Raw genomic sequence first — 144,179 nt, forward strand, 5'->3', positions numbered from 1 at the left:
CCTCCCTGCAGCTGTTAGACTGTACAACAAGTACTGCTCTAAGTAGACCCCACACACACACACACACACACACACACACTCCACTCTCCATGTGCAATATACTGTTAACTCTCATTGGTGTAATATACTGTATATATTTTTTCATAATGTAAATTTTTTTTTGAAGTGCAATATATTGTCATTTTTCATACTGTCAAATTTTTTATACTGTAGTTTTCTCATCAGTGCAATATCCTTATCCTTATTTAATATCCTTATTTAATAGCTCAGCCTTGTTTCCTTACACTATAAATACCATGTGCATACTGTGTATATTCTGCAGACCGGTTGTAATGTACATTCTATTTTTAAACCTATTTTTATAGTCAGTGTTAATATCTTTATATATTGTACTTTATATATTCTATTTCTTTTTGGTAATGCATGTTTATTATTTATTATCCTTATCCTTACTGTCTCGCTGCTGTAACACTGTAAATTTCCCCACTGCGGGACGAATAAAGGACTTCTTATCTTATCTTATATTTTAAAAAGTGATGGACGTTTACTGTTTAACCCTTAAACAAAATATTATTTAACATTTAATTAAACAGAAAAAAATATCAGTTTGAGTAATGAATATTGTCAAATTATGACTATTATAGTATATCCCAACGACAGTTAAAATAAACAAATACATATAGTCAGTGATGCAGTACGCTATACATTTAATAAGTGTAACATTTTACTTAGTAAGTAAAATTATTACGAGTAAATTATCACTGTGGCGTTGCTAAAAATAAATTGTAATTGTGGACATCGCAACAAATAAATGAAGAGGTAGTGTTAGGGTTGAAGTGTTTCAAAAATGACACTGCAAGACAGAAATGTGTGCATTTAAATTTAAATGACTTTCCTGAGCTACAGTGAATTCGCCTTTTCACAAATCCTAATTAATTTGTAATAGAAATGTTAAATCTACAGTATAATAATAATAAAGTAGAAGTAGTACAATATTTGAGATTTGAGCTATTTGATAGAGCATTGAAGAGGTTTGATATCAATCCATACGCCATGGAGTGCAGTACGGGACAATTCAGTGCTACAACCAAGTAAAAGTCAAAACTGGCCTCAGTTCAACTTCTTCTTGGATGACGATCACTTTCATTACTCGATACTTTTTCTACACAAACATGAACGGCAAAGGTTTAACCGCCAGGTGAGTCAGTGACTATTTCCCCTGCACCTCATTATCCGCTGAGTCTAATCCTGCAAGTGACACTAAAGACAAACACTCACTCTCTCACTCTCTCGCTGCAATTCACCCCAACATGGGTCACCATGGTCCCCAAGAGCCTGAACGTGAAACAAGAACATCACAGAGATCCTCATCAGCCATCTGTCTGTCACCAAGCACAAAGCAGTCTGTGGGGTCAGTGTTAGTGCACATGAGAACGCTTCTTAGCGGGATATAACTGTGAGCTGAGCAAAGCCTCTGCTGTACCCCCCCCCCCCCCCCCCCCCCACTTTCAGGCTATTATCACATGCATCTGTCCACATATTTATGGTTTAAAGGCTATATTATTCATTATTACTTGAAAAATAAAAGGGTAGTATAGAACCATTCCTGGAGTTAAAATATTTTATTAAACACAAACACATTTATTTTAAATAATTTCATATTATCATATCATACATCATAATTAGGCTACTATACACAGAAAAGGGAATAATATGGTGTATTAAATATAATATAACACAAACATAAAGAATAATGTTTGCTCAGTGGGGGGGCGTGACCTTTAAGTGCTTTCTGAAAGTCAATTATAAATCACACTTGACCACTTCACCACTTCCTCACAATACCCCCGTAATCTAATTTTGCCAATTTGAGGATAACCTCGCGGGAGATATAAAACAACACCCAGGAGCAGACAAAGCTGCCTGTGTGTGGTCGATTTAAACACCACTGGCGACTGCGAGGTCACCTTGCGTTTTGTTTTTGACGCTCTCCATCGACTGACGCTCCACAAAAGGTACCTGAAGATGGCTTGGGACGGAGGATACGAGCCCAACGGCACCGAGGGCAAGAACTTCTACATCCCCATGTCCAACAGGAGCGGGATTGTTCGGAGTCTTTTTAAATATCCTCAGTATTACATGGTCGACCCCATGATGTACAAATTACTAGCTTTCTACATGTTCTTCCTGATCTGCACCGGAACCCCCATCAACGGACTGACGTTGCTCGTCACGGCCCAGAACAAGAAACTCCGCCAGCCTCTCAACTACATCCTGGTCAACCTGGCCGTGGCTGGACTCATCATGTGCTGCTTCGGATTCACCATCACCATCACCTCTGCCGTAAACGGCTACTTTGTTCTCGGAGCCACTGCCTGCGCTGTCGAGGGATTCATGGCCACACTTGGAGGTGAGAAAATCAACGTATACCAGACATGATGACATGCTTCCCCACCTCACTTGCCAAGTATAAATGCATATTTTCCTCTCAACCTTTCTTTCTCCAGGTGAAGTCGCCCTCTGGTCTCTGGTCGTCCTGGCCGTGGAGCGATACATCGTCGTCTGCAAACCCATGGGCAGCTTCAGGTTCACTGGAGCTCACGCAGCAGCTGGAGTCGTCTTCACCTGGATCATGGCTTTCTCATGCGCCGCTCCTCCACTCTTTGGCTGGTCCAGGTGATGTTTTTAAACGCTATTATGATACATGAGGCTGTTATTATTAAATAGTTATTAAATGTCAATGCATATATCTGACACAGATACCTCCCCGAGGGCATGCAGTGCTCCTGCGGACCCGACTACTACACTCTGGCTCCAGGCTACAACAACGAGTCCTACGTCATCTACATGTTTGTCGTCCACTTCTTCGTCCCCGTCTTCCTCATTTTCTTCACCTACGGAAGCCTTGTGTTGACCGTCAAAGCCGTACGTGACGCTATCATTCAGATATTATCCTAATCAATCTGAAATGAAATGTGATTGAAATGTGACTCAAAGATGAGGTGTGAATTAACCTCTTTCTTATTCTAACTGAACTCCTCAGGCAGCCGCTCAGCAGCAGGAGTCAGCGTCCACGCAGAAGGCCGAGAAGGAAGTGACGCGCATGTGCGTCCTCATGGTCATCGGCTTCCTGGTCGCTTGGATGCCATACGCCACGTTTGCCGGCTGGATCTTCTTGAACAAGGGCGCGTCCTTCTCCGCGATGACAGCGGCCATCCCTGCCTTCTTTGCCAAGAGCTCGGCTCTGTACAACCCCGTCATCTATGTGCTGTTCAACAAACAGGTCGGTTACAATAAACAAGGCTCCTATCTTCGATTTTACAACGTTTAAAACGCAACACTCAATCATTGTTTTGTTTTTTGTTGTTGCTCCTTTTCAGTTCCGTAACTGCATGCTGGGAGCTATCGGAATGGGCGGCATGGTGGAGGATGAGACCTCAGTTTCTGCCAGCAAAACAGAGGTGTCCTCTGTGTCTTAATCGTGGCGACGTCAACACATTTATGGACATTTTTTACCTCACTGTCTGCATCCAGATTTGCAAAAAAAACATCCCATTAAAAAGAAATGAATCTCGAACTTTTGCCAAATGGATTTTTTTGGATTTGGTGAGCAGACTGTGGACAGAAGACTCCAAGGAACGCCACCTCATCTACATCAACATGTATAAAAGTCAATTTCCTGTAAAAGATGATCTTGTACAGCTTTGTGTGAGTGTGAGGTTGAGTGCACTTATTTTCGCCGTACAACATGAGCTCAAAACACCTCGAACTGTAAACCTGCTGCGATGTGACAACACTCATGAAAGTGTGATCACACGTGAGGTATTTTCAGTAATGTTTCACTGGACTTACCAGAGAATTATTTTTATGTATTTTATGGAAAAAGAGACAGAAACTATATAGTGTTGAGTAGATAATAAATGCATGCATCAAAAGACCTGCACTGGTGTGTTCATTTAAATCTGAATTATGCTTCTTTGTTTCCACACAATATTCACACAAATCCATGCAGCTCACATTTACCACAGAGGTTTTTCATAATCTTGCAAAATCTACAAATTTGGCCCTCGGTCCCTGGATGTAATGAGGAAAAATCTAATTTAAAGGTGAAGTAAGTAGTAGTGTTTTGTTCTCTCGCGTTTGTCCTTACAGGCTCCGGTAGAAACATGGCGTCTCTCTGCTAACAGTGGCTATGCAACCGCGGCCCGCGACCATGTTATTTTACATGACTTTTTGAAACACTACGAAAATTAAACAAAGAATATTATACAGCGACTAGACAATGCAGGAGCACATAATATGTATAAAGAAGTGGATTTTGGGTTATATAAACCCATAAATACTACACAGTGTTCCTTTAAAAGATATTTAAAGGGGATATATTATGCAAAATCAACTTTTTAATCATTTTAATACTTATATTTGGGACTCTGGAGGCCCTATGAGTGGGCAAAGCGTGAAAAAAGATGACTTACTCATGTGTTTGTGTCACTGTCACAATGACACATCCTGGAATTGTTGTCTCGCGGAGCTCTGCTTTGACCCGAAAAAACGCGAGAGTGCAGACGAGGGCAATAGTATCCGGAAGAGCGGAACTTCCGCTGCGGAAGTCCGCGAAATGTTCTATTCTTGTCTGCACAGTACAGCACAGTGTTCTACACAAACTTCCAGTCAAAGAGGATCCACGTGTCCAGTGAATACAGTTTATATATGACGGCAATGTGCCGGCTAGAGCCGGCAAATGATGGCTTTTTCCAAATGCTAACAACTGTTAGCTTCCGTAGCGTCAGTGACGATGACGTAATTTCCTGTGTCTCATTTGCATTTAAAGAGACAGGCACTCAAAAGTGACTGCGCTTCATCCTTAAGGTATTTTGACCAAAGCGTGTCACAGACATGTTTATTAGGACACCAGGGAACTAGGTTAACTTGTAGAAATATGGTATAATATGACTACTTTAAATCAGGAACAAAACATTAGATATTTTATCACTGCCTCGAGAAGAAAGGTGGACAGGGGAAATTCTAAAGTCTGAATTTTTAACTTGAAAGCTGTGAAAGTCACAGCAAGTCAATTCCACAGCTTTGTCTTCACTTCAAATCCCTCATTATAATCCTGTGTGAATCCTCTAAAGGCAGAATGTTCATCAAATCACTCCAATACTTCCAGTTAATACACAATGTTTGTCATTTTTTTGTCACATGAAACCAGTTTTAAAACAGTCCGAGAAATCCAACATTGGATACAAATTCAATTGTTTAACTCTTACAACACAGAGCATTTCAGGTGCCTTTTTTTCCATTATATTAAACGTACAGTATATACAGAGGCTATAAGAATGCGCAATATAGTTTTTTTTTTTACCTCACCAACTATATAAACAGACCCGAGAAATAAAGTACTCAAAATATTTAAAATCAGACTGAATTTTGGAAATACGTCACAGTTCAAAGTTCACTTGGCTCCTTTTTATGAACAAAAATATAAGAAAAACATGTCTATTTTGTGACTTATTGCTACTTTGTATCACGACTGAAAATCTGATATGAAATTAATCATAACTTTGACTCAAGAACACATAAGACGACAAAATAACAACACATTTTCTAAAGCCTGAATATGTGACCTATAAACACAGACACCCCAGGATGTCCATATAAAGAGTTGTATATTATTGCCACTGCAAAGTAAGATGGGTGCACCTGCGGCACAGATTTGTGCTGCGTGAGCACTAAGGGTTAACGTACAAATACTGTTATAAAGGCGTGGGTCCACTAAAGCGTGGACAGAAGGTAAATCTGGACCAAAAGTGTCATATCTACCACAACAGAGACAAGAGAATTGGCATCGGTCGAGGCATTTTCTCTCCCCCCTTGGATTCACCACTACAATGAAGGCTGGGTACGAGCAAGTAAACAAGCAACACCATGAACACAAAGAGAAGCGTGTTTACTCCTCAGCGGGGGGGGGGGGGGTTTGTGGGTGGAAGGGCAAAAAATAAACAAGCCAAAGTGGGGTCTGCAGAATCATTTTGGGAACCACTGGACGTTTAACCCAGTTGGATATGTGAGGACCGTGACTCTTATGCTACCTTTGGCGTGAGGTTATGTTGCCCCCTTGAGGCCAAAGTCATTACACATCACCCTGGCATCATCATCATCCTTATTATATTTGCAGTATAGGCGACATCATGGTGTCTGAAAAGTGTTGTCATGAAAAAAAGAAAAAATACAGCTGAAAAATGAAGAAAAATACTAAAATAATACTAACTAAGTCAGTTTCTCTAAACATGTGTGACGTGAAAAAGACTTTTCACACGTCCACAGCAGCAGGAACCTTGCATTCGGTCGACAGAGCAGGTGCATGACGCCCCCTGCAGTTGTGTACAAAGAAGTGAAAATGCATTACAACGTATTCGTGCAAAAGCATAACCAACACTGAACGTAACGTACCGACCTATAACATGTTACAGCTCAGAGGGGGGAATAATTAGGTATAAATACACCCTTCTGCTATACCCGATAGGCCGTCCGTCTCACGATGTAACCCTTTATTTCCTGTTGATAACCTGACCCTAATTGTCATGCTCCGAGCGCACACACTGTAATTTTCTGCAAAGCTCTCGCTCTGGACACCTGCACACGCTTAGTCTCTCTGTCAGGGGGCCGGCGAAGATGAGAGTTGCCTCTCTTTGTTCTAATTGCTTGGCTCGGTTTGGAGGAGCTGCACACTGAGGTCTTAATAACAAACTTGGTGTGTGTGTGTGTGTGTGTGTGTGTGTGTGTGTGTGTGTGTGTGTGTGTGTGTGTGTGTGTGTGCGCTGAATAGATTTCCAGTTCACTGTCGAGGCAGCCGCTGTGATCTGCAGCAAATTAAAAGATACTGAGCTCTTCAGGATTAAGATGAAGACATTTTTGTTTTGTTTTTTTTTGCTTATGACACAATAACCTCAATCACTAACCACCATTAAAAATACGTTCCTCGTGGAGAGAAAGTTACATGGATGATGAAAAATGAGTCGCCAGTGATCTGAATCTGAATCTTACTTTAGAAATTAATAAATTAACTCAATGTCCTTAAGCCTTAATGCTCACATGTCAGGAATCTGTGCCACAGGTGCAAATATGGTCAATTTGCCGTGGGAATAACACACAACTCCTTATATGGACATCCTGGGTGTGTGTGTGTTTATAGGTCACATATTCAGGCTTTAAAAAATGTGTTTTTTTATGTGTGGTTGAGTCATTTTTAGCAGTGATATAAAGTAGCAATAATTGTGCAGTTTTCCTTTTGTTTTTGTTCATAAAATCGAGCCAAGTGAACTTTGAACTGGGACGTTTTTCACAAATTTCACAAATTCAATCCCGATTTTAAACATTTTGAGTACATTTTGCTCAGGTGTGTTTATATAGTTGGTGAAACATTTTATTTTTTTCATCAGATTGCTGAAAAATGGATATAAGACTGCACATTGCATTGCACATTCTTATAGCCTCTGTATAAACTGTACGTTTAAACATAGTAATGGAAAAAAGCAGCTGAAATGCTCTGTGTTCTCAGGGTTAATGAAGGAATGTTTTAAAGTGGCCACACTGGTTCATTCAAGCACTGAATTATCTTTTTATTTATTATGAATGACTGTGATTTTTGTCTCAGTCCATGATTAATTTTTTTTTCTTTTTTTAAATGTAAAATGTGGGTTTTATAAGGTCCTGAAACAGCCAGTCATTTTCACTGAGGGCCACATCAGCATAATGGTTACCCTCAAAGGGCCTGATGTAACTGTCATACAGAATAAATGTAACCAAATATAATGTAAAATAAAGGTAACTACTACGTAGCACATTGCTAAATAACTCTCTGTATTTATTACTTATTCAATTTCACTCGTCGCATGCGTATGCAATGATACACTGCGATCTAGTGGCGGTGACGTCACTTTGCGGATAATACACACAATCGCCATGCATTGTGGGAAATGTTTATGTCAACGCATGCCTTAAAGCAGCATAGACCTATTTTAGCACAGATTTTTAAGACCAATTCATCACTCGCGGGCCACATAAAATGACGTGGCGGGTCACATCTGGGCCCCGGGCCTCGAGTTTGACACATGTGATCTAAATGGTTTCAAACTGGAAACTACTGCGACACAGAAGCTGCTGCTGCCTTTAGTTTGGTAAGTTTGTGTCACGGAAGGTTTTCAAACTCTGAAGTCAGAAAATATCACAAATGGAGTCAGCAGTGGATACACAACTCCTGTGTGCCATGATGTAGAATCACAGATGATTTCATCTCTGGACTTTGGTGTAGGTCAATGAGCTGTTTACAGAACAACACACTTTTTTTTTCCAGTCAGGAAAAATATGTTTTTCCTTGTGTCCCTGCTCGCAGCATGTTGAGTGCCAAGTCGGTTCCTGGCAGTCGTGACATGCTGGAGGCGTCAGTGCTGTGCCGTGTGTCAGTGCCTCCTTCAACCACACTTAAAAAAAACCCCGACCTAAATTATCCCTTAAATAACAATAATAATAATAATGCTTCTGACCTTTTCTTATGCAGCTACGCCACTCGACGTCTGATTAATCTTGTCGTGTACAAAACCGTTCAGGTTGATTACAGCACTAAGAGGTTTAGGTATTAGTGTTGCTTTAATTGTCTTTAGAGAGGATGAAACCGACACCACAAACGGATTATCTAATCCTGTTTGGCCTTTGCAGGTACAGAGATAATCCTGAATACACAGTGTGAAGCATGCTTTAATGTCTACATTGGTATTTAAGCCAACGGTCGCTGTTCATTAGTGATTTCCACAGATATCTTTGACGTCAGTGAATACATTAAATTCAACACCTGAAATTAATTTATACATAGAATCCCTTGGTTAAAAATACAGGGTTTTTTTTACACTGCACTGTATGAATATTGAATTATGGTATATTGAATTAAGTTATACATATATGAAATTATAGCTTTAAAATGCCAAGGACTGTGACAATGGTGCCGTAATAATATATAATACATATTTTACATTTTTAATTAAAGTATGACACAGAAGTAATCATCACGTAAAAATTAACCACACATAATGACAAATAAATAAGTAAATTATCACATTTATAAAGTTTGAACAATATCCATTTTCATTTTAAAACAGTTGTTATACCAGGAAAGCACCGATAAAGACAAACGAATAACACATACATTCAAACAGTAAAGATGTATAGATATATCTGTAGTTATACTGCACATATTAAGCACTGACTAAAAATAATATGTAATATTTTTCCTCTTCTCTCTGTGGCAAAAGGAAACATTTAAAAGCTGTCACGTACAGGTAAGAATGTGCAATATACAAGCAAAAAAACAAGCTTTATTCAGATGTCTTCATTGTGTATCGCACAAGTACATGACATTATCCAGAGGGAAGAACATATTATTATTTATTTTATGTCTCTATTATCCGTATATATATATGTATATATATATTCAGCTATTGGCCAGATTTAATCTACAATACATACTCTACAGTATATTAACTATTATTTTCACAACACTGTCAATCACTATTGACCCTTTTCCACTATGGTCCCAGCTCAACCTCGGCTCGACTCGACTCTCGACACGGTTTATGTTGTTTTTCCTCTACAAAAAAAGTACCTGCTAAACGTGGGCGGAGTAATCGCAGCACGGCTGCACGAAACTTCGTTGTACGGGTGACTAGTGACTTGTAAAGCAGTTGTTTGTTTTCAGTGTAACTGAATCAGTTAATTAAAAGTAGTGCCGGTCGCTAAATACACCAGACTTTTTTTAGGATTAAAGGCGCCATATGTAAGAATGTGGCCAAAAACGGATACTACGCTCAAATTCAAAATACCGAAGTCTTTTAGGTTCCGTTTTTTGACGTAACTGTTCAACCCGTGGTTGCTCGGCAGCTGAGACTCTACTGACTGCAATGATTGGTAGACGGCGGTAGGTGGCGCCACATGCCAAAAACATGATTTCAAAACATAAACATGATTTGCAGTCTGCAAAATGTTTATTTGGATGCAAATATTTTGTCTGTACTGTTGTTGTTGGTGAGTTCAGTTTGTTATATGAACATTATTCCTGAGTCTCTGTGACATATTAGGAGGATTTTATGATTTATTACATAATGCACCTTTTTAAAGGTTTATTATTCAGCATTATTCGCTTTGATTCTTGTGTCTCTTCCTGTGACGGCACTTTGACCAATCAGTGGCCGGCAGTCTGGCAAAGTCGGGCATAGTATCATCTCAGCTCGCATGGAACCGAGCCAGAGCAGGTACCTAAAAAAAAATACCAGCTACTATTAGTAGTGGAAACGCAACTTAACCACGTCGAGGTGAGGTAAATCGGTGGAAACGCGCCAAAGTAAAATCACATCTCGTTGACAAATATCATTGGCCCTGGAGACGCCGCTCTATTCTCCCTGTCGTGAGTTACAGGTTTGCCCAGGTATGTCTGTGGTAAGCTGAAGCTTACTTGTGGTTGGTTGACGCTAGCTTGCCTGGGGAGGTGCTGACTGAAATCCCCCTTTGACTGATTGACACCGTCTTGTCTGGAGTAGTGTGGACCAAAGCTCTCCTCCGGCTGCTCAAAGCTGCTCTCGCTGTAGAGCCGCTGCCTCATCTCGCTGGAGCGTTTCCCGGACGCCATCCTGGTCGGGTACCTCTGACCTGTCTTGTACCAGCACGTCTCTTTGAAGACAAACCAAATGTTCCCGAACCAGAGGACGACGTTGACGAAACCAAAAACCTGGAGACGGAACAAGCACAAGGAGTCAGTCGTCGCCGCTTCTTCTTCTTCTTCTTCTTCTTCCTTTTTCTTTTTCACTGACGTGTCTGAATACACACCGCGGACGCATTCAGACGTGACCACAGAGGCTCCTCGGTCGCCGTGCATGTGTTCTCCTGAGCTCTGCAGGCTGAGATGAGCAGAAGCAGCTGCGTTGGGTTCGTGGCTGCCTTGATATCAGAGAGAGCTTTGGCCCAACAGCAGCTGCTGATGAGCCACGTGAAGGAGAAGAAGACGGTCACGAGACAATCCTGCTCAGGGAGAGAAAAAGTCAAATCACAGTCAATTATGATTCTGTAAACATCACAGCAGGAGGAGGAGGAGGAGGAGGAGGTATGAACCAACTGACCACAAGTGGACCTCTGTTGTTCTTCAGGTACTTGTTCTGGTAGAACACATAGACCACGGTTGCTAGCAGAGAGTACAGGAAGGAGAAGACGCCCACGGTCACGAAGAACTGAGCAGCCAGAGAAGAGTCTCCATCCAGGAAGAGAACTTCCTCTCTTTTCGTCTCGCACAAGGTCGCTTTGAAATGCACCTGCTGTAATCTACGAAAAACACAGGACGAGGAGCTCTTCAGGAAGGTTCGCTTTGACTGACGTGAGAGCAGATGTGTCACCACTTCAGCCACCGGTAAAGACAATCGCCGATATGAAAGGAACCTCCTTATATGATGGACTGATGATGTGGTTTTTAAATATTTATTGACTGATTGGTTTTGGCAGCAGTCACCAGAGGATGATGGAGAATGATACGCTACAGCGATCAACAACACTGGGCTCAAAGTCTAAACTTTATTGCCTAAAAGACACAAGGACAAACTCTTTTTTTGGGGGGATTATGTGTGCTTTAGTATTGAGCGTCTCCCTTGATAACTAAAACACACCAGTGTCAAAGCAGCTGAACTGATAATTAGACACTTGGCATCACTATGGGGGTCGATCACACTGCTGCCCAAAATACCACACGCTTTCACAACCCTCTATTATGATCTACACATGTTACAAGTGTGACATTTTCTTTAGATGTTTAAGGGAAATCATTTCAGATTTTTTTTCCCCCTCAAGCTTTTATACAATTCATACAAAATCTGCCAATACAATTCCTGGATATAATTAATGGTAAATGTTATATTCTGTATTCCCACTTTGCACACTTTAAGAAAACTATGACTCAATATGAGACTTTCTTCTCCACTTTGAGGGATAAAGCTTATCTTATGGAGTGGTGCAATGCCGTCATGTCACGACTGCCTGAGATTCACCTTACACGACTTCAATGAAACAAGTTTAATAATGCAGTGAAACTGAAATTTAGTTTCCTTTTCTAAAACTAGTGACCATTAAAGGGAATAAATCATCTATTATGAGCCTGACAACATGATAAAGAAGATAAAGATTTATTTAAAAATATTAAATCATCTAATGAGATCAAAAGTAGCACAACAAAAAAGTATTAATTTTAATGTTTTTTTCCCCATTATTTGACAGATATATTGATATTAACCCTTAGTGCTCACTCGGCATGGATATGTGCCGCAGGTGCACCCATGGTAAATTACTTTGAGAATAATACAACTCCTTATATGGACATCCTGGGGCTGTGTTTTTATAGGTCACATATTCAGGCTTTAAAAAAAATGCATATTAGTCCAGATTTACCTTCTGTCCACGCCTTTATAACTGTATTTGTAAATGAACCCTTAGCGCTTACGCGGCACAAACAAATGTTACTTTGCAGTGGGAATAACACACAACTCCTTATATGGACATCCTGGTGTGTCTGTGTTTATAGGTCACATATTCAGGCTTTAGAAAATGTGTTGTTATTTTGTCGTCTTATGTGTTGTTGAGTCAAAGTTATGATTCATTTTATATCACATTCTTATTAGTGATATAAAGTAGTAATAATTGTGCAGAAGTCACAAAATAGACATATTTTTTTTTTCTTTTTGTTCATAAAAATGAGCCAAGTGAACTTTGAAATGTGACGTATTTCCAAATCTAGATGTTTTGAGTAATTTTTTCTCAGGTGTGTTTGTATAGTTGGTGAAAATGAATTTTTTTTCATCACATTGCCTAGGGTGTGCTGCAAAAAAATGATATAAGACACTCTATATTGCACATTCTTATGTTTTAACATAGTAAAAAAAGATGTGAATAGAAAATAGAAACTTTACCGGAAAGGATAATTAAAATCAATGTTGATGCTGAGGTTACTCTGCCTCCTGTCTGCACAGTCAACTTTAACCTGGAGATGACCATGGTATCCTCCGCATGTCGCAAAAGCACAGATGGCAAAAATCTATGAAAACAAACAAACAAACAAACAAACAAATAAAAGGTCACTTCATCAGCTGACGCCTCATCGATTTTTTGCCTAATCCCACATCAGCACTTCTGAGAACGGCCTCGTACATAATGGATAAACACCGCAGCGAAATTACAGGACGCATTAATGTGATTTCTAATTGGTTTGGAAAACAAAAGCTGAATAATTTAAAGGTCGGAAGACAACTAACCGAGCTGCTCGCTGTGCACGAGAGGGTGGTCACAGCGGTGCAGTCAGAGTCACTGCACCATTCTGGAGTCACCAAATTTGTTTATTTTGGGGATCGATGGTTCAAATAAAGCCAAAAATATCAATTTAAAGACATTTATTCTGTGCCAGTGAATTTACACTAACTTAAACTGCACCAATGACTCAACCAGATATTTAAATGTTATCCTAAAATTTCATGCACAACATCAAAACTTGATGGAAGAAAAAAAAACTTACCGGAGCAAATATAACCATACACATTTAAAAAGCAAGAGTTTGGGTCCAAATCCACACAGTTTTGTTGTTGTTGTTGTTGTTGTTGTTGTTTTTGTTGTTGTTGTGTTTGCTTTATAGTCACCAGCAGGTCAAGATGCCACTGATGAATGTAAGAAAACCACCAGGCTGACTTTGTCAGCAGAGAGGAGGGCTGACAGGACGTGACCTCCTCCCTAAGGAGGAGCCTGAGATCCTCTATGAATCTAATATATAGTTAAAAATAAAGGCAATAAACTGATAATATTAGGAATCCAACAAAACATTTTACCCTATTTATATTTGCATCAGTGGACAGCAGCTGTGCAAACATTTTGATACCGATATTCCTCTTAAATTATATGACCAGTTAAAACATTTAAGGGGCTTTATAATTCCACCATTTTGTCAATCTGTGTTTTCATACATTAAGAAAAAGAAATAAATGGCAAAATCCCAAGATCTTCATGCAGATTGACAGGAAAACATGAGGTGATCCAAAACATCCTAACAGGATGAACAGGCGTGTATTTATTCAGTATTAACATTTAGTTATTCATAGATATAAAACGACAAATACTGTCGCCTAAATGATGTTCATGTGGAGAGGAAAGAGAAGCATGCTGCTGACCTCTCTTGGTAACAAATACTTATTACATTAGATTTATTCTGAACGAATTCAGTGTTGGGTTAATTTGAGTAATTATCTCAAGGACGGTTCATATTAATTATATCTCATTCATATAAAAAAAAAAGCACCATTGCCAAATTTGAGATAGTCAATAAATAGTAATGCAAGGTCAAGAGTGTCAGACAGTTTGGGATTAAAACACCAAACAATAAAAAGTAAGTGTAACATGATCTACATCTATATCTCTTCTTTTCTAAAATGTTATTTTTAAGGGGAAAAATAGTATAAATATTTTGTGCAGGAGAATAAAGGATAAATAAATCACAAAGGATTAGTCTGAACCAAGAAACACAGGACCATGTGAAAACATTATGCAAACGCATCCTTTTCCCCCCTGCAATGATGCTTTCATATCTCTAGGTGGCAGCAAAGTTTTACTTTATGTCAAATGCCCAAGGGTCCGTTTCACAAAGCAAAGTTTAGTGAAAACTCTGAGTCTGTTAACCCTGAAATGAGGGAAACTCTGAGTTTTCCGTTTCACAAAGGGAGGTAAGTCAAAGCAGAGAAAGAGGAGTAACTCTAGCCTGTTTCACACAGAGAGGTAACTTAAGCTCTCGGTCAGTTACCATGGTAACATGCTCTTTGAACCTAACCTTGAGTTTCTCTCTGTCTCCGCCCTCTTTCAGACACACACGGTATTTGATTTCCTCATTCATTCAGTCAGCAGAGTTTTATCGTAGTATAGTTCTGCGTCTGTTCTGCGTTTACATTACAAGTTATATTAGGTGGAGACTATTTTCACTACCATGTCCGTGGATGAAGGTGCAGCATTACTGCGCAGAGAATTAAATATTCGTCTGGAGATGATTATCAGACCTCATATATGTTCTTACATTTACACACACTTTTCTTTTTGAGCGGAACTGTTTCCTTGGGGTCCCGTCCCCAAATTGGGTCGCGAGATGCTTTCTGGGGGTCGCCAAATCATTTTGGAAAAATATATATTAAAAAAAAAAGGACTTTTTTTTAAAATATATTGTTCCAAAATGATTTGGCGACCCCCAGAAATCATAGAAGAAAGAAAAAAAAAATGTTTAAAAAAAAAAATTAAAAAATATATATTTTTAAATTTTTTAATTTTTTAATTTTTAAATTTTTAAATTTTTAAATTTTTAAATTTTTAATTTTTTAAATTTTTTAAATTTTTAAATTTTTAAATTTTTAAATTTTTAAATTTTTAAATTTTTAATTTTTTTTATTTTTTTCCAAAATGATTTGGCGACCCCACAGAGATGGCTTATGTGGGTCCAATAGGAGATGCTTTCTGGGGGTCCAAATCATAGAAAAATATATAAAAAAAAAAAAAAAAAAAAAATTATTATATATTTTTTTTTAATCAAAATTAAACCGACACTTCATATTTACTTTATGTAAAACATGATCAAAATGAGGTTAATCTCATGAGATTATACCGAGGTTTTACCTGTTTGAACAATGTTTTTATGTTTCATATTAAACTGCTGCCAACTGCGCTTCTCCCCCGCGGGATTACACCTAAATTAAATAAATTAATAATCTACAACTCAAGCAGTTTCCCGCTGTAATATTATTGTGATTGTGCAAAGGACGACATTTAAACTTCCTCATCATCATCAGTGTTCTCTCTGACGTCGTCTCCCTCTCTTTTGCTGCTGTTACACTTCCTTCTAAAAACTTGCTCAAATTCACGCATTAATATTTTCCAACTCCAGTGGGTGAATAACATCACCCTCCGCTTCCTCGTTGTCATGGTGACTCGTTGAAACGGGGCTCCATTCATGCTGTCTTTTTATACTTGTGGTGCACGCGCTTAACGCGAGGTGAAACTACTCCGAGTTGAACAAACTAACTCAAATCAGCTGTTTTGAAACCGAAAACTCAGAGTTTCCTTTCTCAGAGTAGATCAACTCAGAGTTCAGGGTTAGACTCATTAAAGAAGTCCACATTCTGAGATTAAAGAAAAAGTCAAAATTCTGAGATTAAGTCAGAAATCTGATATTGTAGTCAAAATTCTGAGGAAAAAAGTCAGAATTGTGCAGAAGTCACAAAATAGACATGTTTTTCTTTTTTTCATAAAAAGGAAAGTGAACTTTGAATTGTGACGTATTTCACAAATTTCACAAATTCAATCCCATTGTAAACATTTTGAGTACTCAAATTTTTGCTCAGGTGTGTTCATTGTTGCTTCACTTTTTCCTTCTGTTTGGTACTTTGTTGCATTTGTCTTATTTGTTTATTTTATTTTATGTATCTTTTAACTCTTGTACATCTCCACTTTTACCTCCCAATGATCCCAATGCACAATAATTTCCCTCGGGATAAATAAAGCATCTTGAATCTTGAATCTTGAATCTTGAATATGGGTTAGTGAAAATGAAAGAAATGTTAAATCAAATTGCCTTTGTAAGACACTTTATATTGCACATTCTTATAGCCTCTGTATAAACTGTACGTTCAAACATAATAATGGGAAAAAAAACCCTCTGTGTTCTACTTATTATTTCAACACAATAAATAAATCATGTTCTATGAGTTTTCATGTTTCCTCCAGCAGAGGGCAGTGCTCAGCCGCGGTGACTGAGGAGGAAACACATGATGCTGCAGTCAGTGATGAGCTCTTCTTACTTTCCCCAATGCTTTTGATCTCTGCCTCCCTCTGCAAATGTGACTTAATGATTACGTCCGCCTGTGTTTACAATAAGCTAAACACACAGCAGCTTACTGACTGCTGTGCCCACTGATTGGATAAACCCTTTTACTCTGGTTGAAGAGGAGGAGGAAGAGGAGGAGGAGGAGGAGGAGGAGGGCGCTGGCCTAACTGCTGTAGGGTTTTACATCATGTTTAAAGTGGTGAGGCTCCAGCTTCTCGCTGCATTATTAATGACTCCTTTTTCTAGCGTCGTCTCCTCCTCCTCCTCCTCCTCCTCCTCCTCCACCCTGAAAAGTGTACGAGGGAGAGGTGAGCATCAATCTGGTGGTTTTTTTTTCACGAGGCCTCGCCACCTGTCACTGAGAAGAATTTGAAATAAAATAATAAAAAGCGGTCGCCAGTCGTTGATTTAGGTTTTTAATTTTCTTGCAGACGAACGATTCTGCTGTGAAACATGCAGAGAGCAGAGGCCACGTTTAAAAGACGAATCGTTTTTCGGTGTAAAAGGAAACGCCCAAGCCGATCTCCCATTGTGATAATACATGTTTAAATCCAATCAAACTTTAAAAACAACAAAAACAGCTGAAACAAAGTGTTGCACATTGTTACGTTAATAAAACGAATAAAACAGACAAACGTGTGACCTAATGGACCTAAGAACAAACCATAAAATAGTGTTGAAAATATAAAATCAACACAAATAAACAGTTCATACACTCTTAGAAATAAAAGTGCTAAGTTGAACCATATAAGGTTCTTTGGCTTGTCCTCATAGGAGAACCCTTTTTGGCTAAGGTTCCACCAAGAACCCTTTTAAAACCCTTTATTCAGGAAAGGAGTTTTAAAGGGTTCTCTGGATCAAAATGGTTCTTACTGGAACTATTAGTGTTACCAAGAACCTTTTCAGAAGCAAATGATTCCAGGTAGAACCTCAGCCCTTGTAGAAGAACCCCTTTGGAACCCTAATTTCTAAGAGTGTACAATAAAACTATAAAAAAAATAAAAACCAACATCTCATACTGGGTCGAAAGCCAAAGAGTGAAAAATGGGTTTTAACAGTGGATCATAAATCATAAATCTTGGATCATAACCTTTATATTCAGACAACTTTTTTGTGACCTATGTTGTGCAGGATACACATACACAAAGCCAGAAACAGAGGTCGTTATAAAATAACTTCCACCTATCTACACATTAGATATAAAACACTGTAATCTATTGTACATGAACGGCTTTGTGCAGATATTTCTACACACGTCAGTTATCCACGCACCTATCCTCTGCTGCTTTGCAAACCCTGACTTTAAAGGTGAAGTAAGTAGTTTATAGTGCCATCTAGAGGAGAGGCTGAAATTTACAACAAAGAACTGCTCCTCTGCTCACCCCCTCCCTTCCCTGAGCGCTACGGTATCCGCAGCCGTGTCAGCAGATGAGGTTCGTGAGGTGAGGGAGAGGGCGGAGCTACCGCGGCCGTAGCAGACGAAGCGGAGAGAGAGGAGGCGGGACTTCAGCTACAAGTAAAGAGACGCTTGATTTGTTCTCTCGCGTTTGTCCTTACAGGCTCCGGTAGAAACATGGCGTCTCTCTGCTAACAGTGGCTATGCAACCGCGGCCCGTGACCATGTTATTTTACATGACTTTTTGAAACACTACGAAAATGAAACAAAAACTATTATACAGCGACTAGACAATGCAGGAGCACATAATATGTATAAAAAAGTGGATTTTGGGTTATATAAACCCATAAATACTACACATACTGTCCCTTTAAATGTCGCTCACCTACAGGACACAAACTAATTCACGGCGGCCGCATTAAGCGTCGTCGTTCACTCCAAAGCTTTGCCTCCAAACGACTGTGGTGTCACGGCGGCAAATGCTGACGCTGACCCTATTCCATCAATCCCATATTAAAAAAAGCTCCAAGCATTTGAATATTTCAAAGAGAAGCTCTGCGTCTCTCTCTCTCTGTGTGTGTGTGTGTGTGTGTGTCACTTTCCCTCTGACAAACACTTTAAACTGTTTTTCCATTAAATTTAGAGCTCACGGCGTCACGATTAAAAACACAATGAAGATGTCTCAAATAAAAGGATAGAGATCTTAAAAGAGAACAAACTAGAGAGTGAAGCCATTTCCTGCCTCTCACTTATAATGCTCCCTCTCTCTCTCTCTTTCTCTTCAAAAACGCACACACTATAAAATAAACATGTGCGTGCTGTGTGCACGTATGCAGAGATATAGGGTAACAGTATACACTGAGAGGCAGGGGTTTGTATCAGAGAAAGAGAAGCAGTGGTGAATATAATCATTATTATATACTGTGATGTTTCACTGTGTCACATTGTGCCGTTTGCGGATTACACAGCGTTAACTTTATTTAACTGCCATGTGCTTCAATGTCGACTGGAGGAGTCAAAAACAGAGCATTAAGAAGACACTCTGAGTGTCATAACATGTGACGACCATCAATAATAAATACAGGGTTAGGGTTAAGGAGAGTTCACCAGATTCATCATGTCTTTGAAGATCACTGTAATTTCTCTAATCTGGATTTATGACTCATAACAACAAATCCTTCACTTTAATGATGTTTTTTTTCCCCATTATTTGACAAATATATTGATATTAACCCTTGGTGCTAACACACAACTCCTTATATGGACATCCTGGGGGTGTGTGTGTTTATAGGTCACATATTCAGGCTTTAAAAAAATATATTTTTATGTGTTGTTGAGTTTAAGTTCGGATTCATTTTATATATTGTGTTTTTAGCAGTGATATAAAGTAGCACTAATTGTGCAGAAGTCACAAAAATAGACGCGTTTTTCTTTTATTTCTGCTCATAAATACGAACCAAATAAACGTATTTAGCTTTTAACACTTTAAGGTACTACTCAACCATTTGGTCGACCACACTTTAAGTCACTATATCTCATTGAAAAAGCTTAACTCACTAACACTTAAAGGTGCCATATGTAAGAATGTGGCCAAAAACAGTTACTACATTCAAATTCAAAATACGAACGTCTTTTAGGTTTTGTTTTCTGACGTAACTGGCAACCCGTGGTTGCTCGGCAGCTGAGACTCTACTGACTGCAGTGATTGGTATAGACGGCGGTAGGTGGCGCCACATGCCAAAACATGATTTCAAAACATAAACATGATTTGCAGTCTGCAAAATATTTTTTTTAATGCAAATATTTTGTCTGTACTGTTGTTGTTGGTGAGTTCAGTTTGTTATATGAACATTATTCCTGAGTCTCTGTGACATATTAGGAGGATTTTATCATTTATTACATAATGCACCTTTAATGAATTATGCAAACCAGGTTTATTATGAACAGACGTCTCAACCGTTTGGTAGAGGCCTGTATCTGAAATACTGTAGTTTCTAATTTAAAAATAAATAAATATTGATTGTCGTTATTGTTATCCTAAGTAAATAAAATAAAATAAAATAATAAAATAATCAAAAATGCATATAAAAAATGTTTCCTTTGCGCGTACCTTAAAGGGTTAAACGTTTTAGCTCAGGTGTAGTTGGTGAAAATGTATATATATTTTTTTTTTCATCAGATTGCTTAGGTGGTGCTGAAAAAAAGGATAAGACACTCTATATTGCACATTCTTATAGCCTCTGTATATACTGTACATTTAATGGGGAAAAGCAGCTGAGTGCGAATGTGAGAGTGAACATTATGGGAGTCACATGTTGAGTGAGGCTTCAAAAAGTCTCATCCCTGACCTTGGATGAACCATAGGATGAAATTAATCTCCGAAGCTTTCAGTTTATACCACACGATCATTATCGTTCAAATGTAGCAGCGGCGTAATAATATAACATCACTTGACTTTCATCATTGAAAACAGACGAGGTACTTTCAGGTGATGAATGAGCGCCATCTGTTATAAGCTGGATCGTCTAATAACCATGAATTCGGTGAGGAACGAAGCTACGTGGATGTTATATAAGTAGAAACCTTAAACCTTATGATTATTATCCTAGCAGTGGCAAATTTGTACAAAGAAAACAAAATAAAATCCAGCAGTTGTTATCTTCTACATGCTTGTCTTTGTGTTTCAAAGAACATGAACCTTTAATGTGTATACACTTTAGCAGGAGTCGAGGATCACAGCAGTCAATTATTAATGTTTAAAAGGTTCTGTTGCTGAGGTTAGTCTGAGACTTTTCTGGATCTCGGGAGTATGAAGTCACAGTTGAACCAAAAGGGGGGGGAGGACATTTGACGACGCACCACCTATCAGGAAGTGTCAGCGGCCTGTTGAGAACGAGGCCAGATAAGGACAGAGAAATAACCTCATGATGGAAATCCTGCAAAACCCTCAAAATGAATTTGTAGAAGAAGAGATTCTGAGAGCACACAGTAACCTGCGGGGAATTTACAGGTCAAATGCAAACGCAACATCTGGACTAGCAGCTACCTGTCACATTCAATTCCATCTCAGAGGTAAAATATGCAGCACTGAGCTCGCACAGTATATCAAGAGAGTGTGATGGTGTAGGTGAGCACAGTGTGCAGGGTCACGATACTTAACGTATAAGGTTTTCTGCAAATACAGTATTAAGATCATCACCCTGCATAGACCTCTGCTAACATTGCAAAATGCAGTTTTTTACTGAATTGTATGGATTTTTTTTTTCCCCCACTGATGTTCTTTAAACCGCTTTTATTCACTTTGCAACCACATTGTTGTGCTTTCATACATCATCATTCATCTTCTACCACTTTAGCCTCCAGATGTTATGTCTCGCCAAATATGTCATAATGTAACTGTTTCACCAAGTCTTGATCCGTTCATGTTGACCCTTTGTGTCTCTTTACGTTTAGTTAAAGTCACTCATGTCCAGTCTTGTCATACACTTCCTGTTTTACTTTGGTTTTCACATCCTGACTTCCTCCCTTTCTGACATTTTTCCCTCCAATGTCATTGCCAACCCTGCCCCTCACTGGTTTCCAGAGCCGTTTCTTGCTATATGCGGACGATGCAGCTGCATAGGGCCCCACAGCCACCAGGGGGCCCCCAAACTCCAAGTTCAGACTCATATTTTATTATATTTTTGAGAATTGAAAGTACCTGTCTTTATTTGCATGTATTGGATGCGTTCATTATGCATATATTTGCAAAGTATGTAAGTGTTTGTGTGGTAATCAGAAAAAGTTAGGAATCTCTACCTCGAGTTTGAATAAATAGGGGCCCCCAAATAGTATCTCGCATAGGGCCCCAAAACAGCTAGAAACGGCCCTGCTGGTTTCACCCGTGTTCCCTCTACCTCGTGTATAAAAAGTCCTTGTTTCCCCTTGTCTTGTGTCAGTTTGTTTTTGTATGTCGTCCAAGAACCATGTCATCAAGTAAAAGTTAACTTTTTGACTATAGATTATACCCTTCTTTGGAGTTGAGCATTTTGAGCTAACCCTAACACCACATGAGGGTCACCGGGGGGGGGCGAAAGGTGGGGTCACACCCTGGATAGAACACCAGTCCATCACAGGGCCACACATATAAAGACAAATCACTCTTACATTCACATCTATGGTCAATTTAGAGTGTCCTAATTTACCTAATCCCCAAATCTGAATCAAATTTTTTCGACTGTGGGAGAAAACATGAAATAAAATAAACAAACAAACAAAAAAATCATCTAATCCCGTAACCACCAGCTTATTTAAATCCAGGTCAGTTTTTAAGTTATGGACATATACTGATCTACTGTATAATGACACTAAAGACATCACCACTCTGGCAGAGATAAGAACAGCCAGAAAACCCTTAATATGTCGCCTATGAATTCACATTATGGTGAATAAATTAAATCCAAACATCATTAATTATATTGTTGTTGTTGTTGTTGTTTTTTTCCCCTCCTGTGCTTCTCAAACTGTGAAATGTCACAATATCTTTCACGGAACAGGTCGTACTTAATAATGCAAACGCAGATGCCGGCTTTGCGCTGTATTTGACGTCTGAGGTGCAAACACGGCCAAACATTGATTAATTGATCGAGATAAGAAATGAGGGAAAAAATGTTTTTGCTCCTGGGATTGTTTTTTTTATTATTATTATTTCTCACTAGTGTGTAAATATTAATTAAGCATAGTGTTTTTATACTATAAGCAGGGGGTTGGTGGATACTACGGTTGGTAAATCATATAAATAAATGGTGGATAATTGGTTTAAATATAACCTGTGTACCATCAGTAATGTGACTTATTTCTTATGGCTCCATGGTTTGACTAATTTTTAATGTTTAATGCTTCGAATGTATTGAATGTGTGATAGTGTGTCTCAGTCAGTTTATATAAGTTGACCTGGTGAGAGGTCAGAGGTGAGATACTGCAGGTGTGACAGGTTCACTGTCCTACTAAGCTACTGTATTAACATGTTAATATCAAAGTATCTTCTGTTTTTTTCCCCCCTGTGCTATGATCGTATAATCTGACATTTCAGTTTTTCAGTTTTCAATCTTGGAAAGAAAAATATATCATATAGAGCCATTTCACTGCTGGGTAACATCTAAGATGATTGCATCACACGGTAAAGCAAAATCCATATAAGTGTGTTTTCACTGTGTCATTCAATCACAAGTTTTATTTGTGACCGAAAGACTCCTGTAACCACTTCAAATCACAGGATGCTCTCGTACAACTTATGATCCAAGTGATTTTTATCAGCTTTTCAGAAGGCTGTCCATCCACTGGGCCGGTCAACCCCTGTACTACTGTTTTGTTCCATGTACAGTAAACGGATACACATAGATACAAAATGTGCAAAAAAGGTTACAGTTACATTAACGCCAACATTTGGAATAACAGTCACAATTCGCTGTTACAAAATGAGTGGTAACAATATAAACAACGTTAAGGGGCAATGGCCACATAAGGCTATTTTTGCAGAAATATAAGTAACAGTACCAATAATACTCAGATACAACTGCTACAGTTGGCTGGCAAAAGTATCACAAAGTGTCACAAAGTGCCAGAAATAGGCGAAGCTATGGTTTTATTGGCTTTTTAACAATACATTCATTATTTATGGTTTAATGGGCCGAGGGCCGGTCCAAATTGCTCAAAGGGCCTGATCTGGACCCCGGGCCTTAAGTTGAATAGCCTTTGTCTACAGCATAGCTCACACAACAACCAGCAGTGAGTACATGTTGGGGACATTTGCTCCCAAAAAAAAAAACCAGTGTGAAATGATGTGGAATTTACTCGGAAGATTCATCCCGCTCCATCCCCATCACGCCAGAACAATAAATCCCCGTTGAGCAAATTGATAAGGAGTTTGTGTGACCACTGCATGATTCAATTTACTCGCAACAGATACCAGCACATGCCGCAACAATCAATTTGTCCAGCCTCGGTACAGAGAGCTGAGCAGCAGCTGAGTGTTGATGGCTGCTGCTACACACACACACACACACACACCCCACCCTTCAACACACACACACACATTCAGAGAAAGAGGGTTAAGGAGCGGCCCATTGTGGACAATGTCGACATCCCATCATGTGTGTCCCGTGCACTGCGTGTCTGCTCATAAACTTTATAATAAAGTCCCCATTTCGGAGGCAATATTTAGCTGCCTAAGTCCCGTGGCAGCCATCTTAGGTGTACCACTGCAGGACAGTGTGTGGAGGCGCTGAACATCCGTCACTCTCTGGCTGGGATTGTATGTTTCAGCACCGCGGACAGCTCCCCGCGCTCCCCGCCGGGTTAGGCAGCAGGAAGAGAGTCTTTTATCTTCATCATCATCTTCTTCTTCTTCTTCTTCTTCTTTTTGAAGGAAAGCAAAAGAAAGGAGAGGGAAAAACTGCTCTCCTTATTTTCATCACCCTCTCCCTCCCTCCCTCCCTGCTCACCTCCCCCCTCTTACATCCGCAGCGGTGACTGGCCAATAAAACACAGAAAATACGTAAGCATCGACGAGGACTCGGCGCAGGCGGAGAGAGCTCAGTGTGAAGCGGACTCAGCCTCCTCAGCCTCAGCCTCCTCCTCCTCCAGCTCCACTCCACATCTCTCAGCGAGCGCGAGTACAACCAGGGCCGCCGTCCGTCACCCTGTCCTGAGTCCGAATTCTACACCAGATCCACACGGATAAGAAGACAACGGTGCGGCACTTAAAAACAAACAAACAAACAAACAAACAAACAAAGAAGAATCCAGAAGGTTTTCAGGTCAGCTGTATCGTGGGACGCACTCACCTCTAGAGCAAGATGTTAGATCCGTCGTCCAGCGAGGAGGAATCTGACGGGATAGTGGAGGAGGAATGCAAGGAGACGAGGGCACCTCAGGCCGGATCCCGCATCTCTCCGAGCAGGACCAGCGAGAGCTCGGGCGGACTCGCGCCCAGCAGCAGCCGCAGCAGTGCCCGTCCGACCAGCCCGAGCCCGTCGGCCGTCAGCGAGGAGAAGGAGGACCTGGAGAAGCTGCAGAGGGACGAGGAGGACCGCAAGAAGAAGCTGCAGCTCTATGTTTTTGTCATGCGATGCGTTGCTTACCCGTTCAACGCAAAACAGCCCACAGACATGGCACGGCGACAGCAGAAGGTAAGAGGGCCCCTTTGGGTGCAAAGGCATCATTAATAAGCACATGCTGACGAAATGCCTCCTTTTCCTTCTCTCAGATGTGGCTGATGACCTACATAAGCTGTACAGTGGGGTTTTGTACCAATATAGGCCTGTAAATCACTGCATGGATTCAGCACAGTTCTATTATGAAGGAGGGGGGAATAAAAATCTGGGAAAGAATCTGGGGGGGAAAAAAAGAGAAAGAATCCTTGGAGCACAACAGGAGCGTCGAGATAGATAGTGAAAGGACACATGGTTTGCTCACTGCAGAGCTGCAGACTCAGAGCACTTCATGATTTCTCTACTACACACACACAAGCTCACACAAGTGAGATCAGTCCCAGAGCATAAACCTAGAAACTGGAAAGGGCGTTCAGGAGAAGGTGGGATTATAGCGGGGTTTGGAAACAGGATGCACGGCGTGTCCTTGTCTCACCGAAAAAGATGCTGCATTCCACCTGATATGTGGCTGCATGTGTCTGTGTGTCCTGCTCTACTGGCACAAACCCAATCCCAGCCCCGTTTGCGCCATCACTTCTCGTCAGTTTTGGCCTCCCAAGGTGACTTCTGGGCACGGACCTCTTGTGGAGGGTTACTTAATCGCCTCTGCAGATGAGCCGGCTCCACCGGATGGGCTAACAGTGAACTGCATAGTTGCTCTGACATGAACATGTTGGTCATTTATAATCTCGGTTTTACGGAACAATATCAGGATTTCATTCACAGGAGCAGGTTTCAGTTTGGTGGTGTTTACAAAAACCAGGCCCTCGTCCTGTTTTTTTTTTGGTCTGCCTCGTTGATGTTTGAGCCAGTTTCGGGTCATGATGTCCTTACTGTCAAAGTCACAGTGCAAAAAGGGCTCTGTGTACAGAACCTGCAGAGGAATGAACTGATCTCTGATCAGGAGCTTGAGGGGATGAGCTGATACTATCTGTACTCAGTTCTGGCATTGGTCCGATAACTCATAAATCACTGGATTGAATATTGAAAAAAATACGATCTGTAAACCCTTAAAAAAAAATGCATTTGTGAAATGGCTGCTTGATACTGATGGATATTCACGGTTGTGACATCAGTTATATCAGGCACAAATAAAGTGGTATCAAAACAATGGTTTTATGGTTGTGGGTTTGACAGAGCATCTTAAGGTCGTAAGGTGCTCGTTCCGCTCACTCGATCTGCACGGATCCCATTCCCTCCGACAGGAAACAGGAAGTCCCGTTGGTTGTTTTTGTCAAAATAACGTGGACACACTTTTGTCTCCGTCTGTCCCGCAGCTTAGTGGATTTCTTTTTCTGCTGACTCATGAGCATGTGCACGTGGGAGGCACAAGTAACGCTTCCATCTATTTGTTTCTTTAGTCATTGCTCGGCGTAGGTTAAACTGATAGTCTAATATATGCTTGGAAGTGCACTTTGATATGTGTGTTTATGTGTGAGGGCGGCTGGTTTGTGTCCTGGGTGAATGGATTCTGTGGATAAACAATCGGATGCTTGGTGTCAGAAGACTTAATCAGTCTGAGTACAGTCTGACTTTGATGATGTTTGGCATGAATCTCTTCAGGAAAACAACTGTGGTTATAGTATTCGGTATTAATACAACAAAGGTTCAGTATATTTCTATGGTCCTGTTTTCAGATTTGCAGATTCTGACTATTAAGAAGTTTAAAACCACAATTTCCTACTTCCTTCCTGCACAAATTCAATATGTTATCGCTATAATTATCAGTATTGATTGATTTAACCATTTAAATTGGATTAATTGGTGACTTTCTGGCAGTAATGCATGTTTATTATGTCATGATATTGTCCAGTATTTGTTTTAAGTACATTCCAGGTTCATGAAGCAAATTACTTCACAAAAAAAACAGACTTAAGTTAATTAAAAACAAACGTATTCTCTTTGCCGTGAACATGCCGTGAACGTCGTCTCCTCAGATGTCCGCAAACAATAATTATAGTCCTCATATTGGTGGCTACGTGAGCTAATATGTAGTTGTGTTTTTTTTTTGCTATTATAGATTAGTGACAGAAATGTGATGAAACAATTTCAGTAATTAAAAGGAGAAAAAAAACAAACGCAAACAAACAAACAAACATGTGGAGCAGCTCCGTGATAATCCGCTATTAGAAGCTCTGGCAACACAAACGGCAGCGATGGTCTATCACAGAGGAGCAGAGTGCGGCTGCAGAACGCGCCGCACTCTGCTCCTCTGATGCTTCGTGAAAAAACGTACGGCTATAACCTTGTCAAAGGGTAACACAACAGGAACAGCAGCAGGCAGTCGCTTCCTTTACGCCGCGCGAGGGGGAAATGTTTTCCCTCGTTCAAGTCAGAGAGACGCAGCAGAATGGAGACCGCAGCAAAATGTTATACATATATATGTATATATATGTATATGTGTGTGTGTGTGTGTGTAGTATAAAGGGAAAGGCTAATTGTCTTGGGAGACATTTGCACTCGTGACCCTCTTCCTTTCTAAGAATAACTTGGAAGTAAATTATTGAGGTTATTGACAGATATAGACGGAGTTGGAGTAATTTATAGAATGATGGTTTAATTGCAGATCGTCCTCGGGGGGAAAGAAAAAAGCCCAGTGTGTGAAGAGAGACATCAAACGTGAGGGTTAATTCACAGGGAAAGTCACGTTATATTTCATGATCATTTGCGTCGTCTGCTTTTACATTTCTGACACAATTTCAACAATTATTTAATGTGCTGCAGTTCATGGTTCACTGTTGTCTGTTTATGACCTTGCTGATCCCCCCGACCTTTCCTCTACACTCTTAGAAATAAGGGTTCCAAAAGGGTTCTTCTACAAGGGCTGAGGTTCTACCTGGAACCATTTTTTCGGAAAAACCCTTTCCCCAAAGAAATGTTTTTTCAAGGGTTCTTGGTAACACTAATGGTTGCAGTAAGAACCATTTTGATCCAGAGAACCCTTTAAAACCCGTTTCTTGAATAAAGGGTTTTTAAAAGGGTTCTTGGTGGAACCCTCCAAAAGGGGTTCCAGGTAGAACCTTGGAGCCAAAAAAGGGTTCTCCTATGAGGACAAGCCGAAGAACCTTATATGGTTCTCCTCAGCTCTTTTATTTCTAAGAGTGTAGTTCTTCTGACAGTAAATTTGTCTTGATGCACGTGTAAAGGAACTAACTAAGAGTTACTAACTAAGTAAGGAAACACACAAAGTACACATTTTCTTAAAACAATATTAACAATCTTACACAATCTTAGTATATTATAATCAAAACAAGATCAATAAGATTTTTAGGCGAGACATGAGATTGAAGTCTTGGGTTGATCAGGAGTTTTTGCAATGTGCTTCATATTTACGGTGTTTGTGTGACAAACTTGAGCAGTTTCTGGATGGGATGGTGCATTTTCTATCGCTTTATCCTGATGGGGTGCTGGTGCCAATCTCAGGGCCACATATAGAGCTGAAACAATGAATCGATTAATCGTTTTGAAGCTTTTTTTCATCGTTAAAACAAGATTTCTATTTATTTTAGCATCTTAAATGTGAATATTTTCTTTGTTTCTTTGCTCCACATAAACAAAGAAATCATTCAAACTGAATCATTTTGGTTTGTGGACAAAACAAGACATTCGAGAACATCGTCATTTCCAGGTTTGACAAACACTGATCGACTGACGTTTTATGGACCAAGCGATTAATCGAGAAAATACGAAAATAACCGCTCGTCACACGTAGACATAGACAAACAACCATTCACACTATGGTCAATTTACAGTGTCCAATTGACCTAATCCCCATATTGCATGGTTTTGGACTGTAGGAGGAAACCAGAGAAAACCCAACCCACCACTGCATTCTTGTTAATTATTCTTAAAAACACATAGCTGTTCTTGAGTCGATTGAGCGTAGTGAAAACAAAAATCCGATAAATCAGACTGATGTGCATCCTTTAAAGAGGTTCCTCTGAGTTTCTCGAGGACGCTTCCTTCTCCAGTTTGGAAGTGTGATGCTCCAAAGATAGTCAGACCCAATTTAACTCATGTGCCAGCAGGTTTGTTTAATAGAGTGTCTCTTGGCTCGGCGTTATAACGGCTGCACTTTATGCCGCTGACACTGAAGGAAAGGAACTGTGAACGCTTCTGTGACATGAATGAGACGAAGACTGGAATTTAAATCAGTGATACTCGGAGGGAAGTGCTGAGCGAGGGGGTTTTTCGGGGACACTCGGGAATCATTTAATTCTCCTATTGTGTTGAAATACAAAAGTATTTGTGCTGGTATTTAGAAAAAAATCAGTCCATAATCAATGTTTTTAATAGAATTGATGTCATCTCCATCAACTAGTAGTGAAAAGAGAGGAAAATTAAAATGTGAAATTCAAGTAATCATTACACCATAAGCACGTAGAGTGCATTTGTTTGTACATAAGCAATCATACACACACACACACACACACACACACACACACACACACACACACACACACACACGAGGTCGTACATATACATAATTATATAACCTTTGCTGTGATTGCTGCGCGCATGAGGACGGAAACCGAAATAGGAACCTGAAGGGAGTGGGAGATGAAAGTGACATTACTGGAAGCGCTGGAGTAAAATTAGAAACATAAAAAGAAAAGGAAAATATTAATAATAATACACTTCTAGCTGATGTGCTGCAGGGACTTTCCTCAGGATTTTTTTGAGACTGCATGCTCCCATAGAAGGGAAGAACCAATTAACACTGTTTTTTTGGTGTGTATCTGCATTACCTCGTTTATGAAGCCCTGAAGCTTCCAAACAAACAGTTCAGCCACTGCTGAGAACGCTGCGTTGTGTTCGAGATCTCTGAAAAAACCCGGTCCCGGTTACGTAAACAGCGGTTCTCCTGAACAGCAGATCCTCCTGCTCCGGGCACTAGTCCGGGCACATCCGGTTGCGTACATTGAACCACAGTAGAAGAATAACGTCCGTTGTGGAGGTGTTTCACGAGCGACAGTGTCTTCTGACTCTGGGTCTGACTCCGGGTCAAAGGTCATAAAAGGGACTGAGGCGGGGAGTCGTGAAGAAGCTATTTTTAAACATCGTTAAAACAATGTTTTGATAATGAGTAGCAGTGCATCCACCGTTCCAGAGGGGGGAGCTGTGCTTCTGAGAGCTGGTGTGCTGAATATGTTACTTCCGGGTACTGGACAATCACAAGACTCTGTCTTCTGGGGGTGAGATTTATGTCTGAAAATCCCGTAATAGTTACGTAAACAGCGGTTCTCCTGAACAACAGATCGTCCTGCTCCGGGCACTAGTCCGGGCACATCCGGTTGCGTACATTGAACCGCAGAAGAAGAATAACGTCCGTTGTGGAGGTGTTTCACGAGCGACAGTGTCTTCTGACTCTGGGTCAAAGGTCATAAAAGGGACTGCGGTGGGGAGTCGTGAAGAAGATATTATTAAACATCGTTAAAACAATGTTTTGATAATGAGTAGCAGTGCATCCACTGTTCCAGAGGGGGGAGCTGTGCTTCTGTGAGCTGACGTATTACGTCACTTCCAGGTATTGGCCAATCACAAGACAGTTGGGAAGGCTCTACGTTGCCTGGCCAATCACAACACACTCTGTCTTCTGGGGGTGAGATTTCAGTCTGAAACAGTGCGGCTGATGAGAGCTTCAGTGAGGAGAGATTTCTATCGGCTCGTTTGCAGCAACTAGGAGGTTTTTGAGCATAAAAACAAGTTAATGTATGTAAGTAGACCTCCATAACTCACATATATGTGCAACAGGACCACTCTATGTGAGCTTTAAACATCGCGATATTAATATGATTGAATGTTTTTAACGTCACAAGAGTGTGCATCCTCTTTTTTTGGACTTTTTGTATACAGATATCAGAGAATGCAGCTTTAAAGAAACTCAAATATGACACTGAAAACATGTCTAAAAATGCATCACTCCACATTTTTTTTATCTTTTTCCACAAACACTCGTCTCTCTCTCTCCTAAAGCAGCAGCTATAGGTCACATGTCTCAAACACTCGATGTAGGAATCGCCGTGGATATAAAAGCCAATTCAAAACGGGGTGACAGCTGAAAAAGCAGCAGGAGAAACCCCCTCCCCGCCCGCCCGCCCTCCCACTCTCTCTCTCTCACCCACGGTTTGTTGCAGCAGCCTGTACCATATCACACGTTCACACAAAAAAAAAATGATTAAACAGCTCCACTACTGTCAGCGTTTGTGTCAGAATATTAACTTTCCCCCAAAAAAGGTTGCGACCGCCGCTCTAAAACCCAACGATCACAGTCGGGTAACTGTGACTTTACATCCGTCCCTGTTTTGAATCATTAAAACACAGCGCGAACGCTCGTGTATTCGTGTCACAGCGTCGAGTTTCCGCTCGTCTGTGTCCGGGACTTCGTGTTTGAACCGAGCGTTGTTGTTTTTGAGGGGATCGTTTTTTCAGAGTATTTTATATTTGTGCTCCGGTTTGATAGAAACATTTCTCATTGATTGTTTCTCTCCAGCACAGCGTGTACTTATACTGACTTACAACACAGCGTCTTAATTAAAAGAGGAAACTACTGGTTTTTTTCCCAGGTGAAAAAGCCAGTGTATCTAGTAACATTATTTATCAATCCATGCAGGTGTAAATAATTTAAATTATACATGTTGTGATAAAAATCAGCTCCTGTATTCAGATTTTTTTGCCATTGGCCATTTTCGTCGACTCTTTCATCATCTATTGTATAATCAGTGTGAGGCTTGTTGCCTCTATAGACTATAGAGGCCACGCCCCCCTCACTGATTCACCCTCTCGGCCCGCGTAAACAAAACGAGAAAAACACTAAAGCTTAATCCTGGAGGCGCAACACAAAACACATCACTGTTTCTTCAGGGACATTATGGTATTATAGTGTATTTATATAAGACATCATCCCTAATCCGAATAAATCATCTACAAAACATGGGACAGCGGAGGTTATTTTAATTCAAATGTACTGTAAGAAATCATCGGCCAAGCAGAAAATGCAACTCTACCAAGATTAAAATAAGGGCTTATATTTTAGTTGTGGTCTTTCATTTCCTTTATGTATTCTGATACGACAGCTTTGTTGTTTTATTTCCTTTATATAATCTGAAGAAACCAGTGAGAATAAACATTTTAGAGAATGGGAAAAACAGAGATTTTGTTTTTGTCATGTGTGCTTAAATAAAATTAACTGTGACTCAGTTGACTACTTGCTTAACCCTTAAAACACAGGGCATTTTGGCTGCTTTTTTCCATGTTTAAACATACAGTTTATACAGAGGCTATAAGAATGTGCAATATAACGTGTCTTATATCCGTTATTTCAGCACAACCTATAGCAAAAACTACTCAAAATGCTTAAAATCGGATTGAATTTGTGAAATTTGGAAATGCGTCGCAGTTCAAAGTTCACTTTCTCCCGTTTTTATGAACAAAAATAAAAGAAAAAAACGTCCATTTTGTTACTTTATGTCACTGCTAAAAAAAAAAAAGCGATATAAAATGAATCATAACTTTGACTCAACAACACATAAGAATATGGGAAAAAAGTACTATTATACTAAAAGAACTATTTACTAAAGCCTGAATATGTGACCTATAAACCCACACACACCCAGGATGTCCATATAAGGAGCTGTGTGTTATTCCAAAGGGTTAAAAACAGGGAGTTACAGCTCTGAAATGTGACTGAATTTATTACAGAGTGGACAAAATAATGTGCTGATTGAACAGAATTCTTATGAACAGAATCATTTGTTGACAGTATGATGGACAGAGGACACTGACACTGCTCAGTGACCTACAGTTATGAGACTGACGAAGGATGAAATATGATGGACGATGTGAGACTAAAGAGCACGAGAACTTAGGCCGAAAGAGTGGCTGCATTGCAGCACTATCAGGAACAAATGAGAACAGCCGATGAACAGATGATTGCATGCATTGAAACGCAGGGAAGCGACGGCTACAGTAGGATGTGGAAAGGAAGTGTGAGAATTAGACGATGAAAGACACACGCGACAGCATTTCTCCACATACTCTTGTCTTCTTCCCAGACTCCAAATCCAAACACACACAGATCAGTTTCATGTTAATCGCAGACTCTGCCTGGACTGTAGACGCGGATGTGTGAGTGTGAACGTGAATGTGAATGTGTGTTTGCCTTCGGTTTCGTTTGGCACTGTGATAGATGCACTGGCACCAGTGTTGCAGGGTGTAACCTCCTCTCTTGACCAGTGTTATCTGAGATTGGCTGCAGCTCCCTTCACAAAACCTCAGAGGATGAGCCGCTCCATCCTGTGTGGATGGATGAAATGTCTTGGAGAGGAAAAAAGAGCCGGAAGATCGAGGCTGAAAATCAACGTCTGCTGTGATTTAAAATCCACGTACTTGTAGCTAACTACATTTATATTTAAAGCTGCATTATGTGATAAATCATAAAATCCTCCTAATATGTCACAGAGACTCAGGAATAATGTTCATATAACAAACTGAACTCACCAACAACAACAGTACAGACAAAATATTTGCATTAAAAAAAATATTTTGCAGACTGCAAATCATGTTTATGTTTTGAAATCATGTTTAGGCATGTGGCGCCACCTACCGCCATCTACCAATCACTGCAGTCAGTAGAGTCTCAGCTGCCACGCAACCACGGGTTGCCAGTTACGTCAGAAAACGAACCCTAAAAGACCTCGGTATTTTGAATTTGAATGTAGTAACCGTTTTTTTTGGCCACATTCTTACATATGGCGCCTTTAAGCATTTAGAAGACGCTTTTATCCAAAAAATAAGGAATTAGCTACATAGAAAAAGTCTTGGAAACAGATAGGAACAGTGGACTGACAGAGGGTGAGAGTGCAGAAGTGGATCCAAGAGCAGAAGGAGAGGGAAGAGTAAGTGCTAGGACACAAGATGCTCTTGGAAGAGTTGGGTTTTCGAGAGCTTTTTTTTTCAACTAACTCACTCAACAACACTGTGAGTCCCGGCGACTGAAGGCTTTCGGTGGACGTGAAGCGCTCGTCTTTGCGCTGTTGTGCTGAACTCTATGTGAAAGATTGCTTCGAAGGGGGGAAAATTACTCGACTGGGAAAAGGATAATTAGCGGTGCCGACTTTCCATATTAAAGAAAGAGGCAGAGGAAAGAGGAGCAATAGCCCGATCATTATTATGTACCAGCCGACCTCGGATGAACCTCTGTCTTTCACTCTCTCTCTCTCTCTCTCTCTCTCTCTCTCTCTCTCTCTCTCTCTCTCTCTCTCTCTCTCTCTCTCTCTCTCTCTCTCTCTCTCACAATGATGCTCGCTGTAAGTCATAAAATCACAAACAGAAGTCTGGATGTACTTCAGGTCGACTCTAACCCTGCGTTATTATGGGTGTTGATATCCTGTAAACGGAGCTCACTCACCTCCAGGTAAACAAAGCAGCTGAGGGCGACTGTGGCTTTGCTCGAATACACCGACTGATGGAAAATAACCGCGAGATAAAACTGCAAGAACAAAGTAAAAACTTATTTTTACGCTTTGACTTCCACATCTATCTCATCTAATCTACTTTGTTACTTCCCAAAAAAACAAAACAATAAAGTCTAATGGAGTTGTTGATGGGACGGCGGTTCGGTCGGTAAGGGGTGGAGTCATCGCTTCCATCGGGCAAGGACAATGTTCCCATTAGTGTGGGGGGAGTGGAGGCTGCTGATGCTGATGCTGATGCTGATGCTGATGCTGATGCTGATGCTGCCAAGGATGCACCACAGTCTGTGCGTGAAATGGCACAGTCCTTCGCATCTCGATGGCGGAGGTTACAGGACTCACAGCTGCTGCTGCTGCTGCTGCTGCTGCTGCTGCTGCTGCTGCTGCTGCTGCTGCTGCTGCTGCTGCTGCTGCTGCTGCTGCTGCTGCTGCTGCTGCTGCTGTGGTTCTTATTCTCCGTCCTCCCTGTCCTTCTCTTCCCCCACATGGACGGGGGGAATTTGCCAGTATTTAAATAGCAATACGCACCAAGGCAAAGGCACGGCTGACTTTTAAAAGTCATTGGCATAACTGATGGAACGCCCCCAAAACACACCTACGAATAATTAGAGACACAAAAATGACTTTGCACTGAGATTACGCGCGGCATTAGTAGCGCAAATTGAACAGTTGGACATTAACGCACTTTAGATCATCAGCATTATAGTTATGGTTTAAATAGGGCCCTTAAAGTCTTAATGAGAGTTTTAAAAACCACATCCACAGTGAACAAAAGCATTGTAACACTGCAGCATGTATAGTTTTCTTTTTTTTTGAAGGCACCTGGTCCAAACAAGTGGATTTAAGTGTGGAATTTAGATGTTTGTCTGCTGGTTCACCATCACACAGTCACAAAAAAAACACTTAGAGGTTAAAATTGTCTCTTTAAATTGTCTGTAGGTGTAAATGTGAGAGTAAATGGTTGTTTGTCTCTATCTGTCCAGGGTGTGACCCTGGAATGAATGAATGAATGGAAGCTGTTTGACTCTCACGGCACACGGATTAACCCAGTAATTCTCTAATTTAAAAAAAACAACAACTTAAGAATAAAATGTGCTCTTTTTTGGGCTGAAAGGACATCAAAACTTAGCATTTCTAGAACGTTTTTTTTTTATTTTCTTTAAATGTTGGAGGATAATTTAGTCCAATTTAACAAAGACAAGTCAGGGATTATTTTGGTATTTAACATTTACATATAATTGCTACACACAGCACTGAGGACGCACAAGACTAATGTTTTATTTTAGATTTGATGTGTGGAGGGAAAAACTGTCTACGTATTGGAGCAGCAAATAATGATTTCTTTTGTATTCTCGATATTTTCTATTTGCATTTAACCCTCAGAACACAGAGCAATGTGCGCTGCTTTTTCCCATTACTATGTTTAAACATACAGTATATGCAGAGGTTATAAGAATGTGCAATATAGAGTGTCTTATATCCTTTTTTCCAGCACAACTTAGACAATCTGATGGGGGGAAAAAATCATTTTCACCAACTATATAAACACAAAGAAGTATCAAAATGTTTAAAATCGGATAGAATTTGTGAAATTAAGGAAATACGTCACAGTTTAAAGTTCACTTGGTTTTATGAACAAAAATAGAAAGAAAAACACATCTATTTTGTGACTTATGCACATTTATTGCTACTTTTATGTGTTTTTATGTGATTGTATTTATTTTATGTGTACATGCTGAAATTTTATATTTTATTTTATTTTTATCTGTTTTACTATACCGTGCAGCACATTGGAAATCTTGTGTTTGTTTAAAATTGTGCTATATAAATAAAGTGGATTGGATTGAATTGGACTTTATATCACGACTAAAAATGTGATGTAAAATAAATCAGAACTTTGACTCAAAAACACATAAGAAGAAGATAAATATGCTTTTTTTTTTTTTTTTTTTAAAGCCTGAATATGTGACCGACAAACACACACACACACAGGATGTCCATATAAGGAGTTGTGTCGCACATTGCAGAAATGGGTCAAACTATTATTTAAGGTGCTGGAATTCAAGAGTACACAGCAAAAACCTGACCTATAGTAATTTGCACTGTTTTTATCCCTGCGGTAAAAACCAATAGATTACAGATGAAGAAATTCTGAATCAGTGTAAAACAAACAGAAATCTAACCATAATTATGATTCCATTATTTTGTTCTACATCTTATGCAAATTGTGCCCCTGCTTTTGTTCTCCCATATCATTAACGTTCCACTCAGAAAGTGAACGAACATTGACGAGGAACTCGCCGATCAGCTGTCACAGAGCTGCTGCTTTGCTAATGGAAGACCTTTATACACAATAAAGGGTCATAGCTGGTGGTGGTGAATGCGGCCTCTTGTCATGTGAGCATCAGCAGGGCCACAAACTCCTGAATGTGACACCTGTGTGTGTGTGTGTGGAGAGAGAGAGAGCGAGAGAGACTGGCTGTGGCTACACTGAGCGAGAGTTGCCGCGGTTACCACGGTTTGTCGCGTGTGGAGCTCTGTCTGCAGAGCACACACCTGGCTGCTCACAGTCCCAGTGGAGCGCTATTTACTGACACAATCCTCTGTGTGTGTGTTTAGGACGGATCTATGTGAGCATGTCTGGTTGCAGATGATAAGTTTGTACATCTGTCTTTGTATTATTCTACGTTTGTGAGCCACAGTCGCTACACAATGCTGCTGCTGCTGCTGCTGCTGCCGCCGCCGCCGGTTGTTTGCCTGTAGATTTTTTCCTGTGTGCAGCTGTCATGCAGCAGCGCCCGCACTTATGTTTGCTGTTTGTTCAGATGTGGGCGCTGGCGGTGTGTCGTATGCAGCATGAATAAAAATGTACTTTGTCTGAAGTGGGGAGGGATTTCAGCCACTGAATGACCGACATCACCAGTGGAAACAGCTGCAGGTTTAACATTAAAGGGATAGTTGGGACATTTGGACATAAGACCTATTTTCCAACTCACTTCGCTGATGCTATGGCTAGCGCAAGTCAATGATACAAGTTAGCATGGCATTAAAAACACTCATAGCGACTCCACAGTGCACCTGAGGCAAATCGATTGTAACGGCAGACTATTGATGTACATATCTGTGTTGATAGAATAATATTTGAAACAAAACTAACGTTGCATCGCATTAATTTTTGAGGGACTACTTTCTCAGCACTATACTTCCGGCAGCGGCGGACTGATTCCGTAGTATGACGCGCTGCTGCTGCTGCTGCTGAGACATAAATCCTTCAAATTGCAAGGTTGGTTTTATTTCAAACATTCTATCAACACAGATATGTACATCGATAGTCTGCCGTTACAATCGATTTGCCTCAGGTGCACTGTGGAGTCGGTATGAGTGTTTCTAATGCCATGCTAACATGTATCATTGACTTGCGCTAGCCATAGCATCAGTGAACTCTGCAACTAGAAGAACTTATGTCCAAAATTCCGAACTATCACTTTAAGGGTGAATTCCAATTACTCCCTTAACCCTCAATCTCAAAAATGTGCACTCCCACTTGTGCCAGTGCTGTCCCGATTCTCAGAAAAATTAAGTTGAGGGGCGAGTTTAAGGGCTGTATCGCCCTCAATATTGAGATTTTCCGAGACCACCCTTGGGAGCAAGGGCTACCCAGAATGCATTGCGTGTTTTCACATAACAAAGATTGCGCCGAAAGCAGCGAAACGAGTACGCTACAAATGAAGTATTTTCTTTGTTAATAGAGATATAAAAATGATGAAAACCATTGTATTATCTTAGTTTAGGCCCATATTATGGATTACTGACGTCATTGTTGCGTAACATTTATTTTTCTTTCCGATCTTTTGTCAATAGCCGGCCGGTGCGGACAAGCGATGGTTTGCTATGGTTTACTTTTCACTCACAAGTCGTGGTGTGTGGTAACTGTCAGCTGAATATTTGTATGAGTATCATCTTATAACTAACTGACAACCTAATAACTTGACTGACAAACGGATCGTAATAAATAATCGTGACGTAAATGTGTTCTTCTTCTTCTTCTTTTTTGGAGTTGACGGACTGGACGCAGTTATTCTGCCCCCTACAGCCTGAAGATGTATCTGCATTTAAGGGGTGTCCCATGTGACAAAATAACCCTCAACACTTGGTTTTGAGGCCAGTTAAGATTAAGGGTTGAGCTTTAGGGTTAAGATAGGAATTGGAACTGGGCCCAAGTCCCTTTTTCATCACTGTATGTTTAATTTCGTGATCTTAACAAGGTGAACTCACAGAATGCAGAGTCCTCAGACTATTGTTTATTACTCGCGTATTTACGACCGCCCTCTGAAACTAAATGCACATCTAATTAGAAGCCATTTCATTTCAGAAAACACCTTAATTTAACTTTGCCGTCTCATCGTTATGTAACTTCTATTAGACGCTCAAGTGTGAGTCAGCACAGCCGAGGCTTTACGGCCGCTCAACTATACAGCGGAGTGTATGCTGCATTCAATTAACTAATTACTGCACTTATCATGGGTCTGCGAGGACAGACGAGGCCGCCGTATACCTCGCCTAAGTCAGACTGGAAGAACGAGGTTTAATACGAATATAATATTGTGTATGGTTATGTTTTTGTATTATTTACCAAACTTAATTCAGCTTTTTATCCTTTCATCAAATGAAGAAATAAAGCAAAGTGGATGAGACGAGCACTGATGGGGAAAGATGCTTCTCACTTGACTGAAGAGTCACTAAAGGCTTTTACTTCTTACACAATAATACGTGCTGCCAGAGGGAGTTCTGAGTATTATGAACCTGCCTTTGCAGACTCAATGGGCTTTTTCACATAAAGATGGATATTTTTGAAATCACGTGCAGCTGATGCTGAAGTTTACTGCACGCTGTAATGGCTGTTTATCTCCAATATGTACACTTTTACAGCCTGGTATATTATGTAATTATATGGAACTAGTGCAGTGCCCGTAGGAAGTATGTATTCCTATAATGGGAGCTGATTTTTCAGTTATGGTAATGCATGATAAGGAACGTAAAGGCTAACAGAATACAAACACTGCAGCACTGGCGTGGCTGACAGTCACAACATCTAGCTACGCTAATGCTAATCGAAAATGAAATCATTTGCATTGTGCCTAATGAGGTTGCACAGTGTTTGTATTATCCCTACACTGATTCGAATCATAGCCTCGCTAGCTTAACTTTGGAAACAGGTTCGTCAAGTTAGCCACAAAGTAGTAGCATGCTTGTATTATGTTAGCCCTATGCAAATGCTAATTGTAGCCTCACTAGCTTAACTTTGGAAACAGGTTCGCCAGGTTAGCCCCAAAGTAGTAGCATGCTTGTATTACGTTAGCCCTGCACTAATGCTAGTCGTAGCCTCGCTAGCTTAACTTTGGAAACAGGTTCGCCAAGTAAGCCGCAAAGTAGTAGCATGCTTGTATTACGTTAGCCCTGCACTAATACTAGTCGTAGCCTCGCTAGCTTAACTTTGGAAACAGGTTCGCCAAGTTAGCCACAAAGTAGTAGCATGCTTGTATTACGTTAGCCCTGCACTAATACTAGTCGTAGCCTCGCTAGCTTAACTTTGGAAACAGGTTCGCCAAGTAAGCCGCAAAGTAGTATCATGCTTGTATCATGTTAGCCCTACGGTAATGCTAATTGTAACCTCGCTCGCATAACATTGGAAACAGGTTCGCTAAAGTTAGCCACAAAGTAGTAGCATGCTTGTATTATTTTAGCCCTATGCTAATGCTAATCGTAGCCTCGCTAGCTTAACTTTGGAAACAGGTTCGCTAAAGTTAGCCGCAAATTAGTAGCATGCTTGTATTACGTTAGCCCTATGCTAATGCTAAGTGTAGCCTCGCTAGCTTAACTTTGGAAACAGGTTAGCCACAAAGTAGTAGCATACTTGTATTACGTTAGCCCTACGCTAATGCTAATCGTAGCCTCACTAGCTTAACTTTGGAAAGAGGTTCACCAAGTTAGCCACAAGGTAGTAGCATGCTAATGCAAAAAATTCCTCCAAAAAATTTGAAAATCAAGGATGCACACCATCGGGCCATGCTCAACCCATATCCAAAGTCTTAGGGCGATCTGACTGACAGTCAGCGAGATATGTCTGTCACAGACAGACACACAGACACAACTTGCTTTATAAATAGATGAAAAGATCCCATAACTACACCACAGTGTCAGGTTTTGCAAGTTATAAATTCTTTATTAAATATTCCTCTGCGACACTTTGCCCCCCCGTCACCTGGTCAAATTATAAACCCTGATCCATAGTCCATTTTGAAAGGTAATAAAGTTACTGTACATCAAGCCCATGCAATCTCCTCTATTGATATGTGAAGGGTGATTAATGTCACTGCCTACTTCATTGCATACCAATGAATCACCGCGCAAACACTGCAATCTTGAAAAGAGCTACAGAGAGATAATCGATAGCAGCAAAAGCAGGAAAACAAGGTCTCGGGGAATCTGGCAATAGTGATGAAAATGGAGGCGTTTCCTGTCGTCCATCAAAGTGGTTAGTAATCAGCACAGTTTCCTCATCAGAACTGAACGTCCTTAGAACCGTGGTCTGCTTCAGTGTCTGCTATAATTAATCAGTTTATTGTTTATAACGTACTTAAAATCACAAGATTATTCCTTCAGAAAGCTTGTTTTTAAATCAACAAACGCTGCATTGAATTCAATTCATAGTCACTTCACTTTCATTTCCAGATCCTGTAGTCGAGTTTACGGCGGAAACCAAGAAAATATGCAAATGTATTTGTTTTAAGAACATGCATCACACGTTCACACTCACACTTTCAAGTCCGCTCTTCATCTTTTTTGGAATTCAGTTGTTCCGCCGTCCCTGCAGAACAGTCATTTTGGTCATTTTGGATGGATGTAAGGAGCTTGTTGAAGGCCTCTGCTGTGCAACATAAGGAACAAAACAGTGTGTTACTACATTTCTTTGACAAGTGGAACAGCGGAAAGAAATGAATATACATGTACTTTTGCTCAGATTATAGAAGATTATAGTTCTTGTTTCTTTTTCGATACATTCTTCCCGAGCTTCACAGGTAACATATTAATATTAACCCTCAGTGCTCACACGGCACAGATCTGTGCCGCAGGTGCACCTGCCATGGGAAATTTTTGCCTTCTTATGTGTTGAGTTAAAGTCGTCATTTTTATTTGTGAACTTTGAACTGTGACGTATTTCAAAAAATACTTGCATACATACTTGAGTACTTTTTGCCCATGTGTGTTTATATAGTTGGTGAAAATGAACTTTTATTCTTATATCCTCTGTATATATATATATATACTGTATGTTTAAACATAGTCAACCTAAATGCTCTGTGTTCTAAGGATTAAAGGTCCGGTGTGTAACATTAAGCAGGGTTGCCACATTCAAATAAAAAAAATCATTTGTTTTTGTAGCCTTAAAATCAGCCTTTTTAAAAAAAAAGTTCTGTAAACAAAGGCCTTGCTTTATGGAATCTGCTGCTGTTTTGATGTTTCCATTGTGCCTTTAACATTTTGAACAAACGAGGAAGGATGAGAGCCGATCCAGTTCATGAGCCGATCCATCTCAGGCTTTCTTTCCTTTTTATATCATTCTCTTATTGTCTATCATTTAACCTGTGAGGGTCACAATCACATCAATTCTTACTCACCTTTCACACCTGCGGTTATTTTAGACTCCTCCCAGTGAACCTAACCCCCATTCTGGACGTCTTTGTGCTGTGGGAGGAAGCTGAAGTCTCCTGAAAGAAGTCAACACACAAACATTTGAACTTTATACAGAAAGGGCCTGGTTTGTTAGATGCTCTTTTTTGAATCTAAATCATAAAGTTCAGTAATCTTCAAAGTCTAAAGTATGGATGGTCAGATTAATTAAAGCGGACCTAGACCGGAAGTTCCAATTAACGCTGTTTTTTTTAGTGTGTATCTGAGTCATTACCTTGTTTAAGAAGCCCTGAAGGTTCTAAACAAACAGTTCAGCCACTGCTGAGTCCGGTTACGTAAACAGCGGTTCTCCTGAACAGCAGATCCTCCTGCTCCGGGCACTAGTCCGGGCACATCCGGTTGCGTACATTGAACCGCAGAAGAAGAAGAATAACGTCCGTTGTGGAGGTGTTTCACGAGCGACAGTGTCTTCTGACTCTGGGTCTGACTCCGGGTCAAAGGTCATAAAAGGGACTGCGGCGGAGAGTCGTGACGAAACTAAACATTGTTAAAACAATGTTTTGATAATGAGTAGCAGTGCATCCACCATTCCAGAGGGGGGAGCTGCGCTTCTGAGAGCGGGTGTGCTGATTATGTCACTTCCGGGTATTGGCCAATCACAAGACAGTTGGGAAGGCTCTACGCTGGCTGGCCAATCACAACACAGTTGTGTCTTCTGGGGGTGAGATTTATGTCTGAAACATCACGGCTGAGGACAGCGTCAGTAAGGAGAGATTTCTAGATTTTGGCTCGTTTACAGCAACTAGGAGGTTTTTGAGCATAAAAACAAGTTAATGTATGTAAGTAGACCTCCATAACTAACATATATGCGCAACAGGACCACTCTATGTGAGCTTTAATGAACTTCTAGTGTATGAGAAGCAGTACATTATAGCAGGAAAAAACACATTTCATCGTGATTTTAATTCAGCAGTGTTAGCACGTCAGTACAGTGTCCTTTGACGCACTAAATTCACAGCTTTCTGCAGTATATGTTTTTTTTTCAGTTTAATCAATTTATTCATCAGTCATACAAGGTTCAATAATACACCTCTGAGTCAGTTCCTCCTCCGAAATGATCGCACTAATGAACACCTCTCTGACACAGATTTCATTTTTACCAGAGCACTATAATCTTCTTGAATGAACGGTTTACAGTAGGACACTCACACACCATCTCACATTCATTTAGAGCTTTTCTAATAACCTGCCAACTGAGAGCGGCGCTCGCTCTATTTCTATCCCTGGCAGAAATGGACGGGTCAAAAAAAACCAAAAAACACAAGGATGAGAACGTTGACTTCCAGCCTCCGAGTGTCTCCAGAGACCACGCTGTTCTTTACCACACGATTAATATTTGCATTTCTTGCCCGAGGACGCACCAGGATCTATTAAAACACGGCGAAATTTGAGTTTCGCTCTCCTTATTCAATCTCCCGACGAGATCTTTGCCGAGATGAATACACCTGAAATCTTGAAGGAGCAACTGAAGTATTGATCACTGAGGCTGATGTTGCTGTTGTATGTTGTAATTGGATCTTTTATGTTAGGGACGATTATGTCAAGCTGCAACAGCATCATTACCTTTATTAATGTTCTTATGGATTTTGTCTACAGCCAGAATCATTCCTTGTATTTATATATATATATATATATATATATATATATGTACATATGTATATATCAGTAAGGAATTATTCTTGTGCGTTAATGGCATCCATGTTAACGCACGTTAAGGCACCGGTTACCAGCTAGCTCCGTTAGCTCCATTAGCTCCTTTAGCGTTGTTAGCGTGCCTACAGTGGAACTGGAACAGTCTGTTTATGAAAGGAAAAGAGCGGCGCTACAAATAACCAGCGTACCTGTGTACTGCGTATGTGTGCCTTTTTTGTAAAGGTTAGCGTTACTTTAGAGACTCATTTTAACAATCGGGAGTCACGTAATCATGACGTCACGCACGTCTTTTTGCGGCCAGTCGTCACGGAAATGCGCCATGCGTTAACGCGCATTAACAATGACGCCGTTAATGCGTTATTAGTGCCGGGCACGCTAACGCGTTAACATCGGTTGATGTCGTCAGTGTTAATGCACTTAACGCGCGACATGCTCCGTGAGCTGTGTTAGCTCCTTTAGCGCCGTTAGCGTGCCTACAGTGGAACTGGAGCGGTCTGTTTATCAAATGAAAAGAGCGGCGCTACAAATATGCGCATGTGTGACTCTGTTTTTAAAGTTTAGCGTTACTTTAGAGACTCGTTTTAACAATCGGGAGTCACGCAAACATGACGTCACGCGCGTCTTTTTGCGGCCAGTCGTCACGGAAATGCGCCATGCGTTAACGCGCATTAACAATGATGCCGTTAATGCGTTATTAGTGCCGGGCACGCTAACGCGTTAACAGCAGTTGATGTCGTCAGTGTTAATGCACTTAACGCGCGACAGCTCCGTGAGCTGTGTTAGCTCCTTTAGCGCCGTTAGCGTGCCTACAGTGGAACTGGAGCGGTCTGGTTATTAAATGAAAAGAGCGGCGCTACAAATATGCGCGTGTGTGACTCTGTTTTTAAAGTTTAGCGTTACTTTAGAGACTCATTTTAACAATCGGGAGTCACGTAAACATGACAGTCTTTTTCCAGTCAGTCGTCATGGAAACACGGCATGCGTTAACAGCCGTTAACACGCTAACATGCCCAGCACTAATAATATTAAAAAAATAACTTTAATTTTGACAGCCCTAATATATATATACATATATTATATGTATATATATATATTAGGGCTGTCATTAACGCACTTTCTCACTTTCATCGCGCTACGAGTAGACGTGCAGTTTATGAACAGGCAAGGCGGCGGGCAACTGCTTGGGGTCCTGAGTCGATAGAGGGGCTCCTGACACTCTGAGCCTAAATGCATCAGTGAGCAGCTGCATCACCGTCTCCATTAAACAACAATAACATCTCAGTAGTAAACCTCCCTAAAGAGGCCCCACGTCTGTTAACCTGTGTGAAGATGAAGGAAAATGAAGAGGAATTATCAATCAGGAAGTTAGAAGAGGAAGAAAAAAGAAAGAAAGACACACAGTTGTAAGTGGAGCTACTGGCGCAGATAATGATATAATCATAACATTAACAGTCTCTGTCTAACTAACGGGGACACAGACAGCAGCTAACATTAGCGTCAGAATGCTAGCTGACGCTAACGCTAACTAGTAGAAGCAGTGCTTCAAAGTGCTGATGAGGAATTTCCTGCTGTGAGTTTAGTAAGAAAACTATTTAACTTCTATACTTTATATGTTGTTTATAATGTGAGTTATTTACAGTGCAATGTGTAGGGTTTTTTTTAAAGTTATTTACAGCATTTTATTTTTTCTATTTATTTCTATTGTCTTATAATGTGGGTTTTTTACAATGTAATGTTTATTTTTTTACTAAGTTTGTATAGGTTTTTACAAGTTATTTACAGTATTTTATTGTTCTTTACATTTATATCTTCACATACTTTATTTATCTCTCCGTTCCTACAACAATATAAAGAGAAAATCAGAATTCTTTTGGCATATTTACGAATGGTAATTAATCGTGATTAATCGTGATTTATCCACAGCTACCCTGTGATTAATCTGATTAAAAATGTTAATCTTTTGACAGCCCTAATATATATATATATATATATATATAACACCTTCATTTTCTGTACATTGCTGGTACATGGTCGGGGTGGTGCAGCAGCAGCACACAGATGGTGTTGCGGTTGCCTCACAGGCACATGATATATGTGATACTTTTCCATCTCTCACTCCTACACCACCAAGTCTGTCACTTGTGCGAGGCGATGGCGGCGGTGGCGGTGGCGGCGGCGGCGGCGTCGCAGACACACGGTTACCGAGCAGGTTCCTCGCGCTCGTCTGATATACACAACAGCTTGAGAGCTGAGCGATTGAAGGCAATTGTCAAAGGGGAGATTGTGAGTCTATTGATTGTTAGAGGTCACTGACACGGCAAACCATCAATCCAAGGGCAAACGGGGCCTGAGTGAGAATCCGAGAAAAAAAAAAAAACACTCACAGAGACAGAGAAACTGACGTGCACACAGTGACAATTCTGAAACAATTAACTGGCGTCACAAGAGTCCATTTACCGTGGACAGTAAACGAGCAGAATTCAATTTAAATCTCCCCTGCAGATATTTGGAGCGGTTGAGGTGAACTTGACTCTGGGATGTTATGAATCATTCCTTTCCCTTGGAAACTGAAAGCATCACATTAGAGAGGATCTGTTTCAGCGCAGTCTGGGAGAGAGTGTGCCAACTACTCACCTCTGCTGTCACGTCCATGAACAGGGATATCAAAGCTGCAGAGGACCATGGAAAGAGTCCAGTCGGGTGCGAAAATGGTGGCATGTTTTTCTGTTTGTGGACGACGATGATGATGATGATGATGATGTCGTGCTTTTGGCTACGACTTACAAAAATGTGTGTGATCTGTCGAGGTTGCTGGTGGACAGTATCCAAGTGGGAGAGTTTGAGTATGGATAGGGTTTTATTTATAAGCGATGAAAAAGGATTGTAAGATTGACCGTGTGTTTATGAGACACTGGTTGCAGGCTTCAGTTGTAAAAAAAAAAAAAAAAAAAGCCTGTGAGTCGTATAGATGTATACGTATAACGTATAAAGTTTAACAGTCTCAAATCTCTGGGTGCTGATTCTGATACCGATTTTCCTGTTATTTCCAAGAAATTTGGGAGTGCCTATCTTTTTATCTCCTTCACCCCGAGTGCAGCCAGGTAATGTGGCATTTGGCATTTGTGGTAACAATGTCTCCTGGTTGCCCCGACCTTTAGAGGTGTTAAGAGCTCGACTGTCTAAAGGTGGATGCAGAGATAAACTGTGGAAACACTGGAGGGATTACATCTCCGCGCTGGGCTGGGATTACTGAGTGTTTTCCTCCAGAGTGTAGAGGAAGTTTCCGAGCGTGGGGGGGGGAGCGTGGGGGGGGGAGGATGTTTAAAATTGGGCGGATAATTGAAAATGTGCTTCCTTTGACACATTTTTCACAATCCGTGGGCTTGGAATTCTGAAGTGTTCCATCTGTGCTTGCTCTCTGCAGATAACCAAGCAGCAGCTTCAGCAGACCAAGGATCGTTTCCAGGGATTCCTCAACGGAGACACGCAAATTGTGGCTGATGAGGCGTTCATCAACGCCGTGCAGAGCTACAACGAGGTACGAACTCAAGGACGCACACTTTTACAACACCCAGGCAGTCAAATACACACACATACAGGTCATTTGTATGTTTGCATATGCATCTTTTCTTCTCCAAAAAAGTCACCTTGATATTCATCAACAGTAACGGAAACACATATTCACCATTAAAGGTGCCATGTGCAAGAATGTGGCCAAAAACATTCAAAATTCAAATTCAAAATACAGAGGTCTTACTTTTAGGTTTCGTTTTCTGACGTATCTGGCAACCCGTAGTTGCTTGGCAGCTGAGACTCTACTGACTGCAATGATTGGTAGAAGGCGGTAGGTGGCGCCACATGCCAAAACATGATTTCAAAACATAAACATGATTTGCAGTCTGCAAAATTGGCTGCACTGTTGTTGTTGGTGAGTTCAGTTTGTTATATGAACATTATTCCTGAGTCTCTGTGACATATTAGGAGGATTTTAGGGCCAGTTGCTTTAGATTTATTACATAAAGCACCTTTAACTAGGTGCTTACTAGCATATATAAGTAGCATACTAGCCCTTTATTAGTAATCATTACATATTATTTTTTTACCTCTATTACTATTATTAGCATTATTATTAATTCCATTTTTCTATATGCCCAATGACATGAATTAAGATTTTTCCGACAAAAGGTGTTAATACGTGCTTAATATTGACCATTAAAGGGCTAGTATGCTACTTATATGCATGTGTGCGATAGTTAATGGTGAATATGTGTTACTTTCATATAGCACTAGCATCTTAGACGCATTATTGTTGTAAATTACATTACATACATGATATTATTTTACAACTTTGGTCTAAAAAAACAAGATGTTTTTCCAATGTCAGAATTTCTTGTGAGAATGAGACAGCAGTGGTAAAATGGTGGCTGAAGCTTTTTCACTGCACAAATTATGAGTCAGACGACAGTGACTGACTGACAGACAGACAGACAGACAGAGCTCATTTTTCCCAACCCCACCGTTCAATCTTCAGATGAAATAGATTGAATAGAATGCATGCATTCTGCAACAAAAGGTGGGCCAAATAAATAGTGTGGGGGGGGGGGATTAAAGGCCAAATCCATGATGGAAAAACAAGCGTGGCCATAGGATTGGAACAATATATATATATGTAGAGAGAGAGAGAGTGTCGGCCATGGGAGTTAATTGCAGTGTGACCTCTATATAGTTTGTGGTGTTTAACGTTAATGTGAAAATGTGCAGAGATTTAAAGTCGGGAGGGGGAGAAATAAATGGATAAGAATTGCACCAACATTATCTGGGTTAGTGTTGGATGAGTGTAACACACTCACTGCAAAATAATGACAAAATATGAGGAGGAAAATGTCTCAATTAACCATCACTGTTGTCGTTTTACAGTAAAATACAAACACCACCAATAATATATATCCATAATATATCTATAGATAGATAAATAGATAGATAGATAGATAGATAGATAGATAGATAGATAGATAGATAGATAGATAGATAGATAGATAGATAGATAGATAGATAGATAGATAGATAGATAGATAGATAGATAGATAGATAGATAGATAGATAGATATCAGTGGAAGAAAATGTAATGAATAGGCTTAGACTGTTCTTTTTCCTTCTAGATCAGATGCACAATGTATTTTTGTCAATATTTACTGTGACATGAATACGATCTCTATACCTGGAAATGAAACAATACTTTATTAATAATATTTAGTTGTGATTAGAGGCTGTAGAAACAGTTAAGTGCCTTCTAATAGATACACTTTTGTATTGATGCCTATTATCACAATCATGTGTGAGTTAATTCCGGTGTCAAGAAAATACATTTTGTAAAAATATATATATATATATATATATATCTAAACAGCAACAGTTACAGCTTCCAATTGTGGCTAAATTAGTTGACATTACATACATAGTTAAATTACATGACAAGGATAATTCCACCGTTGCGCTGTAATGTCTCAGTGCAGGAGTATGAGCTTCCCAGTCCATAATGGAGGCTGAGAACAAACTGTGACTGTCAGAGAGTGAAACAGTCAGCTCTGACGGTGACTTCACTGAGTGCTGTGACAGTGCGGCCTCCTCTGCCTCTGTCCCTGTCACTCTGTCATTAACAGGGGGGACAGAAAGCAAACCTCGGCTGTGTTCACTCACAGTCTTACATACATCTATAGGCCTCTAACAACTGCACTCTCCTGGTTCTATTGTTGTTGTTGTTTTTCTGCTGACATTCACTATTTGAGACAAAATGTGACATAACATGACAACAAACTCTCTGTTCTCACCAGCTCATATTACTCATCATATGGTCCTTAGATTAGCGGACACATATTCACCATTAACTAGGTGCTTACTGTAGCATACAAGCCCTTTATTCCTAAATATTAATATTATTAATGGAGGGAAAAGTTTAAGACTCAGGAATAATATTCGTATAACAAACTGAACTCACCAACAACAACAGTACAGACAAAATATTTGCATTAAAAAAAGTATTTTGCAGACTGCAAATCATGTTTATGTTTTGAAATCATGTTTTGGCATGTGGCGCCACCTACCACCATCTACCAATCATTGCAGTCAGTAGAGTCTCAGCTGCCGAGCTACCACGGGTTGCCAGTTACTTCGGAAAACTAAACCTAAAAGACCAGTGGCCAAAAATGGTTACTACATTCAAATTCACTCAAATACTGAGGTCTTTAAGGTTTCGTTTTCTGACGTAACTGGCAACCCGTGGTTGCTCGGCAGCTGAGACTCTACTGACTGCAATGATTGGTAGACGGCGGTAGGTGGTGCCACATGCCAAAACATGATTTCAAAACATAAACATGATTTGCAGTCTGCAAAATATATTTTTTAATGCAAATATTTTGTCTGTACTGTTGTTGTTGGTGAGTTCAGTTTGTTATATGAACATTATTCCTGAGTCTCTGTGACATATTAGGAGGATTTTATGGCCAGTTGATTTAGATTTATTACATAATGCACCTTTAATTCATGTCGTAAAAGAGGTAGAATAAGGTTATGCAGAACAAGGTGTTAATACGTGCATAATTATTACTAATAAAGGGCTAGTTTGCTACTTATATATGCTAGCAAGCACCTAGTTAATGGTGAAAATGTGTTCCCTAATCTAAACTGTTACCCATCATATAAATAATGACCTCTACTGTACAATGCTCTCTCACAAACGCAGGTGTTCCTGAAGAGCGACCGCGTGGCCAAAATGGTCCAAAGCGGCGGCTTCTCGGCCAACGACTTCAGGGAAGTGTTCAAGCGGCACATCGAGAAGCGCGTGCGCAGCCTGCCGGAGATCGACGGCCTGAGCAAGGAGACGGTGCTCAGCTCCTGGATGGCCAAGTTCGACACCATCTACCGCGGCGACGAGGACCCGCGCAAGGCCCAGCAGCGCATGACGGCGAGCGCCGCCTCCGAGCTCATCCTCAGCAAGGACCAGCTGTACGAGATGTTCCAGAACATCCTGGGCATCAAGAAGTTTGAGCACCAGCTGCTTTACCAGGCCTGTCAGGTCAGTTTGTCAAGCCTTACTTCCTTCGGTTGATACTTCTCAAATATTGTATTCTATTATTATTACCAGAATGAGTTGAGCCTGTGTTTCCGTCCATGTTAACATCTTAACTACAAACTGGGGTTATTATAGTTACAGAAAACTAGGTCTTAAAACTACGGAGACCCCGAAGTGACATGAGAAAAAAAAAAAAATTGCAGAAAAAAAAAAAAAAATTGAAATCTCGAGTTTCAAAGTCGAGATCTCGGGTTTCCCCAAAAAATCTGAAAAAAAAAAAAATGTTTTTTCAATTTTTTGGGAAACCTTGAAACTCGAGATTTTCTTTTTTTCGTCTTTTTTTTTTTTTTCTCATGTCACTTCAGGGCTCCGTAAAAAACAAAACTAGCAGTGACAAAATTATTTAGTGATCTGAAATAACTACAAAACAAAACCAACTAAAACTATACTGAATTGTAGATAAATTCAGCTTCGTCTTTGTTCTGGAATACAGACCATTTGAAGTTTTACTGTAGATTTATGTACCTGTAGGCAGAGGCGCTTCTAGGGTTTGTAGGGGCCCTAAGCAAAAACTCCCAGGGGGCCCTTCCTTCCAACCAGTGTTCATCACCATTAAGTTACAAATAATCTGACACCAATGAAAAATGTATGAGTTCAAAATATTTTTTTTCCAAAATGAATGAAATAACATGGAAAAACCTTGTAATTAAAAAGTATGTGAAAATATAAATGTAAAGAACAATAAAATACTGTAAATAGCTTCTAAAAAAAACTATATAAACCTCGTAAAAAATACATTACACTGTAAAGAACCCACATTATAAAACAATATAAATATATAGAACAATAAAATGATAGATATGCCAATAATCCTCTTCATTTTCCAACTTGCAGAACGATAACTTCACAGAGGTTAAAGTGAGGTGGGGCCTAAAGAATGAAATTAAAAGAATAACTTTGTGTCACTCTTTCATCCTTTTCAACGTCTATAAGTCGAGGCTTTCTCTTAATACCTGAAAAACTAAGACAAGGACAAAAACAAAACTAAAACTTGTCAATTCCTGAAAAAATAAACACGACTAAATCATTTGTTGAATGAACTAAAACTAAACTGAAATAACAAAAAAGCCAACTTAAAAAAACTACATAAAAACGAATGAACATTTCAAAACTATAAACCTTGCTAGAAACCTCACATTTGTTATTGATGAGCAGACGGCAGAGATGTGCACAGTCATTGTTGGATTGATATGTTGAGATTACTGGCAGATAACAGATGACACTGTGAGTGCTCGTGCCAGACAATACAGTAACTCTCTGACTGCTTTTAACTGCTTTATTGCTACGAGAAAGCTGAATGCAGCTTCTTTCTTCAGGAGCTTGATTGGATTAAAAGTCTTGATATGGCAGGATTTGGAGGAAGTATCTGGCACATTTACATCTGCTCATCAATTAATGCATTAAAAAAAACAAAAAAACAACCCTCTTCGGTTCATTTAAAGCTCTCGAAAGTGAATGCAGTCGGATACAGATGCCGTCCTTTCTTTCAACAGTTGCTAATTTATAAATCGGTGCAGATGGCACAAGGTGCCGTTCACAAATTAGATTGTTCAGCACCGTTCAAATATGGCAGTGAGTCAAAAGATCAATAAAGACTCACAGTTTTCATTAGTCTGACGCTTCTGGAGCTGAGGTGCAATGTTTTGCGAAATAACCTTTAAATCCGATGATCAAGTTTTTTTTTTTTTTTATAGGCTGGCAGAACATCTGTTAGTAACGGGTCAGGAATCATCAAACCGTTTTAATCAGGAGAGACGATAGTGAATGAAAGAAATGAGTTTATTTCCGATTGAAATGAATAATGTCTTTAAAAAAGAAAGGTGTTAAAGTCGACGGCAGCAAGTGAATGATCTGAATAATGGATCTGAGAAGACGAAGAATACTGAGGCAGAAAGAGTCGACATGTTTTAACACAGGACACAGGGTTGTGGCAAAGATAAGGCCCCTTTTCCACTGTAGTTCCAGCTCGACTCGCTTCGTCTCGACTCTACATAGTTTATCTTGGTTTTCCGCTACAAAAAAAGTACCTACCTAACGTGGGCGGAGTCATCGCTGCACGACTGACTCGTGACTTGTAAAGTAGTTGTTTTCAGTGTAATTGAATCATTAGAATCAGTAAAAGCGGACCTAGACCGGAAGTTCCTATTAACGCTGTTTTTTTGGTGTGTATCTGCGTCATTACCTTGTTTATGAAGCCCTGAAGGTTCTAAACAAACAGTTCAGCCACTGCTGAGAACACTGTGTTTTATTGTAATCTCGGGGCTCAACGAGATCTCTGAAAAAACCCGTAATAGTTACGTAAACAGCATTTCTCCTGAACAGCAGATCCTCCTGCTCCGGGCACTAGTCCGGGCACATCCGGTTGCGTACATTGAACCGCAGAAGAAGAATAACGTCCGTTGTGTTTCACAAGCGACAGTGTCTTCTGACTCTGGGTCTGACTCCGGGTCAAAGGTCGTCAAAGGGACTGCGGCGGGGAGTCGTGAAGAAGCTATTTTTAAACACTGTTAAAACAATGATTTGATAATGAGGAGCAGTGCATCCACCGTTCCAGAGGGGGGAGCTGGTGTGCTGGATAGTACTGGCCAATCACAAGACTCGGTCTTCTGGGGGTCAGAGTTCACTCTGAAACATCGCGGCTGACGAACAGCGTCAGAAAATAGGATTTCAATTGGCTCGTTTACAGCAACTAGGAGGTTTTTGAGCATAAAAACAAGTTAATGTATGTAAGTAGACCTCCATAACTAACATATATGTGCAACAGGACCACTCTATGTGAGCTTTAATAATCAGTACTTCCTCCATGACTGGAGCACAGACCCTAAATATACCAGACTCCTCTTTTAAATACTGAGATTTTAGACATTTGCCTGGTAAATTGCTGGAGATTAACCCACTTTTTTTTAGGATTGTTAAGTCTTTTTAACCAAATATACAGTTCGCATTGTTCGACTTGATTCTTATGTCAGGCAGCACTGACCAATCGGTGGCCGGCAGTCTGGTGACGTTACGAATAGTATCGCCTCAGCTCGCTTGTAAACCTTGCCAGAACAGGTACTAAAAAAGTACCAGGTACCAGGTACGCGAGTGGAAACGCAACTTAACCGTGCCGAGGCCAGGGGGGAGACAGAAATCTCCTTAATAAGCAACCATTGTGTATCATCTTCTACTTAACAATAAAACCATAATAAATAAAAAAATAAAAAAGCAAGCATGAGGTTTTGGGTCTGATGAAATTTGGTGGGAGGTTTTCCTGAGACATAAAACATTCAGATACCATCATTCTTTTGTGCTTTCCGGTGTCACCAAAACGGCCATTTCCATTTTCCGCAGCGACGTCTACGAGCTACAAAGTCAGCGTTGGCCTATTTGTGTCTAGCGCTGAAGTGAGAGCAGCCCCTGAGATGACTAAGACTGATTAGACTGCTGTAACCAGCAGCTGCACAGCACAGACTCATGAGCGCGGCCCTGCTCCCTAATGGCTGCAGTTCTTCAGCCGCGGTCGGACGAGGAGTGACCGAACAACTGTAAAATGTCTGGATGTTTATTCACATGAGCAGATTCCTCACACGTTTTTCCCCTCGTCGCAAATGGATGAATAAAATACCTCTGGAAGTCGTTAGGTGATGTTCATATAAGCTTTAATTTGTCTTATCCACCACATTTAGTATAGAAAATGAAGACCTGAGCTCTTCCTGGTTGAGCTCGTATCTGATAAAATGGTGTAATGGAGCCTCTTTACTGCAGACAGCACTAGGAGGATAAAAGCATTTGCTACGCCCAGATATTCCTCTGCTGCAAAAGCAGCGGAATGCTGCGTGAAGCTCGGCTGCACTCACAATAATATTCATTATGGGACAATCACACCTTTATGAAAAAAATGCCAATGTTTGAGGATTATATGAGTCGCTCTCCTTCTATCAAGCCGTTAATTTAATCCTGTAGTCACGCATTTTAGTCTTTTGAGGGAAAATCCTGGAAAACAACTGCACATTTAGACACAAACACAATGTAAAATCAACATTCCATGTTTTGTCCTTGGCCTAGGGAAACCAGGAGTGTGTGTGTGTGTGTGTGTGTGTGTGTGTGTGTGTGTGTGTGTGTGTGTGTGTGTGTGTGTGTGTGTGTGTGTGTGTGTATTTGTGAACTGGTAGAACAGGGGACTTCTGTGTCGTTACACACCAACAAACAGGGGGCCCATGTTGTAAAGTGGACATTTTTCAGGTCCCCTCTTTGCAATTTGTATGTGTGTGTGTGTGTGTGTGTGAACCAGTAGAACAGGGGACTTCAATGCTGTTACACACCAACAAACAGGGGACCCATGTTGAAAAGGGGACATTTTTCAGATCCCCTCTTTGCATTTTCTTCAAACACATTTAAAAAGAATATTTGATTTGAAGTAATATATAAATAAGGTAAAATTCCTTTAAAATAAATTTTCTATGCCATTGTTTTTATTTATAGATGACCAGTCAGTGAAAAACAACAGTCCTGTTAGCCTGGTTAACATGTGTGTGTGTGTGTGTGTGTTCAAACAAGTGTAGCAAACAAAATAAATGACAACAACAAAAAAACAACTTACCGAATCTCCAACCTGAAAACAGAAGAAAAGAAAGGTGAAACAAAATGGCTTCTCTCTCCTACGTCTGCTACCTTTTCAATTTAACTTTAACCCAAAACATTACTACAATTATTATTCATCTTAAATGAACAAAATCTCTCAAAAGCAAAGATCAATCTACATCTACTTACTGCAGCTTTCAAAAATGGACTTAAATATATACCAGTTAAATATATACCACTTAAATACCAGGTTCGGGATGTTTTTTGTATTCCAGACACCCTCACAGTTTGCCACCTGGCAGCTGAAATCCTTCCCCTTCTCTCAGTTTAAATTCTCCTGAGGGAAACATCTGGTTCTTGTGCTGGTAAAACCTTAACTACTGAGCTTTATTGCTGAGATACTGGCTTTAAAAGTAAAGATATCACGAGTTTCAGACACTTCTTTCGACACACAGCTAAACCACTTATTTTGGCCCCGGTTTATTAATGTCTCTGGCTCTAAATCTGGGTCAGCGCAGTTTAAACTTGAAAACAATGACATTGCACAACAACTGTAAGGGGCAAAAAAAAAAGATGAAACAGTTTTTCTCGTCAGCACTTGAACTCGAGCAATCGGTTAGCGTAGGAGAATTAATTAAACATTAAGTGTGACAACGCTGCCTTTAACTAAACAAGCAAAAGAGCAACATAGGTTAGCGGAAAAGGGAGGAATTTCGTTCATTTTTTACAGTGTGCACCATTTTATTAGCATGCCTCGCATGTCACTACACACAAGAGAGGCTTTTGTATCTCATTGCGCACACACACACACACACACACACGCACTCAGCAAAATCTAAATATAGAGCAGCCGCTTCAACGACTCCTCCAGGTTCCATCCAGTTCCAATCTAATCCCGCCTTCCCTCGTCTTTGTTCTCTGCAAGAATCCGCCCCTGGCCCGGGGAAGGGGGTTTGTGCTGTTTGCTGCCGCTAATATCCCATCATCCACCTGGGGGATCTGTCATCAGCTGGCCAGTTAACTACCTGCCTGCTCCTGCTCTGTCACCTCTTAACTGCTGTCAGCTCGGCCACCGCTGAGGCCACGTCACCTTTACTCAGCTGCACCGCATGCTGCTGCTGCTGCTGCTGCTGCTGCTGTCAGCTTTAGTAAAAGAGATAGAAACTATACCTTTTTTAATCCACTCTTTTAATTTAATTTCCCGTCCACACAGATCATGGCGTGGGCCACTGACAACAGTGACCTTTCGGTCGTGGTGCGCTGGTTAAGATTGGGGTGCTGTGGGGGCTTAGTAGGGGGGTGGCTGTTAGTAAGCACAGGCACTGACCTTCAGCTTTACTTCCTCCCACAGACAAGGACTGTCTCTCTGTGTCAGTCCTGTCAAGGCAGCGTTGGGGATTAATAGGAGAAATTGGGCCCCATCCCAACCCCCTTTCAGATTACATGCATCAGTTACTTTTCTCGCGTTAGCCGTTTTTGCGGATGAGCCGCAGTCCTGTCACCGTGACCAATTCTATCTGCCGCTTCAGTTTCTGACTTTAAAGGACTCATATTATACCCTATTTCTGCAAGTGAACCAAGTTCCCCTGGTGTCCTAATGAACATGTCTGTGACATGCTTTGGTCAAAAAAATACCTTAAGGATGAAGCACCACAGCAGTTCAATCACTCTGAACAAAACAGCCCTGTTCAGAACGCTCGCTTTTGAGCGTCTGTCTCTTTAAATATGCAAATGAGACACAGGAAACTACGTCAGCGTCACTGAGGCTAACGGCAGCTAACAGCAGTTAGCATTTGGAAAAGCCGTCATTATTGACGTCATATATAAAATGTATCCACTGGACACATAAATCCTCTGAGGCTGGAAGTTTGTGTAGAACTCTGTGCTGCACTGTGCAGACAAGAATAGAAATCTTTAAAGACTTCCACACTTGCGTTTTTTAGGGACAAAGCGGAGCTCCGCGAGACAACAATTCCAGGAATGCCTCGTTGTGACGTAGCAATGAGTGCGGAAGTCAACATCGCATGTTTTATCTCCTGTACTTAGACTGAGGAGGACCACAAAAACATGACTGAGTCATCTTCCCAAATATAAGTATTTAAATGATTAAAAAGTTGATTTTGCATAATAAGGGTGAATTCCAATTCCTTGCTTAACCCTCAATCTCAAAAATGCTCTCCCTCTAGTGCAAGTTCTGTCCCGATTCTCAGAAAAATTAAGTTGAGGGGCAAGTTTAAGGGCTGTATCGCCCTCAATATTGAGATTTTCCAAGACCACCCTTGGGAGCAAGGGCTACCCAGAATGCATTGCGTGTTTTGACATAACAAAGATGGCGCCAAAAGCAGCGAAACTAGTACGCTACAAATGAAGTATTTTCTTTGTTAATAGAGATATAAAAATGATGAAAACCATTGTATTATCTTAGTTTAGGCCCATATTATGGATTACTGACGTCATTGTTGCGTAACATTTATTCTTATTTGACGATCTTTTGTCAATAGTCGGTCGGTGTGGTTTACTTTTCAATAAGTCGTGGTGTGTGGTAACTGTCAGCTGAATATTTGTATGAGTATCATCTTATAACTAACTGACAACCTAATAACTTGACTGACAAACGGATCAGAATAAATAATCCTGACGTAAATGTCTTCTTCTTCTTCTTCTTTTTTGGAGTTGACAGACTGGAGGCAGCGTTCGCGTTATTCTGCCCCCTACAGTCTGAAGACGTATCTGCATTTAAGGGGTGTCCCATTTCTAAGTGACAAAATAACAGTTAAGATTAAGGGTTGAGTTTGAGGGTTAAGATAGGAATTGGAATTGCCCCTAAGTCTCCTTTAAGTTCTGAAGTATCTTGGGTTATTTTTGCAGTATTTTATAGATTTAGGTCTTTAGTCTGTGATTACGTGAGAGGGGAAAGTGTCACACACTGACATCCAAGCTGCTGGATTTCCAGGCGTGACACTATACCAGTTGTGTTCCAGCTGCTGGCGTTTCATACTGACAGTGCCCAGAGCTGTGTGTGTGTGTGTGTGTGTGTGTGTGTGTGTGTGTGTGTGTGTGTGTGTGTGTGTGTGTGTTGACAGGCAGCAAATATCACCAGCAGCAGTGTAAGAGGAGTAAAAGCACAGTTTGGGCATATATTTAATAACATTTTGGTGTGTCATTTGATGGATGTTGGTGGTTAGATCCAGTTTTCACCCCCCACTCGTACTCGTAAGACTTCCTACGACAGGATGCTCGGCGCCGTTGGAGTGTCGCTGCGCGGCACCGCTGTAGCACTAAGTACTGCTGTGATGCAGCTCTGCTGCAGCTGGTGGCAAAGTCTGATTATGTGCTCTATTAAACAGGAACTCTGGGTCTATGTAGCAGCGGTGGCTGTTCTGTGGCCAGCGCTAGCAGCGCACTCGACTTGACAGTTCACTCTGGCTGTCTTGGATTTAAGAGGCCATCTGGCCCACATCATTTCATAATGCATTAAAAAAAAACCGAACTGAATCATTGACCAGGAATTGGTGACTTTGGAAGCTTTCACACCCGAAGAGAATGTGGACTCAAAGCTGCAGGGATTATAAGAATAACAATTATATCCCAACCGTGCTCATTCGTCCTGCACAACTACCTTTCTTTGCCTTTATGAATCGATGATTTTAACGAGTGCTCTTTTTAAATCAATACTCAGATCACCCCCCTACACGTGTTATTGTTTTTTCCCTCCTCCTCCTCCTCCTCCTCCTCCTCTGTGCCTTGTGAGCGGTTACAGTGCTTGATCTCCGTCTGTGCTGATGCTGGGCAGCATCTCTTACTCTCGCGCTCTTAACGACTGCTCTGTGACTTGAGCTCATCCTCGCTTTAAAAGGATTGTTGGACGGGCGGAGAATCAATGTGGCGAAAAAAACCCTGAAAGGTCTGTTAATGTAATATGAGAGTGAAAAAGCATACAGCAAGAGACAGAGAGAGAGAGGTCGGCTATGGCACACGATCCGACTGCACCAGACCATGGGTTAAAGCCGGGCTCCCGCTAATGATACCTGTCAGTATGAATTAATATGTCAATCCGCTGTTGTTTGGTTCACGAAATGTCAGATTTTTCTCTGTTTCTCAAACCACAAAATGACCAAATCATCAAATGTCCTCTTTTTTTCGACCACAAGCCAAAGCAGTTTCAGTTGAACTGTCTTACAGCGAGATCCAAGAAGCTGGAAATCACAGCGCTTATTTCCAATTACACAAAACCACTCAAGCCGATGAAGCGGTCATCAAAAATAATAAATTGCTGCAACACTATTTTTTGAAGCACTCCGCTAATAGAATGAGATGCTTAGCTGGACCATGCAGTGGTACAGTAGAGAGAGAGAGAGAATCTAAAATGAACAACACCTTCTTTCACACCTCGCTGTGTCTGCAAGCTCAAAGTTAAGTCATTTTCACACCTATTATATTCCGGTAGAATCGATGCTAGAGCTGCAACTAACGATTATTTCAGTAATCGATTAATATGTCGATTATTTTCTCGAGGTCCAGAAAATGTTCAAAAGCGTTGATCGGTGTTTGTCAAACCTGGAAATGACGATATGATCTCGAATGTCTTGTTTTGTCCAACAAACCAAAATGATTCAGTTTCAATGATTTCTTTGTGACCATTGAGGAATCTGTTCAATGGAAAGTTGCAACATTCAGCCGGTCAGGGTTTGCTTTCACACTTTTGCACTTGAGTGAAATAAACCAAAGAAGAAGTGGGGAAAAAAGTAGATTCACATATGAATCACGATTCTGAATCGATTCATAAACTTCAAAAATCAAAAAAAAAAAAAAAAAAAAATGTAAGTGTCTATTTTTGAAAAAACACCCGTTTGTGTTATTTGCGTACAGTTTATTTTTGTAACTTCTGGGAGAAAAAGGCAGTTAGTCTAAGCTCTTATTTATGCGTTATTTTTTTGTACAGTAAGTAAGTTTTTATTTGTTTTGAATGAATAAATGTTTACTTTTGTCTCAAGTTCGCCTTTGTGTGATCACATTATCACATTATCTTATACAAACTGTATTGTTTTGATGCCATCATTTTCCTTTTACACACTATGCATTGTATAAATTTTCGATCGAGAATCGTTTGAATCGTGAATCGTATGAATTGAATCGGTTGAATGGAGAATCGATTTTGAATCGAATCGTGACCCTAAGAATCGGAATCGAATCGTGAGCCACCCAAAGATTCACACCCCTAAACCGAACCTTTTGAATGACGTATTCCCCCTCCTCGCCTGAGGCGGCGCTGCATCAAGAATTACTGAAGGAGACGACGAGACAAAGAATGAACAAGTAAACTGCATCCTATGGTTTATGTGAACATACAACACACACATATACGCTCAGACATTATTTTCTCCCGACGATCGTTCTACACAATGTTTACCCACAATGCCCTGCGTTGAAGCTAAACGAGACCTAGTTAGCTTCTTTGGTGCGGATCAGAGTAGAGTTGCGCGTTCACACCTAACCAAACAAACTTTCGATGCCGAACGAATTAGGATTCAAATTAGAAAATTAGGCTGGTGTGATTACGACTTTGGCAGAGGCGCAGCTTTTGAACAGGCAAGGCAGTCAACTACTTGGGGCCCCCGAGCCGATAGGGGGCCCCCCGACACTCGGAGCCTGAGGGCTGTTTTTACTGAAATGTGCAGTGAGCAGCCGCCTCCCCGTCCCCCTTAAACAACAATGGGCGATTTGCAATGACATCTCAGTAGGAAACCCCCCTAAAGGGGCCCCACCTCACTTTAACCTGTGTGAAGTTATCGTTCTGCAAGTTGGAAAAGGAAGAGGATTATTTACAGTGTAATGCATATCTTTTTTACTCAGTTTATATATGTTTTTTTCAGTTATTTACAGTATTTTATTGTTCTATATATTTATATTGTTTTATAATGTGGGTTCTTTACAATGTAATGTATTTTTTACTAGGTTTATATATACTTTTTTTTAGAAGCTATTTACAGTATTTTATTGTTCTTTACATTTATATGTTCACATACTTTTTAATTACAAGGTTTTTCCATGTTATTTCATTCATTTTGAAAAAAAGAAAATATTTTGAACTCATACATTTTTCATTGGTGTCAGATTATTTATAACATAATGGTGATAAACACTGGTTGGAAGGAAGGGCCCCCTGGGAATTTTTGCTTAGGGCCCCTGCAGACTCTAGAATCGCCTCTGGACTTTGGACAAAAAAAACTAAAAAATTCAAAAAACAAAAAAATGCCTCTTTAATAATTTACTGGCTCCCAAATCAACTCCTTTTTTTTTTTACAGCCTGACACATTTTATTCCAAAGACTCTCTGACATGAGTTTTACACACAACTGCCACGGGTGAGGAGAGGTCAGTTCACAGAACACTTTTGTGTGGATACAGATGAATTTGTCTGCCGCCGTCACAGGTGAAAAGGTTAGGGTTGTTGACCGGTGATGAGTCACCGCATCACGTTTGATAAGAATTGCTTCACTTTGGAGCCGAGAGAACCAAAGACGGAGTGAAGCGCGCAGACATAAAGATCACCGAAAGAGACATTAGCTCCAGTTTTCTATTTCCTTGTGTCAGCTAATATAAAACTCTCATTCATTATTGATGCGGTCGAGCCGTGAATTTCTCTGCTTTTCATTACTCAAGGGCAAAAACAGATTAAGAGATGTCAGGCATCTTTGCCTGGAGCTGACATTGTCCGGTGGAAGCAGCTTTTTGAAAACTTCTTATGCAAATTTCATTATCACTGTCTTTTTATTCTCTGCTTAAACTTTGTATGTTTCAGTTTATTGAAATCTTTATTTTTAGCTCGGCCATTTCACTGAGAGCTGCATTTTTTTTTTTTTTAAATGCTTATTGAAATCAATCAGAAAAGGGAAAAAATTTCAAACACTCAACACATTCAAAAGGACCTCTCCAACCGTTGTTCATTCATGGTCTCTATGGTGATGGCAGCATGGTCTCTGTGAGTGAAGGATGAATGTTGATCTTTTAATGTGCCACACCATGCTGCTGTGATTGCAGCTGCTTTTGAAAAAGAGGAAAAGAAAATGGTGCAATTTTTTTTTTGCACAAGAAACCTTTGGATTTGCATGGCAACATTGACTGCTTCCATATTTTATTTAGCTGTCTGCTGCTAAATGTCAAACTCATTTTAGTTCAGGGGCCAAATACAGACCAATGTGATCGCAAGTGGGCCAAACTGGTAAAATATTGGCATCATAACCTATTAAAAAAATCTATCTTTTTACAAAACACATTATGAACAACCTTGAGAAAATAAGTGCATTTTCAACAATTTTATGCCTAAGTTCAACTATTTAGCCACAGGTATCTGCAGCTGAAAAATACAGTATCTAATCAAAATATGAGGTTTTCATCCTGTGCGCTGGATTAAACCATTTGATGGGCCGGTTCTGGCCCGTGGCCCGTATGTTTGACATTGCAGGTGCACCCATGGTCATTTGCCAAGGTAATAATACACAACTCCTTATATGGACATCCTGGGGGTGTGTGTTTATAGGTCACATATTCAGGCTTTAAAAAATGCTTTTTATGTGTTGTTGAGTCAAAGTTATGATTCGTTTTATATCACATTTTTAGTAGTGATATAAAGTAGCAATAATTGTGCAGAAGTCACAACATGGACACATTATTATTTTATTTTTGTTCACAAAAACGAGCCAAGTGAACTTTGAACTGTGACGTATTTCCGAATTTCTCAAATTCAATCCGATTTTAAAAATGTTATTGAGTACTTTTGGCACATGTGTGTTTATATAGTTGTTGAAAATTAAAGAAGGAATGGATGTTTGGTATGAGCAGGTGACCTGGACCATGGTTACATGTGACCATGTGATTCATTGATTAAATAAGGGCTTTAATAAGCAGTTGAATAAGTCTAATTAGTAAAGTGGCTAATGATCGCACATCATGAAAAAGGACATCTTGCATTTTTCATCTTTCATGCAGAGATAAATGAAGTGGGCAGCAGCAGATATTGGTGACCTTTGACCTTTGGCCTCCGGCTTTAAGCATTTCCACCTCACTGACCTTCTTCTCTATTATTTAATCAATAGCTGGACAACCTGGATGAGCAGGCTGCACAGATCAGAAGAGAACTGGACGGACGTCTTCAGATGGCAGATCAGATTGCCAGGGTGAGTCAGGGTCTCCGATTGTTCGTTATGTGCTTCATACGGTGCAACGTCAGCGTGAGGTGAGCTACCACCCCCCGCAAATGAGTCGTAACAGTTGGGTTTTTTTCTTGCATCAACAGGGCGGGAAGTTCCCCAAGTTTGTGTCCAAAGAGATGGAGGCCATGTACATCGAGGAGCTCAAGTCCTCAGTGAATCAGCTGATGGCCAACCTGGAGAGCATGCCCGTGTCCAAGGGCGGAGAGTTCAAACTGCAGAAGCTGAAACGGGGACACAACACGTCCATCATCGACATGGGCCAGGAGGACGAGAACACACTGTCCAAGTCGGATGTGGTCCTGTCCTTCACTCTGGAGGTATGGTACCTCCGGTTTTAGGGGAGAGAGAAGTGCGGTAATCATTAAGCTTCACAAAGTTTTAGCAATTTTCTGAGGCCAAACAGAGCAAACTCCATCTACCTAAATGAGAACCTATAAAGCAGAGCTGCCGACAACTTATCTTCAGCGTCAGACTAAGTATAGACGCAGATCACAGGGAGGCTGTTTGGAGGCTTGAACAGATGCTGTGTGAAGAACAGACTGACACACACACACACACACACACACACACACACACACACACACACACACACACACACACACACACACACACACACACACACACAAACCCATTCACCTGCACCTTTAACGAGGAACGTGAGTCATCTCGTTACCAGCGTGTCTGAGATGAGTTATCACCACAGAACGAGGAGCCATTACACCTCATTCCTTATGATGCGCTGCTATTTTTAAACATTCGGAAGTACGCCGTGCGCAAAAGGAATATCACACTGTTTTTTTTATTTCATGCTCCTTAACACGTAAAGTAGGCAAAACAATTCGGAACGTCCAGCCCTCAGAGTGGTTTGCACAATAGATTGGCAGGTTGTTTTTTTATGGTCTGGGTTGACAATTCCAATTTTGACAATTTTTTAAAGTTTGTTTACTCTGTAACTGATTTGCTGCGGCAGCTGCCAAGAAAAATGAAGGTGAAATCAGCTGTGAGTCCTTTGAAATGTTCCATCCCTGTTGATAACTATTTAAAAATAGCATCATGGTGACATTCAGAGACACGTGGTTTGAGACCATGCGTTAGGTTTGATGTGGTAAATTATGCCTCATTGGAAGGGTGGCTGAATGTTTTAAAGGGGACATATTATGCAAAATCTACTTTTTAATCATGTTAATACTTCTATTTGGGGCTCTGGAGGCCCTATGAGGATGCAGAGTGTGAAAAAAGATGACTTACTCATGTTTTTGTCGTCCTCCTCAGTCTAAGTACAGGAGATAAAACATGCGATGCGTTGACTTCCGCGCTCATTGCTACGTCACAATGAGACATTCCTGGAATCGTTGTCTCGCGGAGCTCCGATTTGTCCCTAAAAAACACAAAAGTGCAGGTGAGGGCAATAGTATCCGGAAGAGCGGAAGTCTGGGAAGTGTTCTATTCTTGTCTGCACAGTGCAGCACAGAGTTCTACACAAACTTCAAGCCTCAGAGGATTTATGTGTCCAGTGGATATATTTTACATATGATGGCAATAATGATGGCTTTTCCAAATGCTAACTGCTGTTAACTGCCGTTAGCCTCAGTGACGCTGACGTAGTTTCCTGTGTCTCATTTGCATATTTAAAGAGACAGGCACTCAAAAGCGAGTGTTCTGAACAGGGCTGTTTTGTTCAGAGTGATTGAACTGATGTGGTGCTTCATCCTTAAGGTATTTTGATCAAAGCATGTCACAGACATGTTCATTAGGACACCAGGGGAACTAGGTTAACTTGTAGAAATAGGGTATAATATGAGTCCTTTAACCTGTATTTAAAGAGATGGAACTTGTGCTTCCCAGGTGGTGATCATGGAAGTGCAGGGACTGAAGTCTCTGGCTCCCAACCGCATCGTCTACTGCACCATGGAGGTGGAGGGAGGCGAGAAACTCCAAACCGACCAAGCGGAAGCATCCAAACCAACGTAAGGACCTCATCGTGGACACACACGCGAGCAAAAACACAACAAATGTGTTCTTATTCCTACTGTTCAGGCGTTTGAGACATAAATAAATCATTAGTAAGACATGAATAAGACATCATTAACACTTCTACCATCACCCATATTCCTCATAACACCCCTCCTCACTGTATTTATATAATGGTCTCCTAAGACATCTTCACACTTCTTGTTTTGCCACAACGATGCCATCATCACAGTGAAAAGAAGCATTTCTTTTGTACTGTACACGTCGACATGTTTTTCAGTATTTGACAACAAAATAAGAGTAAATGAAACATAAATGGAATGAAAATACGACTGATTTAAAGCTCCGGATGCCTCTGATCCCTATAAATCAAGAGAGCTTTTATGAAGGGAGTGTGAGAGGAGCATGAATGAGAGAAGGGATTATGTGTGTGTGTGTGTGTGTGTGTGTGTGTGTGTGTGTGTGTGTGTGTGTGTGTGTGTGTGTGTGTGTGTGTGTGTGTGTGTGTGTATGTGTGTGTGTGTGTGTGTGTGTGTGTGTGCGCGCCTGCAAACACAAACATAAATGTGATCGTTGTACGACTGAAGACTTCACTGCAGGTTATTTGCCTGCAATAACTGCTCGCATTTTGTCAAAATGTGCTCAGACTGAAGATTAACTCGCCGTTCGTCGTATAAACATTTCATCTTTCTTCTGATGAATAATTAATCCGGGCTCGATATTATATTAATGCTTCCTGCAAGAGAATGATTATTATTATTTTTCTTGTTATTGTCGAGTAATTCTGCGGATGATTTGCTTTTAATGGAGCCACTGGAACACACACAACCACACACACACACAAACACAAATAAGAAGGAAAACATTCCTCACACCTTACAGTAGATTCAAGCACAAGGTCACCTTCATGCAGCACAACACTTCCTTCCTTCTTTCCTTCCATTTGCTGGCTCCTCACCATCAGTCAGCTCCTCCTCTGCTCTGCACATGTTAGAACAACACTTTATATATACAACACATTTCCATTCATTATGGATGAAAGAAGAAATATGTATTTCCTTTGGTTTGGAAATGACAACATGAGCTAAATGCAAGAGAGAGCATGATGTACACACACAAGCTAATACATAGCGTGTTATGTAATATGATTACAGTGTTATTCATTCTCTCTCTCTGTGTGTGTGTGTGTGTGTGTGTGTGTGTGTGTGTGTGTGTGTGTGTGTGTGTGTGTGTGTTTTTAAGCCATTGGGCTTGTGATGATGGTGCAGCTGGTGAATGAGGTCATATCAATGGTTTTTGCTCTGAATCTTTATTTTTCACATCTTATAATATTCACACATGAATTATTCCTCCTACTACACACACTGACCACACAGGTACGTCCTCTTTTAAAGGTATCGTTACCTTCCTCATACTCCAGCCTGCAGCTACACTCTTAGAAATAAAAGTGCTAGGTAGAACCATATAAGGTTCTTTGGCTTGTCCTCATAGGAGAACCCTTTTTGGCTTCAGGTAGAACCTTTATATAAAGGTTCCACCTGGAACCCTTTTGGAGGGTACCACCAAGAACCCTTTTAAAACGCTTTATTGAGGAAAGGGGTTTTAAAGGGTTCTCTGGATCAAAATGGTTCTTACTGGAACCATTAGTGTCACCAAGAACCCTTGAAAAACCCTTTATTCATGAAAGGGGTTTTAAAGGGTTCTCTGGACCAAATGGTTCTTACTTGGAACCAATAGTGTTACCAAGAACCCTTGAAAAACCCTTTCTTTGGGAAAGGGCTTTTAAAGGGTTCTCTGGGTCAAAATGGTTCTTACTGGAACCATTAGTGTTACCAAGAACCCTTGAAAAACCCTTTCTTTGGGAAAGGGCTTTTAAAGGGTTCTCTGGGTCAAAATGGTTCTTACTGGAACCATTAGTGTTACCAAGAACCCTTTTTAAACCCTCTATTCATGAAATGGGTTTTAAAGGGTTCTCTGGATCAAAATGGTTCTTAATGGTAACACAAGGGTTCTTAGTGTTACCAAGAACCCTTGAAAAACCCTTTCTTTGTGAAAGGGTTTTTCAGAAGCACATGGTTCCAAGTAGAACCTCAGCCCTTGTAGAAGGACCCTTTTGGAACCCTTATTTCGAAGAGTGTAATGCTATGGTATATGGTATAATAAGAGGAAAACTGGCTTCAAAGGCAACACTATCTAATACAGTAATAATACAAGCACATCTACACCTACAGTGTTCTAAATATAACACTGTGTTGTGTCTAATCTGTGCAACGACTGTACTGCAGAACCTGCACTTTGTCATATTTTGACACATTCTGGGCCTAAAAGAAAATCAGTTGGACATTTTCTTCTTTAATTAAGACTTTATTTTTACTATCAGATGTTCTCTTTGTAACCTTACAACACAACACAGCAGGGAAAGACGATGCCAAACACTGTGAGGGAATTTACCGTCTGCTGACTCACAGTGCACGTTTGTCTGTGCTGTACTTCTTTCTTTTTCTTTTTTTACATGAAGCGAGATCTTTGGATTTTGTTTTTGTGATTTGGATTCGAACCCTTTAACACCGAGCTGAGTTTGCACACTTTGCGTCGCAGTAGTAACGCGACAGTTTGTGCTAGCGGAGGAATTCCAACGGTTTCCGAAAGCCGAGAAGTTGCACGTCAAAGCCAACATTGTGGTTATTGCGGTTATTTTGCTTGTGCTGTTGCAGGAAGTTGGCGATCCAGTGTATTTGTTTTTTGCACATTGAGAGACAAAAAACATTGAAAGACTTAAAGAAAAGTATGTTTTATACTGCTCAAATGTCAAATTTAACCTCCGAAATGTGTTATTTGTGCACAACTACAGTGTTTTTCTTCATTTTAAATTGATAAAATAGTATTTTAAATGGCAGATACTGCCACTTATTGGTAGTTATTTAGGAAAAAATGGATAAAAGCACTTAGTTACAGGACATTCTCTGGTAATTTTATGGTGGACATTTTGAGGTTTAGTTGTTAAAAGGTTAAGAAATGCTGCAGAAAGAGACAGAGATGGATCTTTTGTGGTTTGCATGCACAGAGAGAATTTCCTCCTTTGAACACCACGGTGAATATAAGGTCAAGTTGTTTTTGTTTAAGTGAAATAAAAGTCTTCAAGTTTAGATTCAGAACCATAGTCCTGAGGTCAGGCGTATATCTTTTTGATTTCAACGCTGCAACACAAATAAACAATCTCGCTTTTTTGCACCGTTTCCAATAAAAGGGTTAAATTTATGCAAGTTAATTTTAGCCGCTCTCTGGCAGCTCTCTGTTGTAGACTCACTAAATAACTTTGGCTGAATAGACGGGTTTTTGTTTACATAAAAATCTTGCCAAAGTGGGGGCATGGAGTTGTCTGGTATATAAAAAGCAGGAATGCATTTAGAACAAGCAGATCTGTGTCTTCTACTTTGCAGTTTTACCTGTTTTTAAAAAAAGATGACCCCACCCTCTCTTATACACCAAAGACCTTGTGGCCCCAGGCTGTTTTTTTTTTAGGGATTTTATCACTTGACAATGTAAGAAACATCACACTTTTAGAGTTTATCCTTCTACTAACGTCTAGATTTTCGTTTTGCAGTATGGGGTGGAGATGAAGTCGTCGTGTGGGAACACAGTGTGTGCTATTATATCGTCAAGGAAGCTAATCTCCAGAGTGTTTTGTTGTGTCTTTCAGCTGGGGGACCCAAGGGGACTTCACCACCACACACCCTCTGCCTGCTGTCAAGGTGAAGCTGTTTACAGAGAGCACGGGGGTGCTGGCACTGGAGGACAAAGAACTGGGCAGGGTAACGCAATATTTACTGCTATTATTACCGACGCATTGCACAGCCATGAAAACTGGGATTTATGGGTAACACAGAGGGAACATCAAATACGTCCATGATTCACAAGCACTTCATTGTGTGTAAGTTAAGATTCTCTGACATTTTGAGTCCCTGGTCCACTGTGGGCTTCAGATATCATCTAAAACAGGAGCCACACGCAGCACAATTTGATCTCAACTGGGCCGGACCAGTAAAATAATAGCATAATCACCTATGAACAAGAATCTACATATATCTAATGAAGTATCTTTTCATAAAACATGACATTTCTTGACAAAAATAAGTAGACATTTCAACAATATTATGCCTAAATTTACACATCACACTGGATCTTTTACAGGCACAAACATTTGTTTTTCCACTACAGTACGGTCCCAGCTCGCCTCGCCTCGGGACAGGACACGGTTTAGGTCGGTTTTCCACTACCAAAATAGTCCCTACTCAACGTGGGCGGAGTCATCACTGCACGGCTACATGACTTTGTTTAACATGCACAAAATCGAGTGACGAGTGACTTGTAAAGCAGTTGTTCTCAGTGTAACTGAATCATTAGAATCAGTTCATTAAAAACATCAGTGTCGTTCCTAAATACACCAGACTCCTCTGTTAAATATTGAGATTTTAGACATTTTCCTGGTCATTGTTGGAGATTAAGCCACCTTTTTAGGATTATTAATTCTTTTTAACTCATCTACATTTTGGCATTTTTTGGCTTTGATTCTTGTGTCGGACATCTCTTCCTGTGAGGGGATTCTGACCAATCAGTGGCCGGCAGTCTGGCGTCGTCACGCACTATGCTAGTGGAAACGCAACTTAACTTTGCCGTGCCAGTCAGTCTAGTCCAGTCCAGTCCAGTCCAGTCCAGTCCAGTCCAGTCCAGTCTAGTCTAGTCTAGTCTAGTCTAGTCTAGTCTAGTCCAGTCCAGTCTAGTCGTCCAGTCCAGTCCAGTCCAATCCAGTCCAGTCCAGTCCAGTCCAGTCCAGTCCAGTCTAGTCGTCCAGTCCAGTCCAGTCTAGTCTAGTCCAGTCCAGTCCAATCCAGTCCAGTCCAGTCCAGTCTAGTCGTCCAATCTAGTCCAGTCCAGTCCAATCCAGTCTAGTCCAGTCCAGTCTAGTCGTCCAGTCCAGTCCAGTCCAGTCCAGTCTAGTCGTCTCGTCCAGTCCAGTCCAGTCCAGTCCAGTCCAGTTGGTGGAAACACACCATTAGTCTCAGGTGGACATTAAAAATACAGTATTTCACATTATGATTAGAATCTTATCGTAATGTGATAAGATGCGATTGTGTGCAATTTTAACGAATTAATCCTGTAGGCCGGATTGGATCCTCTGGTGGGCCGGTTCTGGCCCGTGGGCCGTACGTTTGACACCCCTGATTGTTGGGCTTGATTCTTGTGTCGGACGTCTCTTTCTGTGACGACACTCTGACCAATCAGTGGCCGGCAATCTGGCGACTTCACGCACTATGCTGGTGGAAACGCAACTTTACTTTGCCGTGCCAGTCTAGTCCAATCCAGTCCAGTCCAGTTGGTGGAAACACACCATTAGTCTCAGGTGGACATTAAAAAATATAGTATTTCACATTTTGATTAGATTATCACATTATTTTATCGTAATGTGATAAGATGTGATGTGTAATTTTAACAAATTAATCCCACAGGCCGGATTGGACCGTCTGGTGGACCGGTTCTGGCACGTACACCGTACGTTTGACACCCCTGATGTAAAAAGTTAAACCTGAGGTTGAGGTTGTCTATTTTCAATGATGTGAAAAGGAAATCTGTCGAAATTAGTCTGAGCATTTGTACAAGTAGAGGAGAACAATAACACAAGTGAAGAAAATTCTCATTTCCACAAACAATGAGCTAAGTATTTTTGATAAGAAGTGAGCCGACACTTTGAATCTGGAGTGTCACTAACTGAGATGTAGAGAAGCACAGCGCTCTGAGGTGTGACTGTGTGAGGTACCTGTGATAGACGCCGGGGGTTTTTTGCGTTGAGGCGCGACGCCGTCACATGTCCCTGAAGCACCAGTGACCTTGGCTGTGACGACAAAGCTCTCTGATCCCCCACTGCAGCAGCAAAGAGAAGCAGAGCAAAGTGCTGTGAACCGGTTCTTCACACTGACTCATAATAATCATCACTTTTTTCGTCTTCTTTTGTCTGGCAGAATGACGCACAATGGATTTATCAATTTACAGATTCTGACCTTTTTTGTTGTTGTTGTTGTTTGATGCGAGTGCAGGTCGTCCTCCACCCGACCCCCAACAGCCCCAAGCAGTCAGAGCTTCACAAGATGACTGTGACCAAGGCTTGTCCTGACCAAGATCTCCGCATCAAACTGGCCATACGTATGGACAAACCACAGAACATGAAGCACTGCGGGTGAGAAAGACGCCTCCATGTTTGCCTTTCTTTATCCATGTCTTTCTTCAGCCTTCTTTGGCCTCATTTCCAGCCACATCATAGAGGAAAAAAAAATCCTGTAAAGTACACTACTCCCCCTGGTGGACACCAGTGTGTAGTTTAGATGTTTTATAACGACATAGTGAAGGCAATTTTAATTATTTAACCTGATTGATATTCACATATATTCAGAGGCGATTCTAGAGTCTGTAGGGGCCCTAAGCAAAAATTCCCAGGGGGCCCTTCCTTCCAACCAGTGTTCATCACCAAATTACAAAGTTGAAAAATGCATGTATGTTTTTCCAAAATGAATGAAATAACATGGAAAAACCTTGTAATTAAAAAGTATGTGAAAATATAAATGTAAAGAACAATAAAATACTGTAAATAGCTTCTAAAAAAAACTATATAAACCTAGTAAAAAAAATACATTACAATGTAAAGAACCCACATTATAAAACGATATAAATATATAGAACAATAAAATACTGTAAATAACTGAAAAAAACATATATAAACTGAGTAAAAAAAGATATGCATTACACTGTAAATAACCCTCTTCATTTTCCAACTTCACACAGGTTAAAGTGAGGTGGGGCCCCTTTAGGGAGGTTTCCTACTGAGATGTCATTGCAAATCGCCCATTGTTGTTTAAGGGGGACTGGGAGACGGCTACTCACTGCACATTTCAGCAAAAACAGCCGAAATGTGTCGGGGGGCCCCCTATCGGCTCGGGGCCCCAAGCAGTTGCCTGCCTTGCCTGTTCACAAGCTGCGCCTCTGCATATATTCGCATATAATGAGCATTTTGCTGTTTTCCTGCAGACACACACACACACACGTACTGATGTGTGTGTGTGTGTGTGTGTGTGTGTGTGTGTGTGGACAATGTTTTGACAGGTATCTCTGGGCTTTTGGCAAGAACGTGTGGAAGCGCTGGAAGAAGCGTTTCTTTGTCCTCGTGCAGGTGAGTTATCTGTAAAAAAAAAAAAAAAAGAATAAATAAAACAAAACAAAGTGAAGCAGTTGTGACCTTTTCGACTGTGATCTTTGCTTTAATGGTTCAGTTTAATCCATCAAATGGACAAAACCTGAACATTTTGGGACGATAAAGGCGACATTTGCATTTTCTGCTTCTGTGAGACTGTTTTCAGACCACACGGTTTGGTTTGTTGTCGAGTGTGTCTTTGACAGGCAGGGAAGAACGTTACGTAGGCCGCTCTTATTGTGCTGATAATATAATTAGCTGCCCGAGAACAATGCACAAGTCAATATCTTAACGCCGAAATAGAAAACTTGATGCCCGAAACTTGTCATCATCATGATTTTAAAAGTGACTGAACGATGCGACGGTGACAGAAAAATGACACCGTCCTTGTTTCTATCGATCAGCCTGTAAGTCCTGCTTTCACTACATCATTGTTGGTGCCACCGGGAACAGATTTACGACTTGATTTACAAGAAGATAGGAAGTGAGATATTCTGTATTCATTACAATGAATAGAATGGCATTCACCTATGACACTGGGGCTGAAACAAATACTCGATTTATTTAACTATTTAAACTATCGATTAATCGGTTTTAGTGTTTTTGGTTTTCAGATTTTTTTGCTTCTTAAATGTGAATATTTTCTGGTTTCTTTGCTTCATATAACAAAGAAATCATTGAAACTGGACCATGTTTTTGATTTTTTGGACAAAACAAGACATTTGAGGACGTCGTCCTTACTAGGGCTGAATAATTCATCGAATTTTAATAGAAATTGCAATTTGGCCTACTGCAATTTTCAACTGCAGGGAACATCTTTGTTCCTCACAGATCTGCACACAGATCTGTTTTTCGGATGAAAATGAAAATTGTGATGTCAAGATTTCCATATAGCAATCACAATCCCCCTCAAAAATAATCACAGATAGATATTTGTTCAAAATCCTTCAACTGATCAAAATTTTCTGACATTTTATGGACCAAACGATTGAGAAATTAATCGACAGATTACCCGATTATTAAAATAATCCTTAGTCGCAGCCCTATACGGCACCACGCCGGCCTTTAACTCTCTAACTCTTACGGTTAATTCTTTGTTTTCCAGGTGAGTCAGTACACGTTCGCCATGTGCAGCTACAGAGAGAAGAAGTCAGAGCCACAGGAACTCCTCCAGCTGGACGGTTACACCGTGGACTACAGTGACCCCCAGCCAGGTGAGACAAGGACGACCTCACAGTGAACAACTACACAACAGGGTTATTATAGTTAGTAGTATAGTAGTAGACAGTTAACAAAAAATATGTCTAAAAGTAAAACTAGCAGTGAAAAAAATATTTAGTTAACTTAAATATAAATAAAAAACAGAATTTAAACTGAAACTAAACTGAATTGTAGATAAATTCAGCTTCGTCTTCGTTTTTACTTTTGATTTACCTGCAGGTGTTAAAGCTTAAAGGCGCCATATGCAAGAATGTGGCCAAAAATCGTTACTACACTCAAAATACTCAAAATAACGAGATCCTTTAGATATCGTTTTCACCGCCATTGTGGCTCAGATGTAACTGGCAACCCGTGGTTGCTCGGCAGCTGAGACTCTACTGACTGCAATGATTGGTAGACGGCGGTAGGTGGCGCCACATGCCAAAACATGATTTTAAAACATAAACATGATTTGCAGTCTGCAAAATATATTTTTTTAATGCAAATATTTTGTCTGTACTGTTGTTGTTGGTGAGTTCAGTTTGTTATATGAACATTATTCCTGAGTCTCTGTGACATATTAGGAGGATTTTATGATTTATTACCTAATGCACCTTTAAAGAATAAAATTAAAGGATAATCCATATTTGGTGTCACATATTCTTTCATTCTTTTCAGCGTCAACAAGTCAAGACTTTCGCTTAATACCTAAAATGCAAAGACTAAAACTAAATAAAAACTCCTCTTCTCTCTCTCTCTCTCTCAGGCTTGGATGGTGGCCGGGCGTTCTTTAACGCCGTAAAGGAGGGCGACACTGTGATCTTTGCCAGCGACGACGAGCAGGACCGCATCCTGTGGGTCCAGGCCATGTACCGCGCCACTGGCCAGTCCCACAAGCCCGTCCCGCCCACTCAGGTCCAGAAACTTAACTCTAAAGGGGGCGCCTCGGCCCAAATGGACGCGCCCATTTCTCAGTTCTGTAAGTAAACCCAAACACAACACGGTCACTTCAAGCAGAGAAAAAAAGAAAAAGAAAAAAAAAAAAAGGCAGTTTTCCATCCATTAAAGCAGCAGAAAGAAAGCTCTAACCCATAAATGTCTCACGCCATGCGCTCCACACCGTAGTCACAACAATGTGCTGGTAGAACTAACACACACACACACACACACACATTATGCCTTGACCGCTCTCACAGATCCCTCCAGCATCTGATGGACCTCCACTCATTGTGTCACCACTCCCACTTCTGCTACTCCATCAGTCCGTTCACAAGGAGCAACCGAGCCGACTCAGCGTTGTACAAAAAGACTAAATAGGTCACTGCACATAAGATTTGAACATTGCAGCCGACCTGCTGGTCTTAAACTCAGACCGACAGAGCCGGGGTTGTGCGTCGCTCTTTCGCTCACCGTAGGCCTGCTTTAATCAACGTGCAGCGTTAAAAGGGAGGAAGCTGTGAACGCAGCTCTCAGAATGTTCCCTCTCACCACAGAGTGATGGCGATAAGCTGGACCTGGTTTTTTTTTTTAAAGATTTAACCCAATCTGTCACTGTACTTGCACCTCTAAGCAGCCCCACAAGTCAGTATAGTAACGTGAAGGTAAGACTTGTCAGGCATCTGTCAACGTGTCACCGTCTCCCCCCCCCGTGCTTCTGCCCTCATTAAAGACGGGAATCAAATATTTAAGACAAAGTCAGCGAGCAATGCTTTTCCTCTTCTACGTACTTTGTTTGCCTTTTCTATTCATTTGGTTTCCTCGTACTTTGGACCCACAGTTAAAACTTAATGACATCCTGACACGGCTCTATAATTAACTGTCTAACTGTCTTACTAATAATAGATCCTGCTATTCATAAGAAAAAACATATTTTGTGTGCATCCAAATGATTTGTTTTCAAGCTCTTTCCATTTTTTTTAAGAGGATGATTGGCATTCACGACAAGCAAACTGATATCTAAGGCAGTGTTTCCCAACCCTGGTCCGTGGGGATCGTGGCCATGCCATGTTTTAGATGTGGCCCTGCTCCAAAAACACCTGATTCAGATGCAATTTTTTTATTTTTTTATTTTTTTTACAAAAGTTGAAACATTACATTTTTGAAAATAAAATGTTTTATTTTTTTTATTTTTTTTATTATTATTATTTATTTTTTTTTAAAGTTGAAACATTACATTTTTGAAAATAAAATGTTTTTTTTTGTATTTTTTTTTTTTTTTACAAAAGTTGAAACATTACATTTTTGAAAATAAAATATTATGTTTTTTTTTTTTTATTATCATTATTATTATTATTATTTTTTTTTTTACAAAAGTTGAAACATTACATTTTTGGAAAAAATTGACAAAAGTTGAATTATAACATTTTAAACAAAATTGACTAAAGTTGGAAGTTGAGCTTGATGATGAGCTGACAATTTATTTGAATCGGGTGTTTTTGGAACAGGGCAACATCTAAAACATGGCATGGCTGCGTTCCCTGAGGACCAGGGTTGGGAAACACTGATCTAAGATACAATAATCATACAAAATTATGATAATAATAGCTGTAAAACCCCTCCAATTTTTACGCCACTCTTTGTAAATCATATCATTGTCGATATATATATATGAACTACATGAATTTGGCCAGTGTTTTCTATAGAACCCTATGACATAAATTCTATGTTGTTTCTCCATTGGTTTCTTTGTCCAGTATGTGATCGTTCTTGTGGTTAGTCGACGCCTCTGATGCCAGCTGTTGCCATTCAAAGCCTCCTCACAGTGGCACAGACCTCCTCTTCCTCCTCTTCCTCCTCTTCCTCCTCTCTCCCCCCCCCCTCCCTGAAACATTGTGACACACCACGCGTACATGTTTCATCCCCTGGTGGTCTTGAATGGCACTGGGCCCATAATATTACACAAGCACCTCCTGACTCTGCTGCAGTGGACTCATCGGGAAAACAAGACATATATGAAGGTTCTGAGATCACCTGATCATGAGTGAAGTTATCTTGAAATTTTTTAAATAATAAAAATCATTAAACAAGGTTTAAAGGGCACTCCATTGATCTCCATAAATTAGGGGACTTGCAAAATCTTTACTCAAGTACTCAAAATGTTTAAAATCGAATTGAATTTGTGAAATTTGGAAACATTTTTACGTTTGGCTCGTTTTTATGAACAACAATATAGGTTAAACACATCCATTTTGTGACTTCTGAATCATAACTTTGACTCAACAACACATAAGAAGACGGGGGAAAAACCACATATATTTTAAAGCCTGAATATGTGACCTATAAACACACACCCCCAGGATGCCCATATAAGGAGTTGTGCTAGCATGCTAACTAGCAAGATAGATAGATAGATAGATAGATAGATAGATAGATAGATAGATAGATAGATAGATAGATAGATAGATAGATAGATAGATAGATAGATAGATAGATAGTAAGCTAACTAGCAAGATAGATAGATAGATAGATAGATAGATAGATAGATAGATAGATAGATAGATAGATAGATAGATAGATAGATAGATAGATAGATAGACAGACAGACAGACAGACAGACAGACAGACAGACAGACAGACAGACAGACAGATAGACAGACAGACAGACAGACAGACAGACAGACAGACAGACAGACAGACAGACAGACAGATAAATAGGTGTGAACACAGATGCCCTTTTGAGACTCTGTGTAAAAGTTGATGCACAGGTGATTCAAACTGAAACTCAGTGCAATGTAAACTACGTCTAAACAAACACAGATAACAGATCACAAACATCATATTTGTGCCAGTGATTTCGCCTCCTGTTCTGCAACAGCTAAACCTGCAAACTGTAGATAAGAGAAGCGTTTTGTTTTTCACATTTGATTAAAATCTGTGGAGTGCTCTTTAAAAACTGTGCTCAGTCAACATTTGCTCACCACGTTGTCCAGTAGCTTTATTTACTTGGACCTTTCAGGACCTTCATATTCTCTTTATGACACTTAGATTCTCTTTAACACATAACTGGCCGTTAAAGCTGGGGTTTAGTGCACGTAAGCGATGTATGTGTTGTTTGCTAACGTCCCCGGACGGAAGGACAGTATTTTAACTGGCGGCCCTCGATACTCGTCCACAGTCCAGAGTGAAGACGCTGCAGTGGAGTGATGAGGAATCGTACAATTCTCTGTTCCTCCCTCTGTCTGTCTCTCTGTCTCTGTCTCCCTCTTTCTGTTATTTTCTAAATATGCCTCGGCATCTGTTGTCAAGTTCACATGATTCCTCACACGCCACCGCCCACAAACTCTCATGTTGGTATAGGTTGTTGTTTTTGAGTTGTGTTTTCTTCTTCATGCTTTGCCTGTACCCTTCTTGAGTAATGCAGCTGCTAGGTCAGGGCCTTTGTGATTGCTCTCCTCCAGCCTTGTTGCTAGTCTTTATGTTATTCTGGTTTGTCCCTTCTTACCCTGCTGTCTTCTAGCTGGACTCAAGGGTAAGTGCTTCCCTTTAGCCGGCACAGCTCAGATAATCCCCGCTGATTATCTGACAAATGCAACGTTCTCTCTTCTTTCCCCCTCTTATCCTTTCTCACGTCTCGCTTCATGTCTTAGAAGTTAGTTTTTTTTTTTTTTCTGACAGCCTCTCTATACTTGATGATTTAAGTATTTACGCATCCATTATTGTGCTATCATAGGATGCATGTATTTTATTCTAAGAACTTATGATTTGACTTTAGCGATGGGTAACGTTGAAGATAGTAGTTATTACTGCATAATTGCCTTCTCTCTTTATTGACATTGGTGACGGGTTCCCTCAGAGTAAAGTCACGTGACAGAAAAGCAAATATAACTTTCTTCTATAATTATTAACAATGTATGTTTCTTTAGCTGAAATTGAAGTGGTGACTGGAGTGAATGACATACAGTATATATGTGCACTGTGAATGTGATAGATAGATAGATAGATAGATAGATAGATAGATAGATAGATAGATAGATAGATAGATAGATAGATAGATAGATAGATAGATAGATAGATAGATAGATAGATAGATAGATAGATAGATAGATAGATAGATAGATAGATAGATAGATAGATAGATAGACAGATAGACAGACAGACAGATAGACAGACAGATAGACAGACAGATAGATAGACAGACAGACAGACAGACAGACAGACAGACAGACAGACAGACAGACAGACAGACAGACAAACAGACAGACAAACAGACAGACAGCATGTTAACTAGCATGCTAACTAGCACGATAGCTAGATAGATAGCTAAATAGCAAGATATATGATAGATAGATAGATAGATAGATAGATTGCAAGCTAACTAGATAGATAGATAGATAGATAGATAGATAGATAGATAGATAGATAGATAGATAGATAGATAGATAGATAGATAGATAGATAGATAGATAGATAGATAGATAGATAGATAGATAGATAGATAGATAGATAGATTGCACGCTAACAAGCAAGCAAGATAGATAGAAAGATAGATGGCATGCTAACTAGCAAGATGATAGATAGCATTCTAATTAGCGAGATAGATAGATAGATAGATAGATAGATAGATAGATAGATAGATAGATAGATAGATAGATAGATAGATAGATAGATAGATAGATAGATAGATAGATAGATAGATAGATAGATAGATAGAATTAGCAAGATAGATAGATAGATAGATAGATAGATAGATAGATAGATAGATAGATAGATAGATAGATAGATAGATAGATAGATAGATAGATAGATAGATAGATAGATAGATAGATAGATAGATAGATAGATAGATAGTAAGCTAACTAGCACGATAGATAGATAGATAGATAGATAGATAGATAGATAGATAGATAGATAGATAGATAGATAGATAGATAGATAGATAGATAGATAGATAGATAGATAGATAGATAGATAGATAGATAGATAGATAGATTGCAAGCTAAATAGCATGCTAACTAGCAAGATCGATAGATATTGAAGATATTAATTGATGATGAGCAGTCTGTGATTTTACCTAAAATGTGCGGCACTATTTAAATGTATGAGTGAATCTTGTTTTGACACTGACCTAAGTATCGATCACGCTTTACCTCAGAGGGCTCAATTGCTTTTAGTTCCTTTCCTTTGAGCTTGTTTGATGAGAGTTGGCAAATATGTACGCGGAGTATTCTGAATGCCAAAGACAAGGAGTAGCTAATGCCGCCCCTTCTTATAATAAAAATACTCCGGATCCACCCTAACCCCCACCTACCTCCCACCCCTAGTAGATGGGCTTGTAGATTAGGGGCTAAGACCCTGGTGTGACACCTCCAGAAAGGAAAGATCTCATTTTTTTAAATTCATTTTGACTGCCCTTTGTTTGCCTGAATAGGAGAACACCTGTGTCATGTGTCCATACTTTTGTACAAATACAGAAGTTTTCCATTCATCCCCCCTGCCCCCCGCCCTCCCCCCCATCTCCCAGAGAATGATAGTTTTTTGCCTCTGTCAGCTTCATGCTATTTACCCATGTACTTGCACCAAATTGTATTGCTACCCCTATTAGACTTCTCCAGTAGTGGTATGCCTGTTAGTGTGCGCTGTAGAGATCATGAATACACTGCAACATATTCAAGTATTGTCAACTTGCAAATGCGTAGAGAAAAAAGAAAAGAAAAGAAAAAAAGAGGAATGCCAAAAAAAAAACATAATTGAAGATGTGTCTGCAGATGTGCATGACATTTAAAAAAAAAAGACCAATGAAAGTCATAATGTTTCTGCAGCATGTGATACTTTACAAATGTATGCCAAAGTACTCGCCTATTCACTTCCTGTATGTAATGATTACGATCTAGCTGAAGCTGAAGTTTCTGTATGCTATGATAATGTGACTCTCTATAGAGTACGACTGAGTGAACTCTGGACTTCAACAACCTCATCTCCTCAGTTAATCCAGCACAGAGGAGATTATCACCATGAACACTCCTTCACAACACCACCCCCCCCCCCCTTTGTAACTTAACGCTTCCACTCCGTGCTCATCACTTTTCCTCCCCACTGTCTTTTTTCTCATCTCAAAGGTTCCACAATAATCCCCTTCATCATATATATATGTATATATATATACATATATATATGACTGTCTCACCTGTGGCACTGGGCTCACCTCGACTCTGACATCTTTCGTGTCTCTTGAGACCTTTTTTATGTGTTATAACTGTCCTTCTCTTTTTTTACTGTCCCTGTCCTTCTTCATAGAACAATCTCTATTTTCCTTTGTCCACATTTTTGTTTACTTGTTGTCTCACATTGTTTTCCTGCTTTAATTGGAGTAAACAAAAACAACAAAATGTCTTCTTTCTTTCTTTTTTTTTAGCCAGTTTTTATTTGAATCTCCTTCTCTGTCACTAACCCAGAGGTTGGCAGATATCAGTTGGCCCTTAAAACACAACCCAGACCAGTCCTCACCCTCTCACTCCCCCATCATAATAATGACATCATGTCAGTGTCTCTCTGTCTCTGTCACTCACACAGAAATGACATGACTGCATCTCTTATCTGTTCTGAATAATCCTTGTCCACATCATTTAGTCCCTGACAGATTCATTGTTCATAAAACGTTCAAAAAAAACGTTTATCGATAGGTTAATTAAATTCTTTTAAATACCTTACACTCTTAGAAATAAGGGTTCCAAAAGGGTTATTCTACAAGGGCTGAGGTTCTACCTGGAACCGTTTGCATCTTAAAAAACCCTTTCCAGAAGAAAGGTTTTTTCAAGGGTTCTTGGTAACACTAATGGTTCCAGTAAGAACCTTTTTGATCCAGAGAACCCTTTAAAACCCCTTTCCTGTATGAATGGTTTTAAAAGGGTTATTGGTGGAACCTTACAAAAGGTTCTACCTGGAGCCAAAAAGGGTTCTCCTATGAGGACAAGCCGAAGAACCTTATATGGTTCTACTTAGAACTTTTATTTCTAAGAGTGTATTGTGTTCTTCCTTAATTGAAGTGTTTTTAAAAAATCTTGACCTTTACAAACCAGCATTAACTGGATAATCTTCAGTTGAATTTTTTTGCCATATTTGCCATATTTGCTCTTTTTGTTTTTATCAGCACACGTCTTCTAAAAAATTTGCCAGAACCTAAGTGATAGCGAATGGCAGAATCTATTGAACACATTTAATTGTGTAAGATGATTTAACACAGTGAGCATGAACATACAGTAGAGGCACTCTTCTCTCAGAGTTTAGATTTAAAAAAAATGCATCAAATCTCTTTACGCCGTCTGCTACAATGCAAGTTGACAATGTAAGCTGTGAGTGTTTATATTTTGCCCTTAGAAGTAGCTATAAAAAAAAAAAAAAAAAAAAAAAAAAACCTGTTGTTAAACGACGACCTGCTGCTTTTGCCTGTGCCTCACTGATGTCTTCTCCTCTGAATCATGTGCTTCTCCCTGTGCTGTTGGCTGGATAGACGCTGACAGAGCTCAGAAACATGGCATGGATGAGTTTATCTCCGCTAACCCCTGTAGCTTTGACCACGCCTCACTTTTTGAGATGGTGCAGCGGCTCACGTTGGACCACAGGCTCATTGACACCTTCTGTTGCCTGGTGAGTGTCTCTCCCTCTAATCTCTGTGTGTCTACAGTCACATCATCGCTATAACACTGGTCAACACCAAGTTCTTTTAGCTGATTTGAAAATAATGATGTGCTGAATCCAAAAATCTCATTGGTTTTGCTCAATCATGTCAACTTTCTGGACAAAGCTACGTATTTGTTTGTTTTTTAACATTTTCGTTTAATTTGCAAAATTCTTTTCTATTTCTTGCAAGAAACAAATTCTGAAGATTTTTCATGTGCCAACTTATGACTAATTGTTTTTTTTTTTTTCATATTACAAGTGAATGAAATGGCTTCGACAAGAAGATAGTTAGATAAAAATAAGCCTGACGTATTCTGCTACATCTGCGCTGAATACACCATTGTTCCTAAACAGGAATCTAGTCACAAGTTTCAACTACAACAATCCTGTCGGTGAACCAAAGTGCTTTACAACAATTAAATAAATAAAGAGGAAACAAATAGGAGTACTTAAAACCAGTAAAGCAATAAAATAGCGCAAAATAAAATAAGATAGAAAAAGATAACGGATAAAAAGTGTCACCATACTACTCGGTATTAAAAGCCATCCTAAATAAATAGGTTTTTAGCCTTGATTTGAAGAGGCCCGAGTCAGAGATAAGACGCATCTCAACAGGGAGTTTATTCCAGAGCCTGTGAGCAGCAACAGCAAAGGCTCCATCACCCCAGTGTTTATACTTTGACCTGAGCACGTCCAGCAACAGTTGGTATGTTTGACCTCAGAGCTCTGCCTGGATCACAAACAGTTAAAAGCTCAGATAAATAAGATGGGGCAAGATCGTGAAGAGCTTTAAAAGCAAACATTAAAAGTTTAAAATCGATTCTCAAAGAGACTGGAAGCCAATGGAGAGAGTGTAAAACAGGGGTGATGTGCTCTCTTCTATTAGTGTTAGTTTAAAGACGGGCAGCAGTAACATACATGCATTGCATAGTCTAATCTAGAGCTGATTAGCACATGGATGGCTTTTTCAAGGTCGTGGCAGCTTAAAAACATTTTAACTTTGGCCAGCAGACGCAACTGGAAAAAACTAGTCCTGACAATGTTGCTTATGTGTTTGTCAAACCTCAGATGGCTGTCAAAGATCACTGACCTTTATAAAGAGTGCTTACCATGCTTATTTTGGTATTAAACTTGGTGACCAGGATAAAGCTTGGGCTAAATGTCATCAATTTAGTCAGAAGATTGGATTTTCCTAAATCAAATTAGCATAAAAACCCTGACCTGATTGAGAAAAATGGATGTCATTTTTGGATTCATTTTGTAACCCAGTGTAATATACAGTCATGCACATTGTGTTTGTGTGTTTGTGCAGGGCTGGTTCAGCCCGGGTCAGGTGTTTGTCCTGGACGAGTACTGTGCCAGGAACGGCGTCCGCGGCTGTCACAGGCATCTGTGCTACCTGCGCGACCTGCTGGAGAGAGCGGAGAGCGGGGCCATCATTGACCCAACGCTTCTCCACTACAGCTTCGCTTTTTGCGCCTCCCATGTCCATGGGAACAGGTGTGAACCAGTCCCTTCTCTTTTTTTAAAAATAAGGATGAGGAAGTGAAAACTAAACTGATACCACCTATAATAGCATATTCATATCGAGGAAGTGGGAGTCAGCCTCATCAGAAGCATCCATTTTGTTGTCTTTCTTTCTTTTTTTGTTGTTGCCATATTTACATTTTTGTTGCTTCTGTGTCAGTGTTTAAGTTGTTAATCACTATGTCTGTTTCTACATTATTTCCTTGTTTTCTACCTTTTTTTTGTTTTCTTTTCTTTTTTTTTTCTCTCTCTGTCCCTTGTTGCCATTATAGTCTCTTACTGTTCCATATTATTCATCCTCCCATGCGTCCGTTAAAGTCAGAGAGGGCAGCAATTACTGGGGGCCGCTGGGCTATGAGGCCCTCGCTTCCCCACAGAGCGCCCAAAGCCCAGGTCCTCGCGCTGCCTCTAAACCAGTGCGCATATTCAAGTTTAGAAAGAGAAAGGATTCCAAAATACAGCTCGTGCAAGAGCAAAAGAGGTGAGACATTATCATTTATTTGAAAAAATGTACCAAAAAGAACTTACACTACCGTTCAAAAGTTTGGGGTCACTGAGAAATGTCCTTATTTTTGAAGGAAAAACACTTTATTTTAGGTAGAGTTTTTTTTTTGGAACTCTTTTGGAGGGTTCCACCAAAAACACTTTTAAAGCCCTTTATTCAGGAAATGGTTGAATCAAAATGGTTCTTACTGGAACCATTGGTGTTACCAAGAACCCTTTCTCCGGGAAAGGGTTTTTCCAGAAACAAATGGTTCCAAGTAGAACCTCAGCCCTTGTAGAAGGACACTTTTGGAACCCTTATTTCTAAGAGTGCACATTGTTAATAGAACTATTCTAGCTGCAAATGGTTTTTAATGGAATATGTACATAGGTGTATAGAGGCCCATTTCCAGTGTTCTAATGGTACATTGTGTTTGCTAATTGCATTAGAAGGCTATTGGATGATGAGAAAACCCCTGAAAACCCTATAGCACAGCTGAAAACAGTTTTTCTGGTTCTTTGACGAAAGGTCAAACTGATTATTTTTGAATAAAAATCATTATTTCTAATCCTGTCAATGTCTTGACTATATTTTCTATTCATTGTGCAACTCTTTTGATGAATAAAAGTGTGACTTTTAATGGAAAACACAACAAAAATTGTTTAGGTGAGCCCAAACTTTTGAACGGTAGTGTAACTCAAATAGACAAATCTCATAGAATTTGCAGTCAGTACACGGGGAACTGGTGGGCGCTGTTTCCTTTTTTTGTTGTTGCTTCTGTTCGACTCTAATGAAAGTTTTGCGTAAGTTTGATCTCGGTTAAAGTCTGTGTGTGTGTGTGTGTGTGATCCTTGTAGGCCTGACGGGCTGAGCACAGTGAAGGTGGACGAGAAGGAGCGTTTTGAGGACATCAAAGAACGGTTGCGTGTGATACTGGAGAACCAGATTGTAAATTTCAGGTGATTTGTCAACTCACGCCTCAGTCCTTGAAGTTCGATTGAAGATTGGTGTTTTTTTTTCCTCACTGCATTTTCTCTCCCTTGCAGATATTGTTTCCCCTTCGGTCGTCCAGAGGGTGCACTGAAGGCCACTTTATCTTTGCTGGAGAGGGTTTGTGAAATTTAAAAAAGGAAAACTTTACAGAAACAACAACAACACGAGAAAACGACTTGCGATGTGATAGCCAGTCTTGAATAAAGTACTTGAAAGCAATACTTGAGTAAAAGTACAAGTATCTTACCGGAAAATGACTTTGGTAGTTAAAGTTAAAGTCAACTTTTAGAAGATTACTTGAGTAAACGTGTTAAAGTACCTTACATTTACTTGTACTTAATTGTACTTAAGTATCAAAGGTATTTTTTTCAAGTATTATAAGTAAGAGTAAAAGTATCACATACACAAATGATATCTAGCATGCTAACTAGCAAGATAGATAGATAGATATCTTGCAAGCTAACTAGCAGGCTAACTAGCAAGATAGATAGATAGATAGATAGATAGATAGATAGATAGATAGATAGATAGATAGATAGATAGATAGATAGATAGATAGATAGATAGATAGATAGATAGATAGATAGATAGATAGATAGATAGATGTCTTGCAAGCTAACTAGCAAGAAGAGCAGCTAACAGTTGGTGCCGCTTAAAACAACTAGCGACAAAGCATTATGTCACCAACTCAACTTTTATTTTGTAGTAACGAGTAACAAAGATGGCTAAGGGAAATGTAGTGGAGTAAAAGTTGTCAGAAATATAAATAACCAAGTAAAGTACATATATATGAACATTCTACTTAAGTACAGCAACAAAATATATGTACTTTGTTACATTATAACACTGGTGATGACCGTAAAATGACATAGTTACCACTTCGTGTGACCTCCAGGTCCTGATGAAGGACATCGTGACTCCGGTTCCCCCGGACGAAGTGAAGGGAGTCATCCGCAAATGTTTGGAGCAGGCGGCTCAGCTCAACTACCAGCGGATTACAGAATACGCTAAAATTGAAGGTAAACAAAAATACACAGCATCATTTTAACGATACAATGATAAATAGAGCGGTTATTAAAACATAACATTTATTTTTTGGACGGTTTCCTAATGAAATGCTCACATAGTAAGTTGTGTGTAACATAAGTTCCCTTATTCTACCTTTTGTTACTGATACTGTTGCTGTCTCTGTTTTATTATTTACATGTGGTGAGTTCCCTTGGTTCTGTATATGGATATATATATACACATATATATTTATATATATATCAGTGTGTCTGTATCCCAGATGATTTGTGGCATCCCAAATTCTTGCTGACACGTTTTGTCTCGGTCCAATAACTCTCTCCTTTGTTTCAGGCCTGCTTTAGCTCTGTGCTGTTCTGTAGGTCAAGTTGGCTTTTGTGTAGAGGTGTGTGAGTAAAAATGCATTCAAATCCAAAGCCCTGAAATCTATTGATGTGCTGATTTTTTTTTTTTTTTTTTCTTCATTGTGCCCCTGACTATTCAAACTGTGTGGTATTCTGGCCTCTGAACTGACCGAGCTGTGAATTGGGATTAACTGGATGTCTCCGACTCCCAGTCAACGCACACACGCTCCCTCTCTCCCTTTATCCGACCGTAGCCGCTAGCGGCTATCGCTACCACCCCACCTCCCCCCCCCCCCGCGTCCCCCTTTAACACTCCCCTGCCTTGACCTACCAGCAGCTCCTGTCCACCTCTGTCTTCTTCTTCTTCTTCCTCTTCTTCTTCCGCTCGGTGAAGGCCACTATCTTCTGCTCCCTCCCTGTCTGCTCTGCTTCTTCCTCCCTGCTCACAGTTGTTATCACTGCAGCTGACTCTTTACTTTTTCTTTTCTATTTCTATTTCTTTACTGTGTGATAAGTGGCTTCTTTTTTTTTTTAAAACACAAAGGTATGCTGGGATTGAACGCCCCCCGACCCCCCACCCACCCTCAGACACATTGCATGTGCTTCGAGACATGACAACGTGACCTTCTCTTATTGGCATGGATCACATAACAAAGTCTACAAGACATTTTCATATAATGTCTTATCCCCCCCCCCCCCCCTCCCTCTCCCCCCCCCCCCTGCTGTGTATCCATTAAATTCACTTATGCAACAAAGATACTAAGGATTCACACCTTACTATCTTGCCGTGTCGCGTGAATTTACTTCCCCACTCTCCTTGTGAGGAACCTGGCTTTGAACAAAACCAAAACATTGGACTTTACTACTACTACTACTACTACTACTGCCGCCGCCTCCTGCTCGGGCAGAACACTCGTTCTCACCTGGACAGCCGTCTTCCCATCAGCCTCTGACCTCTGTCCTCCATAGCTCTGACCCCAGCCTCTTGCATGCACCACTCCTTTTTTGTAGGGAGAAAGAGGGAAATGTTTGAGCACCCTGTCTTCTGCTTGGCGTCTCAAGTGATGGATTTAACCATCCGTGAGTACCTCCATCAACCTCCCGCTCTCTCACTCTCTCTCTCTCTCTCTTTCTCCTCGTCCTCTCTCGCTCTCTCTTTGCTTCCGCCTCATCCCTTCTTCCTCCTCCTCCTCCTCCCTCCCTCCCTCCCTCCGCTGCTGCTGCCGCTCCTCTTCCCTCAGAGATGTTTGCTCGTTGCTCATGCTCGTTTTTATTTATTTATCTGTGCCTTTTGTGTGTGAGAGTGAGTGAGTGAGTGGGGAGTGCACCAGTGGAGCAGTGCCACACTGAATCAGTCGGGCTCCTATTTTTAGAACCATCTGTTTGTGATGGACATGAATGAGCAGTCTGGTCTGTTTAGCTTCTTTCTTTTTTGGTTGGATGCCCGTTCCTTTGACTTGAATGCATTTTTACATTGCTTACATTGTTAACTCCTCCAGTCATTTTTGGTCTGATCATGTCTCACAGGTAGGCTTTTGTTTTTGTGTCTGTTTACCGCCGTGACACGCAGAGATTTATTTAGAGTTATTTACAGAAGAGGTTTAGGGCCACACGGGGGAAAAAAGATTTGAGTTCTGACTTTAAATTCTGATTTTATTCTCAGAATTCTGACTTTAATCGCATTATTCTGACTATTTCTGCAGATGGATTTAAGTCAGTTTAAAGTCATAATTCTGAGAATAAACTCAGTATTTGTAGTTTTAAAGTCAGAAATTCTGAGTTTTAACTCAGAAATCTGAGAATGAAGTCAGAATTCTGAGAAAAAAATCTGAAATTCTGAGAATGAAGTCAGAAATTCTGAGTTTAAACTCAGAATTCGGGGTTTTAAAGTCAGAAATTCTGAGTTTAGAGTCCGAATTCTGAGAATAAAGTCAGAATTCAGAGTTTTAAAGTCAGAATTCAGGGTTTTAGTCAGAATTCTGACTTTATTTTGAGAAGTCTGAGTTTAAAGTCAGCAATTTGATAATAAAGTCAGAATTCAGACTTTTGAAGTCCGCATTCAGGGTTTAATTTGAGTTTTAAAGTCAGAAATTCTGAGTTTAAAGTCAGAATTCTGAGAATAAAGTCAGAATTCAGAGTTTTAAAGTCAGAATTCAGGGTTTTAAAGTCAAAATTGTGATTTATTTTCAGAATTCTGAGTTTAAAGTCAGAATTATGAGAATAAACTCAGAATTCAGAGTTTAAAGTCAGAATTCAAATTTTTAAAGTCAGAATTCAAAGTTTTAAAGTCAGAATTCAAAGCTTTAAAGTCAGAATTCAAAGCTTTAAAGTCAGAAATTTTGAGTTTAAACTCAGAATTCTGAGAATAAAGTCAGAACTCAAATAAGTTTTTCCTGTGTGGCCCTAATCCTCTTCCGTAGTTATTGTATGGGGGGGGGGGGGGTAGTAGGGTTTTTCTGAATCTAACCGCTCCTCTTTTTGTGTTTCTGCCTCGACTCAAACTCAAGTCACTCAGTGTGTCCTGTCTATGATGCTGTGTGTCTTACCTGTTTCTACAGCAGTCTGAGCTTTTGTCTGTTTGTTAACCAAAAAAAAAAAAAAAAACATCTTATCACTATTTTGATTTTCCCAGTTTTCCACAGGTTGATGTTTCAGTGTTTTCAATGTCTGTGACGTTTTGTGTCTGTTGCCTCGAGAACCTTCGCTCCCTGGGGCTGAAAATGTTTCCCCCGTGGGGAAAGATATTCTGTAAAAAAAAAAAGAAGAAGAAGAAAAAGGGTCACATGGTGATGAATAACAGCTGCGTATAACGTGACAATAACTCTATAGAAGCTCACTCTAAACATCTCCTCTTCATCTTTCCCTCTCTTCCTGTGTCTCGCCGAAGTTGAGAAAGGTCAAAAGGATCAAAAGGATCCAGGTGAACTCACGTTTAGCTCGTGGTTTAGCCACAGTGCACACACACACACACACACTCACAGGTTGTTCCCTCCCCTTCACCCCCAATATGCATGTACACCGATATACATATACACATATATATATATATATATATATACTTATCCAGGTTTTTAAATGTCTTGCTTTACTTTTAACTATCACTCTATATAAAGTTAATGCAGTGATTGTATTACTTTATACATGTCCTGGAAGTTTGTTTTTTATAAGTATGTGTGTGTGTACACAGAACTGCATTCTTGCATGAAAATAATATACAGTAATACAATCTCTAACAATAAACAATATACTTATTTAAATTTAAAAATCCTCATCAGCTAAGACAAAATAACATTATCTTAAACTTCAGGCAAGGATTATACTGATGACATACAAGTACATACATGCAGTATAATCTTAAATTATTCTATATTTTAAGGGTAAAAAGGGTCAGTTCATATGTAATAAAAAATAAAAGTAAAAAAAAAAGAGCAAACAAATAAACAAAAACATTCCAATCCTGTGGTATACAGTCATGTCAATAGTTATGGTTTTAATGCAACGTCCACCTTCACTACAATATTCATTTTACAGTCTCTAAGGTGGTGTTTCACAGTCAGGAGAAACATTTACTATAGAATAATAATATAAATCCATAAATAGATCCTAAACGAGCAGATAAACCAAAGCTATTCACATGGCTCACTTTTCCACCGGGGGAAAAGAGACGACGATTGTTTATCTTGTTTGCGTTTATTTTATTTTTTTTCTTCCTTGTAATTGTGATGAACTGACCCTTTTCTTTATATATCACACATGTAGTCACATTATTACACATTATTGCATTTGCATATTTTGTTTGAACAATGCAATCTGCAGAGTTCTGGACGTATATAACATTCAGAACTCTGCAGAACTCGTTTATTAACCAGAACCAGGAAGTGAGAGCGTAGGAGTCGCAGTCTCCCTGTAACATGTAGAGTTTAAGCTCCTCCTCCTCCTTCTTCTCGTATACAAAGCACTTTCATGGGCTAAGACTGAGCTAAATTACCAACTTCCCTAAAGAACACTGCGATCGTCCGCTGCTGGTTTATTTGAGGTTCCTCCCAACTGTCGAAATAAAATTGGGGATCCCCAAACTTTGGAATGCCGTATCAGGGAAGTCAGCTCACTAGATATTTTTAAAAGAAGACTTAAAACTTCATCTAGCTCCTTTTTATTCCACCCTGCGTTGTGTTTTATTTGCATATTTAACCTCTTGACTCTCGCCTTTTCCTATTTTATTCCACCCTGTGTTGTATTTTACTGTTTTATTTGCATCTTTTGTTTAATTTCAAAGTTAAAACAGAGTTTTTTTTACTTTTTTACTTTGGACTTTTCCCATTTTATTCCTCCCTGTGTTGTATTTTACTGTTTTATTTGCATTTTTTTTGTTTATTTTATATATTTCCTTTTACTGTGAAGCACTTTGAGCTGCAATCCTTAAGTTAATCATCATCATTATTATTATTATTATTGTCTTAATGGCACCTGTGAGGCTGTGCTGAGCTGTGTCTTCGACACCAAACCCTGATATTTCCAGTCCGCTCCGCGATCCGACCCAATCAGAGCCGTATACAGTTTCCCCGTAGCGCTAATCCATGTGATCCATCCATTAGTGTCGATTAAATGTCCCTGAAGAAGATGACCTCACCTCTGTAGACATCTCAGATTTCCCCTCACGATATAAACTTGACATAAACGGGAACTGAAGGCGTGACCTTAAGTGGCAGACGAGAGATTCTTTCATGTCAGACAGGATCCAAAAATAGAAACTAGAGTCTCTTTGGCCGGAGTATAAATATCCCAGGAAAACGAATACAGATCCCCAGTTAAATCAAGACTGCAATATGTTATATGTAAAGTTATGTATCTATGTGCTTTTAATTTGAAATCTGTTGTAGCCATTGGGTTCCATGTGCAAATTATACACACGTCATTTCACAACTTCACGCAGTCGTGCACAATATTCCCATTTCACGACATGTGACTGTCTTATCAGATCATTCTGTCAGCGACAAGGTAAAAAAGCGAGTGATTCAGAAGCTTTAAAGGAAAACAGAAAGCTTAATTTTAGCGCAACAAAACAGATACAAACACCACCACACTGTCAAAAATAGTCACGTACTTTGCTAAAATCAGACTTAAATTGACTCTAATTCTGTTTAAAAGCGGATTAAAAAAACGACTACAGAATGTGTTTTTAAGATAAATAACTGCTTTTTAAAACATATTAGATGAAAAACTTGAGTTATTTTTTACAGTGTGACTTCAGTGAGTGTTTTTTCCTTTCTTTTTTTTTTAAACCACTGCATGCTCCTAAAACAGATGGCGTATTGAGTAGCACTTCACTTTATGTGCATGTCTCTGACGCAGCATTACCCTCCATCCCAACGCCACTGTTACCTACAGTCACACTCTGTTCTGTTGCTTTTATGTCATGCAGCCTTAAATGCATAGAAATGACAACACACTTGACTTATTTAGGGGGGGGGGGGTGTTTATGGTACGTTAACAGTGTTACAGTGTGTTTGCACGCTAGTTAAATGCTCAAATATATTTATCTATACAGACAGGAGAATTCTTCTGAATAGTCATAAAAGAAAATCCCCCTGGAATCCTTCTCTGTGCTTGACTAACCACTCATCCCTCGCCCTCATCCTTTTGTCTCAGAGAACGTAGGCCGCTTAGTCACACCTGCCAAAAAGCTGGAGGAAACAATTCGCCTGGCGGAGTTAGTCATAGAGGTCCTCCAGCAGAACCAGGAACACCATGCGGAGGTGAGTGAGAACCCTCTGCTCGTCTCCTCCTCAAAACACTCCCCCCCCCTCCTCCTCTATACTCACTCTTATCTCACTCCGCCCCACAACAGGGAGTCAGTCGTATTATTATTATTATCTGTTATAAATAAAGCTGCTTTCATCTAAAAAAAACAAAAAAACATTTTGTTCTAATTTAATTCAGGAGAGCTGTAATTGCCGCTCGATAGAACGTGGAGTCAGAGCATCACGTTTGAGTGAAAGAGAAAACGATATAACAATTTATAGTGAAGTGCGACGTTCAATCGGCCGCTGGAACATGCGATATGAACACAGAGCAGTCAAACGGGTCAGTTTGTGTTACTTTAACCTCAGTTTGCTCTTAACGTTTCCTCTTACAAGACCAAATATGCAGCGGCAAGAGAGTAAATAAATGTTTTACCGACATTAAAGACAGCTCGTGTAATATAAAAGACATCAACGGCTACAATTCCTGCATTCATGATCGCACTTGATCAAAATACAGTCGGATAGAAACCAGGGGCGTCAAACTCATTTTAGTTGACGGGCCGCAGCAGTAAAATGATAGTATAATACTTTAATAAAGTACCTTTTATACAAACCATATTATCAACAACATAAAATAACAATATCCAACAATACTATGGCTGAGTTTACCATTTACACGTGTGCAGTACACTCTTAGAAATATGGGTTCTACAAGGGCTGAGGGTTCTACCTGGAACCATTTCTGAAAAACCCTTTCCCTGAAGAAAGGGTTTTTCAAGGGTTCTTGGTAACACTAATGGTTCCAGTAAGAACCATTTTGATCTAGAGAACCCTTTAAAACCCCTTTCCTCAATAAAGGGTTTTAAAAGGGTTCTTGGTGGAACCCTCCAAAAGGGTTCCAGGTGGAACCTTTATAAAAAGGTTCTACCTGGAGCCAAAAATGGTTCTCCTATGAGGACAACTTACATATCACAGTGGATCCACAAAGCCATGATTAGTATTTGACATTATAATGAATAGATTATACTTATATTTGTGAAATTTTCACTAAATTCGTCCCGTACGTTTACGTTTGACACCCCTGTGCTAAACTAAGTGATTTTTTTATTTGGTGAAATATTGGATAATTTCGTCTCTTAGAAGTTAGAAACCATCAGAGTAATGTAGACTCACGATGATACAGTCACGTCTAAAACAAGTGTTTTGTAACATGACAAACGGTGATTAGTGTACATCATAAAATAGTCTCGTAGCTCGAGCGACAATATTTACCTCTGAACTAGAGTCGGTTAGAGTTGCGTGAATTTAATACGGATAAAAACAAAAGAACAGGTCGCTGGTAATTGTAATTAGCTCATCTATTTGTAGTGCATAACTTTTAAACGTCTGTTCAAAACATTGATGATACATAGATGATTAAGCTATCAACGCTACACAAAAACATCTCTCGGTTTTGCAATAAAGTGGTGCACAAATGTCAAAACAGACACTGACAATAGCAACGTTAAGCTAGCAAAAAGGCTGGAGTTTGACTGAAAACACAAAGAAGCTTCCACAAATAAGCAGTTCTACTGCTAAGAAAAACCCTAGCCATTCAGCCGTTTGACGGTATAAACGACCCCCATTTGCTCCCTCAGTCAGGTCTGATAGTTTTGCTTGACCGAGGCCATTTTCAGAAATCGGCAAACGTTATGCACTGCAGCCTCATGACCTTTGCTTCTATAGACTGAGCTGGCGGAAACGCATGCTGCACATGTTTGGTGTGTGGACCTGACGGTGATCCACTGTGATCCACTGAGAACATGCAGATAAAGCAGATTTATTCTATCTCTCTGAATATGCTTGACAGGCGGCAGTCACAAGTTCTGGAGATCAATCGGTACAGTATTTTTTATTTCATTTCCTTTTCAGTCCCCCCCCCCCCCCCCCCCCATCACGACCTCCTCCCCCTCTGTTTTTGGCATGTGCGCCACTACGGCAACAGGCACCTTCTTTATAGGCAGAGAATGAACCCCTGAGACAGGCTGTGATGTAATGGGGGTGGGCTTATGTCACATAGAGGTGAAGAAATACTTAAAAAAATGTAAAAGGCACTGTAGCTTGCACAACATACTTGTGACCATGAAGCATGTTCATCGGGCCATATAGAGGTTTCCTTTTCCTCTCCAAGCATGCTGAACCAGTAAAGCTCCCCACCCCCCACCCCCACCCCCCAAAGTATGCTCCATTTGAACCTTTTGAAGTCTGATCCACCATAAACATGTGTTTCTCCCTCCATCCAACGATTAATTTCACTTCCCCACTGCCCCCCCCCCCCGGCTTCTCCTCCTCTTCCATCCCCCTCTCTGCTGTCTTAATTGTTAGTTCTGCGTTAAAAAAAAAAAAAAAAAAGAAAAGCCTATAAAACGACTACATTATTGTTTTGTACCTGTGTTCTCACTGTCATATGATCGGTGACTGTCCAAGCAGGGAAAAGAGGTACGTAGTCAAAGTTGAATGAGACTCTTTTTTTTTGCCATAATGCTACATGCATGTTCAGAAGGAAATGCCACCACGTCTCCTCTCTCCGCCCTTTAACCCCCAGGATTGGTCTCCTGACACAGTTGCATCGTCACAGCACTGTAGAACAGCTCCTTTAGGGCTCTTGAACGTAGCTTCGATCAAAGGTTGGAGGCCAAACACCTGGCGACCTTTGAGCTTTTTTTGAGCATCGTTCCTCCTCTTAAACCCTCCTCCTCCTCCTCCTCCTCCTCCTCCTCCTCCTCCTCCTCCTCCTCCTCCTCCTCCTCCCTGTCCATTATTATAACAGTGCCTTCCTCTCCTTGAATGAGACGCTTTTTGTTTGCTGCCTGTTTTTGTCTAAAACTAGAGCTGTCAAGCTTCTTTTTCTTTATTATCATGTTTGATTTGGGCAGGTAAGTCGACAGGTAAGTCAGGTGTTTTTGAAGCCGGATGAGGAAAATGAAAGTGATCAAAAAAAGGGTGGGGAAAAAAAAGCATGCTGCATAATAATAATAATAGTATTAGAAGATTAAGTTTCATTTACCCAACTTTGCCACTTTTTAGACGCAAACTAAGTGAAGCCAAGACTGCCAGCAAAGCAGCGACTGTATTTTCTGCTGTCAAAGGGCCGAGAAAAAACGTCCTGACGGTGCTGGAAATGAAAATGGCCACATGAACCTCGGAGACTCACTTAACTAATTGGAACAGTCCAACACGAGAGGTGCTGTGCGCTGCAGTCTTTGGTGTGCCTGGTTACCGTGCAGTCCGAGATGTGCATGAGTCACGATCCCATCGAGCGCGGGGCAGTGGGTTTGTAAATGATCCGAATCTCGTTACCGTAAAGAGAGACCAGCATGCAGGGAGCTCCACGTTTGCATGAGCAAGGCACTTCCTTAAACTGATGGTGGATTCAGCCAGGGCATGAACATGCAACCACACTGTGTGACGATGATTCTCCTCCTCTCCAGAATGAACTGGATTTAGAATTAATCCCTCCTTCCAAGTCCTAATCACTTCAAGCTGTGGATTTCGAGGTCAGAGTATGTGATGGGAAACGCGCGCACACACATTAAAGCGCAAAGTCCTGCAGAAAGACCAAGTCAGATCAAGTCCTTTCCTTTCTACGATTGAAAGGAATTAGTCGTTAATATTTACTGAAATTGGTCAACGGATCATCTTACGCGTTATGACGTGTTTCCACTAGCGCGACTCGCCTCACCTCGGCACGGCGCGGTTATGTTGCTTTTCCATTAGCAATAGTACCTGGTTTTTTTAATAGGTTCAGATTGTCGTCACAGGAAGAAACACAAGAATCATTGACGGCTCACGTATTAAAAAATTGGTGTGTTTAAATCGGGCTCGGGCCCATAATTACAGTTCATGTGTCGGGCCGGGCAAAGCGCGGACACAACGTGCACGAGCTCGGGTTAGGGTCGGGCTTGATCTAAGCTCTAGTTCAGTGTCAAGTTCAGTGACTTCTAATGATTCAGTTACACTAATAAACAACTTCTTTACCTTAAGTCACTAGTCACTCGTTTGTGTGTTTGTGTCGCGTGTAAAACTGAAGTTACGGCAGTTTCATGCAGCCGTGCCGCGATGACTCCGCCCACTTTGACTAAGTACTATTTTGCAATGGAAAAACAACCAAACCGCGTAGAGTCGAGCCGAGCCGACGTGAGCCGCTACTATTAAGTGGAAAAACACAACGACAAGTGATGAGAATCAGTATGATTCACTAATACTGAAGTCAGCAGAGGGTTAGCTCATCTTTGGCTCCGTCCAAAGGTCAAATATAACGTATATTACGGTAATGTGAGTTGGCTCACATGCCAATTCCCCACAATACTGAAACCATTCCTTTTCCACAAAACCAATGGTACATTCCTTTAAAGCCAATGAACTCCACAACTGTGCACACTAGTCTCCTCCGTCTACTTCCTCATTCCTCGTGTCTTCTTGTTCACCTGCGTCCACTTCCCTTCCTTGCTGTGTCTCTAGGCGTTCGCGTGGTGGACGGACCTCATGGTGGAGCACGCAGAGAACTTCTTGGCCCTCTACGCCATCGACATGGACGCCGCTCTGGAGATCCAATCGCCCGAGAGCTGGGACAGTTTCCCGCTCTTCCAGCTGCTCAACGACTTCCTGCGGAATGACTGTGAGCTCCGGCACTTCTGCAACTTTTATACTAACTAGAGCAACTTCTTCTCGGTGAATTTCTCATTTTCTTTATTCGTCTCCCCACAGATCACCTGTGCAACGGAAAGTTCCACAAACACCTGCAAGATCTGTACGCCCCCCTGGTGGTTAGATATGTGGATCTGATGGAGTCCTCCATCGCACAGTCAATTCACAAGGGCTTTGAGCGAGAGTCCTGGGAGCCTGTAAAGTAAGAATGCCTCTGCTTTTCCGTAGCCAGGCTGCTGCAAGATTGAAGGTTGTTTTTATATTTAGACGACAGAGACTGTGGAGGCTGAGACATCATCTCACAGCCTTCACTTTCAAAGAAAGAAGCATGAAAAAGACTCATTTATGTCTTCTCTAAATAGCCTTTATGTGTCTTACCAATCTCTCCTGAACACATTGGGGTCAGAGCAACATCTAATACGTCTGTTGTGTTTGTGTTTGGTGAACTAACCTTCATAAACCTGTGCTTTGCTGTGAAACTAAAGGCGTTTTTGTTCTGTCGTCATTTCGTTTGTTTGTCGTCGCTCACCACACTTTTTGATTTTGCTAAAGATTCTCTATTATGTCACGTGTTAATCTATGATTTTAGTATTACTTTGCATCATTTAATATACAGTATATCCTTGTACATCTGTTCTACTGTAGGTGTCTTTGATGAAGTACTTGTTCCCATGCGCCAGTTCTACATCTCTGTCGTCAACTAATTTAAGATTTTTTGCGTTCCTTTTATGACATGGTTGTGTTTCTTCACATGGCTTTTTTCTGCAGCTCCCACTCCACTGTTTTTTCTTTTTGTCTGTCTTTTTTTCTGCAGGAGTTTAACAAGTAATCTGCCCAATGTGAATCTACCAAATGTCAACCTCCAAATTCCCAAAGTACCAAATCTGCCCGTGCCAGTAGCAGGACTATCAGTTAACCTTCCGCAAATGCCTAGCTTTTCTACCCCGTCATGGATGGCTGCTATATATGACTCTGAGTGTGTATTCAACGAGTTTACCCTTAGAATCTATCCAACGAGCAGAGGCCGCCCTTGGTACGAAGATGCCGATTATGGACACTACTAAATTTTAAAGAAACATACACGTGAATTTGTCCAGGAACTAAAAATCAACAATCATAAAGTTCATGTTCATGCCAAGGACTCTCTGAGAGGTGTTAGAGTAGATGGGGGGTTCTGCTTTTCTTTTCTTTCCTTTAAATAAATGAGAGGCTGAAACGCTCTCATTTGTCCTAGCATGCATGCTCTTGAGCTGAGGTGTGGAGATACAGGTCAAAACAACAACAAAAAAAACATAATGTTATTATTCCTATAAGGCTAAATGGGATTTACTGTGCAGATCAGCATTTGCAAGGCATGATCTGTAAAGATGTATCTCCTCTGAGCCGTCGTCCAAAAACACATTGTTTGCTTTATAGTCGAGCAGATTAGCAAAAAAAAAAAATCACTCACAACCGGAAAGATGCACAAACATTTGACTGAATGTACCTCATTCTTTTGAAAAATCCCATTAGATAGTAAATTTCAAAATGGCGCCAGTGTAATTTAATTTCCTGCACTCTTAGAAATAAAAGTGCTAAGTAGAACCATATAAGGTTCTATGGCTTGTCCTCATAGGAGAACCCTTTTTGGCACCAGGTAGAACCTTTTTTTATAAAGGAAAAGGGTTTTAAAGGGTTCCCTGGATCAAAATGGTTCTAACTGGAACCATTAGTGTTACCAAGAACCCTTGAAAAACCCTTTCTTTGGTTTTTCAGAAGCAAATGGTTCCAGGTAGAACCTCAGGCCTTGTAGTAGGACCCTTTTGGAACCCTTATTTCGAAGAGTGTGGGCTGATTTCAGTTATTTTGGTGTCAAATGATCGGTAAAAATTCAAATTAATAAATCAAAAATCCTTTTTATATCTCTTTCTGCCATTTTAGGTTTATTCTCATTACAAATGTGATGTGTTTTGCTGGAATAATGTTGTATTGTTGCATTTTTTAAGAAAAATATAAAAATAGAGTAACTGCAGAAAGAGACATAAAAAGTATCACCAAAATCACTGAAATCGACCCAGGAAATGAAATTCTGACGTAAAAGACGGATGGAAATTTACAATTTGAAATTTACGTGGCAAATGGGATTTGGGATTTTGTGCCTCTTGTCAGTTGTGAATGATTTCCCTGAAAAAAATCCATTAACCTGCTCTACTATTAGTGATTCTGAGCAAAACGCAGAGTCCTCATGTCTGTAGGTTCATTTTTGACCTTGAAACACCTGATCGTAATCTGACTGGGGGGGGGGGGGGGGGTGGAGCGAGTGCACTGGAGTGAAGATGATAATCTGGAGAGGCTTGGTCGCTTACATTCAGACTCATTCCTCTTCTTTTTATCACCCTCCCGTCCAGCTCTGTTTCTTTTTCCCCCTCTAATCAGATGTAGTCAGGATGCACAGAGAGGTCTGCATGGTTTGGGTAAAATTCTCCCAGGGGCCCCCCCCCCCACCACCACCACCACCCACACCAGCCTGGGGACATGGACACCGAGAGAGAGGGCCTGTGAATCAATTTGGAACTCATCATAACAACATACAAATGGGGACTATTCCTTCACACACGCCCTCGCTCACATCTCCATTCCCATCCTTGTCTTGACATAGTGTGATTTAGCTGCGGTGACTTGACCTGCATGTGGCCACTTCACATTCCTAGTCAATAATCATACTCTGCAGCATGGTTATTGGTTTGTTCAAGTACACCCCCGCTGTCTGCTCCTGTTCACCCATACACTGAGCGTCCACACACGGGCCTGTCAGTATATGGTGGGAGTGGAACAGCATCCTCCTTTTGCACCTGCCACAATACCCCCCAACCCCCCCTTCCCCCTCACCTTCCCTCCCTTACCCTCCCGTCTCCAGCAGTGTGACGTTCCGTCTTTCTCACCTGTGTTTTGTCGTCTGCGTCAATGGCAGCAACGGCTCCGGGACGTCGGAGGACCTCTTCTGGAAGCTGGACGCCCTGCAGACCTTCATCAGGGACCTGCACTGGCCCGAGGAGGAGTTCGCCAAGCACCTGGAGAGTCGCATCCAGCTCATGTCGAGTAACATGATCGAGAACTGTGTCAAGCGGTGGGTGCTCTCGCCCGACAACAACAACAACAACGAATGACTGGACAGAAATATGCTGAGGACCAACACACACCTATGGAGATTAGATTTGTGTCTTTGTTATTCACTCACATAAAATAGAGTTGCAAGCAAAAAATACATTTGAGAGCAAAAGAGATTAAGCTTGCAAGTTCAAAAGTTGTGCTCGCAACGCCAACTGCACTTAACCCTAGAACACTATCGCTCAAATTCAAAACACCATCACTAACGCCGGGTGATTTTTAACCCGAGATAATAAATACACCCAATAAAAAAGTTATTGTCATCAAAATATATCAAAACATGACAAATTTGAGTAGTGTTCTGTGTCATCCATCCATCATCTACCACTTTATCCCCCACCAGAGGGTCCTGGGGGGTGCTGTGCCTATCTCAGCTGACATTGGGCGATAGGCGTGGTTCACCCTGGACAGTTCGCCAGTCCATCACAGGGTCACATATAGAGACAAACAACCATTCACTCACACTCTCACACCTACGGTCAATTCAGAGTGACCAATTTACCTAATCCCCATTTCGCATGTTTTTGGACTGTGGGAGTAAGCCGGAGAACCCGGAGAAAAACCCACACACACACGGGGGAGAACATGCAAACTCCTTGCAGAAAGGCCCTTGTTCCGAAGTTGTTCCAAACGGGGCTCGAACCCAGGAACCCAGGTCTTCTTGCTGCAAAGGCAAGAGTGCTAACCACTACTCCAAAAAATAAGAAAAATGAATATGAAATCTTGGTTTTCATGAAAATCACATAAATGTATTTTGCACCCGGCAATGGTGTTCTAGGGTTAATGGGCGGGGCCTACACTGATGGATGAGAGAAGCGTTTCTATTGGTTGCCTTTGAACTGCAAAAACGGACGCGATGAAAGGTCAGCCAGAGAATCGGCGTGCAGAGGAAACGATCTAGCCTCAAAACAGCCTCGGACTATTGGGAAGTTGGAACGGTCGTCTTACGTCGCACTGTGAACCAATAGAAACTATTCTCTCATCCATCAGTGTGTAGGCCCCGCCCATTAAGTGCAGTTGGAGTTGCGAGCGAAACTTGCAACCTGTTCTCTTTAGCTCTCGAATGTATTCTTTGCTTGCAACTCCATTTTGTGTGAGTGAATAATAAAGACACACAAATCTATCTCTGTACACACTGAAATATCCCCCTTGCGTTGCAGCACCAGGATGGCGTTTGAGTCCAAGCTGACGAAGAGCAGCAAGTCCACTGATTTCCGCATTTCTCCGTCCTTATGCACTATGTTCAACGTGATGGTGGACGCCAAGGACCAATCGGCCAAACTGTGCGCTATGGAGATGGGCCAAGAGGTAAAGCCTTCATCTGGAACAGTGAGGGCATCATGTTAACGTCGTCAAGTTTATTCCTTACATATGCACCGACGTTGATGTCCGTGTTTAAAACGACGCGTTTGTTGTTTGTTGTTGTTGCAGAAACAGTTCCACTCACAGATAGACGAGCTGATCGAGGAGAGCGTGAAGGACATGATCCAGCTCCTGGTGGCAAAGGTGAACCCTGGAGATCACAGACAACAGAATTATAACCTTTTATAAAAGTCATGATTTCATAAATGTGGATGTTTTTTACCCCTTCAGTTTGTTGCCATCCTGGAAGGTGTGTTGGCAAAGATTTCCAGATACGATGAAGGCACTCTCTTCTCCTCGTTCCTCTCCTTCACGGTGAGATGAAGCCTATTGTTCCTTCAATACCAAAGTAAATCAGCACCAGAATCATTAGAAAAATACATGAGCTGCTTATCTATAATAATGTACCAGTAAAATACTTCACCTATTGGCATTTAGCTTCGTATTTTACTAGAATAGGGGTCGAATCTTTGAAAAAAAAAATTCTTCTCAACCTCAGTTTCCCCTGAGTTGGAAAATATCTTCATTCTTTTTTTTGGTCCTCTTAGCATAACTGTTAGCAAAGATGGCGGACACCGTTTACATTCTGAGAATGAGGTCCCGTACCCCTAGGGGTGGCTCTAAAAAGTGCGGAATTAGCGTTGCTAGCGTTTCAAGCCTCGGACCAAGTGACCAATTGTGGGCGCGTCACAAAACAATTCCCAGAATGCACTGTAAACAGCGTCCGCCATCTTTGCTAACAGTTATGCTAACAGGACCACAAAAAAGAATGAAGATATTTCTCAACTCAGGGGAAACTGGAAGCACAGTTATACTGCAATATTACCCCTATTCGAGTAATACACAGCTAAATGCAAATCAGTGAAGTATTTCTTTAAAATACTAAATAATTTTGCAGATTTACGTTGAATAAGCTTTTGTTAGAAATGCTCAAACTTCACAGGTTTCGTATCATGTCAGGCATTAGTAACAAACAGTTTGTTGGTGTTTTTAACCCTGACCTTGTGTCAAAAATGTCTTTTTGTTGTGATTTCAGGTGAAAGCTGCCTCAAAATATGTGGACGTACCTGTAAGTGGAAGAACTTCTGCTACTCCCCTGTTTGCTCCTGGGTTTATTTGAGGTCCAGAGTGTAAAATTTGGGTGAAATTATTTCTAATTTGAAGAGAAATTGAACATAAAATAGTTACGTTTATAAGTGTAAACACACTTTCTTGTATATAATTGTAGTTCTGAGGACTATTTAGGACCACCATGTTTTACATTAGCTCACAGTGGACAATAAACCAAACATCTGCATATGTTCTTCAACACTTGAGGGACATAAAATGCAACTTCAGCAAAAAAAAAACTTTTAACCTTTCCTAGCTTAGAAAAAAATGAACAATATACACAACAATGTGAATAAATCTGTCTGTGTTTGCTTTCATTTGCGGTGCAGAAACCTGGCATGGACGTGGCTGACGGCTATGTGACCTTTGTGCGCCACTCTCAGGATATGCTTCGTGATAAGGTCAATGAGGAGGTGTATATAGAAAGGTTATTTGATGTAAGTAAGATGCCATCTCCTCCTTACACCAAGGGAGGGGCCTTCCAAAATGTGGCAAAACAACAGGGCAGAGAGGGATAAGTCCCATTTTCAGACCAGGAAATGTATTTTCCACACACTTTCTCCGCTCTTTCTTCCTGTCTCTCTTCTCTCTAAACTTTAGCTGCTGCCCTCCGCATAATGGTGTGCATTGCCACAGTTGCTTTTGGGCCTTTGTGTCTTAAAAAAAAGGAAACTTTTATTTACAAAGAGTCCATAAAAGCATCCTCAACAAAAAAAAACAAAAAAAAAACAGGATTATTAGAAAGCAGTGCTCTCTGGGAAATCACAACACTATCCGCAGTGATGGTGTGTGTGTGTGTGTTCCGTGCTGTTACGCTGATCGGACACTTTCCACATAACACATGTCAGTCACCTTAAAGAGTTGACACTCAGTCCTCTGTGGTCCAGTCCATGCAGGGGAGAACCTGTGCAGGGTTCTCTATGAGAAGTGAAGACGATGGGTGATGGATGCTGCTGGATGGACCTGAAGGACGTGATGATGTGTCAAACTCTGGGTCTGACATGTCACATTATACCCTCGGTCTGTCAGAGCACTGGTTTCCAACCTGCAGATAAACACAACGCAAGGCGGTGAAAAGGATTTACAGGAAATGGAAGAACATCATCATGTTTGGAGCCTGATGTACCTGTTTGAGTAGTACTTGAATTTTACTTTCACTTTTGATTAATTAGACAGGGATATTTTTCAGTGATCAATCACAGGAGAGACTATAAAACAGCATCAAAATGTCACTTTAAAGGTGCATTATGTAATAAATGATAAAATCCTCCTAATATGTCACAGAGACTCAGGAATAATGTTCATATAACAAACTGAACTCACCAACAACAACAGTACAGACAAAATATTGAAATATATGAAGTTAATTTAAAAAAACCGGGAATAAATCTAAAAAATTAAGTCAATAATAATGTAATTAAACACTGCTCAAAGCACAGCTGAGAAATAAAGGTTCTAAAAGGGTTACAAGGGCTGAGGTTCTACATTTGATTCTGAAAAAGCTTTCCTGAATAAAGGGTTTTAAAAGGGTTCTTGGTGGAACCTTTATAAAAAGGTTCTACCTGGAGCCAAAAGGGTTCTCCTACAAGCCTAAGGTTCTCTGACAAGCCAGAGAACCTTATATGGTTCTACTGCGCACTTTTATTTCTAAGAGTGTAAATACTTTTTGTTCAGCACAACTGAGACAATCTGAAACAAAAAAACCCGATATAAACAGTAAAAAGTACACAAAATGTTTAAAATCAGATTGAATTTGCGAAATTTGGAAATATGCAACAGCTCAAAGTTCATTAACTTACACAATAAAAAAGGGTTAGGGTTAGACTGACTTCTGCACAATTATAGCTACTTTATATCACTGCTAAAAATGTGGTATAAAAATAATAATAAAAAAAAAATACAAATACACACACCCAGGATGTCCATATAAGGAGTGTATTATTGTGTATTATTATTAGTGTATAATTCCCACGGCAAATGACCATGGGTGCACCTGCAGCACAGATTCACGAGCTACGACCAAATCTCTGCGCTCTTATTCTGAAACTTTTTGCCAAAATTAAAAAAAATCCCCATCGTACCACATAGAATCAAGCTTTTTCAGGGAACATATCTTCTGGTATAACTCTCTGGTCACTTACACCTGCTTATTATACTATACTTTATATTTGTCAACTATATACAACTATATTACATCGTAGCATAAACATACAGTAGCTGCAGCAGAAACCAGTGAAAAGGAAGCAGTTTAAGAATCAGGTTGGGAACCAGTGTGTGTGTGTGTGAGGGTGAAGAGAGCACTGTCTTACACCAACATAATCCTCACGGGGATACATTGACAATAATGTGTCCCCCCCCCCCCTCCTCCTCCCATATGTGATTCTTAACAACACATAATGCTGTGATGTGTGTGTGCTTCATGTCATTCAGAAAGTCTACAGGTGTTTCTTTAACAGCTTGTTTTGTGTGTGTTTTCACCGTTTATCGGGGTCTCAGTCATGTGACGCTGTGACACAGACACAGACGTCTCTCTCTCTCTCTCCCCCCTTTTTTTTTTTTTTTTGGTTTCCTACGTTGATGTTGTTCTGTAGAAGCGTTTCCTGCCCAGATAAACACTATGTTTTTTTGTTTTTTCGTCGTGGTTTTTGGGAAGCGAGCGGTGACGCAGTGATGTGACGTGGCTCTGCTTTTGTCTACGAGGTCCACATCGGGCTCCACTGTGTGTGTGTGTGTGTGTGTGTGTGTGTGTGTGTGTGTGTGTGTGTGTGTGTGTGTCGTCAGTCCTTTTTTTCCTCCTCAGCACTATATCACGTTGAATTAAAAACCACCAGCCCCCGTCCTCCTCTCCCTCCTCGCCAGCTGTGAATGCTTCAGTTTGAGCGTCACTTTAAGTCCAAACAGTGTCAGTGTTTCTCTGGTTCCATCGGCATGTTTCTCCGCTCATCCTCATCATCCTCATCATCCTCATCATCCTCATCATCCTCATCATCCTCATCCATCTGCATGTGACTCCATGTCTGTCGATGTCGCACAGGCTGAACCTAATCTCTCTTTCTTTCGCTATAGTTTCCTCCTTTTTCTGATTAACACCATCCCTGCTGCCTCCTCTCTTCTTTAAAAAAAAAAAAAAAAAGTGGCACTTATCTCCAACGTTGCGTTGTTTTATCACATTATGTTGGTCGGCATGATTTTAGAGTCAAATAATCTTCCTGTGTACATCTTCTAGCATGACCCTCCTCCTCCTCCTCCTCCTCCTCCTCCTCCTCCTCAGACTTCTTGCCTCATTTGCCTCACATAGAGCAGTCTTCCTCAGCACATCCTCTGCCTCCCACCCACTCTGCGAGGTCTGCATGCTCTGCACGCTTAACTCGACTGTGAAGTGGACAGGCATCTGCATATCCGGGGCCTCCTCAAGTTCAAACTCCCCACTTTTTGAACCAAAATAACAACAACAACGACAACAACAACAAAAATCCTCTCTCACGTCTAATCCAGGCCTTACAGATGAACCTTCTTTTGCATTCCTGCCTACTCACATGTTTAAAAGTCTTTTTTTTCTTGGTATTTCTTGGAGGTTTGACACGTGTTTCTGTCTCAGACTGAGATGCTCTTCTCTTGTATCGTCCAATATAATCCAAGGTTACCAGAGGCGACAGAGTACACAGCTTCATTTACTTGAGTAAAAGTACAGATACCCCTTGCTAAATTTTACTCAAGTACAAGTAAAAGTACTACAGTCAGATGTCTACTTAAGTAAAAGTACTGAAGTTCTTGTTTTTAAAAGTACTTGGAGTATCATGAGTACAAGAGTACACTTTTCTAAATATTGTGATGAGGACAAGTGAATGATAATGATGAGGAGGACAAGTGAATGATGAGGACAGGTGAATGATGAGGACAGGTGAGGACAAGTGAATGATGAGGACAAGTGAATGATAATGATGAGGAGGACAAGTGAATGATGAGGACAGGTGAGGACAAGTGAATGATGAGGACAAGTGAATGACGACAGGTGAACGATGAGGACAAGTGAATGATGAGGACAGGTGAATGTTAATGAGGACAGGTGAACGACAAGTAAATGATGAGGACAGGTGAATGATGTGGTCAAGTGAATGATGAGGACAGGTGAGGACAAGTGAATGATGAGGACAGGTGAATGGTGACAGGTGAATATTAATGAGGACAGGTGAACGATAAGTAAATGATGAGGACAGGTGAATGATGAGGACATGTGAATGATGAGGACATGTGAATAATGAGGACTGGTGAATGATGACAGGTGAACGATGAGGACAAGTGAACGATGAGGACAAGTGAATGATGAGGACTGGTGAATGATGACAGGTGAACGATGAGGACAAGTGAACGATGAGGACAAGTGAATGATGAGGACAGGTGAATGTTAATGAGGACAGGTGAACGATAAGTGAATGATGAGGACAGGTGAATTGGTGTTAATGAAGGTCATTTACTGAGTGAGAAAGTTAAAACAAGTACAAGTAAAAGTACTAGTCAGATGTCTACTTAAGTAAAAGTACTGAAGTATTTGTTTTTAAAAGTACTTGAGTATCATGAGTACAAGAGTACATTTTCTAAATATTGCATTACTACTGCCACAGTGCTTACATTTACGTATAGAAACGTCCTTCATGTTATGAAAAATGTTCATGTTAATACCTTAAAAAATTTAAAAGGAATTGAAAGTAAAATTAAGCCTTTTTCATCTTTTTACCTTTTATGTTGCTTTATTTCACTCACTCTCACTCACTCTCACTCGCCCACAACAAAGTTTTGTTTTGGTAAACACAGCAGACGAAGTGAAGCGAACATTATCATTAACATGTTCAGAATATTTAAATAGTCTGGTGAGGTGGGGGCCACGTGTTGGTACATTCCTGAGATGGACCTGCTGCGTCTTCATCCAATATTTGTACTTGAGTAAAGTCGTGAGTACTCCCCAAAAATGATACTCGACTAAAGTACAGATCCCTCAAATTTGTACTTAAGTACTGTACTCAAGTAAATGTACTCCGTTCCTGTCCGACTCTGTAGATCGTGGTGAGAAACTAACGCCACTGAAGTAACGCTGAGAAAAAGGTACAAGAAAATAGCACCTCCTCCTCCTCCTCCTCCTCCTCCTCCTCCTCCTCGCCTGACAACCATGTTCTCATTTTCACTTTATTTTTTTTTTCCTTGTGTCAAAACTATCAATTTTCAACTAGAATGTCGACTTGAAAACTAATTATAAGCAAAAGGCAAAAGTAATTGCCTTCAGTAATTGATGCCGGTAATTAACGCCATTTTTTTTAAACAAAGTATTAACTCGGAGAACATTCTTTTCCTCTTTCACAGAGTAATTACAGTTCACAACAGGTCAATAGCTCATTACTTTTGGAAAATGTTGCTCTAGTTTTAAACTAAAAATTGACCTTTTTTTTCCACCGGGTGTGAACGTCAAACACTCACTCTTTCACTTCATTTTCTTGACTCCGTTCCGTTCTAATTAGCTTTCAATCTGTCTTTTACGTTAATTAGTCGTCAATAAGTCATTAGGTTTTCATGTTTGATTCATGAATATCTCAGTGAGCTGTTGATGCCTAATTATGTGTCGCTGATACATTTGTAGCCTCTAAAAACGCACACACTCTGTACAGTAAACCTGTATATTGTGCTTTTTTTCCCTCTTAATTTGTGTTCACTTACATTATCGTCTGACTCATGAAACGTCAGTCGTGTCAAAGTGGTTTTAAGACTCTTCATTAACACGGAGGTTTTATTGACGTGGTGCAGAAACACACGGGTGTTTGAACGCTGACGTCATCGTCAGGCTTCTGCGGCGACTCGTCGTGCGAGTCTTCACGGTCACGAGATTGTGTTTGAGGATGTGTGTGCGAGAGTGTGTGTATCTTGCTGGAGAGCGTTGTGTTTATGTGTTTCAGCAATGGTACACTGCCACCATGAACCTGCTGGGGACCTGGCTCACTGAACGCATGGATCAGCAGCTCCACGTCTACCAGCTCAAGATCCTGATCAGGATCACAAAGGTAAGGACAGTAGAACCCACGGGAGGTAAAAGCAGAGGTGGAACGTCATGAATTACATTTACTCACGTTACTGCGTTTTTAAAATGTGTAGTTTTATTGTTTTTTCTGGAAGTACATGTACTTCACTACGTATTGGATGATGATGAGGAAAGGTGAGGACAGGTAACTGACGAGGACAAGTGAATGACGAGGACAGGTGAATAACGAAGACAGGTGATGGTGAGGACAGGTGAATGATGAGGACAGGTGAATGATGAGGACAGGTGAATGATGAGGACAAGTGAATAATGAGGACATGTGAATGATGAGGACAGGTGACTGATGAGGACAGGGGAACAATAAAGACAGGTTAATGATGAGGACAAGTGAATGATGAGGGTACGTGAATGCTGAAGACAGGTGAATGATGAGGACAGGTGAATAATGAGGAGAGGTGAACGATGAGGACGAGTGAATAATGAGGAGAGGTGAATAATGAGGACAAGTGAATAATGAGGACATGTGAATGATGAGGACATGTGAATAATGAGGAGAGGTGAACGATGAGGACAGAACGATGAGGACGAGTGAATAATGAGGAGAGGTGAATAATGAGGACAAGTGAATGATGAGGACATGTGAATGATGAGGACATGTGAATAATGAGGAGAGGTGAACGATGAGGACATGTGAATGATGAGGACAGGTGACTGATGAGGACAGGTGACTGATGAGGACAGGTGAATGATGGGGACATGTGAATGATGAGGACAGGTGACTGATGAGGACAGGTGAATGATGGGGACATGTGAATGATGAGGACAGGTGAATAATGAGGACATGTGAATGATGAGGACAAGTGAATAATGAGGACATGTGAATGATGAGGACATGTGAATAATGAGGAGAGGTGAACGATGAGGACATGTGAATGATGAGGACAGGTGACTGATGAGGACAGGTGAATGATGGGGACATGTGAATGATGAGGACAGGTGAATGATGAGGACATGTGAATAATGAGGACATGTGAATGATGAGGACATGTGAATAATGAGGAGAGGTGACTGATGAGGTAAGGTAAATGATGAGGACATGTGATGATGAGGACAAGTGAATAATGAGGACATGTGAATGATGAGGACATGTGAATAATGAGGAGAGGTGAACGATGAGGACATGTGAATGATGAGGACAGGTGACTGATGAGGACAGGTGAATGATGGGGACATGTGAATGATGAGGACAGGTGAATGATGAGGACAGGTGAATAATGAGGAGAGGTGACTGATGAGGACAGGTGAATGATGAGGACATGTGAATGATGAGGACATGTGAATAATGAGGAGAGGTGACTGATGAGGTAAGGTAAATGATGAGGACATGTGAATGATGAGGACATGTGAATGATGAGGACAGGTGAATGATGAGGACAGGTAAATGATGGGGACAGATTAAGGACGAGGACAGGTGACTGATGGAGAGGACATGTCAGGACAAGTGAATGACATGAATAGGCGTAAATGAAGGTCTCTGACTGAGTGAGAAAGTTCAAACTCTGGTGACCTTTGACCCGTGTTGACTGACACATTATACATTTTTAGACCAGTACTTTTTACTCGTACTAAAGTCAAACTTCATGAAAGTCGTGGTACTTTCAGAGTCACTGTGTCCTCACAGTCCTGACCCTCGTCTCCGTTTGTTCCCTGCAGAAGAAGTACAGGGACTTCAGGCTGCAGGGCGTCCTCGACTCCACCCTGAACAGCAAGATGTACGAAACCGTGCGCACCAGGCTGACGATGGAGGAGGCCAGTGCGTCAGTGAGGGAGGGGGGAATGCAGGGCATCTCCATGAAGGACAGCGACGAGGAGGACGAAGAGGACGACTAGAGGCTGTGCACTGACACTACAGACCCCCCTGTTTCCCCCTCACCCCCCCAAAAAAAAAAACTCCCCCTGAAAAACCCCCCTTTAACACTTTTGACTTTAGCCTGGTTACCGATGCATGTACCAACTCAGATAGCCACTCTAGGACCTCTTTGTCAGCTCGAAAAATGCCTATGAAGGAACTATTAACTATTAAAAAAATAGTATACGGAAAACTCTAAATAACAATAATAATAATAATAATAATAAAAAAAAACGTTTAAAGAAAAACAAAAAAAAAAAAATAACCACGATTGGCAGTTTAGCTGTGTCATGATAAAGATACCACATATCTTTGTTTCATTCATTTTCTGAAACCATTCCTATGTGTTAATAAGCAATATGGAGAACCATTCGTTTGAAAAATGTTGAGTGAGATTAAATAGGTGTGTGTCCCCGTCCAACGCAAACCTATATGGAGCTTCTTTGTCGTATTCTACATTCATTAATGGTTACACTGTCGTGATGATGATGAGTGTGTGTGTGTGTGTGTGTGTGTGTGTGTGTGTGCGTGTGTGGACCCCTTTCCTTTGTCTTGTCTGTTTTTAAGTGAATGCCAACTGCTTCAAACTGAAAATAATAATAATAATAATAATAATAATAAAAAAAACAAAAAAAAACCTCTGTATTTGTTTACGGCTGTTTCAGACCAAACTGTCGTCTCAACATCAACAGTCAGTGGAGAAAACTGCGTTTGTACCATGTGTCGATTCTCTGTGATTTCATCTCAGTTACTGGTTATAGACGCAGGTTCAACAGGAGCCATGAACTTCAACATGTGGGTATTCTAGAGATGCAATATTCTCATCGCTCCATTTTGATAACTTGGGAGATTCTATTTTTATTTCAACATTCAAAAAGGCCTTGAAACAGGGGTTCTATTTTAATTGAGTTGCACTTTTACAGAGAAAAGAGCAAAAAAAAAAAAGAAGAATTTTTTTTATCGAGAAAAAACAACAGCAACAAAAGAGTTTAAAAAAAAAAAAAAGAGAAAAAAAGGTTGGTCTGTCTTTGTTCTGTAATTGTGTAGAATGAGATGTCAGGCATTTGTTTGGGTGTCAATGTTGTTTTGTATATATTATATAAATATATATAAATATAAAATGCTGTACATTGCATTCTGAGCCATTGCTGCATGCCCGTGGGTTCCCACCTTTCCCCCCCCCAAAAAAAACGCTTTTTGTTTTTTCTTTTTTTTCCGTGTGAATTAGCTGGTGGATTCATTCTTGCTTTTGCCTTATGAACGCCAACAGTTGTAATATGCAAGAGCTGTGGCCTCCAAAAATAAAAAATATTGTACATGTGCATCCTCTGTTCGTGTTGTGACTCACTCACTTCCCCCAGAGGTTCATCAGCGTAAATGAGAAACCTCACATTTTCAACTCAGCGACTCGTGCGTGAACACGAGTGATACTTTTAACTCATTGGCTGCCAACGACGTCTACAGACGCCAATTAAAATACAACCGTTCACTGCCAATGACGTCTGATGAAAGAAGAGAGGCTACGCTTTCTTTTGGTAGTTTCGGTGTTTCCGTAAGTCATAGAACGCACCGTTTTGTGGGTCTTGGAAAATCAGTCAAAATGCTTTAAAACGCTTGGCTGAAAATGGCTGGCAGCCAATGTTAAAGGTGCATTATGTAATAAATCATAAAATCCTCCTAATATGTCACAGAGACTCAGGAATAATGTTCATATAACAAACTGAACTCACCAACAACAGTACAGACAAAATATTTGCATTAAAAAAAATATTTTACAGACTGCAAATCATGTTTATGTTTTGAAATCATGTTTTGGCATGTGGCGCCACCTACCGCCGTCTACCAATCATTGCAGTCAGTGGCGTCTCAGCTGCCGAGCAACCACGGGTTGCCAGTTAAGTCAGGAAACGAAACCTAAAAGATCTCGGTATTTTGAATTTGAGTGTAGTAACCCGTTTTGGCCACATTCTTACATATGGCGCCTTTTAGTATATAAAAATACATGAAGTTGTAGCTCAGTTTACACACTGGCGAGTATATGCAAGTTCAAATCAGGTCCAGATTGAGACGCAACATTATGATTGACCTACTTCTGTCATGTACAGTAGTAATTGTCCAATACGAGTTCTGAATACACTGATAAAAATGCCTCTAAAATATAACCACAATTAAGGTAAAATTAGTTGTTTGAGGCAAGAAAAATACTTTTTAAGTTAAGTACTTTGAAACAAGTCAAATTATCTTAAGCATCTCCAGCGTTATTTAGTAAATATATATAATAGTACATATTTTCAATTTTTTGCAGTGTATGAATTAATTTCAACTCTATACAGAGATAATCTACTATTTCTATAGATTATATTTGAGAATACTCACATATGATATTGGAACTGAAGTGAATACTCCTCCTCCTCCAACGTTGCATGGCGACAGACTGACAGCAGGGGGCGACCTTTGAAAATAATCCACCCATCAGTGGTTATGTATGACAATGCTGTGCACCCAAACTCAGACTTTAATCCATCTACCACTTTATCGTCCACATGAGGTTAAACCCTGGATAATTCACCCGTCCATCACAGTGAAACATGTAGAGACAAACAAACATCCATTCTCTCACTCTCTCACATATATATACTGTTCATTTAGAGCAATGTTCCACAACCCTGGTCCTCAGGGAACTCTGCTCTGCCATGTTTTACATGTTACTCTGCTCCAAAAACACCCGATTCAAATAAATCGTCAGCTCATCATCAAGCTCTGGAGAAGTATGATCACAAACTTTTGTGATCATACTTTAATGTTCAACTTTTGTCATTTAAAAAAAATAAAATAAAATATGTTTAAATTTTTGTCATTTTTTAAAAATGAATGTTTATTTTAAAAAAAATGTTTCAATTTTCACATAAAAAAAGTCATGTTTAGACTTTTGTTAATTGCAACTTTTGTTATTTTTATTAAAAACAAATTAACTTTTGTTATTTTTATGTATTTATTTATTTATTTTAAATGTAATGTTTCAACTTTTGTCAATTTCTTATCAAAAAATTTAATGTTTCAACTTTTTTTTTTTTTTTTTTTAAATGTAATGTTTCAATGTTTGTCAATTATTTTTCAAAAAAATTCATGATTCAACTTTTGTTATTTATTTTAAATGTAATGTTTTTAACGTTCCCCCCCCAAAAAAATTAACATTTCATCTGAATCAGGTGTTTTTGGATCAGGGCAACATGTAAAACATGGCAGGGCAGCGTTTCCCTGAGGACCAGGGTTGGAAAACACAGACTCAGAGCGTCCAATTGACACAATATTGCATTTTTTTAAAAATGTAATGTAAACTCCATGTAGAAAGGCGTCCAGACTTTAACATGATGTATAACAACACAGTTGACCTATTAAACCACACTTTAATATAACAATATCATAGGGACGGCACGGCTATGATACTATTATATAAATGCAACGTGACGGACAAAATGAGTTCCTCATTTATTTAAGTTATAAGTCAGATTTCATCACCGCTCCCCGGATAAAATCCACCGAGGATATACAGTAAAAACCAGCTGGGACACCTCACGGGGGGGGGGATAAAGTACAATCTGTCACAGGGCCACTAATCAAATCAAACTATTTGTATGAAAATACATGTCTGTCTATTACCACATAAGTTACATAAGTCAGTCGTTTGTTTTCCCCAAAAGCAACAAAGCACTCGCCTTTTTTTTTTCCAAACGAGCGAAGCAAATACCAAACAGAGGACGCTGGCGTTTGTACAAAAGAGAACAAGAGTCAGACGCTGCAAAAGGAAACTGGAGTAGCAGAGAAGTGATAAACAATCTGGTCTTTTCTCCAAATGTTGGAGGGTTTTCACTGGACTTGGTATAAAACTCCCCTTGAACAGAGAAGCAGGTGTTATTAGAAATCAGGGGTTTAAAAACAGGCTCATCATCATCATCATCATCAACAGCGCGGATAAAATACAATTTAAAAGGGAAAACATTCAGGAGCGAGGAGAGCGTCGTGTGACGCTGATGGACCGTAAGGCGAAGTTCCTGAGCGCAGAACAGAAACACACGCTTCACTCCAGCGAGCGGCTGAATTTTGCACATTTTGACACAAAAACACAAAGATCTGTACGGCAAGATTCAACAATCGTTCGTTTTTTTCTGATAATTAAATAGATCTCAGGACGAAAAAAAAAAAAAATCCCATGTTTTCCATGTTGCAGAGTGGAACCACATCTTTGGTTACAAATAAAGCATCAAGCCACCAAAATAAAAACAACACGACCTATTAAAAAAAAGTAGTCCCAACCACTTCGGGATGTTTTACTCTGGAGTTGCAGCGGATGTGATAAGGATTGAGCAAAAGAAAATTCAAAGTCAAAGTGAAAAAATTTAAAATTCCACGTTATTTTGTTAATTTACGGGCTAAAATTAGATCGTTTAAAAAAAAGAACCAATAAATCAATCCCTTAAGCCCCTTTTCCACCTACGGTCCCAGCTCAGCTCAGCTCAGCTCGGCTCAGCACGGTTTAGGTTGGATTTCCACTACAAAATAGCATCGACTCAAAGTGGGCGGAGTCATCACTGCGATTTTCACGCGACTAACGCAAACTAGTGACTTGTAAAGGAGTCGTTTTCAGTGTAATTGAATCATTAGAATCAAGTTCATTAAAAAGATATGTTCACAGACTCCTGACACAGTCACAAAGTTACAAAAAACACCAGACCCCTGTGTTAAATATTGAGTTTTTAGACATTTCCCTGCTCATTGTTGGGAGATTAACTCACAGTTTAAGGATTCTTAAGTCTTTTTGACTCATCTACAATTCGTCATTGTTCGGCTTTGATTCTCGTGACGGCACTCGGCGCGCGGCGGTCTGGTGACGTCACGCATAATTATCGCCTGAGCTCGCTAGCGTATGCAAGTGGAAACACAAAATAACCGTGCCGTCCATTAATCACCATTTTTACCACATCACACATTGTCCAAACTTGACGCCTGGTGTGGATGTGTCTCTGTAGCAGGTTCAACAAAACCTGAGAAGGTAAATGAAGAGGAATTATTTGGTTAAAATCAGATTTTAAAGTGTAGGATAACTTCTAGGATTGTTGATAAAACTACACTAAACCGTCCTGAGGCGACAAAATCAAGCCGATGTCTTCGGTCTGATGCAGAATCACAATGGGAGTCACTACTTTCTCAGTCATTTCAATAATAAGAGGTTCATTTTGACGCTTTGCTTTCACTTTGATTTAGATTTTCATTGCGTCGTCGTCCCGATCACAACCACTGCAAACGTGAAACATGGTTGTCGTGCGCGGGGCCGGAGGGTGAATTCTTTTGGCACGCGTTGCATCGTGTCCAAAACACAGATACCTAACATGAGCTTAGCATGTGCTAGAACCACTGAGCTTTGTTTTTTGACAGTTTCAGGTTAATGAAAGCTTGAAAATGGAGGAAAAATATTATATATACGGAGCCGTGTGTGTGTGTGTGTGTGTGTGTGTGTGTAGACCGACACACACGAATCTCCAAAAAATATGAATCTACACAATGACCAGTGGACAAAATTAGCAAAAGTATTTAAAGAAAAAAAAAAACATTGGCTGGCTATTGAGGATATAATATATATATATATATGTATATATATTACAAAACAATATAACAATATAAATCCCTCTAAAAAAAAATGTTCACATTACATGTTGTAACAAACAAACTTAAACAAAGTAATCCATAAGTTTACATCACACAAGACAGCAGTGAGATATTTGGACATTGATGTGAGTATTCGGCAGATAAAGAGTCATCTTCACAAAGATCTCCACGGGCCGCTTAGTCTGATTGATGTGACAAAGTGACAATGCATGCTGGGATACGTCGTGATGCAACGATCACAAGTGGATCGCCTCAACTCGTCCCAGTCTTTATGCGTCAGGGTTTTTGTTTTTGTCTCGTTTATGGTCCGAGGATCACAAAGCATTTTTTTTGTGTCATGTAGCCAGAATTGACCTGGCTGGAGTTTAGGCAGTAACACTGATAGTATAGTGCAAACCGGACAGAGCTGCTGCTGCTGCTGCTGCTGCTGCTGCTGCTGCTGCTGCTGCTGCTGCTGCTGCTGCTTTCTTCTTTTCTTTCCTCACGCCAACTTAAAAACAGGTGCAAACACTCAGCAGGATAACATTTAAGACGGGAAATAAAGGACAAAAACATAAATATCAAAAAACCTTTTATCAGTATAAAAAAAAGTAATAAGGTTATTTCATTTAATCAAGAGTCTGGCAAAAAAAAAAAAGGCCTCAGAAAAGTTCTCCGATTTGTTTTTCTTTTTTTTTTTTTTACAAATGAAGTGCCCGTACAGGGATCAGTTCCTCAGACGAGCGACTCCATGCTCTCTGCAGGGTCAGACTCGTCCGATGTCACCGTCACTCCGTTAGTGTCCATGTGCATGAGGCTGAGGCCACACTCTCTGTTACTCACCAGGCTGAGCATGGCTTTGTAAAGGTACTGGTACTGCTCCTGTGTACACACAACAACACAACAACACAACAACAACACACAGTTTAAACACTAATCACTGTTCTTTATCTACACTGCTACAAATGTTGACACAAATCTAACTCATATTTTAGCAAACAAATGTAATTGCTTGAAAATCACAATGAAAAAAAAAGCAACTTTTTTCTTTTGATAAAAAGTCGTGAATTTCATTGTTTAATCTCGCTAATTTATGACTTTATTCTCGTAGATTAAGACTTTTTTTTCGAGATTAATGTCATAAATTTACGAGAAAAAAATATGCAAATTCTGTCGTTAAATCTCGTTAAATTACGACTTCATTCTTGTAAATTAAGACTTTTTTTCTAGATAAAATTCGTAAATTTACGAGAAAAATGTTGAGAACTTTGTTGTTTACACTCGTAAATTTATGACTTTATTCTCGTAGATTAAGACTTTTTCGAGATTAAAGTCGTAAATTTAGGAGAGAAAAAGTTGCGAATTCCATTCTTTAATCTCGCTAATTTATGACTTTATTCTCGTAGATTAAGACTTTTCGAGATTAAAGACGTAAATTTAGGAGAGAAAAAGTCGCAAATTCCATTCTTTAATCTCGCTAATTTATGACTTTCGTAAATATACGAGAAAAAAGTTGAGAACTTTGTTGTTCAATCTCGTAAATTTACAACTTTAATCTCATAAATTAAGACTTTATTCTTGTAAATTGAGACTTGTTTTGGTTTAAGAGGAGCAAACAGTACTTACTGCACAATAAATGTCTAACAGAAATAAACAGGCTTCAGTAAAAACCACAACAGAGATAAACAGAGGCTGGATAATGGATTTAAATTTCTCCTTTTTTTAAAAAAAAAACAAAAAACTTAATCCTTAAATTTAGGCCAGGAAGTATTATTTAACATTTTATTTTTTGCTGCATTTTAGAGGCCTTGAATGAATTCATGCCACCACAAATGTTTCTGGGTGACATTATAATGAGTCTGTTGGCCACTTGATGGCAGCAGAACAAACACTAAACAACTGTCTGACAATTTCACTGTAGATTTAAAAAAGAAAAACGAGGTGGACATTAACACACACACAGCAAATCTCCACACAGTGACTCCTGAAACTTTACACACATCATCTGATTCCACTGACTTCACAACACGAGGTCATACTCACTATATCAGTGAAGACTCCCGGCCTCATGAGGTTGATCATCTTCGCCACCTGATAGATGTCGACGACGCCCTCGTTCTCCAGCTGCTGTGAGAGTGTGGTGAGGGCGCAGAACATTCCCGCCGACACTGCTCCGTACCTTCACCACAGAAAAAAGACGTGCGTCTCAAATTTACATTCATTTTTATTGCGTTGTCAAAAACGTGACGTACAAAACAAGTGTTTGACTTGAAAGAAAGCAGAGGAATAACAGAATATACATATAGAGTACACTGTAGTAAACTGCCTCTACACAGAGACTAGTTATTAAAGCAATTACTGTTCTCCTCAAACAACAAGCACTTGCGTCTGGCTGTGTGTGTGTGTGTTTAGTCTGTGACGACTTCAGGTCACGTCTGAGTGTCTAGACCTAAAGTGAAGAAGAGCGTTTAACTGATGGTTTCACCAGTAGCAGCTGAGCTCTGAGAGCGAGAGAGAAGAAAAAAAAACATCAACTGGGAACTTCAGTGAAAGTTGTTATGACTGTCTGCTTCCCGACACTTAAACGTGGGGTGTTTGTTTATCCTGCAGATTCTCAGAGCCGGCGAACGCCAGAAGGATCTCGAAACTCAAGCCACGGGGAAAACTCTCAACATTTTAAGGTTCCCCGTTTACTATCTGACGAGTTCAAACTATTCGGATACGAAACACACATCCAGATGCAGCACATAATCGCACAATAAGTGACAGCGCATGAGACAGTTTCTTTCGCCGAGTGCTTAAACAATGACATCAGATGGCTTTTCGAGATCAAAAACTGACAAGGTGAAGGTGAAGAATAACATACTCATCGTGCACGATGGTGGGACCGTCTCGTGTCATGGCCTCTTCCTTGATGACGCCGATGAGCTCAAAGGTGCTGCTGAGCGGAGCGTCAGGGTTCGGCCATTTAGGGCACTGGAAATGTCTCACCTCCAGAACATAGTCATCCTGTCACACACACAAACACACACACACACGAGGGAGGAAAATGTAAACACACACATACACCGTGACATACATGAAAGAACAGGACTTCCTGAAATGGCATCACATCACATTAATAATAATAATAATAATAATAATAATAACTAGGACTGCATGCAGTCATGATAGGGTCCACATCCCACACAGGGGGAGTGCAGTAGTTCCTTGACCAGACTTGTGAATCCGTGAAGCCTTTCGACAACTTTCCGGTTTGATGCGTTCAAGTCATTTATGTATGGTGCAAAATGGCCAAAATGGCTGCCAAAATTCCAAAAGGCCGACTTCCTGTTGAGTTGAGGCCATGGTTACGGTCGACTTTTTTGTTCGTCTCGGTCTATAACATCTTCCCACCAAATTTTGGGAAATTCTGTGGAACTCAATGTATGCCGAAGTTATACGGCACTTCCTGTTTTGAGGCGAATGTTCGAAATTCGCCAAATCGGCGAGGATTGCTGTAGCCACAATGTTTTGAATCAGCCAAACCTTTGAACAACATTTCATCTTCGATGTGTCCAGTACAGATTGCCTCTTTTTTTTAATGTCGGTATGACAAACGTGCTCAATCGAGTTTATGTAGGTTGCAAATGGGCAAAATGGCTGCCAAAATTTGAGTTGAGGACATGGTTACGGTTGACTTTTTTGTTCGTCTTGGTCTATAACATCTTCCCACCAAGTTTCAGGTAATTCGGTGAAACCTAAATTGCCTATGTTTTCACCTTAGGGGGCGCTATAGAGCCCTTGAGCAACGCATGGGTTCAGGACCATGCCAATATTGCATTTTCACCAAACCAGAAGTTTTTATGCACGTTTGAGCCACAGATATAATAACAATCTGAAGGATTTCAATAGGATCCGTTACGGCCCCTCGAGCCCTAATAAAACACAAAGTACAGGTGCAGATACCTGAGTGGCCTCTAAGATGAAGTCATGAATGATGATCTGCTCCTCGTTGGAGAGGCACAGTCTGTCCTTGCTGATGAGTGTGACAGTGAAGGCGATGCAGTTCATGGCCTCTTCGCGACTCGGCCAGTAAACAAATTCATCCTCCGCCTGCAGAGAAGAAGAAGAAGAAGAAGAAGAAGCAGCAACATGAGTCTTATCAATATAAAAACATACAGACAGTGTTCTGAAAACATATTATTATTAAGTTTTTAAATGCTGCGTACCAGGCCTTGGTTGTCAGGCAACATGACGATGATCTGAGCGTTATGGTCCCAAATCATCCTCCAGAAGTCTGTGGTGGTGTGTGGTAAGGGATGCTGGGTCACGATGAACTCATTACTCCTGTAGTAACCCTGAGGTGACAAGAGGTGAAGCTGTTAGGGCCGTTTCTGGAGCTCAGAGCGCTTCACACACTGATGAACGACAGTCAAAATAAAACCACAACAACTGACAATGACAGACGACACAAAGAACTGTCAGACACGTCAATATCAGAGAAGACTGTACCATTATGTAGGACGCGTTAATGTAATCCGTTCCTTTCATTCCAGGCAAAGTGGTGAGGCCGACCCTTGCTCGCTCCGCTGTGAGGAAGCAGAGAAGAAGAAGAAAATCAACACTTTAAATCACAAACCACAGCTCTATAATATATTGCACTGGCTGATAATGCACACATTCATTACCAGTCATCACGGTTGCTATAGCAACAGGCACCCTCTGTCAGGGAGAAGCTCATAGAGAGATTAACTTATAGGATTATGGAAATAGATTCTAATTTTAGAGCAGGGACTGTCTTTAATAATACACAGAGTGAAAAATATATAGAAACGTGCAAAACTACTCACTACATGACTATCATTTTGATTGTCTTTAAGCTCAGAGGGAAAGGTTCTACAGTTGTTATGGTGTTTCATCCTAAATGCTGCTGTACAAATCTTTTATCCAAATGCAGCAGATTTACATATCACATATGACCTCGCTTCGCCCTTGATAAACCACAGCTCAGGTGTTTGAGCGCGCTGTGGTGGAACAGATAAAGACACTCACAGGGAACCACTGAGGAGTTGCGGTTCTTCTCCTTGTTGCAGTCTTTGTGGGCACTGAAGCACTCCACGAAGCGAGCGTTACACTGAGTCAGAAGCTGTGGAGAGAGAGAGAGAGAGAGAGAGAGAGAGAGAGAGAGAGAGAGAGAGAGAGAGAGAGAGAGAGAGAGAGGAGAGAGAGAGACGAGAGCAGAGGACGTTATTATCAGAGGGGAAATCTGCGACTGGAAATTAAAACCAGACACGACACAAATGAGATATAAACGTTGTTTATCGGCAGGAATAATAGTCTTTTATGTCGACGAGAGCCTGAGCAGCTCAGGAGGAAATAACATCAGTGTGGAGTTGGTCAGATACCGGATATTGGTCAAATCGTCAGAGGCCAAAATGGTGGAAATGATGATTAAAAACTATTAAATAAATACGAGTATTAAAGGTGCATTATGTAATAAATGATAAAATCCTCCTAATATGTCACAGAGACTCAGGAATAATGTTCATATAACAAACTGAACTCACCAACAACAACAGTACAGACAAAATATTTGCATTAAAAAAAATATTTTGCAGACTGCAAATCATGTTTATGTTTTGAAATCATGTTTTGGCATGTGGCGCCACCTACCGCCGTCTACCAATCATTGCAGTCAGTAGAGTCTCAGCCGCCGAGCAACCACGGGTTGCCAGTTACGTCAGAAAACGAAACCTAAAAGACCTCGGTATTTTGAATTTGAATGTAGTAACTGTTTTTTGGCCACATTCTTACATATGGCATCTTTAAATATTCAGATACCTTTGAGATATGTTAACAAGTGTTTTTTATTTTATCTCATCGAGAGTTCCCCCGTGTCATCGTGTGGTCATGTGACCGATGAATGTGTAGGTGCCACTGATGACGGCTCTGCGCGGGAACGGACGGTCGAATTTCCAAACTGCTTGTGAAACAGGGATTTTGAGGAAATCTACCCTGACTGCACCTCTACCCTCCACCGTCATTCCCAGATTCTTGCTCCAAAAACCAAATCAAAGGTCAAAAGTCAATGTCGCAAGTAACAAAAAGTCGCAGGGTCGATGAGGATCGCAAGTCATCGCAACGACTTGGACAATTTAGATTTAGACAAAGGCCGCCGTCGAACACTTCAATGAAACACCGATGCAAACTGACATAAACGGAGAATCAGGACATTTTGCCCCTAATTTTCCCTTATTCCCATTATTTATTTCGAAGTTAACGCAAGAGATAAGCGTGTAAAGTAAGTCTTGATTTGAAGGAGTCGGCCTCAGCATCATGTATTTCTGGTTAATTCATTGTTTATTTCTCATTTAGTTTCTAATAATTTTTTTATAGATTTTTTATAACCTGCTCACTTTACAGTTTGTGGAATGTTTGTTTTCCAGAATTCAATGAAAAGTAGTTAAATCTTAGATTTTGTGCACGTTTCTTGTTACGCGTGTCTATTTAAGAATACTGTATGTCCGGCATTAAATACGCATGGCCGGAATTTTTGAAACATTGGCACGTTTCCACCGACTCGGCACGGCACGGCAAAGTGCGTGATGTCACCAGACTGCTCTGCACTGATTGGCCAGAGCACTGTCAGAGGAAGAGACGTCCGACACAAGGATCAAGCCGAACTATGCCGAAGTGTAGATCAGTTAAAAAGACTTAAAGGACTCATATTAACCACTATATCTTCAAGTGAACCTTGTCCCCCTGGTGTCCTCATGAACATGTCTGTGACATGCTTTGGTCAAAATACCTTAAGGATGAAGCACCACAGCAGTTCAATCACTCTGAACAAAACAGCCCTGTTCAGAACGCTTTTGAGCGCCTGTCTCTTTAAATATGCAAATGAGACAAAGGAAACTGTGGCAGCTAACAGCAGTTAGCATTTGGAAGTTTGTGTAGAACTCTGTGCTGCACTGTGTAGAACTCTGTGCTGCACTGTGTAGAACTCTGTGCTGCACTGTGTAGAACTCTGTGCTGCACTGTGTAGAACTCTGTGCTGCACTGTGTAGAACTCTGTGCTGCACTGTGCAGCCAAGAACAGAACACTTTGCAGACTTCTGCTCTTCCGGATACTATTGCCCTCGTCTGCACTATTGTGTTTTTTAGGGACAAAGTAGAGCTCCGCGAGACAACAATTCCAGGAATGTCTCATTGTGACGTAGAAATGAGTGCAGAAGTCAATATCGCGTGTTTTATCTCCTGTATGAGTGAGTCATATTTTCCCAAAGATAATATAAGATTAAGAAGTTTATTTTGCATAATATGCCCCCTTTAACAATCCAATGGGTTAATCTCCAAAAATGACCAGCAAAATCTGGGCTTCATGGGCTGTCAAAAATATTTCCCAGCATAAACTGTGGACGGGACATTCAGACAGGAGTTCATTACACACAACATCATAGTCACGGACGTCACTTCGTCTCTTCCCGTCTATAACTATAAAACCACCGTTTCACATTCGCTAACAAGCCTCTGACGCAAAAGACGGTCCGGACAGCAGCTGGCCTCGCCGCTGCAGATGGTGACAGCTCGTATAAGTCAGATCCCCCCCAGAAGGTTCTTGCTCACCCTGAACTGCTTCTCCAGCCGCGTGTAGCCTGTGGAGTTGGGCGTGAGGATGCTGTTGACGTAACCGTGCAGCTGCCAGGCAGGAACCTCCGTCTCTTTGCACACGATGCCCTCCGTCAGAGCGTCATGGATGAAAACATACTGCTCCTGTAACATAACGATTCAACATGATAAAGAACAAGTGCCACTGAATTAGGAAACAAATGAAAAACAATCACTTTTTGATTCAAGTAATTTCATCAGATATATTAATATGTGCCATGGAAAGCAAATTAAACAGTGGAATAAAAGATAAATATACATAATGTCGACAGGAGCCTTAATCGGTCGATATTGATGCAGTTGCTATGTTGTAGTGTTTTAATGAGCTTCTCATCTTTTTAATTAAGAGTTGATTAACTCAAGTTTATTGACGAATAACCACGGCATACGATAAAAAGTCCTCATTTTCTACTTATTCAAGTAAAATTACACGCACTGTTCTTGCCAGAGAGAGTTTGTCATGTTTAAATACGAAGATAATTGACTGATTCCAGACTTCCACAGATGGACGGAATAATAAACTGAGGAAAAAAAAAACACATTTTCTATCAAAAAAGTGAAGTCACAATTTGTCTCAGTGTCAGAATACTTGCAAACCTGAAACAAGATCTGTAAAACACAGTATATGTGCAATATTGACAACCATTATGATGCATAAATACAGAACATATCACCATTTAGGATTATTAAGACAGTCTCTCAAGACTAGTAACAGCTGGGGAAACTTAAGAAATGGAAATATAGGTCAGGTCATTTGAATCTGCATAGAAATTAGCTGCTAAATGGAGTGGAGTTAAAAATACTACAGCACTGTGAAATTTAAAGGGTTATGGACATATTGCATACATTGGTCTTTATTTATGTATATATGTCTACATACATGTATGTAGACATATACAGTATATATACATAGGTATGTATATATACACATATATATGTATACGTGTATATACGTATATACATATATACACACATACACATACGTGTGTATATATACACACACGTACGTGTATGTGTGTATATATGTATATGTACACATACACACGTATGTGTATGTGTATATATACGTATATACATATGTATATATGTATATGTATATATACACATATATGTATATGTGTATATACATGTATATATACACATATACATGTATATACACATACACACGTATGTGTATATATACGTATATACATATATACACACATACACATACGTGTGTATATGTGTATATACACATACACACATTTGTATGTGTGTGTATATACATATGTACACACAAATACATATATGTGTATATATATATATACATATGTACACACATTTATGTGTGTATATATATATTTACATATATGTACACATATATGTACAGTATGTATATATGTATATGTGTATATGTATATACGTATACACACATACACACGTGTGTATACGTTTACACACACATATATACTTATATATCATACATATACATATATGCATATATGTATACATGTGTAAATATATAAATGTACATATACATATATATAATATTTCACATGATTTGTATGGTTTATTCCCTTCATTATTATAAAACTAAGTTTTAAAATAGGACTTCACACTCAGGGATCAGCAGACACACACACACACACACACACACACACACACACACACACACACACACACACACACTCACAACAGTGAGAGGAGGCGGAGACGACTGCTGTGTTACGTGTTATAAATCTGTTCTGTGTTTGTAACACTTTGCTCCGTGTTTTCATAAATTTGTAACGCCGTGACCTTTTTTTTTTTTTTACTCGAGCCAAGAGCAGTGAAGTGAACGTCTGTCCTCGCTCCGCCTCCGCCTTTAATCCTGACCTTTTCCTAACACGCCGTTTCTCCTAAGTGCTGAGAAGCGATGATTTAGTGTCTCTTACCTCCGTCTGCACCAGGTAGTTGCGTTGTGTGCGGATGTGTTTGAGGAAATCCAGGACACTGACTGTGCTTTTGTCCTTGATTTGTCGCAGCATGCTGTCAATGACTATGTATGTTCCCGTGCGCCCGACCCCTGCACTGGAAGAAAAAAAAAGCAATATGAGCATAACGGCAGGCCCATAGAGGGAGCTGTTAACCAGGTCAGCAAATATGAGAGAGTCTGACACAGGTGTACTAGTTTATGTAGCCCTGGATATATGAAATGTACCTGCAGTGCACCAGGACAGGACCCATGTCTGCAGAGTGAGCTGCTGCTGATGAGCGGTTGATGAAAGTGAGCACAGGGAGAGTGTATTCTGATACTCCCATGTCAGGCCACTGTGTGTAGTGATACTGGACCACAATGCGTTCATTCAGCTTCCCCTTTGGATTCCCCTTCTGGCTCTGAAACATAAAAGCAGACGAGGCCCCGGTGAGAGGACAACACACGCCCCTCATTTATTGCTCATTAGTATTTACTACGCGCCGACTCCCAGCTGTAAGTTGTGTAGTTGTGAAACCAGCTCACTAATTAAACACGTCCACGAGAGCTATTTAAGGGTCAAACATCTGAGCAACAACAGAATCAATGTACAAAAATAACACTTTTATTTACTTCAAATTCCCGCCAAAAAAGAGATTATGCACTAATAATGAGCATGAAAAATACAGGGAAATAAAGCTGTGCTGTGCAAAAGGTTAACGCAAGTGAACGCATGACACGTTTCCATGAAGTATGAGTGAAAAAAGACGCGAATGACGTCATGTTTACGTGCCGCGACACCAGAGTCCAGGCGCCGTTTACCAGTTAGCTCCGTTAGCTGCATTAGCTCCTTTTAGCGCCGGTTAGCGCGCCTACAGTGGAACTGGAGCGGTCTGTTTATTAAAGGAAAAGAGCAGCGCTACAAATAACCAGCGTACCTGTGTACTGTGTATGTGTGCCTCTGTTTAGTTACTTAAGAGACTGATTTTAACAATCGGGAGTCACGTAAACATGTCACGCGATGTCTTTTTTAACGTTGGCGCCGTTAACGCACTAACGTGCCCAGCATTACAAGTTATAGATAAGCTTACAAAAATGCATATACATTACTGTATATCAATTATGTTGACAATACACACAATGACTCTGTATTTGTTTTATAAATGTGAAATATAATAAAAATTATACCACCAGGCAGAAAATGTAGATAAGTAGAGCATAGGGTTAAATGTCTGAAACGTGTATGTGACGTCACACGTCAGTCTTCATGGAAACGTGTCATGCGTTTGACAGCACTAAAATAAAGTTACCCTAGGGTTCAAAAGTTTGGGGTCACCTATGCAATTTTTTTTGGTGTTTTCCCTTAAAAGTCACACTTTTATTCATCAAAAGAGTTGCAAAATGAATAGAAAATATAGTCAAGACATTGACAAGATTAGAAATAATGATTTTTATCTTTGGTCAAAGAACCAGCAAAACTGTTTTCAGCTGTGCTAACATCATTGCACAAGGGTTTTCAAGGGTTTTCTAATCATCCAATAGTCTTCTAACACCATTATCAAACACAATGTACCATTAGAACAGTGGAAATGGGCCTCTATACACCTATGTACATATTACATTAAAAACGTTTGCAGCTAGAATAGTCGTTTACCACATTAGAGTGTATTTCTAAAAGAAAAAAGTGATTCTCCTTAAAAAATAAGGACATTTATGACCCCAAAACTTTTGTACTGTAGTGTATATTTACAAACATTAAGTTGATTTAGTTCAATGTGGTTTATCTTTAGCACATTCCTTAAAAGAGTACTCCATCAATTTAGCGCTTCGGACTCACGGTGATTCATCTTTTTTCTCTCTCCACACACTCTGGACACTCCATTACCCATGATGCAAATTAACCACCGACAGTTCATTTGACACTTGGGTGTGTTCTGCTCGTAGCTGCCGAGGTACAGCAGCCTTGAGGCTATCGATGGCTATCCGTGTAAATACACAGTTTTTGCATCGGTTGCACTGGTTTTAAGAGTTGAATTTTAGTCACTTATCAATACATTCATACATATTCTTGTTTACAATCAATGTCATGTTTAAGCACCAGTATAGTGTTGTGTGGTCTACTGTAGTGAGTATACGATCTTCCACCACCTGCCCATTCCTCAGATTTTAAACTCTAACAGACAAAAATACAGTCGATCTCCTCAGACTTTGATATGTTAAATCACTAAAGTTTCCCCCCCTTCAAGTCTTACATGTGCAGCCTGATTTAACGGTTACTGCACACTTAGGATTTCACATGCAAACAACCTGAACTCACTCAACCTGAGTCAGTCAAACAAAAAAAAAAAAAGTTTCAAAAAGGATTAAACACTGACTGGTAAAGAACATACAGCGTCTTTGACTTTTAAGTTACCTTTTTAACTTTGGTGTTCCTGATAAGGAAACGCCTCAGTGTGTAGCAGGCGTGCACTTTGGTGCTTTTCAGCGTCACCACGATGTTCCCGTACTGCTCGCTGTTCTCCATCGGCCAGTACTGGTCACATTTCCTCTGAGGGGACACAACACACACATATATCTCTCCATTAATGATATTTTATTTTAATTAAAATACAGTAAGTTTGTGACGGACGGATGTGAACCTACTCTTCCTTTCTCCACCAGGTTTGTGATCATGACAATAATCCCGGTGTTCTGCTCCCACACCATCCTCCAAAAATCCTCGAACGTGGACTTGAGAGGACCCTGAGCAGCGATGTACGCTCGAGGACGGTTGTAGCCCTGAAACACAGAAGTCATCAAGTGGTGTTACAGACGAGAGGCAATAATGAATATGGTATTAATTACTAGGAGTAATTCAAGCTAATTCTAATTCTCGATTAAATGGTTTGAGTGTTTTTAAGCACTTAAAACAAGTTTTCTGATTTTCCAGCTCCTTTAAATGTGAACATCTTCTGGTTGCTTTGCTCCATATAACAAAGACATCATTCAAACTAGATACATTTTGGGATTTTGGACAAAACATGACATTTGAGAACCATCCTTTCCAGGGTTTTGACAAACACTGATTGACATTTTCTAAAATGTTATTTTATGGACTAAACCAGATGTGTCAAACTGCGACGCCCCAATCAGTTACTTATATCATGTTATTATGAAAACATGGACATTGTGAATATATATGAATATAATACTAAATAGTTTATATTTATATTTTTTATCATAAGTATTCACTATTATTATTATTATAATTAATAATAACAATAACAATAGGACAATCAGTTTTAATTACCACATTATTAAATGTATTACATTCAACTTTAAATGACATATATTTACTGTATAAGCTTGTTTGGTGGTTTAATAAAAGTAATAATGTTATTATTCACTTCATTTTTGATTGATTTCTCTATTTTTGACCATAATATATTTATTACGCACCATGAATATGTTATTATTGTGAAGTACACATCCTTCCATTATTAAAACGAGCACTTTTACTTTGAAATTCTGTAAAATATCATAATTTTCCCACTTTTTTCTTTACTCTATTCTGGCCCCCATTGACCAAACTTGATGCTCATTGGCCCCGAGGTCATTTGAGTTTGACGCCCCTGGACTAAACGATTACTCGATTACTGGAGAAACTAATGGACAGATAAAGCGATTATGAATATAATGGTTAGTTTCACACGACCAGTGATAGAGCTTATGTGGCTGGTTCACCAACTTAAATGAGTAGCTCCTTAATTTAACACAACATGATATTTAGCACCAATTTCACAGCCATTAAAACACAAACAACAACAACAATAAACACACATATATATCTTCTACGACACCACGTCGCTGATAAAACTTACATCCACATAGTTGGCATTGATGTAATCTGAGTGTTTGGCGTCTTTCCCGGCCAGCGCTCGTAATTTCACTCTGCTGTGGTCATCTAGTGTTGGTGTGAATTATTGAAAGCATGAAAAAACTTGTTGTTATTAAAACATTATTGGATTCTGCAGCAGTAAACGACATCATCATCATCATCATCATCATCATCATCATCATCATCATGGGATTGTCGAGGCGACTCACAGGCCACGATGTTGATGTATCTGTTTTTGTGCTTGTTGTCGGGATGGTTGGAATGTTCGGCCGTGATTTTCAGGTCTGCAGTCGAGCGCTGGACTTCCTGGAAATCGCACACAAACACACAGCGAGATAAAGGCTTGTTTGCCAAAACAATCGACTTTCTTCATATGCGACGCGTTTTCATTGCGGTGCGTTTGAAAAGCTTCAACATCCAACGACCCCAATTAAAACCAATCCTCTCAGGGGCCCAAGCCTTTGCCTAGTTCTTTTAAAAAGTGGCCTCAGAGCAGACCATCTCTAATTATGCTCCCCCTTTTCTCTCCATCTCTTTTCCTCTCAACCATCTGTTCAAAATTAGTAACTCTGCACACAAAAGGCATGCAGAGAATAATCCCGCTAATGTTCACACTCAGCCCAACTCGCAAATAGAAAAAATAAAAAGGGGGGAGATGAATGATGCAGAGGAGCCTATCATCACTTACAACCACAGAAGACTGTCTGGGGCTGTGTGTGGAGCTCTATTTAGTCAGAGCAATTCTTTAAAAAGGCCCAGCGAGTAAAATTGAGGTGAAATTATTTTTAATTTGACAGAACTTAATTTGCGTTTCAATCACCTGATTACATCAATTGTTGTTTTCCCATTATCGAGAGCCAGGTCGGCTAATTGGAAGCCATGATTTTGGACGACAAAAGAAAAACTGAAGGCGACACAATGTTCCATTCTACACACTGTACACACTCGTGCCACGTATATGAAATATTACCCATCTTCGCTTCCGCACTAAAGCTAAAGTACAGCTCAGGCTGAAGGGGAACACGAGCTGTAAAGGCGACTATTCGGTCACAGAGCGAAGCACTGAACACATTTTAGTTTTGTCCCCGAAACGTCAGTGGATCACCAAAGCTATTACAGTTTATCCCGAGGCAGTACTGCACCAGCACCAGCTTTCACGGCAGTCAATAAAAATAGTGTTGCCCGGCACACGTTTTCCTAAAAAGCCACTAATGTCAGCATGAATATACAGTAGAAGACAAATATAAGGTTGGCGATGCATCAAAAAAAAAAAGAAAGAAAAGAGGACGTGGTGTTTACAGCGTACCTCAAAGTCCTCTGCAAATCCTTGCAGGTTGTTCTTGTAGAGCTCCATGACGTGTTTGACAAACTGCTTAACGGGAATGGCGTCCATGTCATCTGCAGAGAACAGACAGGATTATTATGAGTTAGACAATCCAGCGTTTGTTTAATTCAATTTTATTTGTATTTGTATAGCGCCAAATCATAAAATACATTATCTCAAGGTACTGTACATCATCACACAACATCATGCAGAGCAGAGGAAACAGTTCACACAATGAGCAAACGCTAGGCATCAGTGGAGAGAAAAAAAACTCCCTATTAACAGGAAGAAGAAATCTCTGACAGAACCAGACTCAAAGATGTGCGGCCATCTGCCTGGCCCGGTTGCGGTGAAAGGAACAATGGGGGACAGAGGAGAGGTGGGGGACAGAAAGGACAAGAGGGAGGTGAGGTAGACACAGAAGAAACCAGGAGACCAGGAGCAGATATACAACAACTGTATCAAGTTATCAATGCTGAGCATGCTAACGCGTTACGGCGGTTAGCGGCGTTAGCGAATGATGTGTTTCCATTGACGACTGAGTGGAAATAGACGCTTATGACGCCATGTTTACGTGCCGCAGCTACAGAGTCCAGGCACTGTTTATCAGCGTACCTGTGTATGTGTGCCTCTGTTATTTAAAGTTACTTTTGAGACTAATTTTTAAATATCGGCAGTCAGGTAAACATGCCACGCGTTTTCATTGCCAAATCATTTTGGAAAAAGAAAAAAAAAGAAAAAAAAAAAAGGTTTTTTTAAAAATATATTTTTCTATGATTTGAACCCCCAGAAAGCATCTCGCGACCCCAATTGGACCTCCAGAAATCATTCTGGAATTCTGGGAGGTCGCCAAATAATTTTCGAAAAATATAAAAAATTAAGATTATTTTTTTTAATATATTTTTCTATGATTTCTGGGGGTCGCCAAATCATTTTGGAAAAATGTATTAAAAAAAAAAAAAATGTTTTTTTTCTAAATATATTTTTCTATGATTTGGACCCCCAGAAAGCATCTCGCGACCCCAATTGGACCCCTAGAAATTAATTCTGGGGGATCGCCAAATCATTTTGGAAAAATATTAAACAAAAACAAAAAAAAAGGTTTTTTTTAAAATATATTTTTCTATGATTTGGACCCCCAGAAAGCATCTCGCGAGCCCAATTGGACCCCCAGAAATGAATTCTGGGGGATTGCCAAATCATTTTGGAAAAAAAAAAAAAAAAGGTTTTTTTAAAAATATATTTTTCTATGATTTGGACCCACAGAAAGCATCTCGCGACCCCAATTGGACCTCCAGAAATCATTCTGGAATTCTGGGAGGTCGCCAAATCATTTTCGAAAAATATAAAAAATTAAGATTTTTTTTTTTTAATATATTTTTCTATGATTTCTGGGGGTCGCCAAATCATTTTGGAAAAATGTATTAAAAAAAAAAAAAAAATGTTTTTTTTCTAAATATATTTTTCTATGATTTGGACCCCCAGAAAGCATCTCGCGAGCCCAATTCTGGGGAATCGCCAAATCATTTTGGAAAAATATATAAAAAAAAAAAAAAAAAGTTTTTTTTAAAAATATATTTTTATATGATTTGGACCCCCAGAAAGCATCTCGCGACCCCAATTGGACCCCTAGAAATGAATTCTGGGGGATCGCCAAATCATTTTGGAAAAATATATATATATAAAAAAAAATGTTTTTTAAAAAAAATATATTTTTCTATGATTTGGAGATCCCACAGAAAGCATCTCGCGACCCTAATTGAACCACCAGAAATGAATATATATATATATATATATATATATATATATATATATATATATATATATATGTATATATATGTATATGTATACATATATATATATATATGTATATGTATACATATATACATATATATAAAATACCATTATATATATATATGGGGGATCGCCAAATCATATATATCTATCTATATATAGATAGATATATATCTATCGATCTATCTATCGATATATATATAGATATATAGATATATGAATATGTATATATATATACGTTTACAGATTATGTTGACAATACACTCAAAAATCTGTCTTTTTTTATAACGTGAATCATAAAAAAATGATACCACCAGGCAGAAAATGTAGATAAGTAGAGCATAGGGTTAAATGTCTGAAATTTGATGCGCTACAATGGTATTTTGAGCATTTTTTAACACGAGGAGGGAGCATCTGTCTGATCGGAGCCAAATCAGCCCCAAATCACACATGAGGGACCTTCAAGGCAGGTCGCCATCACACAGGGACAATAGAGCGGGAGGGACCCAGCTGTCAGCGGTGATGATGCTGGCCAATGCTTTAACAAACGCACCCTTACAGCTGGGGCCCCGTTAGGTCTCTCCCACGTGCCTCAGTGGTTAAGAGAGTGTGTGTATGGGTGAATTCTGGGTTTGTTAATCCACTCATTTATCAAAATGTCGTAGCTTCATGATATTAAGAGGCAGGAGGACACATCAGTCTAAATCATTCAGAACTGAGACTCACTGAGGCTGATTAGAATGACACAGGAGTATATTCACGGCACTACATGCAAAAGCAATGGTCACATGTTGTCAATTCTGATTTCAACCAAGAAAAAGGCAAGTGATTTAAACAGAGTGTGTATGCATGCTGTGAATAAATCACCATATATAGAGACAACAAAAGGAAAAAAAAAAACACAAATAATGGGCAACGATAGAGAAAACAAAACAATATAAAAAAAAAAAAGCAGAAGAATTGCAGCACAAACACCGACACAGTGTCAGAACTGCGCTCGTCACCTATGATGCCACAGAGACGTATCGCAGAGCTTTAAGCAACTGTGGAAAATAAAGCCCGATATTGACAAGCTGCCACTGCACTGCAGCCCGGGCAACATAAAAAGGCTTAGAAAACCCAGTCACACGACTCTGAGAAAGAGACTCGTTGCGCATGGAAATGGTACAGAGAGAGCGATCAGACGCAGACGAGATAACCAAGAAGCTATTGAAAAACAGTTAATGGTGACGAGCAGATAGACATAAGTCATTTAGACTCGGTCAATATCCCCCTTTGTAATTCACTCTCAGTCTTGTAGACGCGCTTTATTCGGATAAACAATGCTATTTTTCGACAGATTCAATTACATCTAGAAGAGCGGTCGGGGCCCTTAACGTCTCAAATGTTTGTCTGTTAACTGCTTATCATCACCATTTTTAATAAAATAAATAAGACATTTTTTACAACCAGAACAAAATACATTTCCTGCTTGTAAATCACTCATAACATAATCACAATATGGATTATGGACATTCTAATATAATGATTAAAGCGTGGCTCACCTGGTATCGGTATGACAGGGATGTTTTCATTGGCCACCACCCGTGGAGAGCTGCTCTCCTCCACATAGAAGTGAGCGGTCTGGAAGAATCTCCTATGGGGACACAGAGAGCAACACGGCAGGGGGTTTTCACCATCATCAGATAATGCAAACACCAGATCATTCTACAGTAAATAGCATTCGGGAGTCGAATCCAAAGATCTAAATAACGAAAAAACAGAATGACACCAGAACGGCAGGAAACTGCTGCTAATGAAAACCCCAGAGTAGTTTGGATGGAGGGGGAGGGGGGTGTGTGGGACACAGCTGATCGCACACAGATAAGAGCAGAGAGTGACTCCTGAAAACACAGGTAAACAACTCTGAGCACAGCACACCAACAACAACAGATCCAAAACTCATTCCCTACCCTCAGATTAACTCTCTCTACAGCAAAAAACACATGATTTTTTATCGAATCCCGACACATTCTGAGGATTCCTCACCAAAATATACAACGAACGGCAGCTGCTGCACCGTTAAAAAGCACACAAAGGTCATTCTTGAACAAACATTATTAGTCCAAGGTAGAGAGTTTTGTTTGTGTGTTTCTCAGAATAACACAAATGCTGCATGGTTTTAAAAATGATCCGCAAACATTTTAAAAACAGGAAATAAACAAAATAAAAGTTCCTCAATTTTTGCAAGTCAATAACAAATAGAGGTGACTCAGAAATCTATAAAGGTTCTTATGGCATCGCAAAAGCCTCTCCAGCCTTAATCCTCACCTCTACCCCTCTCTCTCCAACACACACACATAAACATAAACTGTTAAAAATAACACTTCTAACATCAATTTAACCCTACCTGTACTTGATGCAGAGGAATGAGCAGACGCTCGTCATCCTTTCAGACAGATTTAATAAAAAAATAAAAAATAAAGGTGGCAAAGCATTGAATAGACAGAAGGAAAGAGACACACACACAGATAAAGAGAGAGAGAGAGAGAGACAGAGGAAGAGGAGAGGGTGGTGGAAAAAAAAAAAAAAAAACCATGGGGGGAGGAGAGATCTCCCCCTGGTTTGCATCACAGACTCCCAATCTAATGGTTCCCTGTTGGTGCAGACGAGGTGTAGGTAACAAACCAGCATTGTCAACACACGTCTGTGACTGACATCAAGGGCCGAACACAGAATAGTTTGCATTGGAGGAGAATGGAAACTGGGATGAGATGAACTCTCTGGGATGAATGTCAAGTGTAAAGAAAGTGGAGAACAACATCTCACAGAGTCTCTAAGACGAGACAGGATGTCTTCTCACTTCAACTTCAGTGATTTTTTTTCTTCCAACAAACACCTCGAGACTACTCTTCCAGATGTGTTCGGTAACTGCAGCAATTAATCCCACTGTAGAAAGACTCCACACATTAAGCCGAACAAGTACAAAATAAAGACTTTAATGTGTTGCTAAAGTTTAGCGGACGGCTCATAGATTACATATTTGTCCAATAATTATTTATAAATCAAATGAGAAATGTTGTGACGTTTTTTTTTTTGTTTTTTTTGTTTTTTTTTTAATTATCTAAACATCTGCAAGCAAAGGCATCAACTCAAATAGCGGCACTGTCACTTAGCGAGACTAAACAGAGCGTGAAGAGTAAAGACAATGTGAGCGGCTTGATATCATCATCTTTTATCACGGTCTCTCCCGAGGGGAAGCAGACGTCGTCTGTGAACTGTGTTGTCACAGCAACAGCTGCGATGGCCATTTTCTAAACTCAACGCTGCCCCTGTTCACTTTCTCAAACACCACCAACTCGCACTAATTTATTTATAGACCGACTTCACGAAAAGAAAGTCATCCTGTTTTCTGTCGTCGGGATTTTTTTAACATAATATTAAATGGAGCTGATAACCAGACCTTTTTCCATTGAAATTCCAGTATACCAGATTATGTTGCTGTTGTTGACCGATAAACATCCGCTGCAATCTCACACAGACATTTTAAGCATTGAGCGCATGAGAGCTAGTGAGCGTAATTCAGGCTTCATAGTGCGCGTTGAGCTGCAAATCATGAAGAGGAACCGCAATTGCAATGCGTTCAAGATGCATTTAAACTAGAGCTGGGCGCTTTAACGGCGGTTAACGACGTCAACGTTATCGCACGTTAACACACGACACGTTTCCATGCCTGATACTGACCAATAAGTGTAAACTGTAGAACTGCAATCTGGTCGTTAAAATTATTACAAATGGGATTTCTTGCTGGCTTTTTTCCGTTTTTTTTTCTTTTGCGGCACTCAGTCCAACGTTGGGTTCCTTAATTGGCCCTCGGGTATCAAAACTTTGAGAACCCCTGCTCTAAAGTAACGCTAAACTTTAAAAACAGAGGCACACAAACGCTAACGGCACTATACGAGCTAATGCAGCTAACGGAGCTAACTGGTAAGCGGTGCCTGGACTCTGGTGTCGCGGTACGTAAACACGAGAACGTGTGCGTCTTTTTCCGGTCAGTCGCCATGGAAACGCGTCATGCGATCACGTACATTAAGTCAACTCTTTCGTTTGGTAGTTTTCGGTGTTTACATGGTCATAGAACACAAATCAGTCAAAATGGTTGGCAGCTTGGAAGTTCTGCGCTTAAAATGACTGGCAGTCAATGAGTAAACCATAAAAGTGACAGAACATGTCCTGTGAGTAAGTACCTTTGCTCATTTTTCCAGAATAACTTTCATTATCTGGTTATTTACAATTACAATTTACTGTATGCTAAAATAGCGTAATTGTGGGTGTTAAATTTTAAATTTGAACAGTATAAAACTTATTGATGAGCTGATTCGCTGACATCCTGCAAAAGAGTGAGTGAAATTACCGTAATAACCACACTTTGACGTGCAACTTTCAGAAACCGTCTGAATTCCTCCGATAGCACACTCCGTTGTGTTATTACGGTAATGCAAAGTACACTTGTGCGCACTTTTCATCACTTCTGTGGAGTCCACAGTGTGCTAAGCTTATAGGAGAGGCTCCGATAATGCATTCAAGAAAACTCGTAAATGTCTTCACTTACAAACACACACTGCAGTCCACTAACTTAATATTTGCTGCTGCTGCCACCTTGTGGTAATACATGCACTACAAATTAGGTAGTCATTGAAGATGAAAAAAAAATACGCAACTGATAATTGATCATCTTCTTGATATAATCATAGTCTTGCCTTAACTGACCTGACTTTTTAATAATCAAACCCATAATCAAATATTCATGTCCATCCCTAGTATTTATTAACAGACAATACACAGTGAATGCCTGCAGTCTATAGAACTAAATGTAAATCATTACACCACATAACATGAGAGTGGCTTAGCTTGCACAATAACTGGGGTTCTAATACTGTGGCTGGAAAATAGCCCCCGAAGATGAAAACCCACCCTCACTGAGTCGGGTGATGGGTCTGATGTCAGCACACAAACAGAGAAGCAATCATGTCCTGTATTAGTGCTTAAAAGTGACATATTCACAGGTCTGAACATGGTGTTAGACAGGAAGACGAGACACATGCAGACATGTCACTTCTCCTAAAGAAAACACATGGATGAGGTCAGTGTGGTCGACTGACAGCTCTGCTGCATCCACCTCCTCAGTAATAATCTTATCAAGATGAGCCACGTCTGTGCTTGACGTAATGACATTTCACTCTTAAGCCAAGGTGTTTTTTTGTTTTTTTTAACTGCCCTCTCTGTAATGATGTCAATCGTAATAGACTTTGTCCTCACCTCCAATAGACCATGACAATCAGCAGCATTATGAGGCAGAGCAGGGTAAGAGCGGACACCACCACCAAAGGGACAATCCACACCATCCTGCCCATCCCAGGAGGTGGACTTCGGGTAACGTTGGACAAAGTGGTCCTGTCTGAAATATAATAATACATAAAGAGTTAGTTCACACCATGAGCAAACAGTGGAGAGAAAAAAAACACCGATCTGATGACATGTTCATAGAGCTACAGTCACTGATACAAGCAGCAGCAGAAATTGTAGATAAAAATCATACTGACATCAACTTTTAATTATAGCATAATAATAACGGTGATGATATGTATGATGATGATGATAATTATAATGAGAGCCTCTGAACTGGATCTGGATCCTGCAACCTGCAAGACGAGGACACAGAGAGAGAGGGAAGGAAAGGAAGGAAAGACACAAACTCGGAAGAGAAAGAACAATTTAATGATATATAACAAAGTCATATTCGTACACTGAATGTGAGAGAAAAAAAGAAGCTTTTAAGTCTAAATTTAAGAGGCGAGGAGCTGCAGACAGATTGGTTGTGTACCAACAGAACGAATCTGCAGATAATAACTTCACACGATTGAATTCCTGAGCACAGCATAAGCATAAATGAATAAATGTTCATGATAAATTATTTCTGAGTTAATGACGATTAAATTAGCCATTTGCCCTGGTGCACTTTGACAGCGAGGTGACTTTATTCTAAAAAAGCAAAAAGTATCGTGAAATGACTTGAAATTTTCGGCAATGATAGTCAGCATCACCCCGAACAAAGATCCACTGAAAATAATAACAAACCTCTTGAGGAATAATTTTGATTAATTTTTGAAATTGAGGAATAGATCCTTTTGCCCTGAAATTTGACACACATTTTGGCTTAAACAAATATCGCGCCCCCTGCAGCAGGTTGTATTTTGATTTCGACACAATTTCGATGAATTGTTCAGCCCTATTCTCAGGTAACACAAAAACACACCTCGCCAAGAGCCAGTGTTTGTTTTGTACAGCACAGCATCATCATAAATGAATAAATTATTTCTGATTTAATGACGAAGAAAAACAAAACGAAAACAACGGGAAAAATCATCTTCAAAACTGTTCTCCCTGAGTGCAAACCGTTTTGATATTATACTAAAAAGGAAATTCCTCAGGGCACAAGCCCTCTGGCAAACAGCTCACTTCTGCCTCTGGGGCTCAGTGTTGACACAAAAGACTAGAGCTTTGACTTTGACTGGAATAAAAGCAGAGATAAATACCGTCTTAAACCAACATATTTGTTCAATTGTTCAATAATAAAGTGTTGGTGCTCTACACCAAAGTCTACTTAGGAGAGAAGTCTGGCACAACAGCTGACAACAAGAGGACGTGGTTCATCGGGGAATTCCGCATTTCTGTTTAAAGAGACTTTAAAAAACGATGTTGTTCTCACCAGTGTGCACAGAGAAAGGCCAGATTTTCTTGCCGTCGCTGCTGATCTTCGGCGACAGCGTGGAGCTCTCGGGAATCTGCATCTCAGCGCTGTCATTACGGGGATCCTGAGTGAAGACGACGGCGTTCGCGTCCGTGCCGTTCTTTTCCACGACAACCGAGTGGTCCTCGGCCGCACTCGCAGGCGTCGCCGTGCCTTTGACCGTCGGCTTCCCGTCGCCTTTCTCTTTGGCCGTGGACGCAGGGGTGGGGATTAAAGGCTCTGCGGACGACACGGTGCTGTTGTCTCGAGTTTCCTCGTTATCGGGCGCATTCTTGGTCTTCTTCTTTTTCTCATCCTCTCCCTCCTCCTCCTCCTCCTTCTCCCCTTCCGTCTCCCCCTCGCCCTCAGCGTCCTCGCCCTCGCGCGCAGCCTGCGTGTCCTCGGACGGGGCGTCCGTCTCCGAGCCCTGGTGGACGCCCGTTTGCTCAGTGCTGGTCTTTGCGGGTGCGGCTGTGGGACGGTTGGAGTTCTGAGTGGCTTGCGGCGAATGCGTGGGCCACACCGAACTCGGCAGAGAAGAAATGACCCCTCCGCCAACGCCCAGGCCAGCCAGCAAGGAGCTCGTCACCACTGATGCCACCGTGGCCTGGCTGCCACTAGAGGAGGGGCCCATCCCTGTCGCCATGGAGACGATGGAGAAATGGATGCCAGACGACGTCCAAGTGGAGGAACCAGAACTTATTGGAGCCATGTCTGCAGAGGATGCTGGAGAAACTGTGGGCTGAGGCAGAAGACAAGTGGTTATCCAACAGTACTGCATACTAGGGATGTGATTCTTTGGGTGGCTGGCGATTCGATTCAATTCCGATTCGATTCAAAAATTTATACAATGCATAGTGTGTTAAGGCAAATTATGGCATCAAAACAATACAGTTTGTATAAGATAATGTGATAATGTGATCACACAAAGGCAAAATTAAGACAGAAGTTAACATTTATTCATTTAAAACAAATAAAAACTTACTTACTGTACAAAAAAATAACTTGCATCAATAAAAGCTTAGACTAGCTGCCTTTTTCTCCCAGAAGTTACAAAAATAAACACAGACTGGTGTTTTTTCAAAATAAAAAATACTAATTTTTTTTTTCGATTTTTGAAGTTTATGAATCGATTCAGAATCGTGGATGAATAGAATCGCAATTCATATGTGAATCCATTTTTTTTTCCCCCAACCCTACTGCATAAATGTGCACTGCCATCTTTGTCTTACCATCCCGGTCTTCACAATACGAGAACCTTCAAATATTCTTGTTGTATTTGCTGTAAGAAAACAAAGAAAAACAAGAGAAGATGCAGACTTAAAAAAAAAAAAATCTGTCGTATTTGATTTGTACAAATTTCAAAAACATGCAGTGATAAGCAGCTACCTCTGAACAGCAGCGTTTGGCTGAAATCACTGCGGAGGTCATGTTGACACACAGCCTGCACTCTGAACAGGTACAGGATGTCAGGCGACACGTTTGTGATGACTGCTTTCTGCAAGAGAAAAAGAATAACTTGGTATTTGCGCAGAACAAAAACACATGGAAGTGACATTGGAATTTGTTATGAAAAGGCACTTAACAACAGCGCGGCTGCAGTTCATTTACATTGCAAGTGCAAGAATTATCGCGCATTATAACCCACAGTTTCAACGAAGTAAAAAAAAAAACTAATTTCCTGCCAGATGTAATTGTGTGATGCAGTTTGCAAATGGCTTTACTTGTACACAAATGGCCCTCAGAAAGGATGAGTGATTGTCTCGGGTGTTGCAGAGAGCTTGTTTTTTTTTTTTCTCTCAAATAATTCAAATCAAGGTGTCCAGAGATACGAACCGAAAATTGAAATGGAAATGAAGAGAGACTGACGGAAGGGAGAGAAAAGTGGAGAGAGTTCTGACAGTAAATAGACCCATAGACAAGACAGATGGAGGGGGAGAGCACACAGACGCCGCACATGAATTCAAATCTATTTCTTTCCACCAGGAAATCATAAATATTGTAAAAGTTATAACTGGATAAGCAAAATCGCTTAATCATAAAAGTGTGAGAGCAAGAATCCGCACAGTCTGTCAATGTGCAAAGTTCAAATAAAAATGATTATAGGGCTTATAGATAATTGTGTGTTCTTCTGATAATACACACACTGCTGTAGATAAAGGAAGGCGCTCAGGGTGCAGTACTGTCAACAGGCAGTAGCGTTAAATGAACTACATTATTGTTATTTTAGGATAACACTGGTTTACTTTTAGTGGCAGATATTAAAGGAGCACTGTGTTGGATTGAGTGGCAGAGATTCTGCAGTCTCAGGTAAGGCTGAACGATTTTGAACAAATATCTAATTGCAATTATTTTTAAAAGGAATTGCGATCGGGACATGATTCGCGATATCCGAGGGAATGGTGATTTTTACTCACTTTCATTTGAAAAATATAATTAAAAGGAATACTGTCTGATATTTGTGCAGATATGTAAGAAATAAATATTTTCTCTTCAGTCTGTAGAATAAGATGTGTATAGATCAAGACAATAATGAATCTAAAATGATGCACTTTGACAGTGAGGTGACATATTATTTTTTTTTTTTTAAAGTCTCTTGAAATGACTTGAAATTTTCTATAATGACAGTCAGCATCACCCTGAACAAGGATCCATTGAAAAAACAAAAAGTATCTCTGAATGACTTGAAATTTACCATCATAATAGTCGGCATCACCCTGAACAAGGATCAGTTGAAAATATTTGCAAATCTCTTAAGGAATTATTTTAATGAATTTTTGAAATTCAGGAAATGATCCATTTGCCCTGATGCACTTTGACAGTGAGCTGACTTTCTTCACAAAAACAAAAAGTATCTCGGAATGACTTGAAATTCACCATCATAATAGTCGGCATCACCCTGAACAAGGATCCGTTGAAAATATTTGCAAATCTCTTAAGGAATAATTTTAATGAATTTTTCAAATTTGACACTATTTACTGGTTTCCGTGCTACACAAAGTAAAAAGTAGATACATTATTTAGTTTTCACTGCTTTTATTAAGTCACGTATGACACTATGTTACACAGATCTATTAAAGAAACTGATTAGAATTTAAATTTATGCTGAAAAAAACAAGAAAAAAAATCCTACACTATTTGTATTTTCCACCACGCAGCATATGTGTCCGTTGTGGTGTTATGTTGTGTTATGGATCAGCGATGTGTGAGACAGGCCCAGGTCTCTATTCTTAGAGAGCGACGCGTCTGTGCGCTAGCGTCAAAACTGGCAGCCACACGTAAAGTTCATCACACATTGTCATCTTCGTCTTATTGTCCTCGCCGCTGATCCCTCGCCACCCCGCGATCCGGCCAGATACACCTGGGGGCTCCGCGAGCTAATCAGAGCCTCGCACGCAGGTGGAGCATTACGATAACACTCACCATGCTCTGGTCCCCGGTCTTGGTGAAGGTGATTTCGTCGGCGACGTCGCGTTTCACCCAGCTGTAGGAGACCATGTAGCTGGT

The 144,179-nt window shown here is 40.2% G+C and overlaps 4 protein-coding genes across 11 annotated transcripts in view; 2 read left to right on the plus strand and 2 right to left on the minus strand.

Annotated features, from left to right (window-relative positions):
- Window positions 1-2,025: 2,025 nt before the first annotated feature.
- On the plus strand, window positions 2,026-3,479 carry LOC310929545 (green-sensitive opsin-like; the record flags this gene model as incomplete). The annotated part of the gene is made up of 5 exons (XM_083892335.1): window positions 2,026-2,410; window positions 2,508-2,676; window positions 2,760-2,925; window positions 3,044-3,283; window positions 3,381-3,479. 5 exons carry the CDS (start codon window positions 2,026-2,028, stop codon window positions 3,477-3,479), a joined length of 1,059 nt encoding a protein of 352 aa, XP_083748461.1.
- Window positions 3,480-10,399: 6,920 nt separating this feature from the next.
- Window positions 10,400-13,618, minus strand: synprb (synaptoporin b; the record flags this gene model as incomplete). The annotated part of the gene is made up of 5 exons (XM_083892858.1): window positions 10,400-10,777; window positions 10,876-11,067; window positions 11,166-11,364; window positions 12,996-13,120; window positions 13,595-13,618. 5 exons carry the CDS (start codon window positions 13,616-13,618, stop codon window positions 10,400-10,402), a joined length of 918 nt encoding a protein of 305 aa, XP_083748984.1.
- An 11,544-nt stretch (window positions 13,619-25,162) lies between these two features.
- Window positions 25,163-111,663, plus strand: cadpsb (Ca2+-dependent activator protein for secretion b; the record flags this gene model as incomplete). Of its 8 annotated transcripts, none has more annotated exons than XM_083892688.1 (30): window positions 25,163-25,495; window positions 47,819-47,932; window positions 51,134-51,466; window positions 64,182-64,262; window positions 64,382-64,615; window positions 66,144-66,265; window positions 69,970-70,081; window positions 72,362-72,501; window positions 73,422-73,488; window positions 74,615-74,723; window positions 75,476-75,688; window positions 83,156-83,292; window positions 84,638-84,825; window positions 86,194-86,295; window positions 86,383-86,446; window positions 87,225-87,348; window positions 88,711-88,779; window positions 90,587-90,619; window positions 93,349-93,455; window positions 97,944-98,100; window positions 98,190-98,331; window positions 98,944-99,105; window positions 101,080-101,235; window positions 102,437-102,584; window positions 102,708-102,782; window positions 102,870-102,953; window positions 103,675-103,707; window positions 104,078-104,185; window positions 109,691-109,795; window positions 111,487-111,663. In XM_083892688.1, the coding sequence occupies 30 exons, from the start codon at window positions 25,163-25,165 to the stop codon at window positions 111,661-111,663; spliced, it is 4,029 nt and encodes a 1,342-aa protein (XP_083748814.1). The 8 variants fall into 8 exon arrangements, with proteins under 8 accessions (XP_083748814.1, XP_083748815.1, XP_083748818.1 ...); XM_083892689.1 differs by having other exon boundaries at window positions 90,596-90,619; XM_083892692.1 differs by lacking the exon at window positions 98,944-99,105.
- Window positions 111,664-117,904: 6,241 nt separating this feature from the next.
- LOC310929837 (receptor-type tyrosine-protein phosphatase gamma-like) overlaps window positions 117,905-144,179 on the minus strand; it is a 114,585-nt gene continuing 88,310 nt past the window's right edge. Inside the window, exons 9-30 of the mRNA XM_083892686.1 lie at window positions 144,096-144,179; window positions 142,062-142,170; window positions 141,905-141,954; window positions 140,652-141,414; window positions 139,202-139,340; window positions 136,293-136,331; window positions 135,448-135,539; window positions 132,092-132,183; window positions 130,995-131,091; window positions 130,769-130,851; window positions 129,552-129,686; window positions 129,322-129,456; window positions 127,155-127,330; window positions 126,889-127,024; window positions 124,934-125,080; window positions 122,360-122,453; window positions 121,820-121,896; window positions 121,537-121,665; window positions 121,274-121,420; window positions 120,192-120,334; window positions 119,369-119,504; window positions 117,905-118,207 (exon numbers count right to left, since the gene is read on the minus strand). The exon at window positions 144,096-144,179 is cut by the window's right edge and continues 101 nt beyond it. Of these exons, the coding sequence (XP_083748812.1) occupies window positions 118,061-118,207; window positions 119,369-119,504; window positions 120,192-120,334; window positions 121,274-121,420; window positions 121,537-121,665; window positions 121,820-121,896; window positions 122,360-122,453; window positions 124,934-125,080; window positions 126,889-127,024; window positions 127,155-127,330; window positions 129,322-129,456; window positions 129,552-129,686; window positions 130,769-130,851; window positions 130,995-131,091; window positions 132,092-132,183; window positions 135,448-135,539; window positions 136,293-136,331; window positions 139,202-139,340; window positions 140,652-141,414; window positions 141,905-141,954; window positions 142,062-142,170; window positions 144,096-144,179 (3,150 nt within the window). The 3' untranslated portion in view covers window positions 117,905-118,060. The remainder of the gene's footprint in view (window positions 118,208-119,368; window positions 119,505-120,191; window positions 120,335-121,273; window positions 121,421-121,536; window positions 121,666-121,819; window positions 121,897-122,359; window positions 122,454-124,933; window positions 125,081-126,888; window positions 127,025-127,154; window positions 127,331-129,321; window positions 129,457-129,551; window positions 129,687-130,768; window positions 130,852-130,994; window positions 131,092-132,091; window positions 132,184-135,447; window positions 135,540-136,292; window positions 136,332-139,201; window positions 139,341-140,651; window positions 141,415-141,904; window positions 141,955-142,061; window positions 142,171-144,095) is intronic.

Source organism: Microchirus variegatus (assembly GCF_963457635.1).
Source record: "Microchirus variegatus genome assembly, chromosome: 7".
Classification (NCBI taxonomy): Eukaryota; Metazoa; Chordata; class Actinopteri; order Pleuronectiformes; family Soleidae; genus Microchirus; species Microchirus variegatus.